The 121,896-nt window shown below is 38.0% G+C and overlaps 1 protein-coding gene across 2 annotated transcripts; it reads right to left on the reverse strand.

Moving 5' to 3' along the window:
* Nucleotides 1-60,462: 60,462 nt before the first annotated feature.
* Nucleotides 60,463-111,772, reverse strand: HACE1 (HECT domain and ankyrin repeat containing E3 ubiquitin protein ligase 1). Of its 2 annotated transcripts, XM_080341106.1 has the most exons (24): nt 111,642-111,772; nt 107,931-107,985; nt 106,623-106,712; nt 104,926-105,030; nt 103,770-103,845; nt 103,372-103,503; nt 102,130-102,212; nt 100,592-100,688; nt 98,028-98,129; nt 95,500-95,606; nt 91,445-91,691; nt 85,207-85,544; nt 82,238-82,306; nt 81,512-81,599; nt 79,682-79,793; nt 79,506-79,603; nt 79,225-79,312; nt 77,967-78,116; nt 72,848-73,044; nt 68,041-68,172; nt 67,273-67,371; nt 66,902-66,972; nt 61,772-61,885; nt 60,463-61,322 (listed from the first exon to the last, which is right to left on the reverse strand). In XM_080341106.1, exons 1-24 carry the CDS (start codon nt 111,715-111,717, stop codon nt 61,220-61,222), a joined length of 2,829 nt encoding a protein of 942 aa, XP_080197232.1. In that variant the 5' UTR covers nt 111,718-111,772; the 3' UTR covers nt 60,463-61,219. The 2 variants fall into 2 exon arrangements, with proteins under 2 accessions (XP_080197232.1, XP_080197233.1); XM_080341107.1 differs by lacking the exons at nt 91,445-91,691; nt 95,500-95,606.
* Nucleotides 111,773-121,896: the final 10,124 nt, after the last annotated feature.

The raw sequence follows: 121,896 nt of genomic DNA on the forward strand, positions 1-121,896 counted from the left end.
AACTGTATTTCTAAAGACCTGGAGGCTGCTCCTGATTAAGCAGTGAGCTTGCACTCCAATCTGACAAAGCATTTAAAAACTGCTTCATTTCCAGGGTATACATATACATGTGGCATTCCTCTGCACTGACAGAATTTTAAAAACCCAGTTTCCAACAGATGGAGGTCTTAAGCAGCTACATTCTTCTTATTTATGTGCAAAAGTCCTACATTGAGATAGATAAAGATTCATTTGTTCTCCTGAAAAAAAAAAAAAAAAAAAAAAGTAGTCTTCTATATAAGTAGTAGGAATACAATGCATACATTCAACCTTTTTAAAGTTGAATTCATCTACTCATTGTCTCAAAGATCTTCTCAAGGTGTTGACACAGAAAGCCACAATACTTTAGTTTACTACCACTTCATTTTCAATAAGATGAATATTACCTGCATTTGTAGAGTTCAGCCTGAATTCCCCAAACCACCCAGGTGATTTAAAGTGGCTTCACATTCTACTTCCAAAAGCAAACAACTGCAGGTTATTAGGGGTCCTTGACCTCAACAGCACCCATCTACTATTTTCTCCTGTGTAGCAGAAGCCTGTCCACATCTACTTTGTTGTGTGGGTGTTCATCACTTTGAACATCCCCCTTGGCTCCAGGTCAGGTACACAAAACCAGAGGATCCCATTTGTAAGTTGCTTTATAAATGTGGACTCAGAGACTTGTTCAGGCACAGGCAATGATGGACAATACAATTGGTGGATTACTTGCTATAATCCATATGCCACGCAGCCAACACTCACTTTAGCCAAGCTCAGCTGAAGTCATGCTAACTCAGCATGTGCTGAGTTAAGAACCCATATAATATCTAAAAATAGTTGCTGTGAATAAACAAACGTAGATATCAGTTGTGTCAAAAAACATGACAGTTTGTCTGGAGGTAAAGCTGAAAAGTTAATGAATTTTAAAAGTGCCCTTTTAGTGAGAGGCTACTACTTCGCATATAAGGAATTGGTTTTTTGCTTGAGTAAGTTTAGTAATAAAATTTCCCTTCCTTTTTGTCATCTACCTTTCCATGAGCTGTATCTTCTGCTTTTAAGCTTCATTGTTAAACATATTCTGAAGGCAATTTAAAAACTAGTAGAAATCATTTTTTCCAGCCATAGTTGCTATGGTTACACATATGCCAATATACATCTGGATAAAAGGAGGAAGAGCATCTGACTGTTTGCCTTTTAGAAATGAGAGTATTATGTTCCACAGCTAAAAGCACAACTGAAGATCATTACACCTTCTCTGCTTTAAGTCAGTGGAAGCAGAACTACTTGCCACCTTCTCTCCATCTCCCGTGCACCACTGACCAGTGAGATAATTGACCACCTTGCAAAAGCATCATGGCTACCTCATGGCCATTGTGCCCAGTAGGGCAGGAAGGATGCTGCATTCACCAGGTACATGTGGTGGACATCACACCTCAGAGTTTTGCTCTGCACCCTCATTCAAACCACCTCAACCATCATTCTCCTTTCTGTTCCCTATCACACTTGCACTGCATGGTCTTCTGGTCTAAGGTGTATGCACTGTGTCACCTCCAGTTTTTGTTTATTTTGCAAATAAAGAGGGGGTTATTTACCCTCCTTTCTTCAAACTTCACTACCTTTGGTAATTGAGACTTGACCTTATGGTTATTGACTCAGATACACTTCAGTATTCTGCAAAAACACAAGCCTGGTCTCGCAAGCTATTGTTTAGTCCCAGGGCCACCAGTGAATAGCATTATGTGCCAAAATGGGGCCAGTCAGGTTGGCTGTAATTAGATGTTTTTTCTTGCTTGCTTCAAAAGGTATTTTGTGACAGTTTCTTTACAGCTATTGTGGTTTAACTCCAATAGGCAACTAAGGCCCACACAGCCACTTGTGCACTCCTCCACAGTGGGATGGGGAAGAGAATCAAAAGAGCAAAAGGTATAAAACTCGTGGATTGAGATAAAGGCAGTTTAATAAGGAAAACAGAGAAGAGAGGAGTGAGAAGAGAGCAAAAGAAAGAGAAAGAGAAAGAGGAAGAGAGGAAGAGAGGAAGAGGAGAGGAAGAGAGAGAGGAGGGGAAGAAACAGGAGGGATGGGGAGGGGAGGGGAGGGGAGGGGAGGGGAGAGGGGGCGAGGTGAGGCGAGGAGGAGAGAAGAGGAAGAAGGGGGAAAGAGAGAGCGAGAGAAAGAGAGAAAAAAAAGTGATGTAAAAAAAATCAGTTACCACCAGCTAACCAATGCCCAGACACTCCCCACACAATGGCAGCCCTGAGAAACATCCCCTTGAGATTTTCTTGCTGGGCATGATGTTAGAAGGCAGAGAATATCGCTTTGGTCAGTTGGGGTCAGCTGTCTCATGTGTGCCCCCTCCCAGCTACTTGTGCACCGCCAGCCCCCATGCTGGTGGTGTGGTGTGAGAAGTAGATAAGGCCTTGACACTGTGCAAGCACTGCTCAGCAATAATTAAAACACCCCTGTGTTACCAATACTACTTTGTGCACAAATCCAGAACATAGTACCATACAAGCTGCTATGAAGAAAATTAGCTCTGTCCCAGCAAAAACCAGTACAACAGTATTTTGCCACTTCCATGTTCCTAAATATCACAATGTTTCAGGTCATTACTCATTATTTGAAGATCCATATTTTTGTTACTGTAGAGGAAAAGAAATTACTTTTCAGTTACATTTGATTTGCAAGATCAGATTCTGTAGCACTAGTGCAAGGCATTGATCCTGACACAAATTGCTCAAGTACATGTGAGTTTGCTTCAAATCTCCCAAGATGGAAGGTGATTCCTCTGTTTGTCTTGCAAAATTATAGTGCAGTTTTTCTTAAATTAGCTTAGTTATTACTAGAGAACAAATCAATTGTGAGTATGCTCTAACTTGAGTGGTTTCAGAGAAAAACCTTACAGTTCTTTGTCCATCAGAATGATTGATGCTCTTCCCTGTTGCATACACAAAATGTAGCCTTAGACAAGCCTCAGAGCAAAGAAGCTCCACAAATAAATATTTCTTCCCATGAGCAAAAACCAATGGCAAAGCATACAACACAGCCTTATGAGCTGATCTGACCAGACCGAGCAAGAAAAATTCCTTCTTACTAATCATTATAGGGACCAGGTAAGTTATGAATATGCATGTGCTACCTCTTTATTTGCATCAACTGGAATGAGAGGAACCAAATGGAGAAAATCCCTCTCCCTTGGGAAACCTCCACTCTACTCATGTTTATGTTCTCTTCCAGTGCCATGAAAATTAATATTAAATTTGCACTGCATTAACACATTTGCACAAAGCCTGAAGAAGGAGATACTCATTACTGATATTAAGCTAATGATATTTAAATAATGACTTTCCTTTATCAGCCTTATTATCAAATGATCCTGTTACAGCTAAAGAATTACCTATAATCACTTGCACAGAGAGGATTTTAAGCCTGATCAGGAAAGAATCATTAAACATTAATTAAAATACAGCATGTGCACTCTGTATTTGGCTTGACAGTTTGCAGGAGCAGCCTGTTAAACAATTCTTGCGAAGTGCGGAGATAAAACAAGGTACGTCTCTACTGAGTGCATGACTGGGAACTGGAAACATGACTTCAGTCCATTTATAAAGTTTTCTCATTAGGTTTCAATTCAGGAGCAATGCCACAATGGTATTTAAAGGATATTCAATCACACATGACAGAAAAGCTGGACTGACATTGCGCAAATAGTGTTTGATTATTACCAATCTATCATGTCAGTTAGCAGGAGGAAAAGATACATTTCAATTGATCTCAAAAGACCACCATGACAAATGTGTTCCAGAAAGCTGGGCAGCAACAGATTTCGGATCCTGATTAATTTGGTATACACAAAACTGTATACCCCGGCCTTTTCTAAGCACACAACACACTCTTCAACAGAAAAGTTGAGCAGCTACATTACCAAACATTGGATTGTTTTCTTTCTAATCTTTTATTTGATTCTTGTGGTTTTAGGCTCAAGATGACCAGCATGTTATTCCATTCATCTCTCCAAGAGGTAGTCGTTACAACATTCATCAAAAATCTGGTCTTCTACTTATTTGTTATACTGTCACCATAAGTAAGAAGTAAAATAGTCACTTTGAGAAAATTATGCAAAATATTTGTGGATTGGTTGGTTGGATTACATAGGAGAAGGTAACAGAATCATCTTGGCTCTGCTCCAGACATGGTGGAAAGGGAATGTTAGCCATCATCAACACATTGCACAATCTGCTACCTCCAGATGCTCTGAGCGGTGCTGGGTCTACTGAGGGGTCTCCCTCAATAAGCAGATCTGTTTGTCAAAGAAACATCTCTACTGAGTTATATTTTTCTACCTGTGGACACTGGTGAAACTTGGTGCATACTGTTCTCCGGAGACAACATGCAGGTTTTTGCATGTCTTCTGTGTTCCCAGTTTTGTTTTGCCAGGTAAACACAGAAGAGGTATTGACCTGGCAAACAAAAAGGAAACCTGATGTAAAAATAGTATGTTCAAATCCAACATTGCCCAAGCAGAGAGTAGTTATACAGTGGTTACCAGCATATGTGAAAGGGTCCAAAGGGTCCTTTTACAACAGGGAAAAACATGGAAGTAGGTTAGATTTATCTGTTAGATCACTTGGTGATTAAGACATCCTCACAGGAATTCCATTTTCTTCCCATAGGAGTAAGATAGCCAGATATTTTTCCAGGTCTTCTCCACTCAGGATACCACAGAGATACAGATCCTTTAGAAATACATTTTCAAGGGTGGAGGAAGGAGGGGAAAAGGGAGAATATCTTCTATACAGGCTATTGCATGTCTAGTTAGAACCATGTGGCTGGAGAGATGGCTTTGACTATTGCTGTATATCATGGAAGACCAAGTGCAAGAACTCAAAAAACACAAGCTCCTTCATCATGCTCCTTTCACATTAACTCTGATGGTCAGGGCAATCAACAGAAAGAGAAGTGTTACCTCTTTTGATAATGTGACTAATGATTAACTAAGACTGTCTAACACCAAGGGAAATATTCCAACAATTAATGGGGAAAGTGTGAAATGCAATCTGCTGGCTGAGGAACTTGAGAAAAGAATTAAGTTTAACAGTAATTGATGTGGGCTGATGTAGTGAAAAAGCAGGAGAATTAATCCTATGGTTCAAAGTCTTTTTCTCTAATGCACCATTGCAATCATAGAAAAACATCTTTTGCCTTCATACTGGAAAAATGAACCAGAATGTGAATCAATGTGAGACAGTCTGTCATTGGAATGACTGTACATAGAGACCTTTTTGGCACTTCCACCACCTTTCCTCCTCCTGGCAACTAACAAGAAGCATATTACTGTTGGATGACTCCCAGTAAACTGGAACATAACAAAGGATTTGGGAAACTCCCTGAATTCCAGACAAGGCTCCTGAACTCTGTGTTGTAAAGCAAAAAGGAAAGCAGGCAACCATGCCTTCCATGTATGCCCATAGTTGCTGCTTTCTCACTGAAATTACACCTATAACTGAATGTTTGAAAACCTGAATTCAGGTTTTTCTTAAGGTTGGTTTCTCAGTACTGACGTCTTTATTTCTAGCTGTAATGGTAGCAACTTTCAGAAAAAAAAAAATCCCTGGTTTGCCTCACAGTGACATTGAGCTACAAGGTTTAACCATGATTAGCTGAACATAGTTTCTCCTGGTCTAGTAAAGCTATAAAATCACAGTCAGAAGCACAGCAGACATGTATTCTTCAGAACAAATTTTTCATTTTGATAAACTTTTACTCATGTTTTCAGTGACACTCTTCATAAAATGAGGGACTGCTCATTGAGAGCAATGGAAGCAGAAATGAGATTGACACGATCCTTGTAGTCATGTCAACCACAGAAAGGCATCTCTCTCCGGACAGATCATACAGGGTGTTCTGAGCACATGCAAAAACAAAACTGCTGAACTAATTATTTCACACTTCTCATAACAACAAAAAACAGATCCACTCTTGGGTTTGAAGTCTTGTATGACAAGTTCCAGTCCATTTGCTAAAACCCCTCAACGTGCAGAATTCATAACCACTCTGATGGCCTTAGTTAAAAGTGTGCCACTATAATCTGTCACTCAACATAACTATTACCCAAAAATGATGTTCCTGCATATTCACTTTGTGAAACGTGGGCAAGCAGGGAAGGAGGGAGGGAGCTGAGACAGGGCAGCATGGCACCTGAAGTGGGCTAAGCTGTCTCACACAGTTTGTTGAAAAATGCACTTTGAAGTTAATCACATTGCTTTCACCTCAATAACCAACGTAGACCCTGAATGTTTAATTATGCTACTGGTTTTATACCTAATCAATCTTTTTCATTAAAATCCAATGAAGCAGACAACTGAGATAATTACTGAAGAATCATCTTAATTAAAAATTTTAGCTTCTAATTAAGAGTCATTGTTTACCTCATCAGAAAGTCATTAGGATTCAGGACAAGGTTGCCCTGTTCATTATGTTTTCAGATTTTATTTTTTTTTTTTTTTTTAAAAAAAAGTGCTTTGGGCAAAGGGAGGGATACAAGTTTCTATGTTAGGAAATAAAAAGAATTATTAAGAATTATTATAGTTGGCCCATGAAAAGGGACAATATGCACAAGCTAGTGCCACCATTTGTCAGAAGCCCTATAGCATACTTACATCCAGAGTAACTGCAGAATATCTTTGCAAATAAATTGACCCTACCTTGTCCCTTGAAGATAAAGCCATGTCTACATTTACATTTAAAATGGACACGGTCTCCTAAATGATTTCTTTATTGCTTTCCAGCTGTAATGAAGATAATTTTGAAATCCCTCAACACTCCTCTTTTGCAATCAGAAAATTCTTCCTCTTTTTCACTTTTCTTTTCACAAATGTCTGACAATGACTGAGGTCTACTTCAACTTCAAGAAAGTACAATCAGACATTTCAACTAGGGAATTAGAAATGCATAGCAGTTAAATGACACCACAGATGTGCAGTTTTAACATGCTCACACTCACTGCAAGGTATCAGCACCAGCTATACAGATGCAATGATGCTTCAGCTGACAAAATTAATCAGGGCAAATTATTACCCAGTCCTAAACCTTGCAGGTTTCCACATTCAGTATATTCCAAGGCAGAAGGCAAAAAACAAAGACATCTTCATCTGGAAGTTTTTTCCCCACCCTCAGGTCTAGAAAGCAAACTTTCAAAAATCACGAACATGTCAGACATTTGAATGTAAAGCTAAACATTTACAGCTAAAAAGGTTGCTGGCCATCTGCTATAGATGAAAAATAACTTTGTTAGGATCAGCAGTAAAGCAAAACAAAACCTATTTTATAAAAACATCTTGTTCCATGTGTTTATTTATTTACTTTTAGTGGCATCCTACAGAATATAATGCAAGCAGCATTACATATCTTCAGTCACACTTCTCAGCTGACCAGTATTTTTGACACAAGGAGTTTACACTTTGGAAAACATATTGATTCACACTTCCCATGAGGAACTGATAATACCAATAATACGGAGAATTTCTGTTTCCTGCAAGTTCTTTGTTGCCATTTAAGTAAGTAAAGGTAGAATTAATAGCTGTCAGGGAATTCATGTAAGAGTTTCAGGTACCACCTGGGTGTTTTTAAGTAAAAATTGCCTCTATCACTAAGAATGACATATGCCAATAACAGAAAGTAGCCAATTATGGTTCAGAAGAAAACTATCAAATTGTAGGTCCATTTTAAGAGAGAGAGACAGAGAAAAGAAGACATTTAAAAGAAGCTACACAGAAAAGTAAGTAACAGCAGTTCCTAGTTGGATTCAGACAAAGTTGTGATAGCTGCTGCCATCCCTTGATCAGAGTTACTCTAACCTTTTAATAAAGTCTGATTGCAGTACTGTGAAACAGTTCTTATTCCACTCAAGATGTAATTTGAGCATGCACAGTTGAGAGATAGGAAACCAGCTATAGTACAAGAAAGTGGCACACCAAGACAGAGTCTTTAGGGTTCTGAAATGCCAGTAGGCACACATTTGCCTAGGACACTAAAACAAAGGAAAAGCAAGATAAAAGGTTACATCTACAGATGCGCCTGGGCGGCCTCACTGAAGTTTCAGGTGACCTGGTCCAAAACTTAGATATTCAAGTTATTGTCAGATGCTGACTGTACAATTTCTGATCCACAAATATTTCTATTATACTGCCACTGACCTGATGAAAATTTCTTCTCCAGTAAGAGTCTCAAACCCTCCTGGGAGGCCACATCCTATAAACATGTTCAGATATCAGAGATCAAGTTTAAATGCTCACTCTCTCTGACTCGGAGGAGTAAGCAGAGAAAGACCCACACCATAGCCTAACCATTAGGGACTTTAGACCCAACACACAGTTCCACATTTCTGCTTCCAAGTAAATATGGGATCTCATCACTGGGATCTTGGATGTAGAGAAATGACAAAGAAAAGCAAGAACAAATCAATGCTTTTAAGAAACAATTTAATCCTCTACCTTCCAAAAGAGATTACTGACTGTTCATCCAAAAGGAGAAACAGCCCTTTCCAGTCAAGGGCTGGGTGCTTACATACCCATACTAGAGAACAGAAAGATTTCAGTACTGTGTCTGCAGCAACTTAGTCATCTCTTCACTCAACTTTCTTGACTCTCAGTTGTTGGCACTGCTGCCTCCCTGTGCACTACAGAGGAACCTGCATATTAATAGCTTGATTTACAACAGATATGTTCTAGTTACTAAGTTAACAAGACTAGACCTTGTAAAGCTGAGCCCTATGCACCATTACAAATTTGGTTGTGAGTCACTTCTACTGGTCACTTTGAATTGTGCACATATAAAGCCTTTATTGTAGTCACTAATGAAAAACACATGCCAAACTGATTACTTATTAAAGCTACAGGAAAGTTAATGACATAAAACAGACACAGTGACTTGCCACTGACCCCCTATAAAATTTCAGGCCTGCCATTTTAATTGGTGGAACTAAATTAATTTATCACTTAATTATGTGTCAATTTATGAAGAAAAGTGATTCTTTATTTGCTTGCAATCCCACTGATCAGGGCTACAGTGGCTAGAAAGTCAGAGATTTAAACACAAAAAAATTCCCACGTTTGCTGTACCCACCCACTTTAAAAACTTCAAGAAAATAAATTATCATCTGTTTGCCTGAGAATCCAGATTTCAGAGGTTCTGAAATGCAATGGGGTGTTGAATACCAGTTGTAAGGAGTCATGAGGTCAATGCGAAGATTTTCTAGGCTGGGAAAATGTATTTACCTTTAGCGTAGATGAGCAAACACCCTTCAGCTCAGTCTTTCACTATCTAGGAAACCCTAAGACAACCAACAGAATAAAAAACTCAGCAATTTAAGCATTGGAATTACTTGGGCATAAGTAGCTCCAGACCCTCATGCAATCCAAATTTACAGAGGGATTTCATGAAATCTGAATAACATTTAACGTTGTATCCATGCAAGGCAGGGGAACTGAAAACACCCATGCTTGCACTGTTCCTAGGGCAGTTTTTCTTGGTTAGTTGTGGGTCGTTGCATCTGTGCAGTGACGGCAATGCCCACTGCACAAATGGATGATTTTCCATATGGCCACACAAGGTCTGGCAGAATAAGAAGAACGAGGAACTGTCAGCCAGCAGCAGTCTCTGCTGCTAATTGAATGAAATACTAGTAATAAAGAAGCATCTCCTCAAAGGAGACCTAGTAGAAGACAGCATACTCTCGTGACCATTGCAAGAGAGTTGTTCACTTGGGTTATTTTGAGGAAGGGGAATAGGGTTTTAGTTATCCTTTCTGTGGAAAGCTGGTGGGCTTTCCATTCAAGAGACAATAACACCCATCTAAAACACTAAAGGGGATGGGCAAAGTGCATAAAAACTGCTCTGTGCAGGCCCACACTTGCCTTTAAAGCTGAGTGGCTACAAAGCTATGAAACATAAAAAAGAAGGAGGTAAGAAGGAGCTACAGCTAAGAGGTATCTTAATAGATCCAGGAAAGGTGCAACCAACCCTCAAAACTTCCTGAAATGCATTAGTAAACTGTATCCTGAAAAGAGAATGAAAGAACAGCCAAGTCAACCTCTAGACCCATGAACTGCATGAATGTGAATGAGAACAGCAGGACAGAGGAAGCATTTGCCACACACAGCAGGGAAATACAGTGTTAAAGGAAAATTGTCAAATATCTAGATTTCATTCTGAGAAATATGACAGGAAAAAAAATACCAGGGGGACTGAAAGCTGCAAAAATCATTAATCTTAGCAATATACAGTGGAATCCATGTAAGAACAGCTCAAGGAAAATAAGAGATTTACTGATATATTGGAGGGCATGAGAAATCTGCAAAGACAATGAAGAACTGAAGCTATCACTGAATGCAATGTCAGTGGCGCATGCAGAGCAACACACATCAGTAGCATTAAGGCCAATGTGGGAGAGTAGCTCCAGCATATGGCATAATTAAGTGTAATTGAAAGGTGGAGGAATCCTAAGAATGGCTTTGCTTGATTGTTGCAAGTAATAAAAAAACAAACACATGCTGAGCCAATCTGAATGTGCAAAGGCCCTTGGGACCCACACACAGCTAAAATGGGAAAAATTGTACCACAGCCACCTTCCCAGATCTAACCTGCGAGGATTCCACAAAGGCTGGGTTCAGTAAATACAAACAGATACAGCCTGTTGTCATCTGCTGGGAGAAACAGAGAGGTCGTTACTTCCTTTACTGTGTTAGGAGGAAAGCAATTCTATACATTAGAAGCACTTCATATCTTAGAAAAGGCAATAAGATTAGGAGAAAGCAAATGATCTGATCTAATCCTCAAAGGAGAAAACTTGCAAGACTTTAAAACACCAGCCTCCACAAAATAATTGAACCACACTGAGGCTGCAGACTCCCTGTTAGTATTTACACAAAGACTAGGAAAATGTCAGCATTTCCATGAGGTCCGAGTGGATAGAAGAGAGTGAGGGAGATGGACAAGAGCATCCAAAATACAAAGGATGGCAATCATACTCAAATGACTAAAATGAATTAAAAGTCAAGAGAAAAAAAAAAAGAGAGAGAGAAAATCCTGTAGCAGCTCTTCTCTCATACAGCAGAATGACAGCACACGAAAGAGAAGGGGCAGATATTCCGTCAAACCTATGATCTGCCAACAGAAGATGGAAAGGGAAGCACAGTGTGTAGATACCATTGATTTCTTTTAAATACAGCCAGTGTGGCCTGGATGTCAGCCATGCAGCATGGCCATCAGAGATGTTTGGATTAAAAAGAAAATCAAGATCTCCATGTGGGATATGAACAAGTCCAAAAGTGCTTTAAAAAAAATCCCAGGGGATTCCAGAGAATCTTTCCTCCAGACATTTGGAAGAAAGTCTCTGAGGGATGCTAAGACATGGCACTGTGCAAAAGGCAAACAAGTGCACAGGAATTTTCCAGAAAGATTTCACAAATAACATAAATTCTCATAGACTGTTTTATTTATGTAAAGTATCAGAAAAAAAAAAAACCAGCAAGGAAGCAATGATAGTTCATGATGCACCTAATAGAGGCTTGGCAGCAATTGGTACGTGATTTATATTAACATAGGCAGAACCACTACCTGCTGATACTTGATTATTAGAGTCATTTTGTCAAAGTAACTCAACTTAGAAACACATTATACAGCACTGTAATGAGTCAGACCACAGCAATATTCACCAGGCACAGTATTTACAACAAGCTAATTTGGAATAATGGCTTGCAATACATACTCAAGGAATTCTGAAAATTTGCAAAGGACAGTATTTTGTACACACATGCAGCACTTTATATAATATTAGCTGCAGTCCAATGGAATGGCTGAAAACACACATTTGGGTGACTGAGTGAACATTACTCAAGACAAATGAAGAGGCATGGAAATTCATACCTCAGTTTAGTACACTACCCAAACCAAGTTGTGGAGCTTTATCAGCACTGATGCTAAAAGTGCAAGAAAAGTGTGTAACATCCAGAGCTGCAAATCACTGAATACAATAGAGAATGGTCCACAAAAGAAAATTGAAATTTCACTATAGCATGTCAGGCTGCTAAAACCTTTAAAAAGAAACGTCAGTGTCATGGCATCACATCCAGGCAACAGTAACAGGAGGATAAGTCTATTTCAGGTTCTTCTTTAATATAGAATATTGTAATATATATAAACACTACCTCATGTGCAATAAATAGCAGATTTTAGTCAGGTGCACTACTCAAAGAATCTACCAAACCCAATGACCTGGCTAATTAGTGAGAAGTTGTCACTCTTTCAAATGCACCTGTATAATTTCCTCGCGTTGTATATTTCCCACTTGTAGCTGATTAGATTTGCTTTGCAAAACCTGCTGATGTCCCCAGGCAACTGCCCCCTCACATATAAATATAGGATTCATAGAAAATGAAATATAAAACAATGCAGGAGTGAATATTAAGACCAGTAAGTACATTAAAATTCAAGCACTCAGTAGTTAGAGAATACCAAGATAATGTTAATTCATGCATGCCTCATTCTGTCCCAGCAGGTATAAGGACCATGAAAAATGTGTTTCTTTTATTCCACACATGAAAAGTGGTAAAACCAGTGCTGCAGAATGGGATTGGACCCAGAGGTGTTGTGCAAACCATTCAATTACAAGGCATGTCCCACTCTCAAGGGTTTAGAGTGTAAAGTTACCAAATGAACAATAATAGAAGGTAAAACAAAGGCAGAAGAAATTTACTTGGGGTCATGCACCATGTAAATATTCAAACTGAGACTAATATGAGTCCTCCTGAACACTGGTTCAGAATTTATTCTTTAGATGTTGCATCATAAGAAAAATCAACCATTGGTCAATAACCTGGGCACACCACAGATTCCACAAAGCCATCAATGTGGTTCCAAGTTCAACTGCAAGAACACCAGCATATTCATAGGTAACGAATCCTTCCTCCCAAGGTCACAAGTACTGTTGACTCAATGGTAAAGCAAACTAGACCTGCTGGAAGTAAACAGGCCTTTAGTTCATAGCTATGTAACAGAAATTCAAATATTATTCTAATCTTTAAAATAATGAGGACATTTTAAATATCTAAATAATACAAAGAGGCAGACTAGAGGATGATACCTCTCCCCAGACAGTTATAAGTAATGTCATATTTCCAGTAGTACCTCAACAGTAGCCTGAATATGTAATAGATTAAAAGTATGCTGAAAGAGATGATTAACAGACGGTCCATTATGGGCTCTCTAAAGTAACGTTTTCTGAAATATTAATATTTAATTATGGAGGTGGCAGCAGGCTTCAGGGTTTCCCTTCTTTCTTTTCAGTGTGTTCTCCTTATCTGTCCCTAAAATATTAGAGATAATAAGAAATCATGTACCTGTGCAAACTCTAATAGCAGTAATATGGTAAAGCAGAACAGAAAAATTAAAAAAAAAAAAAAGGATAGACCTTAAGCTGTTCATGGGGTCTCTAGTAATTGGAAGAGTCAATGGCTATATGATTCAAGAGAATATCTTCCCTGGAGAAGGAAACTGATTGTCCCACATTTATACAGCAGCTAACCAACACTAAGCAGGCTTTCCTTTGCATATTATTGGTGCCAGCCCAATGAGGCAGAAAATTGCATCGTGTCATTTAATTTCCCAATCTTTGTTTTCATTGTATTAATCTCTTGGCTTTGCTTCATTTTATAATTTGAAGGCTCAGCAAGAAGCAAACCAAATGGAAATTCAGCTTACTTTCATGTCTAGCTGAATGTTCATTGCAGTTTTGGAAAGCTTAATTCTGCGTAATCTCACCCATGAATAATAATCATCTGGTTTTGTATGCAGACATATTAGTGGTTATTAAAGACTGTCTTAAAAATTCCTGGGATTGTGCCCAAAAGTCAGTCACCAAAACATGATTAACAAATAGGTTACAGGAAGAGAGCAGATAGGTTTTTTTAAGCAGAACGATGTGCCCTGTTGTTATAGAAGTAAAGAAGTTGGCAAACTTCCTGAACTTGACTAATGATTCTAAAGTTTACAATTCGAAAACTGGAAATTCAGATACTGAGGATGCTGAAAGAGAGTGGTTATCTTGGAAAAAGCACAGGAAATAAATATGGAGGTTTTCCTTAGATATGTGGAAGGAAAAGAAAAAAGAAAAAACACTGATTATCTCCTTGTGCTCAGAGTTTGTTGATTCACCAAGGGCTGTGTTGTTCTGGGTACTGCTCAGACAACAGGACCCTACTGAGATCTGTTCAGAAGCAGAAACAGATTAATAGGGTCATCTCAGGGATAACTGCCTTACCTCCATCTTGTCCACCATGCCAGGGCAAAGTGAGGAACAGATCCCAAGTCCAGGCTTCCAGTTCACTCTCTTCCCCCAGAAACACACTGATTCCTTGTAGAAGGCCTGAAGGTTCACTACTCAGTCACCCTTGGATGCCTTATGTGCATTACTCTTGTTTTCATTTATTGAACTATTGTGAAGATGCACTGCAAATTTATGAAACGCATCTGATACATTTCATGCTGTGGTTATATGATTCCCAGTTCATCCAAACAGGATTCATGAGCCATATCCAATGAACAAAACTACTGTTAAAATGAAATGTTTTTTTCACCATTCTGTCTCAGTTTTGACAAAAAAAGGGGGTTTTCTTTCAACTGGAATCTCTTGTAACCATGAGGAAGAGTTTAAAGCTTCCTCTGCTCAGATGTCCGAGGATGTCTTACCCAGAAAGGTCTAGGTTTTTGACTATTATCTTTCAATTGTGGAAGTTTCCACACTTGCGTGCACCTTAGTCATATGAAAAGAACCCAGCAAATATTGCTACTGTCTGAAGACCTAAACAATGAAGACCTAAAATAATTAAGCTCACATTTAAAAAAAGAGTAGAAGGTACCCTTCAAACGTTCATGACCTGGGAGAAAAATCTCAGACCTGCTGCTAGCTAACTGATGGTGAATGGAAGGACCCAAAATAAACCATTATCTGACACAATACCCATGAGATCCAAGTTTCATTACATGTGTATAGCCAGCACATTTCATTTCTGTCAGGGTGAGTAGCTCTACCCAATCACTTCTCTGTTTCCCCAAAAAAGCTCTCCTCGTGGGACTCTTCAGAAAGCTGATTGCAATTAAAAGACTCCAAACATGCTCTGCTGCTGTCACTTGTTCTACTTGTGTCCCCTGAATACACAAATCAACTAGGGGTGCAACTGTTTCTTGCTACTGGAGCTTGTTGCAGGTTTCTACAATTAAACATGTGTTGAAGTACCTGCTTATCATCATGAAGTAGATAAGATGTTTTAATACCTCTTATGAGATGGTCATCATTCATGGAGGTGATTTTTGGAGTTTAAAATCAAATTCTTAAGGTACAAATTTTGAAATAGATGGTTGAAAAGTTTAGGAAAACTTTGCTAGAGTCACTCATGCTCCAGAAGTTTTTGGACTTGAGAATAAAATGTCAGGTAAGTCTGTATCTATAGTATTCTAGTTGCATAATCAGATAGTCATAATGGTCCCTGTAGCTCCTGAATTTCACAAGAAAAGATGAGCAGCAACTCAGAGCTCTATTAGTCTTACTGAAATCCTAGAAATGCAGTCATCTCTCATCTGAGTTAATCTAGCCTCAAGCAAACTCAAATCCTATAGGGCTGCTTGAGTTTGCATATGGAAATAATCATTCTTCTCCCATTGTAGATTTCATGTGAGCTCATTTAAAACAGACCAGAGATACTGAAAATAGTTTCATCGATCTCAAAACTGCCAGACATAAATTCAAGTACTCCACAAGCTCAGTTCAATGAAGATTGCACAGTTCATTAGCAGCAAAAAAATGATTTAATTCCACATATCTAGAATAAAACAAGTTCCAGTAACAAAAGAAATTTATTTTTTTAACATTCTGACTTAAAATGTCAAGAAATGCAACAAGAACCAAACTGTAATTGAGGCAATAGATGGACAATTGTCAAATATTATGACATAATATAGATTCAAAAGGTCTTCTTATATAAAGGTTCATGTGTCTCCAAAAGTTAATTACTAGTATTTCATGCAAACTGTCAAGCAGTTTTCATAGCCGGGACCTGCCATTAATATATTGCTGATATTTAATTGCAGAACTGAGAGAAGAGGGCACATCTATCAAGACAACCAAATTATAAATGACAGTTACAAGTCCTGAAATTTGTAATTTCTAATTGTCTTCTACACTTGATATCACTATTTAGTGGATTTTCTACTTTCTGTAAGGATGTTTTCTTGTTTAAATATTTTTTTTTCCAAATATTTGTTTTTCCTTGTTATCATTGTTTGATGCAGAAAATATTAACCTTTTCTTTTGGCAATCTTGGCTGCAGAAGTAGCATGGGTATTTGGGGGCTAAATTATTGAAGGAGGAGAAATAATGCACACCTTCTCTTCTTCCCACCCTACTTGAGAAGACCCTAGGATGAATCCATCAATCTCCAAACCCCTCTCTCATACACATTTCATAAAATGTGAGTAAACTACCTCTCTTCAAATCCTTCCTCTGGTCTGCCCTGTTGACAAACCTATTGGGAAGCAAGGATTTTAAATATCAGGCTTTTGCAGCACCAGAGCATGCCTGGTGGATCTCCAAGCTGGGCACCAGCTGAGGACAAGACAGATGGGACCAAGCCTTGTTAGCAGCCAAGGAGATCAGGCACAGGTTTAGAGCAGCAGGATAAGCATGTCTGGAGGATGAAAGAAGGATGTGGGTTAACCCTGGTACAAAAGGTTTTCTGCTATGGCTCAACCTAGATGTTAGGGAGAAAAGTACAAAAAATGAAGTGTTAGCCTTCCACAAGAGTCTTTCCCAAAGACCTCACTTGACAGTTAATTTCTGTCTTCATGAAGATCTGTATGTGTGCAGACACATTCATCGATAGCTTAAGGCAACCATGAATACACAACTATAACTGGAATAATAATGAAGTAAACAGAAGTACAACATTAAGTAGGCTGTGGACATCTTCAGTAAAAGAATAAAAAGGCTGTGCAAAATGTTAAATAAACTAAATATACTCACAGATAATGTTATGTTGTACTATAGACTCACTTTTATGAGAAATTAAATGTAGTTGAATAGCTTAATAAGCACATTTATTATAATGGGGGAAAAGTAGTTTTTAGCAAAAAGAACTTCATAAGAAGTGTCATTTACATTATATTAATAATTATGCAGGAGTTCTTTTTCATCATGCCAGTTATTCTTACTATCCAGACTGCATTTAGTGAAAAAATGAAAGCAGACTTGGTCAGGCAGTCTTCTAACCCACACAAGTTTGTAAAGACTTCTCAGTTACCAGAATTAAGGCTTGCCATCTTTTTTTTCCAAGTACAGTTCCTTGAAATGTTAGCAAATCATTTAACAGCCATTTAAGTCCTAAACAGTTAACAGATGGTCTTCTTAATGCACCACAAGTCACAGAATCTTTCTAACAAACTGAACAGCTCATACCACCAAAAAAACCCAAGCCATAAACTATAAGGCAAGAAAAGAGTGCAGGCATCATCAGTTTTTTAGGTTGTCATAATAGCAGGACATTCCTTAAGAGGTAAAATCCTTTTCATCCTGGAAAATGAGCAAGCTACAAGGAAGTGTTCACACTGGCAGAGAAAGTTCAAAAGAAGTGATGTTAGGAAATTATTTATGTATAAAATCATGATAGGTTCCTTTAGTTTGCAGAGTTTAAATTTGGTCTCTAAGACACACTGATAGTATGTTTTAGCATACATAAACATATACTTGTTCCTTGCCTATCTGGAGATAAAGGTTTAAAAGAGTTGTTATTAAAGAAACATCTCACCATTTCAGAAAACAGCTTTCAGAATCTTTGCGATGGAAATTCCAGCACTGTTTCCAGAATTTGTATGTAACTGCTCTTGCGAAACTAACACTCTCCTACTTTCCATGTCTATATTCTGGATGGACTATAATTTTCGCTTACAATTAAAAGTAAAGGGAGAAAGACTAGAAGAGTTTTAATTTCTTGGGAGGGAATGTATATCTTCAGTGCAACCCACAAGAAACAGATGTTACAGCTAACAGCACTGAAAATAGTATTTTATGTTTTCCTGCATTTTCCGAGCTTTGTATGGGAACATAAGGTACAGTAGTCTGCTTCATTTTTTTAAAATTTCCACAGACGGTAGAATATTATTGTACTTCCCTACCACTATAATACTCTGCCTTAAATAGTTAGAGTGGTGAAATACCTTCAGGCTTTAAAATGTTGAAGAAACTTGAAGAACAGTTTTTGATTTCTCAGTGCTATGCCCCTGAGACTGCTGTAGCCTTATAGTGCCAATAGAAATGATCTTTTGACTTTTCTGGACTTTCAATCAGACTCTAAAAGTATAGTTTCAGTTCCAACTAATTGTCTCAGATGAAAGGAAATGGTGATAACCATTGCCCAAAGTGTCAGACCCATATGCACTTCCATTCAATCTAGATATTAAGGCAGAAGCCCTGTGCCCTCTGTGATTCTGGCCCCTGACACCATTTTTCAGGAAGACTGTCACATTCTTCAGCAGTGGTAAGCTCTAAACAATAAGGGATTTCCAATGGGAGTAAGGAGGAGAGATGCTGAAGTTATGGCTACAGGCACTGCTATTTTATTACTCCATAAACACCTGAATTTTAGAGCCACAATCTAGAGAGGATCCCCTTTCAGAGAGTCTGTGCTTATTTGTACACCACTGCTTGTCAGTGACTGCTGCTGTGTTTACACTGGTGTGTGTTGCAGTCCTACCATGTCCCATGACCATCCTCGGACTTGTGGCTTCTTAGTTCTGCTCTATTTGGGAACAACACATCTCCTAAAGTGTGAGAAAAGGCCAAAACCAACAACAACAGAGAAGTTCTGCTAATAAGCATTATAGTCTCCATTTCACACATGAGCAAACAATGGCAGAGAGATTTGTTTGCCTGAAACCACAGGAGTCTATGCCAGAATCAAAAACTGGAATCAGGCTCTGTGCTTTGACTGTAACCAACCTCAGGCAGGTAAGCTCAAATCCTATGTGATGCCTTCAGTCAATAATCAAATTACCTCTGATTCCAAGGAATCATAAGGAGCTGTGATGGCACCATATGAAATTCCTCAGTCCAGCACCATCAGGGTGGTTTTTCCTTCTCCAGAAGATGTGGATCACCCCACAGCAGCATTGGAGTGTGAACATTGAGACAGCACACTCATCCTAATGTGAAGTGATCTGCGCAGGGAAGAAGAGGGGAGCGCTTTCAGGGAAATGAGCAGGTGTGTTGGTAGGAGCAAGAGGCAGCCTTGCCCTGACAAATGTCCCACTGGAGACCCCCATCACCCAGACAGGGAGGAAAGGAGGAGCAAGAGGTGGGAACCAGCTGGAGCTATAAGAATATTCATGGAAGAAGTGCAGTTGGAAGAAGTAACCTCTCAGAAAGAATTTTGTAGCTGGGAAACAGGAAGAGATCCACACTCAACACTTTATGCAAAGAATTTGGACAACCATTTGGAAGAAAGATTTCGAGTTTGCATTTTAAGTTACATTGGAAGAAACAGCAAATAATAAGAAACAATGCAGACAGATAAAGGAGGTCTTAGAGTAGATATTTTAAATACCAACACAGCTAATAAATGCAAATGAAGTTCAGTACAGATAAGCACAGAATTATGAGACTGAAAGAAAAGAATAAAAAAGAGGAACTATCTGCTTAGCGGCAATCAGCTGCACTGTAATGACCAAGAATGAGATCTGGGGAATTATTCTGAAAGAAATCCCTAAAGCTTTCAGCCTGGTGAGGAAATGATTGAAATAAACAAGATGATAGGCTTTATTAAACCACCAGAGTATAATGTTCAGCCTCTACACCCTGCAAAGGGTAGGAGTGAAATGCGCCAAAGCAAAAGGATTAAAACCAGAAAAGCAGCACTAACCTCATAGACTAAGATGGATTTTTGCCCTTGGCTTTTGTCTAGAGTCTGAATCTTCTCGATTGCTCTGCTCCTTTGTTACTCTAATGTCTTCTTTTATTATTTCTCTTCCCTTTATTATTTTTTAATCTGTCATATAAAAATTTATGAGAACTTAGCCAAGAAAGGACAGCATCTCCTTCACAATCACTGTAATCTATTGTTCAGGTCAGGCAGATTTTTAAAACATAAATCCAAATTCTACATTGGATGTCTGCCTGGATTACCAGATGACCTCAGAATTATGTACAGATAGAAAGTTAAAAGCAATATTACTATAGTATAGCAATGTGCATAGGGGGTGTCAGCAAAGCCTGCGATGTGGCAAGGAAGAAGCAGGTTAGACAGAAGAAGAGAAGGTGAGAAGCCCTTGCATTACCAAATGTCTGTCATGAAGATAATACAAGATCTATATGCAGAGGGAATCTATAGCTCCATCAAGTCAGTTTGCCCAGTCAGCTGTCACCACAGGACCTCCAGTACTGACTGGGCAATGCCTGGAAGCCATCGGCGTCTTCTGGTACACCCTGGTGCTCTTTCATCCACATACCTCATCCTCATTGCTGACTCTAAGAACATGACAGAACATAAGAGTGGACATAGAGTGGCAGCCTGAAAATTCATTTAGCTCAGACTTGTTAAGCACAGAGCAAACACGTAGCAATATTTCCTTAGGATGCTGTTATTCAAACAGGACACTATTTCCACTTAGCTTGTCAGATTTTCTTTTAAACTCATGTAAACTTTTAGCATCCACACGATTTTGTGGCAAGAAATTCCATGGGTCCACCCAAAATAAGACTATTATTCTAGCCAAGGCCTTTCCCAGAACCACACAGAATCACAGAATGTTAGGGATTGGAAGGAACCTCAAAAGATCATCTAGTCCAATCCCCCTGCTGGAGCAGGAGCACCTAGTTTCTAGTGATAAACAGAATAGGGGATAAAGTTTTCCTCCTTGCTTTGTTGTTGTTGTTGTTGTTTATGATTTCATATCCTGCCTCAAGAACATTCAGTTTGTGTTCCACAACAGGCTTGGGTTTTTTCAGAACTGTTTCCCAGCCAGTTGCCCTTAATCCTGGTTTTGGCAGCAGTAAAAAAACTGAGCATGGAGTCCCACCTTTGCCATTGTCTTTTTTGTGTTTAGACTGTTTCTGCATGTTGCCAACACGTTTTAACCAGTCCTTCACATGGCTGCTCTCTCCTCCGTATTTTGTTTCAACTTCAAATTTAATAGGATATTTCGTATCCCTCAGGTAGAACATTGATGACAGCACTGACTTGTACCTGAGCAACAGCAGACCCCTGCAGATACATTTCCATTCTGTCAGTGAAATGTTGTCTGAGTACTTTTCTGATGCATTGTGCATCTAACTTGCAGCAATTTCATCTAGCTCATAATCCAGTGTACTTCTAATAATGTCATAAAGACAGACTCAGAAGCCTCACAGACTTCAAGGGTTTTTTTCATTTTGTTTTGTGGTGTTTGGGTTTTTTTTAATTTGATGGGGTTTTTATTTGTTTGGGGTTTTTTTTTGCTTTGTTTTGTTTTTCCACCAAGTATTTCTATGTTGTTCTACTTCAGTATTTTCATACAGTTGAATTCAAGTTGACCGGCTCTCAGCAGCTCTTCCACCTATTTCATCCTTCATGAAAAGAAACACTACCTGACCTTCTCCTAGAACCTCATTCACACTCCCTGCGCTTTCAGGGATAACTTTCTACACCTCCACAATCATTTCTGGCTCTAAAAACCCCAGTGCTAAACTTTCTCCTGCTCAGCAGGAGCAGCAAATACAAAAGCTTGAACTTCAGATAACTGTACTCCTGCTTCCCAAAGTTAATTAGGATGTACTTAAACCTGCAATGAAAATTAAAAAGTAAAAGGCTCTAGGCACTCTGTTTCAATGACATTTTGGTCCCCAGCTTTCCTGCTCTGTTGAGCAACAAACCAACCCTTTATTTGGGCATCATCTCCTCCAGCAAGTATGCCTGAAGAATGAATTCTTGCTGCTCCTTATGTCTCTTGTGAGTCAAGTCAATACTTTTCACACAGAAGAGTAACGAGCAACTAAAATGACAGTGACACGGCACTGATGTGATCAGGGATCAAACTGCCGAGCTACAGGTGCTGCTCCCCCATTGCCTGGTGATGTATTAAAAATACCTCCTCTAGTCTGTTCCTACAGACAGTTGTTTTCAGATGGATTCCCGCATAATTGTACTTTCCAGGGCATATTGCTTCTCATTCTGTTCTAATCCTTCTATTTTGGTCAGTCCAGTGTACGAAAGCTTAAATCAAACGTTTTCAGGCTGCCACAAAGGTTAAAAAACCTATTTACCACAAAATTAGACTCTCACTCACAGGAGATGCCAAGCTCCTTTGGACTCTGCAGCGCTCCAGTCTTCATTAGGACTTCTGAAAACAACCATACTCTTAATCAGGAGCTCTAAAGGCTGGGTCTTTTTGTTCCAGCAAGACTACTTTGTGCTCCTCAGTTGGCAAAATGGAACCTAAAACCTGTAGTAAGTGCTACCTGGGCATTTCCAGAGGGCACAAAGCCTCCATAAACAATTGCAGGACTTTACCTACCTAATGTAGGGCATTCCCAACACAGTAGTACAAATCTGCTTTCTTTATCCCTTTGAGTCCTTGTGTGTTTAGAGGGAGCTCACCAAGGGTATAAAGATGTCGTAATTTTTGCATCGCCGCCAAATCACCCAAATGTCTGCAAAATGTGCCTAGCTCAGGGTCAGTTGTGCCTCAGCAGCCCCAAGGGGAGATGGCACACGTCAGAGCAAATCCAGAGGTGCAGGGGGAGCAAGTGTTGGAAGGGGCAAATATCCCATCTTTAGCTTCTCTCAAGCACAGCTTTGCCTTTGTGCCATTGACTTTGTGACCTTCTTCACACTGAAAAGAAAAAAAAAAGCCACTAAAGAAGGACATGATGAAACATAAGCACTTGAAAAGTACACATTTAATAGCCTCTCCTGGGCAGAATCAGCTCGGATGCAAAACTGCTTTTTGCCAAACTGCATGAAAGCATCATAAGATCTCATTTTATCTCTGTTCTCTAGATTTATTGTTGTGATGCCCTCTCAGACTTCCACTCCAAAAAGTATTTCTATTTTAAACCTCCTCCCTTTTTCATAGATTTTAACTCATCTCCGTATGTGCATGATGCTGTAGCTTGGCATACAAAGTCCTTAGTCTAGATGTGATTTTTTTTAAAAGAGGCTAAAATGGGTTCTGCAGTTTTTGATTTACAGACACATAAAAACTATAAGATTTACACTTTAAAGAGCTAGGAAAAGTATCTGAAAAACAGAAAAGATTGAAACCAAAAAATGAACTATCCCAGATTTTAATCCTCGAGTCATCTATTTGAAAGGCAAAATATTTTTTCTCAAACCTCATCTTCTGGTCATCTGCCCTTTTTTAGATATAGCAAAGCCTAAATTAATTCCACCTACAATAAAGATGCTGGGGGATAAAATAGTAGGAACAGAGATTTTTGCCTGTGATACATGATATGAGGAAACAATTTTGGTGTTTGTAGTTATGACTCAAGGAGTTACAAGGCATGACCAAAGGAAGGAATATCATGTCACGATACACAGACAACAGCAACAGGGTCTGTTAAGAAAGGTGGCACTGCATGCAAAAGGTAACAACTGCTGACAAGTAAAGAACCTGGTGGCTCATCCCTTAGAAATACAGTTACTAACAAGCTGTCCATACAGCCACACTGGGCAGTTTTCTGTGGCTGGTCTGAGCCCAGTGTAATGTTCCAGGTAGCCCCAATAAAGCCAACTCAATTTTGCTGAGAAGAAAAATCTGCTATGCGCCAGTACTCACGACACTCCAGAGGGGGCTGTAGGTGCCACAAAGCAAAAAAGGGTCCACTTCTACTTTCCTGCATTATTGCCTGAGTCCACCCCTAACTGTTTAAACAAGTAGGCAGAAAACCTTGAGAGTTAGTTTACAGCAAAAAGGAACAAGATGCACCTGGTAAAAGACCTAAAAATCAGTGTTTCAGTGTTAGCTGTTGAAAAGGTCTTGTGTAATTTTATAACCCACACGGCGCTTTCTGTATTCAGCAAATTAAACCACCAGTGGCAGCATCCTTTATACCATTTTGCTGTCACATTAGAGTGGATAACACAGGAGACCTGCTAATCAGATGTTCAAGACCAGAACAGACCACTGGTCTCATTTACTGTCTCCCTCTTATACAGCTAAGCACGCAATGCTGCGCTCTGCATCTCATGCCTCAGCTCAGCAGAAGCTAGCAGAGCCTAAAACTCTCCAGGAGGTTGTGTATGTATTTTGGTTGTTATCAGTGCCATCACACCTCCGCTGCTGCAAACCAGTCTTGCTGTTGCTCTCCCTGTGCAATAGCCCAGGTTCTCCTTGGTCCCGCAGGTGCACTGTTAGGAGAGTGAGCCAACCTTTCTAAAGTTGCATTAGCTCCTTGGTAGACACATTGCTGGTCTTTCCAAGCAGAAAACCTAATCCGCTAGTCTTTCTTCTGCCTTACAACAGAGGGAGCCCCTTTGCATGTATGTAGCCTCTGTGTAATTTGAAGGACACCCCAAGCACTGAGATGCAAGGGAAAACTGAGGCTGTCTCACACCCAGTCTCACATCTTCTGAATACTCTTGGCTTTGCTTTTTTTCTCTCTCTTTCACAGTGGCATGTGCATTGAAACAGTCTTTCAGCTATTTCAAGAGCCATGCCAAAAATTCAGTATTTTACTAAGGTCATGTGCTGTAATATTGCTACCATAGACTTTGTCTCACGCTTGGAAGCAATCCAAACAAGAGAAAGCAGGAACTTCACGCTTACATTAGACAAGTTCAGAAGTCAGATCACTGAAGGTATTTCAGTAGCAAATCAAAATGGATGAAGACACTGTTTATGGCCTTATTAATTGTTTCTTGCAAAGTGAGTAATAGAAGAGGTAAAATAATGACTGTTTCATTGTGTTCCCTTCTGATACATTGCCTGAAAGACCTGACATCTTTTTAAAGGACACTGTAATTGAACACTTCAGATTTCCCCTGGCATTATTTTACTATCTAATCTAGAAAATATTTAGCTTATTGAGACATAAAAGAAGTGCACAAGGTGGTGGAAAAAATGGAAATGACATCACAATTTTATTTTTAAGGTGATTCATAAAACAAAGTCCTGGTAATTGCTGACTGAGATATTTTGGTATGAACTTCAGAGTATTCAATATGGAACTTCCCCAATTTGTCCTGCAGCAAGCACGGAATGTGGGAGCAGGATATTAATGAAGGTGCAGCTTTCTGACAACCCATGAAACCAATAACTTACACTGCAGTTTAAAATGAACTGCATTTGCTCTTGTATTCTGGTTACATTTTCTCTTTACATTTACATGAAAATGGCTTTTAGATGCAGTGCTCTCACTACCTATCTCCTGCAGCTGTGAAAGTTTTGTTTTTCTTACTTAATGGTGAATAAAATTATCCCCCAATATATGCCTCAATGGTAGGACATGAGATTTAAGTGGGTTTTGTTTAAGACAGTTCTAGAAAAGAAAGTGTCACAGTATTACAGTAAAAAAAAAAAAAAAAAGTGGTCTAAAGTAGTCCTTGCTTTGCAGTTTCATTTTTCAAAAAATAAAAATCAAGCCACTTGAAAACAGAATAATTTAAAACTAAGTTAGGGAGCTCAGTATTTTTCGCTGTGCTTTTTCCATTTAGCAAGCTCAGTTGTGTGCAGGAACTTTTCCTCCAGAGCAGTGAATCCTGCAATAACATACAAATGTAGAGCATTTACTTTCCCTCATAAATTGTCACAGTTTACAACATCAAAAAATGCTTCTATACTCTCTTTAATCAAAATTGGTTCTATAAAAGCAGAATACAGGTTTAAAGAAGGTAAAGAAGGCCTCAAATAATACATTATCATGACACTGTAAAGCACAGTGTGTATGAGGTATACTACACCAATGTTGCTACTGAGCAGGAGAGACCTGCAATGCAGTAAATGTTTGATAGGAAATGAAAGGCTAGGCAGGTTTTCATTTTCCCCTATATGTACTCAAAGCATTTCATATTTCAACGTACTTATATAAACACGCCATTGTTTCAGGCCTTTAGGAAGGAAAAAAAAAATGGCATAGTTTACTTCTAAATGACTACTATCTGCAAGTGGCAATTCCAGCTAGCAGTCTGTAATTTGTCAGGGACAGATAACAGAACACTATTCTACTGCACCTGGTTAATCCAGCCCAGTTTATCTTGTGTGCATGTCTGCACAACCCAGAGATGTAAGTAGTAACAAATCTCATGGCGTATGCGCACATGCTGTTGCCTTCTTCATCAGATTTTATTGTATTTTTTTAAGCCCCATATAAAATGTTCTTCAAAGGTTTGCTGACTGTAGAATGTACCTTTGAACTTCGGGACAACTAAAACTTAATGGGAACCTCAACTCTCATTCAGCTGTTTTGAGAGAGGTAATGAGAGAAGTAGAAAGATTTTTCTAAACAAATGAGTTTTCATATTGGAAATGGTCTACTTTATGTTTTAATGCGTCATGGTGGAACATTAAAGTGTGCTGTGAAGGCTTTTAAAAGAGAGAATATTACCATTTGTGGTTAGTCACCATCCACAGCACATTATTTGAAAGAAAATATTATCCACTAATGGCAGCATATAGGAAATTGCTCCCTTGATAGAAATGGTTTACAGCAAGAAGGAAACAACTTTGGAATGGAGATTTGCTAATAGCTTTACCTTGTCTTTGCAACTTTTTATATTCTTCCTTGCCTTTACTGCAAAGCTCATTCCTTAATAGGATAGAGCCCTTATCAGAGAATATTAGTTATCCATGTAGCTTCTGTGAGCAGCAGAAATAAATCATTGCAACTTGAAAATGTTTCTAAAAGACCATGAAGAACACTTCTTTTAAGCTCCTCCATTAGGTACAATTATTTTATTTACTGCTGACTTTAGATTTCTTAGTATCTTGTTCACTTCTCTGACAGACAGGTTGTAATTTGTCTTATCAAAATCACCAACCCAGTCTAAAGTTAAATTTAATTGGGAAAACAACTGGTAATTATATATTAATCTTCAGTAAATATGAGATAAGTACAGGGTGGCCAGACTTTCACATTAGCAGGCAAACCCCACACAGAATAGCATAGATCCAACATCGAATCTGGATGCTGCATCTTCCATTCTGCCAGCAGACACTGTAAAATGTAGGCATTTCAGGAAAGGTATTTTTCAAAGATTTAACCGTGTAATCTTACACACTACTGCATGTGCATTAATACCTTTCTTCCATATTGTCTTTCATCTGAAAATCTCAAGTGGCTTGTGAGATATTGAAGAATAAACCAAAAATTGTTAATATGCTACCAAATAAGATTTCTTTTACTGTTCTTGATCTGTTTGAGTTTCTGTTCTCTATATGACCAGAATCCAAACATGGCTTAGTTTGTTTTTTTTCCAGGACAGCAAAAGAAGTCTGTTCAAAGGGGTGTTCACTCTGACTCGTTTTGAACTGCTAACACACATAATGACTTTCATGATGTGTTGATATTTGCAGAGTGTGAAGCCCTTTCTGTTTTCCACCCCCATTCCTTTTCCTCAGGAGTCTGGAGGGGCTGGAGAACAACTTGTAGGTGAAAGTACTTGGTAGCTGATTATATTGTGAGCCTCTGTCTTATGTCTGTCAGAGAGCAAGTAGTCAGTGTAGGAAGTGGAGGTCAAGTGAGATGCCTGCTCACCCATAAAACTCACAGGAGCTGATATGGGAATCTGAGCAAGTCACAAGCCTTTTGTTTCTCTAGGTGCCCCAAGGAAAAAATAAATCTTGTTATTCACTCACGAAGTTTAACAATACACTTAATTCACACTCAGTTCATGGTCGTTTAGTTGAGAGCATCCAATAGTTTGGGCAGATACTTATCATCCTCAGGATCCTGAGTTGCCAGCTTACGTTCCAGCTGAGTACCTTCCTGAGTACTCAGAAGAAAGGTTTGCAGGTTCCAGCCTTACAAACATTAGACCATGGCTCTCTTCATGCTCACACAAATTGACAAACATTCTGCCAGCTCTCTGTATAGCTACTTCATATGTTAGCCAACAGTAGAAACAATAGCAGAGTTTGTTTCTTTTAGATTATGATAACAAAAAAAACAAGCTAACACATTTAAGCGTCCCTCCTGGTCAGAAGCACATACAGGCACAACTCTTTCCTCACATCACAAGCCCATTTCTTCAGAAGACAGTACTTTGTAGTCAGCTCAAGGCTGAACCCAAGTGGATCAGCTCTGCAGGGGAAGGAACAGGCAAATAACCCACCAGTGACAAGAGAAGCAAGATGCTGAGCTCTTCCAATAAATTCTTCCCACCTAGTAGGAACAGGCTGTTAGCTGTCTGCATAAGTTATCCTCACAATCCGTAAAATAAGGAGATTTTACCTGTCCAGTCTTCCCTCCCTGAATATATTGTAACAGCCAGTCATAACTCAGCTGCTGGAGATTAAAACTGTAATTCCAATGCCCAAGTATTTTATAGGTGAATTAAACTTGTGTTTGAATTTTGTCTATTAAGCATTTCAGCAGAAAGGGAATGAGAAAGTTGCATAACTTATTATTTAATGTTTTCAATAGACCTCCCTATCATACTCAAAAGCAACTAGTTTGCATGAGATGCATATGTAGACAGGAGTTATAAAAAGGCTGTGCCAAAAGGATTTATGGTGATGCAGATGCAATAAGAAGATTGCTTTATAAATATGGTTTCTGTGTGGTAGCTCACTTAAAGACTGGAGAATTCTTTGTTCATTATCACAAATGCATACAAGACAAATTCAGGTTTTTCTAATGACTGTGGAGAGCATGCCTCAGGCTTCTAAATTTTAGTCCTACTCTTTCCTTACCTCTCAATATGACATTTGCCTGTTTCCTAAGTAAAGGTTAATTTCTTTAACATTCCTCACAAAAGATAAACCGATACAACACAGTCCTTTATGCTTTTCTTTGGAACATCACCATTGCAAGTTACCTGTCCTGTCAATTCTCATTTTATGTTAGCTAGATTGTTTACTAGCACTACACTGCGTTGCACCAGGAGCTGTGCAATATAATAAAATCTCTTCAATTTTTCTTTTGAGATGGTGTTTAAAAATACTGAAATCACAGCACCCAGCCTCTGTCAATATGCAAAAAATGAACAGCTATTTCAACCATTAAGTCAGGTGTTAAACACCAGTGTTGCAACCCAGTAGCTTTCTGCAGTGGTATAGGCAGCATTCACTGCTCAGGATGTGATTACTGTCTCTCATACTGCCAAGACCTTTAAGGAGACAGAGCCCGTATAGGTGCCAGCTCAATGCACCGTGCTAATAGAAAATCAAGCACACATTTGGCTTCACAATGCCATACAACAATAAAAGCACTTTTTTTTTCTGTTATTTGACCTACACATTCTTAACTACAAAACACTCCAACCTACAACCCAAGACCCTGAGAATGTCTCCTATTTCAGGGACAAAAGGCAGAAGCTGATATCATCACAGATGTATTATTAGGTTGCTTTAACACTTTCTCTTTCATCAGGCACTTAACTTTACACATCAGACGTTGCCAGCAGGCTGGTAGGACCCCAGCTTGCTCAATGTCTAGAGACAACAGCAATGACATGCCAGCTGTTTGAGGGAGAAAGGAAGCCGACAATCCTAACCTCGAGGGCCCCATTCTGTACAGTGGCATTGGATGACTGGGAAGCAGCAGGAAAGCAGACACAAAATTCTGTAGACTGAAGTTCAGTCAAGGGACCCTGTGGGTTACCAGTGGTTTGTGACAGAAGTGATCACCAGATGGGATAGGGAAAATGCACAGATAATTGATTGAAGCAACATTTATGCCCAGATAACCCTTCAAGTCTCAACCAATACTTAAAGGGGATGTCAAAGGAGCAATAGAGCTACCGATAACTATTATATCACTTTTCATCCCGTAAGATCTTTGGATGCTTTTCAGACTGCAGGATTGCTCATCCACTGCTGAATTACAGCTGGCTACAACAGCCATTTTGCAGCACTATACAATAGCTATTAAGAAGGAAATGAAGAATAAACTACTTCTATTGATCCAGCAATGGGAATCTTCAATAGACAGAATGTAATTGCCCAAGCGAAAGTAGAGAAAGGTTGCAAAATAGCAGTAACTACGAGTATTAACAAAGCACAAACAAAGTTAGCAAAGTTAGCCTTGAAACAGTCAAGAAAATTTACAGAGGACGCAAGGGCAATCAACTGCAAGATTTAACATCACATCAGGGAGCAAGAAAGAAGGAAATCTCAGCTCTGCCCAATTATCATACCCTCCTTCCCCCACAAAAATAGCATCCTTTCCAGCCAAAACCACCACTCCCTATGGTCTTGTCACAGGAATAAACAGTGACTGTATATGCAAATATAATTAACTTGGTCTGAAAAAACAGAGTGAGAAAGGAAGATAAGGCAGACATCTTTCCAAAACAGTCTCTCCCACGTTGCCGATGGGGAATTACACTACTTACAGCCTTTTTGGGTGGCAGTCCTCCCTCATTCTCTGGGTTCATCAGAAGCCCTGGCTTTGCTGGCAGACCTGAAAAGCATCCTGGGAACACCCAGGACTGGTACTGCACAGTGTATTCCCTGTTCCAAAACAAAGGATCCAAAGGTAGCACCTAGAGACTCTCACACTACAGTTTGAGAGCCCACAAAAACACAAGTGTGATACACTCAGCTAATTTTTCCTCAGATTCTGCAATACACTTTTGTCACCTCTAGTTATTGGTTCCTGCAGAGGACAGTTGTTTTCTCCTGGAATGAGATTTTCATGTTTTTCCACAAAATATGGCTGCTTCAGAGCCCTTAGGAAAAGGGGATCAGCAAATCTCACCATCCACACAAACATAATTTTCTGAATTTGCAGGTTACCGTTAGAAACTACTGTTTTCTGTATCAAAGACTGCCTGATGCACATGGTGGGAGAGAGGATCAAGGGTGGATCTAAGGTTTACCCATAAAAGTAGTGAGCTCAAGACTCTGTGTTCTTCTTTTCCCCAGATCACCTCAGATCTTCCTGTCCATACTAATGTCTTCCTACCCTGTCACCAACCTACCATTAGGACTGTTTCTCCAACAATGTGTTGAATTTTTGCATTAATTCAAAACTTAAGCAAAAAGAACATGTGTTGTATATTGATAAGGATCATGGCCAAAACATTGTAGTGAAACTAGGTCATCCAGCCACAGGAGGTGACACATTCAGTACAGGGTGAACTGCGATTTACATATCAATGATGAGCTAATGAGCCACAGCTCAGGCTGGCTGGCCAATACCAGAAGTGGGGGACATGCTGGAGGGCACATAGCCCCATCTTCTGATATGCTCAGCTTGGCACTTAAAAGGGGAAAAGCTGAGACCCTTCAACATTGTCTGGGACTTGTCGAGACTTGTCGATCTTTTGCAATCACTCCTCCCCCCCCGATTTTCCTCTATTCAGAGGGCTACAAAAAAACTCACCTAAAACAGCACTGGCAGGGAACCCACCACCCTGAGGAACCTCCGCTCACCAGCCTCGCCTCGGGAACTGGACCAGACACCAGAGGACAATGTGCTCCTGAACTACAAACGCCAGCATCCTTGCCACGGGACACCGGAGACCACACATCATCATACAAGTCTTGTCATCCACGCTGTGGAGCTGTAAGTGTGGCTGGATCCCTCACCCTTTTCTTTCCTCCTTACTCTCTGCTCTTTCCTTCTCTCCTTTTTTCTATATCCCTATTTCTTTGTCTTTCCTCCCATGAGTGGTGATACATTACTCTCTCTCTCGTACCTTAGTTTTCCTTCCCTCTCTACCGCTCTCTTTCTCTCTTTTCCTTTTGAACATGTAAGAGTAACATCATCTTAAGCTCTGCTGTTGGATTCTCGTTAAATTTTGTATTATAGCTACTAATGGTTCCCAATACATTGCTTGTAGAAGGACTTTTTGCTGTTATACTTTTGCCAAGACACTATTCGTTGTAACTAGTATTCCAACACGTACTTTAAGTAAAACTCATAATTGAATTGGACCCCTGGAGTGATTGTCCATCATTCACTTCGCATAACAGCACAGAATTAACCCAGAGTTAACTCACATCTGGTGTCATCTGTTGAGTCAGGGCACGTGTCGCATTCAGAGTTAACTCATCCCATCTGTTGGGATGGGACAACGTGGGACTTGAAGGAGTTAATTGGTTTTGCTTTCATTTAATTTTAAGATTACTCAAAACATCTTCAGCTTCACACAGGTAAGGAATGTATCTTTTCACCCAACAGTCATACGTCCACAGGAGAAAAAAAGACCACACAATACCAGCTCCTGGTAGTTAAAAACACACTTTGATTTGAGCCTTAGGCATCAGAGGATAGCTTATTCATTAGAACTGCAAGATGTTGAGAAAGAAGAAAATAAATGTAAAGTCATTACAAATGACAAAACTCAGAAAATTAATAAAAATCACTCATTGACAAGTTGCAACAGTTTACAGACCATTCAGGGTTAGACAGCTTCATGAATAGGAGGGTGCACACCATCATCCACTGGTATGGAGGAGAAGGGCATGTTAGCCACTGGAGTCCTTTACCGCTTTTCTCATTTGTCTAACAAAATCCACCAACCTTCAAAGAAAAAAAAAATCATGTGGAAAAGTCATTTTTGAAGAAACTTGTTGGACTGCCTGTTCTAATGAATGCTACTGCTTGGAAGTTAGATGGCATTTTGTACAGCTTGCAGCAAGTCAGATCAGTAGAGTAAATTTAAAAACGAATAAACAAACAAAAGAGTTTCCATCTCCTGTTTGTCAGGAAACTGTCTGTTTCTCAGGTACATTTAATCCATATTTTATAGGCTTTGTAATATTCTGAAAACATTCCACTGAATGTTAGTTGTCATGCTGTGGTATGATGCATTTAAACGACCTGATGACTTCATTGATTTAAATGGTGTTTGGATAAAAACCAGGCTTGCATCCTTGCCTAGTCTCATATTTGCCAAAACCCAATTTAAAAACCATTAAGGCCCATGAGGAGGGGATTATCATTAGGAGTTTATTTTAATTCAATACCATTTAAGCTTAAAGGAATAGCAATAACAGCAGTCAGTGCTTAAAAGAATGTCTATAGTACTCTGAAGATAGAAAGTGTTCTTTAGTATTTATATGAAAAAATAGAGCTGATTTTGAGTAAAGAGTGTCTCATTTTAGGGGAGAGAGAAGGAACAAAGCAAGCTACTATGCGTCAGTCTGTAAATAAATAGCTTTTGAGCTACTTGTGCTCAAACTGCTAATAAGATTGACATCTGAACCAGAAGATTTCAAGTGTTTTGGTGCTATTAGGTACTAATCTGTTTCTCTGAACACTTTCATAAAAATGGCCATCTTCATCAGACAAGTAAAGTGGTAAAAATCAGGTCTCAGCAAGACAGCTTTTCAAGAGCTTACCAAATTACAGAAAAGGACACACAATTAATTATGCCTTTTATTTAATTAACTTGGGTAAGCTACAAAATAGCTGTTCTAGTCTCATTTTTTCTCATAATTATACTCAGAGTTACTGTGCTTCACTGATCAAAGGTGGATGAATCTCGCAGATGAACAGTTCCCCCATGCAACAGTTAAATTCATAAATGTGTTGATTCATTTCCACCCTGGAGAATGGAGGTTGTTGGGAGCTCAGAAGGGTAAAGGCAAACCAGCCTGAGTTATATATCAACAGTGTGAAGCTGCAGCACCTAAATCAAATGTTATTCCAGCATGTATTAATAAGGGTTTAATTTGCAAGATAGCAAAGGGGTTTTTCAAGAAAGCTTGAGTCTGCTCTCTTAATGAAGAAAACATCCAGGACCCTTGGTTCAGTCCTCTGCCTTCAACACTAAGATCCAGGTGGAGCAGCGAGCCCAGCATGTCCAGCTGTGTCCATAAGGAGAGAGATTACTTGGGTGAACAATTCTCATTTGAGATGTAGAGCTTAGCACCCGCAGCTTTAGTGACGCTGGTGCTGAAATCTCACAGGACAAGAAGGATATAACCCATTAACATCACCAAGAAAGCACTGAGTAGTTCTGCTGTAAACCTGGTCCTTTTGGGTGGTCTCTAATTGAGCATCAAATCTGTGATCAGCCCCAGTTTGACTTGCTGTTGTCAAGCAGCGTTGTAAAGTCATCTTCCCGGAAGGCCTTCTTTTGGCTTTGCTATGTGGCAAGGACACAAATGCAGAGCTGCCTGCCTGTCACAGGTGGGTGCAAGGCTGAAACAGGGCAAGGATGGTTCATGACTCAATGTGCCCAGACATTGTGCAGCAGTGGAAATGCTCCACTGCTTTTCATGCCCTGAGTTGTTCTCCAGCAGTGTTAAAAAACACAGGTTGGAAATAATTCTGGTTAGCCTCAAATAGCTATCATCCTGCAGACTCAGCTATGCCAAAAAAAAAGGGCAGCCATCATATCTGCTGATCAGCCTTCTCCTTTGTAGGAGGCTACTGTCCCTGCCAGCCTGCAAGGGGAGAAATCTAACGAAGCACTCTCATGTTGTTTCAAGCCAAGCCATATGAATTAGCTCACATAATACCACAGATGTTTTTTTCCTGAAGTGAACAGGAGCAAAATCTTGCACAAATGTCCCCATACTCTGATCGGCACAGGAAGTAACCCCTTCCACCAGCTCAGCTAAAAGGTATCTCTGCACAACCTACACAGCTTGTTTCTTACATTAACAACTTATTGTTTCAATGGACAGATCCTCAAGATCGCAACTTCATGATGCCAAAACACAGCTTGTACAAGCAGGTTGCCTGCCTCCAGATAATCTGGCCAGTTCTCCTCAAGTTTCACTGTGTTTCAGGAATGCAGTAGAATGCATCAGCTAAAGAAGAGCAAGACGAGTAGCATCAGCAAGATGACACCTCTCTGTCAGAGTCTTCATGAAGCCACCATGAATAGGCCAAGACACAGAGACCTCAGGACATGAATAAACAGCCTCAGAAGTCAGATGCTGTTACAAAGCTCTCAGTTCTGCTGAGAAGTGTCTCGAGAGAAATTTTTGCTTCTCAGGAAGCAAAGAAAGGAAGGAGAACCTCCTTGGGAACTGGGTAGAAAGGGCTTTGCCTGTTTTGTGCACTATAGTGGTTCACATGAATCTCCTACAGGTTCTGCTCTTCACTCCATGAATGCCTGGCTGCCTATGCTAAATGCTATCTGAAGGTGTGTTTGCTTTCACGTGTGTGTTTTCCCAGGGTGACTTTCAGCAGATAAATGCTATGAAAATTCTTCTTACCTGTGCTAATAGCAAATGCCTTTCTGTATCATGAAATGAAATCAGAATGAGTAAAAAGACATTGAAATTGCACAGAAAATGATAGTAATGAATCAACAGGAAGACAAAAAGTACTTCTGTAATTATGTGTGCTACATAGAAAGCTGTCAACAACCACTGACCTCTTCAAGTTGTCATTCATAATATCTGATTGTACGATTCACATCTATATCACTGAAGAGAGTCAGTTGTCAGTCATCATTGATGATGATCATTTCCATAGATTCAGATGCTCTTTGAAGTGATCAGGGATTAATAAATAGAAACAATTTGTCTGTTCCATCACTCTGCAAAGATTAATACAATTGTGTCCCTGGAGAAACCTTGCCATACAAAGGTGTCCTGGTTTGGGCTAGGATAGAGTTAATTTCCTGCCTAATAGCTGGTACAGTGCTGTGGTTTTGCTTTAGAATTAGAATATTGTTGATAACACACTGATGTTTTAGTTGTTGCTAAGCAGTCAAGGACTTTTCAGCTTCTCATGCCAGGTGCACAAGAAGCTGGAAGGGGGCACAGCCAGGACAGCTGACCCAACCTGGCCGAAGGAATACTCCATACCATATGGCATCACGCTCATTGTATATCTGGGGAGAAGATGGCTGAGGGCACTGATGCTCAGGAGTGTACTGAGCATGGATACCTGTGCATTGTGCATCACTCATTTTATATATTCTTTTATTATTATTATCATCATCATCATTATTATTATTATTATTTCCCTTTCTGTCCTATATAACTGTCTTAGAGGCTTACCTTTTTTTTTCTCCTGATTGTCTCTCCCTTCCCACTGAGGGGTGCTGAGTCAGCAAACAGTTGTGTGTGATGTTTAGTTGCCTGCCAGGTTAAACCACAACAGAAGAAAATACAAATGTAGCAGTAAGGGAGATGTTCAAAGGACTGTTCTAGATTTTGGGGCAATCTACAGCTGCATCATCTGGGTGTCAAAGCAGGAGTACAAGATGAGGCCTTGTCCCAGAAAAGTTCAGTCTGTTTTAATATATCTCAGGAAAGGATATGAAATCAGCTGAAATTGCCAGTGTATTTAGCAAAAATTAGAAGAAAAAACAATAGAGCAGGCTCTAATTTTTGATACGTCCATGCTATTATCACAAATCACCTCAAAGGCCATACCCACAACACTTCCAGGAGCTGCAAACTGAGGCTAAATAACATGCTCAAGCTTCTTTAGGAAGTCTGCTGCAGAGAAAAAAAAAAAAAAAAGAAAAAAAAAGAAAAAAAAAGAAAAAGAAAAAGTCAACCTGATCATCCAAATCCCAGACTAGCCTCACAAGCACTGGAACATCTTTCCTCTGCCAAGGATTTATCAGACCACTCCACGATTCATTGCCTTTCCAAATAGCTTTTCACTGAGGAACAGTGAGTTGCAAAAGGCTTTGTAGATTGAGCTAGAAAGGTCTTCAGAAGGTGAGCCAGGAATGATTTCAGATACAGAAAGCAAAATGGTGTCTTTAAAGAGGTCAGAGAAACAGGTCCATATCACTTTAGTGATGCTGCAAAACTGATATACTGAACATTTAGCCTTAAATATTAACTAAGGAGCCTCCATCTCCCCTCCCTGCCACTGAAGCCTGTTTCTTAGGTACCATTTGAGAATTTTTCAGCTCTTTCATCTCTTACAACCTTTTCTCAGAGCTCTTCTACAGTCCCAGGGCAGACTCTATTATAAAAATAGAATTATGCCAGTTGCAGATGTGACTTTTGATAAATCATCAGCATGACCCTTTATGTAAACACCAACTGCATCATGATAGCATCATATATGAACAATATTTCTTTTCCTCCCTGTCAAATTAGACAACCAGCCTTACTGACCCTGTGAGCAGTGCAAAAGACTCCTATGACGAAGAGTCATAACAAGATTTCTTCTGTCAGAAAGACAAAGAAAAAGAAGGAGCCAGGTGACAAGAAAGGCTGGGGGACAACAGCTGCTCAGAAACTAGGGGTCTATTGCAGTATGGGACTCAACAAAATATCCAGCTGTATCCAAGGGCTCCCCAGCAATGTTTAGCCAAACAGCATCTAGTGATGGGATCCTGAAATGACACATTACCAGTGGCTCAGGAGTCACAGGCTGGCCCCATGGGAGTCATTGCTACCAGCATCGGACACCTTCATAGTGGTATTCATGGGTTTGTCCTGGGTAAGGGGAGGGAAGTTTGTGGCCCTGCCATTATCCTGACACAGTCAGGGCAGAACAAATTTCACACTCAGGAAAGACCTCATTTCACTTCTCAGAAAAATAAGCAAAAAAAATGAAAAACCCAACCAAACCAATGCTTGAGGGCAAAATCTTCTCTAGTGGATTTTGACCAAAAAAAACCCCACACCACTTACTTTCAACTCAGCCACTAAAGGCAGCCATGCTCTTTCTATCAGAAATTGTATAGCTGTCCCCTACTTGGCAGAACATTGACTCCAGCACCATGGAGTTTGGGGCATGCAGGGAGGAAGAAGGTGGATTTTAAACAATTTCCATCAATAATGTCTTACTGGGTAAAGTGCAAGAGGTTATTAGACCCAGGACCTTTCAACAAGACTTACAGTTTTCTTCTTCTGAAATCCTGCAAACTGAGTTTTCAGATTCACTGAATATTTTCCCCAGTCTGAACATACAAAATACAACTGAGGGATAAACAGAGACCTGGACACTTCACCTGAATACCTGTTTTCAAACAGCATATCCAGTGGTGTTCAGAAGGCAATGCCACATGAAGTTCTCCTCTATATTTTGCTTCAAGCTCTCTGTAGCTTACCAGCATTTTTCAAAAACAAGACAGAGCATCTGTGAAAAGACAGAAACTAAAAAGAGCTGCCAGTTCAGGGTCTTGAAGTCTAGTTACTGCTGTGCTAGAGGAAGAAGACCGCAAGCCAGGGGTCTAGTACCGGCAGAAGAATAAGTAGGAATAACTACACAGGTGCTTTTTTTATTCAGTGTGCTCACCTCAACTTGCCTTAGGGAGAGAGGGAAGGTGTCTGTGCAGGGGATGAGAAATTGTTCAGTCATTCCAAAAAGAAACTGCACAGAAAAAAAGTTTAAAGTTCTCCTAGTTTGGGGGAACTGTTACTGACCTCTTTCACTGAGCTGGTACAGATTTGGGGTGTAAGGGTTTTTTTTCTTTTAAACTCTGAGATGTCATTACTGAAACTCAACTGTCTGCTGAAAATCAGCTGCTACTTCTTCCTTACCTTGCTGTCATCATTAGAAGCAGTTTGATTTTAAAAAACAATTGAGAGAAAGCTGCTTCTATTTACAATTCCAAAATATTTTAATATATGTTTTTCTTTAAGGTGATCAGTTTTGAGCTCTTAAAAACAAAAGAACGAAACTTAACATAATGGAGCATTTGGCTTCTAACTGCCATCAGAACAACACTTATCTGGATTGTGGTTTGGGTTTTTGAGATAACTGCCTTTAAAGCACACCAGGGTTAGAAAGGCATCAGATACACCCTGTGACTGTTGTGAAATTGGCTGAGAGGTGAAACTAGTAGAAACGGGCTGCCAGCATAGTGTGCAGTGTCACTTTCACACCCAGAAACAGGTCCTTTGCCATGTCCCCTGCGGCATACATGTGTTGAGAGCAGAGCTTCAGCTTTATCCCAAGGGCATGGATTGATTTTACACAAATGGCAGAAAAGCATCTAAGCATCTGTGAAAACAACAAGTGTAGAGAGGATGTTCACTGTGAGTATGCCTGGATATCAAGTACTGAAAAGTTATATGCTGTTACAAAATATTTAATTTTTTTTTTTTTTTTTTTTTTTAAAAAGGGATATAAAAGGCATCAACTTCAGAGTAAAACACCTCTTAAATAAATCTGTTAGAAGCTTGGGAGGTATTTATAGTTCATTTCTTGATAAGAATATCTATTTGGAAACTCTCAGCCACTATTAAGAGACATAATAGTATGGTGTTGTTTTCTTCTAATCAGTATTTTTAGAGAGAGTTTTAGGGTTTGTGAATTTACTTGCACCGTAATCCAGAGATCTTCCTCATATTTCTTCGCTTCTGTATCTCATGATTTGTTTTAGCAATTTATTCTGACAAAAACCAAATACATTCTTCCTAAGAGGTTAAATACACACGCACTCGCCCAAGGAATTTCAATCTTGTTTATCACAAATGCATCTCTCATTTCTGAATTTTCTATTCCACAGCAGTAACCAGATGAGCCTCTGCTTGTTCATTTGCATCCAATCCTGTCTCCCTTTCAAAAAGCTCACAAATATACTGCCAACTAGGTACACTGTATTTAATTATCACCTGACAGTTCCTACACCTTTGGAGTTATATGGATAATGCTTTTGCTTTGCACCATTAGCAAGCAGTAAGGTTGGACAGCTCTTTTTTCTGATCCCCACCCTCCTATTCCATCTGGAATTCCAAGCACTTCTACAGTACAAGGTATCATTATTTGCAATAATCTTTTCTACCTTATTTGCATACATAGTATTCCTTGATGCTGAGCATCAAAGCAGCATTGCATTCTGTTGAGATCAGCAGTACACTATGTTCAGTGCCAAAGGACAGTGGAATATTTCCCATATAAAGCATTAAGGTGGAGTGTGTTAAATCAAAATAAAGAGAAGGAAAATAAATAAATAAATAAATAAATAAATAAACAAAACACTACCACAGTTTTTCCACTCAGTTGCATGGTCTGGTTTGTCTTACATTTGCCTTTCAGTTTGTCAAAACAGTGTCACTTGCTGGTGAAGACTGAGGCAAAAATGGTGTTGAGTACCTCAGCCACAGGTAATCAGGTATCCTGTTTCTTTCTGGAGGGGGTTCGCGTTTTCCCTACTCTTCCTTTTGTCACAAATGTACCTATAGAAGCTTTCCTTGTTGCCCTTGATGTCCCTGGCCAGATTTAATTCTACCAGGCCTTTAGCTTTCCTAAACTGATCCCTAGCTGCTCAGACAATTTTTCTGTATTGCTCCCAGGCTACTTGGCCTTGCTTCCACCTTCTGCAGGGTTTCTTTTTGTGTTTGAGTTTGTCCAGGAGGTCCTTGTTCATCCATGCAGACCTCCTGATGTTTTTACCTGACTTCTTCTTTGTTGGGATGCATTGCTCCAGAGCTTGGAGGAGGTGATCCTTTGATACTAACCAGCTTTCCTGGGCCTCTCTTCCTTCCATGGCTTTATCCCATGGTACTCTACCAAGCAGATCCATGAAGAGGCCAAAGTCTGCCCTCCTGAAGTCCAGGGTAGCAAGCTTGCTGTGCATCCTCCTCGCTGCCCTAAGGATCTTGCACTCCACCATTTCATGGCCACTGCAACCAAGGCTGCCCTTGAGCTTCACTTTCCCCTACAGACCCTCCACGTAGGTGAGAGAAGAGCACCTCTCCTTGTTGGCTCCTCTGTCACTTGGAGAAGGAAGTTATCATCAACACCTTCCAGAAAGCTGCGGGATTGCTTATGCCCTGCTGTGTTGTCCCTCCAACAGATATTGGGGTGGTTGAAGTCCTCCATGAGAAACAGGGTTGGAGAATGTGGGGCTGCTCCTGCTCAGTCCTCCTGGTCAGGTGGCCTGTAGGAGACCCCCCACTATAATGTCACCTGTCCCTACCCTCTCTTTAAACTTGACCCATAAGCAATCAGATGGCTCCTCATCCATCCCCAGGCAGAGCTCCATGCACTCCAGCTGGTCATTGACATAGAGGGTGACACCTCCTCTTCATTCTCTCTGCCTGGACAACATATCCATAAGATGGATATATCTTATGTTATTATCCTAACTTGCAAGAAAAACAATTGCTGAAACAATCATCCCAAGCTCTTTCTCATGGGACAGAGGGGTTAGACTTTTCCTAGAGGACTTCTATACATTTTAAGACATTTCCGCTATTAAATCCTCCATGTGTTAAAACAACATAAGCAATTTATCAGCTTCTGCATGCCCATTCAATAATAGCATGGTCTGTTGGCCTACTGACAACAACCCTCTGATAAGGTCTTGATGTGGCAGAGCTGACAGCTAAGGCTGGCTTGTTTAAGAGCATCTTAACATTAAAAAATATCTCATCGAATCTTACAGAAACACTACAACATCCTGTCACAAGCTCAGTGAACTGCAACACTGTCTGAGTTTCCCTGAATTGCTCTGAGAAAAAAAAAATAATCTGATTAAATATTAATCCAGAAGAGAATTAGAAACAAAATGAAGTAGCTTTTGGCAGGAAGCTGCTCTATGTTCTTTATCAGAAACCAGTCATGAGTGGCGGTCCACTGGGCAAATGTCAAAATAAGGGTGCCCAGCAAGAACTAAATTGTGTCTCCTTCATTTCTAGCCCCTGTAGTATATTTTAATCACTTGCTACAAAGTATCATTTAAAATGTGCTTTCTAACTTGCTGAGTTGTAGGGGTTCGTTCCTAGAGGTCCGTTTTTGCATTCATAGTGCCATAAATGATGGCCTTCATTTATGGCCTTATTATCTTTACCATTTTAGTATCTCTCAAAGTGACATTTTGCTGGGTGCTCCTGTGCCTGAGATGGAGTAACAATACTCACAAGTACTGAACCACATCTATTAGCATTACCATTTGACCCCAGCTGGCAACTAAACACCACCCAGCCGCTGACTCATTCCCCATTGGTGGGATGGGGGAGAGAATCAGAAGAGTAAAAGTGGGATGAGATAAAGACAGTTTAATAGGTAAAGCAAAAGCCACACATGCACGCAAAGCAAAACAAAGGATTCATTCACTGCTTCCCATGGGCAGGCAGGTCTTCAGCCATCTCCCGGAAAGCTGGGCTCCATCACATGCAATGGTTACTTGGGAAGACAAACATCATAACTCTGAACATTCCTCCCTTCCTTCTTGCTCCCCTACCTTATATACTGAGCATGACGTCGTGTGGTATGGAATATCCCTTTGGTCAGTTTGGATCAGCTGTCTCAGCTGAGTCCCCTCGCTACTTTTTGTGCACTCCCTGCCTTCTTGTTGGCAGGTCAGTATGAGAACCTGAAAAGTCCTTGACTACTTGGCAACAACTGAAACACCCGTGTATTACCAACATTACTCTCACACTAAATCCAAAACACAGCACTATACCAACTACTAGGAAGAAAAATAACCCTATCCCAGACAAAAGTAGGACGATTAGAGAAACACACTCTAGGTTATTGACTTATACTTTGACATGGTTCTCCTTTAATTATTTCTAAAATTTGCAAGGAAAATGTACTTTACAGGTGGTTTCATAGCAGAACAGTATAGTTTCTCACATACTTTTCTTTCCTCTTGGAGGTATGCACTTGCATTAGCAAGTTACACTCATGTTTTACTGCTCATAGATTGGATTACATTTATCACTCCGCAAGCAGAAACAGCATGACTGCCCTTCTACATGTGAAACACACAATTCATCGATTTCTGGAGCTGTAACCACAGCTTTACATTTATCATGTGTCAGTTCTGGTTTACTTAGCAGTCCCCTGTGCACAACAATGTAGTTTAAAACATTGCTATTAAAGAGGAAAAAAAAAAAGAAAAAAAAGAAAAAAAAAAAAGAAAAAATAAAAAAGAAACATTTCACATACAATGGTAACATTCATCAACTGTTCTTTGCAGAGTGATGTAGCACTATTTATCAACTACCAGTTTCCAATCTCTCTAGCAATAACTTTCTTACTCTTATAGATGGCTCAGGGATCTAAGTACAAAATGACAAAAAGAATAGTTCAAATACGACTCAGGTAAACCTTCTACTTGTGCTGAACTACAGCACCTTTTTTACAATAGGAAGAAGCAATTTTTGACCCCTGAACTTTTTGTCTAAAGGTTCAGAGCAGCTTCATGACCCTTAAGGAAATTACTTTGCCCTCAAAATTAAAGGCTTCACTCCCAATTCTGAATATCCCCATTTGAGTGAACAACTCCGTATTGAGATATCCTATTTCAGAAGCTTCTGAGTCTTCAAGTACTCAGCTTTGTGTGGGCAGTCCCTGTTCAAGGGGACTGTCTGCTGACCTCTTGGATGTATCACAAACTCAAGCAAACCTTGGCACCTCTCATTTGGTTTTCAGATTAAATAAAAGTGAGTGCAAAAGGGGCAAAAACCTCATCCTTATCTCAACTACTTAAATTAATACCTGCAAATACATAATAACTTTACATAGTCCTGAAGTTCTTCCGTCCATTTACCCCTTTTTAGTTTGTGACTGCAATCAGCACAATGGCTCTGACAACTGGCTGAGTGTGCAGGGCAAGCGTCTCTGGTTCCTGGTCAAGCAAGTCTGTTCTGTTGTCCAGGAAGGCAGGAGAAGGTTTTCTTCCCCTTCTCTTCCAGAGGTGTTGCGCATCTCTTCCAAATGTCAGGTGGATACTGGGAGAGAGGCTACAGAAACACACCTGAGATTGTCTGCAGAACATTCAGTGAGCAAAATTTCAACAACTTGGAGCTTGACACATCGCTCTAGACTTTGAGGAACTAAGTCTATTTCTGCAGGAGGAGCAACAAAGTGATGGTTTTCCTGGCTGCCAGACCTATAGGCATAGCAGCTGCCTGCCTGATGCCATGTCAGATGCAGTAATGAAGTCACCCACTCACTCCTGCTCAAGGACCTCCTCTTAGAGAAAGACTGGCACTAGAAAAGACAGCTCTTGTCAGAAGAACAGCTTGTCTTGGGGTAGCAAGAACATGGGGGGAAGAGGGTGGCAACTGTCACCACACCGTTTTCCTCCAACTGAATACATTTTCATCTGACTGAGGGGAAAAGTAGAATTTGTTCTGTCAGATGATCACAGGAACATGTCAACATGACTGCAGGGACCAGCAAACTTAGGCCTCTTATTGAAAGTATGTTCTCCAAGGAAAATAAAAGCAGAATGGCTTGAACGAAGTGATGTTTTCTTACTACACTTAAACTTGAAGATTGTTTTTCTATCAGAGGTACTTTAATGCAGTTTGCAACATGAATAGCAAAATCACAGAGTCTTTAATCACAAAGCAGGTCTTACTTGTTTGTTGTCTGTGCGTGAAAATTGCTTTTCTGGTTGGTGTCAAAGATGTCTGAAGTGAAAGGCTGTAAAAGAATATCTCCCCAAAATATTTTTGTTTGCACTATTGTGCAAAAATATGTTTGCAAAGAATAACTTATATAATGATTTTATGTAGTTTTATCTGTTTGATGTAAATTATTTTTAGATTAAATAGGGTATAGGAAAAGATAACGCCCAAGAACTCACATTTCTCCCTCCTGCAAAACTTGTTAGTATGAAGACAAAGCAAGGTCTTTCTGATGTTTCTTATTAAGAAAATGCCACCCATCAGCTATGACAGTCATTTGTAAAGTGGAAGATCAATGGCTACTTCATTTAGGCAAAGCAGAGACTTACGTTTGTCTTTCTCAAATCCTAGGTCTAGAAAGAACCTCAAAATGTCAAGTGATCTGACCTCCATTTCAAAGCAGGTCCACTAGATCAGGTTGCTTATAGCCATGTCCAGTCTAGCTTCTAAGAACAGAGACACCACAACCTCTCTGGGCAGCCTGTTATGCTGTTTGACCACGCTTGTAGTGGAAAAGAATCCTAATATCTATTTGGAATTTCCCTTGTTGCAGCTAGTCACTGTTGCTTCTTATTCTTTCCCTGTGCACCTGAGGAAATATCACTAAAGCACAAATATCACCCATTGCACTTCCTTCATCTGTTTACCTCAGAGTGGTTAGCCTGGTCAGGCACAATCTCCCCATGGCACATCTGTGCTGGCTATTCTCAGTCACCTTCCTGTCCTTGGACATGGCTTCCAGGAAGATGTGATCCATCATCTTCCTGGAGACTGAGGTTGGGCTGATAGGCCAATAGTTCCCTGGATTCTCCTCCTTGCTATTCTTGAAACTGGCCATGACATTTACCTTTTTCCCTCTTCCTCAACTGCCATGATTTTTTCACGATGAAAAGACCTCAACAGAGGTCTTACAATTGCATCAGCCAACACTCAGCACCCTTGAATGTAGCTTATGTGGTTCCACAGTGTTATGTTTGCCATGTTGGTTTCCAAGTGCTCACTAAAGCAGTTTGCCTTTCCTGTAAGTCAACTATCACTCTATCTGTCTCTACTACTAGACCCAGAGACCTGGAAGGCATCGGGACAACCCTCAGCAGTAAAAAATGAAGTAAAAAAAAAAATATATTGAGTATCTCAGTCTTTTTCATGTCCTTTGTCCCTAGGTCCCATACCCTGGCGTGGCCTCACAGTTTCCCTGGTCTTCCTTTTGTTGCCCTTCTTGTTGATCTTCCCTAGATCCAGGTCTACTCCAGTCACAAAAACTACTCCGACACATTTCTGTAATCCAAATTGTATCATAGGTCTTCAACTGCACATGGACTTCAAATTCCATCTATTTGTTTCCCACACTGCATATGTACCTGCACAAACATTTGATTAAGTCTGCCTTTACAGAAAATAAACAACCAAACTCCTTCAGTACTGGAATGGTAAGTTGAAAGCTTTGGTTTTGCCTATATAAGGGTTTCATAAGGTCAGTAGTCAACATTAGCTATGACTCTTACATCCATAGTCTAAAATAAATCAAAACAAAAAAAAGCAGATAAACTGGAGAGGGTGAAATACAGTCTGAAGGAACTGTTCTAGGACAGATAGGAAGACAGAAGGGAGGTACAATTGAGTATTCTTGAGTATTAATACTCCTCCACAATAGTGATGAGTATTTTCCAATACTGAGAACAGAATTGAAGTTAGAGGGAAGGAAGATTTTGGCTATGGTGCCCAAGAGCCACGGATATGGAAAAGTACACCTTACAGAAGGTATATTTAATTCAATGGAATAGAAAATGTCAAGCTCCAATGGCAGCTGAAGCCACATAGAAACATTATACTTGAGTTATAAGTTTTTAAAATAGTGTGACAGTTGACTACTAAAGCATATTGTAAATAAGAATATGGACACTCCAGTTCTTCAGTGCTCTTTGCTAGAAGTCTTTGTGGAAAGTATATTTTAATAAAGCAAAAATAATTAGCTTCTCAAAAACACACCTTATGGTTTGTTATACAAAAGGTCAGAAGAGTGCATACCTATAGACCTGAATGATTGACACCAGCATAAAGCATGTAGTTTCTTGGTTCTGCCTACACACCAAACAAAACAGCAAGTCAGAGGTGTCCCAAACAGCACCACAGTCAGTGTAGCTGCTAAGGTGTCAGAAAAAACAAAAACAAAAACATTTTCCTTTCCCTTGAATTAATAAATTCAGCAATCTTCAGAGTCTGGGGCTTTCTTCAACTGAACTGATGAAGGTAGTTCAAGCCTATATTGAAGTGTATGAGAATGTTCAGAAAAATCCTAACATGAGAACAAATGAACATAAAGTTTTGGTGGGTAGCTGACCTTTTTTGTTCAAGTCTCTGATCATTTGTTCATACTCCGCAATGTTTTTTCATTTTCTTCTTTTGCTACCTGAGTCAGACACTTTAAAACAGCTTGCTATTCTGATCCTTTAAGCTTCAGATTTTAACATTGGTCTGGTACCCCACTATGATAGGTAGAACTTCACACTCACACTGTGGACATGGAGCAAGGTCCAGTTGCTCCAGCCAAAGGGGCCTGGAAGCAGAGAGGTCTTTCCCCTTCCCTCTTCCCCAAGGTGACTCCCATGTCCTGTTTGAATCCCACAAATAGTTTTTAAATTGTTTGCAGGTAAATGCTAATCTTCTGCCCACAAATACAGGCTTCTGTCTGCACACTGCAGACATGTTCTTTCAGTTTAATGAAATGCAACTATTCACCTCAGCAAAATGTACATGCTTTCCCAGGCACTTTACTGTTAAATCTCATCTGTACCAAAGAAGCAGGATGCTCTTTGAGATACGTGTTGATCTTCAACGACTTGTCATGGCATACATAGTGCATATCAAATGCCACTGTTTGTGTATACCTCTGCAGTGCAGCATTTGACAATGTACCTTTACATATTACCGTATTGCAGGCAACAAATATGAGCTTAGTGTAAAAACCTATTATTTTCACAGTCATTCAATATACATGTTACAAGATTGACTCTGTAGATTTATTTATATAGACAACAGAGCAAAAACATTTAAAAGAAAGATTCAGAAATAAAACTCTGGATGCTACAATTCTAGGAGAAATAAAAACTAAAAGCTACAAAATCATGCACACTTGATTTTGAACTAGTTAAACTTACAAGTGCAGCAGCTTTAGACATTTTCCCAAGAGAACTGAAAGTCACTGGAGGAAAAAGCATTTGTATGTACGCATGCGTATCTTGTGCATACACACAGACACATACAATGTATTTATGCCTGCACACGGTGCCATTTCTCCTTACAATGAATAAAGCACACAGGATCCTAAGAACTACCAGTTAATTTGGTGGCTGGATCTTCAGATACAGAGCACATCTGCCAAATGACAAGAGAAGTGGATTGATGACCGCAGATATTTTTCTTTTCTTTTTTGATGCTGATGTAATTTATATCAGAAGCAGAGCTGGAATACCAACCTGGACCAGCAGCCGGCTACGGCCCCAGTGCGTTAGCTCCCAGTTTCCTCTGTTAGCCATGTACATCAGTAGATCTATGAGCCTGTCAGGCCCAACTTCTGAACCACTTTAATGCGCTCCTAAGATAAACGCTCCTATATTCCAGAAAGGAAATTAGAGGCTTCTTTTGCTGATAAAAATATGATTTACAACAGGCTTTGGGACAGAACGTTTACAATTAAAAACAGCACTTCAGCATTTTTTTGTCCTCGATATCAATCAAATCAAAACTTCAGTGTAATTCTGTTTGTTAATTTGAGCTTGATTTACTGGGAATAATCCTCCTGAGCCAGCAGCTGACCTCCAGAGCATTCCAGCTTCCTGGGGGATAACAAGGAATAATAAGAAACATGCTACTGTAAAATAAGCCAGGCTGGTGTGAAGTTTGCTCCTCTGTTGTCAGATAGACAAGCCTATAGCAAGTACTCAGCAATGATGAAATAAATGTCCAGATACCTTTTTCTAACAGACAACTCAGCAACTTCAAACAGATTTCTTGAGCTAATTCACTCATGGTATAGGCTGATAAAACAGCATTAATATCCTACTTTAAATCAAGTTTCTGTCATAAAGCTCCATTAATCTCTCTCGTGTTATCAAGTGTCTTAGTGGTAGGAAATTATATTTCTAAATTGAATTTTGTTCTCCTTCAGAGTAGTAAGAAATATTTTCCAGACTTCTAATAGGAAGTGTAAAACCTATGACACAGACAATACATTTGAATAAATAAAAGTTATAAATTACAGCCACTTTCTTCCAAGCCTCAGTGTCAAAGCAAAATAATAATTAAAAAATGGTTACATAGAAGAAATTAAATACAAGATTTTAAATGAAACTGAGGCAATAGATGGTTAACTTTATATTTACCTTTTTATAGCACTTAGCTTAAAAAAAATGAAACTTTATAGTCTAATAATCTCCAGGCACTAGTAAAACATTTCTTTATTATTAGCGTATATACTTACTCTTCAAGAAGTACTGACCTCTACTATTTTTAACGCAAATAGATACTCTTTACACAAGTCTGCAAAGTTAGTGCCCCTTTGTTTCACTGGAGACAAATTTACAGTAAGTAAATGTCTCTGCATTAAATTTAATATGTTAAAGTTAAAATGAATAACCACAGGCAACAAAACAACTTAATTTTATGGCCAGCAGTGGAGCTGCAGGGTGGTTCGGGGTGAGAAGCAGCAGAATCTACTGCAGCACTGACAAATTTTACAGCCTTTGCTCTTCAAGAAGAATACTGCAGTCTCAGTAATGTTTAGATAGACTTGTTTCACAGACTTCTTTGAATCTTATCTACTACTGAGCATTGCCATCTCACTAAGTACAACAAACAACTCTGGGCAGGGGCTTAGATCAGAGATAGCACCTGCATGGTTGCACAGCAGTAAATACAGGGAACTCATGTATTGATATATTTGGATTTGCATTAGGCAGAGCATTCAAAGCTACGTGCCTGGGCACCACCACTCAATTCACATCAGCTTTGCAGAAAAACCCAAATCCAAATTGTACAAAAGGAAGGAATCATCTTAGTTTATCAGGCTTTGCATGAGTTAAATGGATTCCATTTCACTCAGATGCAATTTACATTTCAATTAAAAATTAAAAATTAAAATAATAAATAAAATATATAATAATAAATAATAAATAAAATAAAAATATGCAACCTGTATAGCTATAAATGTACACCCTTTCTATAGTAATTAGACTCACAAAGTGAAAGGCGGAACCCTCACCACAAAACCTTTACTTTGGAGAGTTTAAGGGTAGTGTTAATTTTTAAGTTCAACTGAGAAATATGATGTAATGACTGAATACGATAAAGAGCATAGCAAGAACTGACTTGCCTTAAATATTCCTGCTTTTTCTCCTGTGAAAGCAGTCTTGGAGAATTCCCTCTGCCATCACTGTGATCTTCATTGCTGCATTTTCTAATCTGTCCCAGCCTTCAAAGTATCTATCCTCAGAATTAGAGATGATCATGAAAATATGAAATAGTTGTGGAAGTTTTATCCAAAAGGACAATTTATTATACACATTTCCCAAAGCTAATATGGGCATGTGTATGATGTATGTAGAAGCAGAGCAGTTCATACACACACACAAAACAACTAAAAGCAGCGAGATGAGGAGGCTATGGTGAAGACTGCGTCTCAGACTAATGGTTGCTTTTCATGGCAGGACTAAATAAGATTTGAGTCAGAGCAAAAAGATAACTTCTGTTTCCACAAAACAGAGCTCATTTTCGGCCAGCTTTCTTCCTGACAAAGAGAAGGATCATTCTCCCATCCAGTATGAAAATAAGGTAGAAGAGAGAGAAGGGGGAAAGAGAGAGAGAAAAGAAAGAGCAACAGAGAATGAGAAAAGGACAGACACAGCCAGAAGCTGAGGAGAAAGGGGGGACACATCCAAGAACTGGCAAGCCTCAGGTCAGCATTGCAGCAATGGGACTGCAGTTTCTGCAAAAGATTAGTAATCAAAGGAACCTGTTCTTGTTGATGCAACCGAAGGGGCCTCAACAGTTTTTATAGTCCTTTTGTTTGCCCATCAGTCTACTCCCTCACGACATTAATTTTATCCTCTTTCAAGTAAAGCTGTTTTACTGCACACTTTTGAGAGGCGTTTGCAGCCTCAGCTCAAAAGCAAATCGATGGTGCATACTGCTCCATTCAGCAACCTGTGCACACCACATCTCTGCAGAGACTTCTTCCCCAGTTTGCACCAGGTACCCCTCCGATAAGCAGCAGAAGAAAAGTTTTCCCAAAACACTGATGTTTTCCTGGAGACTGCTGATCAGCCTTTTCCTACCATAACCAAGATCCAGCAGTAAAGAGGAAATATGGTCTTAGGACAACATAAGCAGAACCACATGCTCCTCTAAAATTCAGGATTTTAAGAACTCCTCAAGAGTACCTGTAAAAATATGTAGTGTAGGGCAGATGTTAACTCTCATATTTCAAGCTACTCTTTTACGTGGAGAAAGAGAAACTAAAGAGAGTAAAAGGCAACTGTCCTTATTCAAGTGTCCTTTAAGATAAGTGTCCTTGTTTATATTACCTGAATTCAGTAAATATTTAGATAAGTCTCTGCTCAGAACAAAAATATAGAATATTGGCAATAAAAAGAAAGGCCGATAATCAAAACTGGAAAGAAATGACAAAGCAAGATATTCAAAGGTCAAACCCACAGCTCTTATAGACAGCAGTCTCTTAAAAGAGGACTAACATACAAACACTAAATTCAGTAGAGGTTAGACTAATTATCATATAATTCCACTCATTAGAGGAATATTGTATGATCCTTCCATTCCAGTGATTTCTTATACCAATTTACAAGCAGAGACCATTTTCTTAAACAAGCTGTCAATACAAATGATGTCTTTTCCCAAAAGTTAAAAGCCAAGTACCTTTGGAAGCTCAGCAAGGATTTCTGAATAGAGACTTCCCTTTACCCGCTAAGTTACACGAACCTGATGTAAAGGATATTTAGTTGGGCCTTTGACAGATTTAAGGCCTGATATCCTGCAAAGATAGAAATCAGAGCATTCTACCACTGGCAAGGGAGACTTAGCAGCAAATAATTCAAGATAATTACCCTTAAATGCATTCCCACTGCTTGATGATACTCAGTCATTCTTTGCATGACGAGCGCAACAATACAAAACCAGATGTTTACCTTCTAATGTAACTTTATATGACCAAAAAAAAAACCAGCTAAAAATCCCTGAAGAAATTATGTCTTAAAATATTTAATGGAATGACCGTCGAGATGATCTTACTTATAAAGCTGGGTGCCACCAATATCTCAACTCTCCTGCAGTCAAAGAGAAAACACAAGGTCAGCAAAAGTGGGTGTTCTGCAAGTAGCCATGTATGCTTTGAGGTTTGGTACTCTGAGGCCATAATCTGAATTTCATGTGCTCTAATCAGAGATAGAGAGGTTATACCACCTACAAACATAGATCATATCTTTCATTATGAAATATTTTTAGTGTACGATTTCTTGCTTCTGATGACGTTGGTCTTTGCATTACATCCAGGGAAATGCAAATGTCATAAATGCTCAAATAATTAAGTTCCCTTACTTAAGCAGGTTCAGACATACTGAACTAGCACAGCTTTACAGTCCAGGATCAGGGTAGATAGTTATCCTAAGGCAGAAAAAGCAATTGAAATATTTTAGATAGATTTATGTTTGGCACTCCTTTTTTTATGGCCAGTAGGAGCTGATGTTTGGCATATATCACCACTTGGCTATATATCACTTTCAAAATTAAAGACCTTCAGACCTTGCAGATTCTTTGCTTGTTTACTGCTTTCTAGCCTTACCTTCATAAAGACGTGCTCAGAAGCATTCCTGATGCTGTGAAGTTTGATTTGTCTAAAGGGAAGGATGGCATGAAATTTAAAGATCTCATATTCCACAGTCACAGAAAAATGAGGTACATTTTTTAAAAGCAGCATCTCTATAGAGCTGCAGGATAGCACCCTGGACAAAGAGACTGGCACTTTTTAGATTTAGAGTCAAAGTCTCTATATAACAGGAAAAAATGCAGAAGTCTTGTGCTACTGAGAGCTTGTACATATAGAAAAAAAAGACAAAAGATGGACTGTGAGTTCATCTTTAGGTGGTTAGTCTTGGTGCAGAAGTTGCCAGGTGATGTTGAATGGATATAGAAAAAGACCCAAACAAGAGGAGCACGACACTGAGATCAAGGCCTCTGAAAATGAATTTCACTTCTGCTGTGAAGAGAAAGTAAGATTTCCAGTAAGATAACCCCTACTGCTTAAAAGCAACTTTCCAACTTTGTCAGAAGTTGGAAAGCAACAACTAGCAACTTATCTGAAAGTTAAGGAATCAGCTTTGAACCATGGGGATTTCTCACCTTTTTCAAATGCACCTCTCCACTGAGGCCATCAGTTTCTGGACATAAAAGTCTCCAGCAACAAAGCGACGAAGGCTCTTGAGAAGGTGACACCTCTAGGTCAAGTTAAAGCACCCGAGTCACACTCTTGTGGAGCATCCCTACCAGTTCACTAGATCTTGAACATGACTGCTTTCCAGACAGATCATAGGAATGAAACTGTTGTCCCACACTTTACAAAGCATATAGTCAAGGTGACAGGGGAGGACAAGACACTGAAGCAGAAGCACGCCTTGGAGACCATTTGGCTGATCTTGTGTCCTTCTGTTTGACTTTATTACCATTTTCAAAAATTGTGACTAGTGAGCACTGAACAGCACTTTCAAGGTAGAGTCCTAACTGCATGCTCACGACAGCCATCCGCCCTGGTTTGCTCCAGCTGCTCAGCAGGATGGCAAGGTAGAGGAAGAGCAAGTAGGCTTCCAAGTCCCCCCTCAAAGGCTGTCTCCAAGGAGCAGTCACCAGAATTAAACCCTGGGTAAAAATACAGACACTACATCTGGACACTTCTCGATGTGCCTACTGAACTCATCTGTTCCGTGTGGCGTCACACAGATACACAAAGGGTATCTCCTTCCTTCAGAAGTGTACAGACTAACTATAATAGCAAGGACCTACGTAGAGAGACATGAAGTATTTTACTAAGGTTACAAAGGAGGTCAGTGGCAGAGGTAGACATCAAATATGAGTCTCAGCAGCCTCTGTGTAATCTGTCTGTCCATTGAACATTGCTGGCTGTTAAACATAAAGATGTACAACACAGCAAAAGCCCCTGGTGAACTCACATCAAACCAGTCAAGACTGAGTAACAAAAAGCTTGATACTGGAGACAAGACAGACACAGGAGCAGAGATAAACCTTATAGTCCAGCAGTGCAAGACACGGCTAAAGGTGGTTTTGTGTGAAAGACATTAAAGAAAACATTTTCTTCAGGCTTTTCCACACACACACAAAAATAAAGTACATCTAGCTATGAGATGTAACTAACACACTAGCCTCTTGAACCGTTTTAATCAAATTGTTAATGCAACTTAAAGAAAGCATAGCTTTACATTAAAGGTTATCACAGCTACTCTAAGTTCTCCATTATTTCAGTCCATTTCTCTGGTAGCACTATCAGTGGAAACAGAGGAAATTGTCACCAAATACACAGAAAAAGTGTAATGAATAGTAGACTGTAAGTGTGTTTGTCTGATCTTTCAAAGATAATTCTTAAATTGCCACAATCCAGTCAAGACTGGAGGTGGAGATTCTAATTATGCTAAAACAAAAACACTTCCACAGAACGTTGAACTTAAATAAAGCAAGCAACATCTATTTGAATTTAACCCAACTGGATTTTCCACCTTTATGTGTGAATTACTTCACAATAAAGTCAGGAGAACAGGCCTTTGCTGGGAAGGAAGGTAATATTTACATTTAAAATGTATTTTTGTTTTAAAACTACACACATACTATTTCCAAGACATACAGGAATCATAAATAAGGCACATTTAGAAAATCATGTCAACAAGCTAAGGACCAAAAGCACAGATATTATAATTAATTCCCATGTGTCCTGTTTACATTTGGAGTTTTCTTAAATTAGCCAAGTTATGCATGCTGTTTTGCTTAACAGGCAGCATCTTGCCTGCAAAGAAGGGAGACCCTGCTCATACACAGTCTGAAGTGGTGGCCTTTCAGCAGAAGCTTAACTTGCTTTAGCAAATACTACCAAGAAAACGTACCTTAAGGCACAGGGGGAAAAAAAAAAATCATTAAAATTATGAGCGAGCAGAAGAGCCGTTCTGAGCTAGCATCCATGGTGAAAGAACATTTACCATCTCCACCAACCCTCATCTAGATGTGCTGAACTCAACCAGCCTTCCCAGTCTCTGTGGCAACAGATTGCGACCTTCAAACCTGGTGGGGAGGGAAAAAGGATCACATGTCCAGGAGGCCCAGACACTTTTCCGACTCATCAGCTGAATGACATATTTCTCTGTTGTTAAAAACTTCCCTGTTATTCCACATTTGCACTCAGGACACCACTCGCCTCATTTTCAGGCGTGTGCTTCAAACATTTGTTTTCTCTTTTCTCTTTCTTAGGTCTTGCAGCTAGAGCATCACTAATATGTGCCACAAATCAGGGGTAAAGCACAGTAGTTCCTTCTGGGCCAGCTCACCAGGTCTGATCTATTATGGCATTTGGATTCCTTATAGCATAATCCCTTCCTTTAGCTGACATACATACACATAAAAGCCATGCTGCCATAACATCCACAGGAGTCCAAATACTCATCAATAGCTGCATCACTTTATTTCCACAACAAAAGCAATTAAAAGAAATAATTTAAAACAACACTTATGTGTAGACTCACCTAAAAACATTAGAATAAACTTATTAGCACAGACAAGCTGTGTAGTAGATACCTGTGAAATCTTTGCCCATATGTATGTAAACTAGTATCACTCTTCAAGTATTCGGTTTTCTTTCCAGGTTCACATAATTTGTAGACCAAGGTACTTTTATATACTGGACAGCACTGGGGTTCAGTTTCCTTTTACCAAAGGTTATAAATTCGACTAGACAGTAACAATTGCTTTTTAATCTAAGCAAACTGATCTGTCAGAGGCAATCAGTACAGTGAAGTTACCCCAAGAGAATCCTAATCATCCTGATGAATCACTCGGCCCTGTATGAAACTCAATAGTTGAACTCTTGGCACAGAATGTCACAAGCATTTAATGCAGCAAGTATATACAACTGCAAACAGCAGGCTCAGGAACACACGTCTCCACAGCGTTTGCACTCCTGAGTTTCTACATCTTTTGGTATGAACCAGTTTCTAATCATATTAACATGACTTTTTGTTTGCTTGGTTGGTTGGTTTGGTTGGGTTGTTTGTTTTGGTTCTTTTGGGGGGAAGTGTTTGGTGGGTTTGGGGTTTTTTTTGTTGTTGTTGTTTGTTTGGGTTTTTTTAACATGGACACTTTTTTTTTTTTCCCTCAAGTAAAAAAAATTAACACTCATTCAGGGATATTATTTACTATTTCTATCAAAATAACCCAGAAAAATCTGGGTGAGAAATTGCAAGGGTTCTGTTCTAAGAGGAAATTTGGCAGTGTACATTAGTCAACTACATGAGGAGACCAAAGTGGATAGAAAACACTGACCTCAGAGGAAATAGTTTGATGGACCTTTGCAGCCCTTTTCATTGGTGTTTTCAGCCTATCTGTAACATTTAAAACATACTAAGTGAGCATGTTAAAAATATGTATGTACTCCAACTAAATTATATACCACATATAGACAGACATGCAATAAGGCCATTTTTTTAAATGCAAACTAAAGGTGCATAGGAAATCTATTCTAGTTTAATTCAAATTGTATTAATTTATTCTATTATAGCTTGGATTACATGCAGATTTTTACAACTGCAATTAGAAATACTGCTTTATATGCATAATCTTTCAATCTACATAACTGCACAGAGCTATTTTCAAATGAAACTAAGTACAAGAGTAAACCAGTCACCTTATCCTAGGTTTCCTTACATGGTTTGATTCCTATTGCGTCTAAGCTACAGCTAGTCCCATGGAAGTACATTAACTCTGTTCTTGTCCTTAGAGAGTAAAAAGATGTTGAATTGACAAGCGTGTCTATTAAACATATATCACAGTCTCTAGTCTATCAGCTGTATGATTATCTATAGTCAGTCTGGGTATAAACAGATGTTCTGACTTGAAAAGCACTTATTTTCCCACTCAAGAATCCCTGAGGAAGTTTAATCTCATCGATTTAAAGCTTTGGTTCTTAGCATCAGTTTAGTAGTTGACCAATTTTATTTCTTAACTGGAAAAATAGTCTTCTATCGACATGCTAAAAATTCCTACTAAGAACAGCTGTGTATAGAAACTACTGATTTGCTTGTATTTTCAACAGCTTGATTGAAAACCCACCACTATTTCAAAATGAAGGTAAGGAAGACACAAACATACATCCAAACCCCTTAATTACAAGGCTAAAATTGAAAGCAGACTTTATTTAATCTACACAAAAATCATCCAGTTTGTAGCATTACTAGAGGAAAATGTATGCATTGTTGCTTTATATTTATTTAAATATTTATTGTTATATGTTATATACAATATAGATCGGAAACTGTAAAGAAACCAGCCTTAAAAATCTGAAAAGCTGTCTTGGGAAAAAACCTTCTTGATCTCTATTCTTCAACATCTGCATCACTTTCCAAAAGACTGTGGCAGAGATAGAAGGTGCTAAACATAGATCTCCATGCCTGCCTGGTAAGAATTAGGACAGGGTCATCTACTTCCTCTTACCACAGTTCATATTTATCAGTCTGTTAATTAATCTGCTGGTTTTCTTCAAGCATTCTTTCTAATATGCAAGGAAAAGTCCCATAGAGATAGTACCATCTTTGTTTACTGACTTCTGCAAAGGGAACTGGTTACTAACTACCTGCAATATCGGATAGCAGAGTGGCAGTCAATAAAGCAGTATGTTCAATTTAATACTGCAGCTATTTGGCTTCCTAAAGTACCCACTCCAGACAGACTTTCCATAGAAAAAGAGGCTTCTAGAAAATAACCTTCTATCAGAAGTTGGGATTGACTATTTTGAAGATCCCCAGGCAAACAGCCGTTTTTGTGCATTATCTCAGATTTCTTCTAGAAGCCATCCCAATATCTTTTTCTCCTCACATCTCTATTGATTATCAAGAGACTTGAGGTTGACCTCAATCATGAACTAACAATTTCTCTTTAAGGCACATAAAAAGTATGTAACATGGGGGGAAAAGAGAGAAAACAAACCTGGAAGTCCTGCTTTCCATTTTCCAGCTCATTAGACTTCAAAACCAGTCCAAATAAACTAAAACTACAAAGTTGGGTTTATACTGCCAAATAAAGAGTTCCCATGCTTCCAAAGCGGAAGTGGTCCCAGTATTTTTCCTGCTGTACATGTGGATGTCTCCAAGTCTCTGGAAAATTCAGGCTAACCACCTTCTCTCTCTCATTTCATTTTCAATCTTATTGACTACGGAACATACAGTAGAAGTCATTAAGCTACATTTCACAGTTTATGGTTTTAACGGTTTTGCCACATTAGATGCACAACATTTTCAAGCATCAAAAACTAGGCTTTGCTATCTAACATTTCATAAAGATAATAAAAGTTAATGAGCGCTCCTGATCTATGATCTGACAAGACATCTGTTCTGTTCTTTCCGAGACAGAACACTCACCCTGCCTTGTTCTGGCACAGTGGGAGAGAACAAATATAAACTAATTAATCATTCTAAACTATAAAGCTATATTAAGTTATAGTTTCTCAACAGGCTTTTCATACCCTGTTGCTAATGGGGCACAAGTGTCCAAAAACACTCTTTCAATGCAATAATTAAATCCTGCTGTCTTCAAATGGTCAACTGCAGCAGACAGCACTGTTTAGCATTTCAGCAGGCAAAAAATCTGTTCAAAACAAGCAATAACAAGGTTGCTTTTATATCAAGAGCCCAGTATCAAGAGCTCTATTCTCATTTTCTGTCTTTTCATCATGCTTTTTTATTACAGGAGTATTTTAACAAAATTTCATTCTGACCTATCAAGGGAGTATTTGGTACAAATATTACAAGAAATACTACAAGATACTTCTTATGGGACATGACTAACATCAGTACAGGAGAAGAAGAACTGATCTGCTCCTGAACCATTCGTGAGGCTGTACCAGGGAGATCTCTCATAGGGAACCAGTGAGAACATTAAAACTTCGCACTGTTACATTTCAAAACCAGTTGCCAAGCATTTCAAGAATATTGTTTGCGAGCAAATTCAGCTTGTTGGTACCTATGTCACCTACAGCATAATACAGAAGTATAAGTGCAAAAGAAAAATAATTTGATTCTTTTTTCCCCCCTCCACTCAGCATCATGGTATAACAGGTTTTGGACAGTATGCAGGAGTACGCAAGGTTCCAATTTCCTGCAAACCACTGCATATTACCAAGAAGGAGAACATGTGAAAGGAAAAAACAAAAAACAAAAGGAAAAAAAACAACAGAAACAAAACAAAAAACCACAGAGATTGCATAGTTAACAAACAACAGTATTTACAGTAAAACCCTTGGATAAAAATTCCAATTTACATAAAGAAAACAGAAATACCCAACAAATACCTTGTCTTGCTCAAAACACTGTCCTGCATCAATCTACCTTGCAGAGGCACACAAAGAAATAACCTCTATAGCCAGGGAACCAAGCACCACCCAACTGTGCAGAAAAGCAAAGTATTTTCACTAACTGAAAGATTCAAGATAACTGAGATTTAACACTAAACCCCACAACGGCTTCAAACATCTGACCTGTCTAAATAGTCTAAGCTTCCTAGAGCGTGCCAGAGATGAACAGCATCTCTGCACTGACTGAATCAGTCTAACCAGCTCTCAGCGGATTGCTCTGCTGGAAGAGTCTGCTCTTTTGGCTGACTAAAAGGAGTTTTCTCTTTAAGTTGCAGCCACAAATACTGCATAAGAATTTAAACCAACATTTATGAGTACATACAGAACTGAAAGGGAATAAAGCTAAAAAGTCTATGCATAAAGCTTTGCTTAAAAAAAAAAACCTATCGTGGCACCACTGAATCAGATGGTCCACAGATTCCTCTCTTGCCCCAGAGAGGTTATGTATGCTTTAGATTAAAATAAGTATAATCTGGAAAAAAATAAAAAAGCTCCATGTAAGCAGCCGAGACAGATCAGCTGGTGAACACAGGTTACATATGTATTAGCAATTGATGTAGGAAAACATGAATAGAATAGTAGCAAACAGTTTGTACTGAGGATCCGAATCTCAAAAATTATGTGTCTGGGTGGTTCCCTATGCCTGAACTCATTTACTAACTCTTCAGATCGTCTCTTCAGGTCAGTTAGGTCTTGCAAACGTAATCAGATGTTCATCCATTAGCATCTGGGACACTTCTGGATCATGTTTTTCTGTTTAGTTTCACCTGGCGAGAATCCAGTTTGCATTCTCTAAAGCAAAAGCATGAAAAGTAGGGATGACCAGATTAATTACAAAATACCCCAAACAAAACCAAAAATCCACTCCAGACCTGAATCAAAACAATAATGCAGACCTACCCTCTTGCCCCTAAAAAGCACTTATGCAAATGCATCATCTACCCCAACACATGTAGCTACTTACCATCAAAAACAAACGCTGATGAGCCACTGCTGTGTCTTTTTATGTATTATTCGAGTAACAAATTCTAATTTTATATACATTTTTTCATGAAATTCTAATTATTGTTGTCTTGCCCATTAGCCTCAATAAGCTCAAGTTCCTTCCTTGCGCATTTGCTTATGTCCATCCCTACCCTTTTGCAATGCCTTCTCAAATGCTATTTCCGTGACAATTTAAATTATAGGAAGATTAATAAAATCCTGGGGAAAAAAAAAGAAGAAACCACCCACAAAGACACACAAACATGTCATATTCAGATTCTGGTAAAAATATTAAAATTTAATAATACCTTCTGAACATACCATTATGTCAAGGGAAGAGTAAAGGCATTCAAACACGTGGATATAGATCTTAAATAATATTTACAAATTCTAAACTGCAAGTTGACTATAAAGTCACAAATACTTTAAATATTTAGTAGAATATAGTGTAAATTCTAATATAAATTAGGTATCAACTTCATCTGTTATTTTTTCCAGTGATAACAGTCTAATCTTTACATACCATATACATTAAAATACTAAAAAGTTATAAAATTTTGTTTCTGTTACTATGCAAAGAAATGGAAAATACATCAGATCTGTCTTACTGTACAATATCCAAATTGAACTTTCTATAGTGTTCTCTGCAAAAATAAATGGCACTTTCACATGCAACAAGGCATAAAGTACAAGTCTGTCCATTAGTAGTATGCCAACTGAGTGCAAAGTAAACTAAAACACAAATGTCATTCAACCATATAGTTGAAAAAATAGAAAAGTAAACCATGGAAAGAGATTCTGACAAACTTTTTGATCCAGACTGAAGTAATAATGAAAAGCATGTAAACTGATTTCCATACAGATCTGTCATTTTAAAAAATGAAAGTACAGGATACTGAGAGGTTTGTCATGACAGTATCAAAGCTACTTTGAAAACACTGAATGGAGGAAAAGTTGATGATCCTGCACGAATTCTGAAGCCCAGCCCTGCCCATGGGCTGCAGCATCTTGTCTGCTTTTCTACTGACGGTTTCCAAAATTACTTCTGCCACATGGACTTGCACATCAGCGGTCAGATGAATTTTCCAGACCTCATTATGCCATTGTGTAACCATAGCTTCCACAGTGCAATGCCACAAGAAGCCTGTCCTTCAGGATTTCTTTACTTGGGTATTCAGGTAACTTGAGCATATTGATACTGAAAAGAAAACAAGAAAACCACATCACAGTTCAGCAAGAAACCCAAGAGTAAAGTTTTCTGATTGAAAACCCTGAAGATGTCATATTTATGAAAGAAAACAAACATGTGCTGCATTATAGCACCATCAAGCATTCAAATATATTGCAGGACATAAAGGGGTTTTTTCACTTCAGTAAATTGTAATACAACAATTTAACTTGAATATTCCCTTACTGATCCCACTGCCTTTAGTTAAGCAAAATGAAGTAGTAAACAATGAGCAAACATAATGCAACATCATCTTGGTTAAACTGCATTAATTCTACGCTAGATAGGGAAAATTCAACAAATCATCTAAACTTTTTTTGGCCTTTTAGTTAAACTGTTCAAAATAACTATACTTTTGACTGAGACTGACACGGAAAAGCTCCATTTTTAAGGTATCTCAATGAGACTAGTTAACATACCATGTGCTTGATGTTGGTAAAAGATTTGCAGTATATGGCACAGCAGCAATTGTAAAGTTTTGCAATCCACTGCCACCCATTATGTGGGCAAAGCCACCATGAGGCACCCTGGAACTGAGAAAATTCACAGAAATTAGACCATTACAAGAATGTTATAAGCCAAAAATCAGAATCTTTACACTGCAAATATCTCTTATTGCTACATGTGACTTGTTACTAATAATTTCATCAAGCTTCCCCCTTTCTTACCCATATCAAAGTTCTCTTTGTCTAAATGCTTTTATCTACAATATTGAATAATGCATTTGTCTATTTACACTAGGCATCAAATTGTCTGAATGATATTTCAGAGAATTCTGTTTGCAAAGAGGAACCACTTGTACTACCAGTTTTTATAACAGATCATTCATTACCTAAGTTCAGGCAAACACCTATGGTTATGTATCTTTACAGTAAGAAATACTGCATCATAAAGCAGTTTATTCTTCAATTACTACCTGTGGAATAACTGACCAGTGCCCTTGACATGCCTTTTCATTTACTACTTCAGGCCATATATTTCAAGTAACTAATAAAAGCATTACATCAGTCATATTATCACCCAGTGACAACCTGTGGCAAAACCAGAACTCATTGAAAAAAAAAAAAATCACTAGCAACTTCAGGAATGCATTCTCACTTAGTCATATTACTCATGATTTTTTATTTTTACCAATATATTATCTAAGGATTACTCAAGGTGTAAATGGACAGCAGCCATGGAGTCGTCACAGTCCTTTCCTATAATTTTAAACTAACCAAGGCAAACAGAATAAAATTCAGGTATTTGTATAACATCAAGTTCAGATGGTATGCATTACAAGGTAACGTTGGCACAGTCCTCACACACACCCAAAAAACCCCACCAACCCACACCACTATAAGGAAAGGATAAGGACTAAAACAAGTTGACTGTGAACCAGCAATGCATCCTTATATCCAGCAGCCTTTTGGGCTACATCAGGAATAATGTCACCAGCAGGTTGAGGGAGGTGATCCTTTCCCTGTACTCAGTGAGGAACATCTGGAGTGCAACTCCAAGCTCCCCACTACAGGAGGGACAGGGACATCCTGCAGCAAGTTGAGCAAAGGGCCACAAAGATAGGAAGGGCCTGGAGCACCCCAACACAGGAGGAGAGCGAGCTGGAACTGTTCAGCCTGGAGAAGACAAGGCTCAGGGGAATCTGATCAATGGACATAAATACCTGAAGGAAGGAATAAATAAGACAGAGCACAAGTCTCAAGATGGAGCACCCAGTGGTGCCCAGTGATAGGGCAGGAGGCAACAGGCACAAATTGAAATCCAGGAAATTCCATTTAAACATGGGAGAAAAAAATAAAAACTTTTATACTGTGAGGTGGTCAAACACTGGAACAAGTTGCCCAGAGAAGCTGAGGGGCCAATGTCACTGGAGACAGTCAAAATCTGACTAGACAAGACCTTGAGCATCCAGCTCTAGTCAACCCTGCTCTGAGTATGCAGCGGGACCAGACAATTGCCAGAGGTCCCTTCCAACCTGAACTATTCTGCAATTCTGTAGCTAGCAAAGAAAGAATCTGTTAAAACAAAATAAGCATTCCATAGAATATATAACAGCTCTTAGAATTTTGGATTACAGGTACTTACATTAAAAACAATACTTCCATAGTCACAAAACCACATTGACTGTAAAAACCAGGAGTAAGAACAGAAAAGACAAATGAAGTAATATTTCCACTCACAGTAAAACTACTTCGCAAAAATGCAAGAGAGCAAGGGTTGCCACTGCCACATGTTAAGGAGCTAGGAGAGAGCTCACAGTAATACTTTTTAAACATACTTTTAAGAGCTAGCTATAGTATCCAACACATAAATCTGTATCATCTAGCTTAATAACAGCAATGCTGGGCATATAGTTCTGGGCACTGGTATATAAGGCAGTCGCTATGGGGGAAGGACTGATTATTTGCAGCACACTATTTCTGACATACAAACAGAATTGTGCTCACAGCCACGGTTCGGAACAGTTGTAAAGATTTTACAGCGGTACTCTTTTATATCGTGGGTTTGGCTCACATTTCTAATACAGTGCTGCCTCCCCTGCAGTGACTTTTTTTTCTCCTTTGATGAAACAAGAGAATTCTGCATTCAAATCAGCAATAAAACACAGATCTAACTGCTGAAAAATTATAATTTAGCCCACTATTAGATAAAAGTTTTTACAATTTAACTTATTACCATGTTTTTCATACAACAGGTCAAAATTATTTAGTATGCAAGTAACAGCTGCCAACTTATGCCTCCAAGAATGAGTTTTCTTTCCAAGCAAAACACTGCCAACACAGTAAAGGGAACGTTTCAAATATGTGCAAATACCTCAAGATCTTACCTCTCTTACTGCATGTGCAAATAGCCTTCAGCAAGAGCAACCATATAACTTCACAGCTTTGGAAACTTCAACACTATTAAAATGTTTAAGCTTACATCTGAATCCTAACTTTTCTACCTATTCTCCCACTTACAGATTTTGCATATATTTATTTAAAACAAAAACAAAGTAGAAGTGATACTTTAAGACAGGTTTGTTTTTTTTTTCTTTTTAAAAGTAGTCATATATATTTAACACATTTATCAAATATGTTGAATTTCCCTTAAAACAGCGCATAGCTTAATGGTCAACAGTCTTCTAAGAAGTTAAATAGCAATCCTGATACCTGCAAAATACCAATAAAGTAGAATTTATCATCAACTGTCAACATTTCCCTCTATTAACTAAAAACCTGATCAAAAGTTGCCAATGGATAATTAACAATAACTTAGCCAAATACTATTAGAAACACCAAACAGATTAAGAGAGGGAAAAAAGTAAAAGCATGTAGCATTGGCAATATGACCTCAAACAACTGTCAGCAGAGAAAAAGTAGGTGGTACATAAATTAATTTTCAGATCCCCAACATGAGGCACAAGAATATTCAGGCTTTTTCTTGAATGTGCCATGACCTCCAAACACACAGAATCTGCTATTCAAACATTGGTCATGACAGTTACTTTACTGTTAAAAGATGTCTCAAAATTGGCATTAATGATGAACGCAATGGTATCTCCACTGAAATTACCAAAGCAAGACTTCATTACACTGAAGACAAGAAGGGGTAAGAATGGGGAAAGAAGACAAAAGTCAAAGTTTGAAAATATTTAGCGATGTCAGCAAAACAATGAAGAAATAATCATAAATATAACTCACTAAATATAATTTCACTAAATCAATTTTGTAGTCTTTGACTGGAAAGAAAAAACAGTACCACTTCACACACACACACACACACACAAAAATCAAGTAAGCAAATATGCAGAAAAGATTAAAAGGAAATGGAAATAACAATGAAAAATTTGAATGAGCCTGCTAACCAGCACATAGAAAAACAAATTCTTCACTAAGAAAAGGCAATCCCAGAAAGAGATCACGGTTTGAAATCAGGTATATATTTAGTGTATGAACATACTTAAGATCTTGGCCTGTACTAGACTAACTGGTGTTAGACAACTCAGACAACTCAGCATCTAAATCTTCCATGCCCAGAAACTAGGAATGTCTGGGGATCTGTGTGCAAAAATGCTGACTGCATACCAATATTAGAGGTAACTTTCACAAGTTCAATTTTTATGGAAAAATATACCTGTTGCATTTCAATAACTGACGAAAAAACACAATGGGTTCCTACTAGCTGATAAGAAAAAAAAAAGTCATTTGTTTTTAAATTTCAGCCCAGAGTTCTTAAAAGAGATACCAAAAATGTCCTTCCTACTAACAAGAAATGGGTAAGAATGAGTCAGTGATTTGTGAGCAAAATGAATGGTGCTCAAGCACGTATTCATCAGACAACATAATTGTTTACTTGATAGAAAGCGTCCCTTAGAATCCAGTAGATTAGCCCAAATGCCATCAAAATAGTGAATGCCATTTGAGTACCATTTGGAATGTTTTAAGAAGCATTTGAAACATGACCTTACATTCTAAAGACCCTTATTTGCCACCTAGGTTTAGAAACAGACTAGTCCACTAAAAATGACAGACCAGCAGCTGGCATGCAACAGTCGTGCAGCTAGAACTGCAGGAGTCATTTCTGCAGAGGACAAAAAGATTGATGTGCACAGAAACAGCTTCTTAAATTGTCTGTGATCCCTAAAAACAATGAAATTCATAATAAATCAAGAGAAACTATTAGAATTTAAAACTCTGCCATTTCATGATACATCTGTGACTGTGAAATTCCTTGGTATAAAAGACAAGGTTTGATAATCTTAATTTGTAACCACAAAGCTTAAAAACAAAAGGTCAACTACTCTACAAATCCTAGACTATGAAGGGAGTATCAAATTAGAAGATGGTGCCATCTCTACCTGCCGCCAGAAAAATACATGAATTACACAGCTCAGGTGCCACATATATACGGATTCACTTTGCAAAATGTCTGTGTACACAAACTCAGCAACTTACCCAGTTCACAGGGGCATTTATTACTCAAAACCTTTCCCACTGCCCCCAAAATCATTAAAAAAATGAAAGTGGCTTTCCCTGAAGAACAACTAGAATTTAGGACAGAAATCCTATATAAAGCAAACACAGTCTTGCATAAGGTTACATCTTCACTTGATCTTGACACACTGCACTAATGTTAAATTCAACTCAGCTTTAGGAGAAGGATGTTCTGTTTACACTGACTGAAGTGATACCCTGTTATCTCGTATATTAAAGCCTATATTGATTACTGGAGAAGCCAGGAGCCACATAAATATGCAGCAGGAAGAAGAACATAAAGAGCAGTTAAATTCACTATTGCCTTGTTAAAAATTGCCTGGGACAGCAACTTAACTATACAAAGGGCTCTTGCAAAGTAGTCAAGTATAATAACGAACCAATCAATCGTTTTGCTGGCAATACAAGCAGCAAAAGTATTAACACACACTTTGTCTACTTTGATCAACACATTGAACACTGAAGTATGCAAAACGGTTTCTAGTTAGGTGATCTTGTATGGTAATCTGAAGTCTCTTGATGTATTTCAGAGTATTCAGACAATGCATTTGATGCTACAGAAGAGTTTCTCACCTGCCAGTAACAAACTGTAACAGCAATATTCTCTCTTCCTGAGTTAGCTCTTCCACAACGTCCCAGAACCACTAAATGAAAAATAAGTTAGCCTGTATTTTCTGTTAAATACTTGCAGTACTTGAAAATAAACTGGTAAAACAATAAATGGAATATTTGTGTTTCTTACTCAAATGATGGAAATTTTCACATTAAATTCATATATAATTAAGTCCTCTAATATAGGAACATAATACAAAAAACCTCTACAAATTTCACCCAAAATAAGCTTCCATAAATACATAGAGAAAATGACAACAACAACAAAAGTATATCTTTTTTTTAATTAAAATGCAGCAGTCTACATTATTTAAAAAAAAAAAAAAAATTACCTGTATAACTTGGTCTCCTCTCTCATAGCCACTGGTGTATTCTGTATGGTTTAACCAATCATTCACGTCAATTTCTGGCATACCAGACAGCAAAAGCTCCTTCAGAAGAAGTACACAGATTGTGACCACTAATTTCAAGTGTTTATGCTATTTTAAAAAGCAATGTTTAGTTGCAACCTTATGGAACCTACAACTAAATTTTAATAAAAGAAGACCCTTGAATTCAGGTAACTTCACCTGATCAGTTTGAATTTAAGCACACAGTATCAAGAGGTAGAAATTATTGCCAAAGAACCAAAGAGAAAAAAAAAGCTCTGAGCTTTGGCATGACTGGAAGTGAAACTTGAGATGGCTCAGTTACAGAAGATCAAACCACCACAAAATGTACTGGAATTTGATTTTGTGATTCAGAAAGAATAAAGACAACAGACAGCATCTCCTTACTTTTAAAGAACTTCTGCGCTCCTGAAGGAAAAGATTACAACACTCAGAGGCCACAACATGCTGATCCCATTTTGAAATTACAGTTTAAGGCATTTATCACTGGTACATGAAGTTATCACATTCCAAAATGTCATTCTAAGCAAGCAGGATAAGCAAGAATACATATATTGAGATCCTCACTGATAGATGGCCGAGAAGCAAAACCAAAGTGAAAGATACAAAATCATTAATTTGTTCGTACTGAGCTTGACTTCTATGTCATTACACTATTAATGAAGTATGCTGAACAAAGTATTTTAAAAAGGTATAGGAATTTGTGCTTACCAGTTCATATTCATCAAAAAGCTGGATCAAAGATGGTGGAATGAACATATGGAAGCCTTGTAAAAAAGCATTTATCTGAGGCTGAATGGCTCTTGTCATTCTAAGCTCTGTGACAAGCTGGACATACTCAGCCTGCAATGAAAACAACATTAAGATACGTAACAGCAAAACACATAGTGCTCACGCAAACACACACATACATGCAGTCCTCAATACATTACAAATCTCATCTACTCTAAGATATTAAAGAGTCCCTATGCACTTTCCACACATGGAAGCAACCCAAAATTACTCAAAACCCTCTCTGAGTTTAGAGCCCCTTCTGCTCTTCCCCTTTCCTTCCTTCCTTCCAAAGACAATTCCCAAACATTAGTGTTTTAATCCTAAGACAAATCAGTCAAAAACCAGGGACTTGGACTAAAAGAAAAGAAGTGAATAACACTTAGTTTGCCATGCCTGCATCTAATACAACCACCATTGTGATCGTCTGAACACATAAACACGGTATTGTCTGTAAAGAAAATATTCTATTAAGCAAACTGACAAAACTTACTTACTCCTGCAAGCTTTGTTGTCATAATAACAACTACAACTCTTTTAAGAAAGTTTTGAAAATATTCTCAGTTTTTAAAAAGAAAAGAAAAGGAAAAGAAAAAAACACCACAGAAAAGCACTTCTACCATAACCACGTGAATGGATGATATCATAGTTTGCCTGCTTTAGAGATTTGGGGGCTTTGTCATCTTTAAAAAATGCCAGTTAAAAAAGGAATCCACCAGAACTTTGCTTTTGTTGAAAAGACAAAAGCCTAGGAGGTAGGTAATGAAGGAAGGTTTTTAGGATGAGATATTGCCTACATTACAGCTGTATAAAAATGTCTCATTTACCCTGACAAAACTATGCAAGTCTAATAAAGTTTCTTTACTCAGGAAAAGAGACGTCTACTTGAGAACAAAATTTATTCCTAGATTATTTAAGGTATTCAGTTTCAAAGTAATGCTTCACCTCCCTAATAATGATTTTTAATAAAACACGAAACAAATCATCCCAACTATCACCTTCCTTCAAGACAATAATCTTACAAAAATACCACCCTGATGTTTAATTAATGTTTAAAACATTAACCTAAATTTTTAGGTTCTGAACCTACACAACAGCAACCAAGCATTCTTTCTTTCCTCCCTTTCAGAAAAACAGAATGAAGTACGAAACATTTCAAAACAGAAGAATATTTTTCAAAGGCAATTCCTGACATTGACAGAAGTATAGAGGGGTTCTCATTTGCTTGGCATTGGAAGGTATTTTTAAATGCATTACCACCATTTTATTAGAGTGAGAAGACAATTAATTTGTGAAGTGCTCTGAAGAAGAGGAACATTACACAATCATATCTTCAACTGCAGAGCTGTTCCCGAAAATCGAGTTTCAATCTAGGAATCTCCCTAGGTTGCTTCTACTGTCAGTGGCACCAAGGACACCTCCCTTGTCTAAAGAATTAGAGGGGAAGCCAAAGGAGATTAATTGCACTAGACAAAAGCAGCCTCTGTGAATATATCTTAGGAGCTATAGGAAGGAAGCAGAAACTTTAGCAGTATCAGGACTACAAATAGTGTTAACACTGCTCTTCAGTGATCAGAAATACTTTCTTTACATTTCTTTAGTTGCTGTTACATAAATCGGGCTATTCAGAAAACAGGGTTGTAGAAAGAAAAAAATCACAACCTTATTTTTTTTTTAAATTCACTAGAAAAAATAAGACAAAAACGTATTGTCTCCATTTCAAAAATATTTACATTGAACACTTTCATTATGACAGAAAACAATTGTTGTGCTTTAGATGCAACAAGAAATGTCTTAAATAGCCTGGAACAGCCAAGCATCCTGACTATCAGCCCACTGAAAGCTCTGGCGCACCCAGCTCCCATAATATACACCACTAAACAACAACAACGAAACAGTCAATTTTTTTTCCCTCTGTTCACCTCATTTACATTTTATTCCCTCTCAGAAGCCTTACGAGTACATTACAAAACAGAAATATTTACATACGCATTCCTACATTGTGAATAAAAGGTGTAATCCAGCCTTCTTTTAAGAGGGGACATTTGATTGAACACACATGAGATGAGCATCACAAATATGATGACAAAGTCTAGTTTGGATGAGGCGTTGTTTTTTTTATTTTCCTTTGAGGTAAATCAAGCAGAGATCATGCTTCCCCGATTTCACAACCCATATACTGTGAGACAAGGATCAATATTCATTATGATGTTCAGATTCAGAGAGCAGCTCCATTCCAAAGCTGTTTGAAAAAAGTACGTAATTTTTTACTGCCAAACAGCACAGCTTACAGACAAGTCCTGGGAGGGCAGAGAAAGCCACTGGACTGTGAAGACGTGCACCATTTTAAAAATAGCTTATGGCCAAACTTCTACTAGCTCTAATTTTATTTTTTTTCCTGAAAAATAACAGAAAGCTACAAAGATATACACAGCAAGTAACAAATAAATGCACAGGGCAGACACTGGGCAAAGCCTGACTTTTTCCTTTGAAGTCTCGCCATTACCATGACAAAAGGCAGCTGAAACCGCTACTATAGCTGATGCTTCAGTTGGAGCTACATGGAGGCTTCAACTAGAAGACTGGAACATTTGCATCATACGGTCTCACAACCATTCACCTACTACACAGTTGATGTAAAAACATTAAATTCCCCTGTTCAAAGAAAACAAATTTTTACAAAGAGATACTATTGCCGCTCCTCAATGGGGCACTTACTCTCTTTTCTTTTGGTTTTCAATAAGAGTGAGATGGATTGTTTGGGTGGTTTCTGTGGGTCTTGTTTTAGTTTTGGCATAGGGCTTTTTTTGTGGGTTTGTTCGTTTGGTTTTGGGGTATGTTTTTTTTTTTTTGTGTTGTTTGTTTTTTAAGGAATAAAGAATCACTTTTTTTTTTTTTTTAAATGCTATCCTTTAAACAGATAATCTGCTGGTGCACATACACACCAAATTCCTTTAGAAGCTGAATTTTCTTCTCCCAGAGGTATAGCAAATACAATGAGTTTTAAACGGTGATCTTTTATTCCTCTGGTAAAAGATAGATCTCTCTTGCAGGAAAAAAGGTGTTTTATAAAGTAGACACTTTCCTGTTTAACCTGTCAGAACTGCGAAGCTAAAACACCCCGCAAAACCACATCACATTGAAGAAATTAGGAAAAATCTCCAAATGCCACTAAAACACAGATCTACAATTTTCAACAATTTGGTTAACCACTGTCAAAATCAGTGAAAAGGAAACAGTGCCATCCTACAGATCCTTGTTGACTTCACATTTTGCATCTTCAGATTCAGAAATCAATTAATATTAAGAGTTTCAAAGCTACCACAACAGTCATTCGTTTCTTACCATCTTTCACATAAAAGCTACACAAACTCTCATCCCCTCGTGCCGCAGCTGAGGAAGGCTGATGCGCTAGAATGGAGCCATCTGCTCTGCCTTCCATCACCCATTTTAGTCTGTGCCCCAAGTCAGAAGCTAACAGAACAAAGTAAGCTACTAATGACTGAGGGTATCCTCACACAGGCAAATTTCTAACTTCATGTTAACTGATAACTGTTTTAAACACTGTTATGAAACCACAATTTGTGTAAAGTACATCTATTTTATACACTGAGAAGGTAGGACTGCCCAGAAACAAGAATCAACATCCTTCTTTCCTCTGATAGCTAAGAAAGAAATTAATCATCATTGCCATCACAATTAGGCTTGTTTTACCATCTGTATTTTGTCATGAATGACTATATTGTAGGAAACAATGTAGAATCAGGCTAACAACATGTATTCCTGTTATTGGAATGACACTCTGCCTTCATGAAAATGAGGATTAAACATACAAGAATCCAGTGCCAATTCCTCCAAGACAAACCAAAATTTTGTTAGAACAAATGCTGACACCAAGTGGCTATTTACCAATACAGCAGCTGTCTACATGATGCAGCGCTCAGTGAATACAGTGTACACAAAGTGGGTTAGCTCAGCACAAATGAAAACCAAAACACAAAGCAGACATAAGGACAAAAAGGGTCAATGATGCAAAAAATTGGAGGTCTACCCAAGGACACTCCTGCAGTTACTCCAAACCATCTGTGGGTAACTGCAGAATTCAATTAGACTGATGTCTATCTAAATTTCTAGACGATTTTCAAAATCTGGCTGTGTTTTTCCATATTCATTTTTGAGCTAATGCTGCAGAGAACTCAGGGACTTTCCAAACTGTTACTATTAATGTAAATTGAAGAGGTAGATTATTGCCATACACATTGACTTGCAAATGGCTGAAAAAAAAAAAAAGCTTCCTACAGTCTTTTACTCTGTCAGTTATCTGTATGTTACTGTAGAGCAATTCAGGGCCACCAAGTGCCCTAGCAGGCAGCACATGTTGAAACATACCTACAGTTTTACTTTCGGCAATTACTATTGTTTTACCTTCCTGATACATACACCCATGACTTAACTTTAGGAATATTTGTAACTTTTAAAATAAATCCTTCCTTTAAAGTTGATCTTATTTCCCTTCCAAAAAGTTCTGTCAGAAAGAAGAACCTCAAACCTGAACACTTACAGAGATTTTAAATACTACTATTTCTATAACATGCTAAGCTAGAAAAAGGGGAAAGAGTGTTGACAACTTTTTTGTGCTGTATATTTCCTTCAAAACACCTATACCTTTTATGTTTCTACTTATTTATAAAGTCAGTCCAATTGGTTTTCATATACTATCAACTTCTGAATAAACCTGTATACTCACCTTGTTTTCCTGTGTAACGAGAATACTTGCACCCCCCGGCTTCAACGGCACTTCCTCCATTGCTCCAAACACATCAGTCTCAACAGAGAAGGTCAGCTCTAAACCCAGATCACTGATATCATTATCTAAAATCCACTGTAAGTTCTTTGCATACTCTGGATCAATAGATGCTACATCCTGATAATTTACAGGTATACCTAGGGAAAAAAAAAACAGAGAGACAGAACGCCTCAAATAAATAGGATAAAGCAAAAAGCATTTTAACTTAATATATGGTAGAAGATTGCCCTCTAGAGAGAAACCAGAATAATGCAGTAATAGGAAAAGGCAAAAAGGGATTCACCATTACTAACTACACTACGGCACTACTGCACTTAATTCATTTTAAAAGTATTAAAGCATCAAGTTTCCTCCTTATGTTTTTCTTCCCACTGAAGCAAATGGCATACAACTTGAGCAACAACAATTTGCACAATTTTAGCTTGCTAATGGATTACAGTAAAAGCATGTAAGCATATAGAACACAAGTTAAATTGGTTTCCTAAAAAATCTTAAAGATTTCTACATAGCATTTAGAAACCAAAATATTATATTTATCTATATATCTTTTTCCCCCAGAAAATCATTTAGAAGTGAGGGAGGAGGATAACCTTTCTTTCTGTACTTAGAAAATTATCTTGCTCTTCAGTTTTCTTCTTTTTAATCATGCTTTCCTATGAGACCTAATATACAGTTATATTATATGTATCTATTATATTCTGGTATAACTTAAATTATTTAATTACTTACTATTAGCTATTTATAGGAACTTTACATTTTCAAACTGAACTTGCAAGTCATTTAGAAGCATTAAGTGAAGAGTTGCTAGAAGTTTGATTTTTATCCAAGTATAAAAACTGCCTGTTTGCAGCCCCTTCACAGACATGGCACTCAAACAAATTTGAACAAACATGCCCAGAACAAGGTGACCTTGAGTTTGCACAAGAAAATGACCCTCTTTAGTACACAATAAAACAAACTCCAATTACTTTAGCTCTGTCACAATAGATACTTAAACTCTACCAAGTCAGATAAATATCTGGGGAAAAAGGGCAGGGGGTGAGAGTGGTAGTAGGTTTAGAAAAAAAGCAAGTTGTTGGGAAGCACTCTCGTTTCTTCCCCATGTTCTGCACATTGTGCAGTGTCACAAGGGTGCCCATGAGGGGAAGTGGAGAAGTCGTAGCAAGCTGTGGACCGTTGAAGCAGCACCCCAGTGAGTTACACAGAGCTCAAAGGCTAGCAGCTGGTGTAAATATGTCAGTGCAAAAACTGTTCTAGTATTTCCTTGGAAGAGCTGACTGACTAGTGTTGAAATGGTGTGTAAACAAGCTCTAAGGCATTGTTTTTATAATACCATTAAGCAATGCTCCAGTTTAAGAGTGGGATAGATAATTTACTAATGAATTTTCATGGTCATATATCTCAAAAAAAAAAAAATCTAACTACTGTCTAGTAGTTTCTAGACAACTTTCACTATCGCCAACTAGTAAGCATGTGAGCATTTCATATATGAAATGTGGAAATAATGAGGTCTCTGGGGGATATAAGCAAAATATGTGGGAAAGGAGACTGAAAAGTAGGAATCAGGCTTTTACAGAAGGAATCAAACCAAGCATTACGATGAAACTATACTCAGAGCCAGCATGTTGTGAGACCAAAGCACTAAGCTCACTCATTTGCTTGGGAGATATTTTAGCAAGCAACAGACTCAAGCCAGGCAGTTAGAAAGAAATTCCATCAGATTTATCGCAACAGAATTTGAATCCCATGAAATATTATTTATCTTTCTCTTGCTATACTCCTAAGGCACCTGTAGTTTGAAGAGGAAGAGAAATCTATCTTAGCATAATTGTGATAAACAGGTATTTCTGTGTGATACAGAACTTCAAAGAGATGCTATAGGTAAGCTCTAAGACAAGTTCAGTAAGTATTCAAAGATCTAAGGCCTCCAGCTCAAAATACATTGACCCAGAAATTAATTTTCGCTTTTGTTCATGCCATTTCAGGAAGTATTTTCTATTATACTGTGAAAGAGGGAACTTAAGTCCAACAGCAGATAGCAGTTAGGAATTTATATGCTATGTGCCTTTGTGAGTTGCAGGTGGAAGTTTCCATTTCAAAACAGGAAAGCAATTGTCTCCTTAAAAAAAATACAAAGTAATTGGACAAAAGCACTAGTGAAACTATGTTCTCCTATCCTGTTAAAGCAGAAGGAGGCAGGCAGGCAGTTTAAGAAAAACCTAAGAGGCCTTATTAATTTCTGACTATATTTCTGCCTCAGTTCTACATCTGTAATAGAGTGCAGCCCTAATAAACATGAAGACCCATGGAATAATGTTTGATTTCACAGCACACAAAAAAAAAAAATCACGCAAGCTATATACCTAACATCTCACAAAGCACATTAGTTGTGTGTTAGCTGGGTCATCACTTAACTTGGTGATCTTTCCTTGTGTACCAGACACTGACACAGAAAGACCTCAATTGGACACAGTGAAAAAAGGTGATGCACCTACCCGAGTCTCAGAAAAGTTGCCACATTTGTTCACACAGGTTTCAGCTTCTAATTAAGGCACTGCCACATCATGTCTGTCGACTAAAGAGAATAGTTCATATGAAAGGGATTCACGCTGTTCCTCAGATACATGAGGTCTTACCATGCAACTGGTGGATTCAGCACCACCAACAGGAAAAGCTACAGAAAACGAGAATCTCAGTGCAAGGTGAGAAACCAATGGAAATGGTCTCAGGCTTCAAAGGATTTCTTACTCCATTACTACAGGCCTGATCAGTAGCTGAATGGAGTCTCTGTGTCTGTAACCTGGTAACTGGTGTCTGGCATGAACAACAGTAAGCATAACCCATAGCTAAACCTGAAACAAAAATAAACCAAAAACTCCTCCGGAGCATCCTGCTGCTGTGCAACTTGTGTTCCTTAAGCAAGAAGAGAGGAGATACACAAAGCTGAGGGAAAAAGCTTTGCAAGGGTTTAAATAAACCACTGTGATTGAGGCAGAAAAAGTAACTACTCTGTGTCTGATAAGTAACAAGTAGTGATAAAAAAATCTGTGAACCTTTTGAACTTAAAGAAGCTGAATGTGCACAAACCTCTAGAGAGTTCCAGGATGCCTGTTCAACAGAATGGCAAGACCTTACTAAGAGGGACTGGTGAGATCTTGTTAACAGAGACTACTCTTTACTGTTTGGTTTGCAATAGTAACTCTAGCAAAATGAAAAAAAGGAAAACAAACAAACCAAAAAAGTAAACAATAGGTCATCTTGTCAATTCAGAAGCAAACAAATCCAGTATATAATCACAACTCGAACTAGAAAAGAACCCGAATTCATTAGTAGTCATTTGCAAAAGATGTGACAAGAGCAAAAATTGACTATTCTTCAGGTGTCACTGAACAGCAGAGAAATATGCTTTTATAATTTGTGAATACATCACATGTTGATTAGCCTGTGAGCATTCTTCTTCTGCTCACACAGAGGAATCTCTTTATGTCAGAGGCCAACCCTTAAGTCAGTGTCAAATTGTGCCACACAAAGAAAGATATGTCTACTTTCGAACTACTTTCCTCTGTGAAGATCAATGATTAGGGAAGCTCAATGAAGCATTGCCAACAGGGTGCTGCTTCAGATCGGCTGATCCATTGCCTCCTCTCCACTGCACAATCACTCTCCTGCAGCAGAAAGTGGTACTGAGGGAGAAAAGCAAAAGGCAACCTTTTGTCAAGATCTTGACAAAGATGACTGTGCCTGCACCAAACTGCAACACTGTTTCCTTACACTTGCAGAGAAAAGAAACAGTGAATCTGAAGTTCAGAGTTGATTTGTCCTGGACTCAGAAAACATCAGAGGAAGATGGCAGGTAGACCACATGACTACACAGAAACAGAATGAGATGCAAACAATCCCTTGAAAATCTTGCTAGGTCTTAAAGTAAGGAGTGGTTCTTGAGGAAAAGTAAAACTTCCAAAACCAAGAAATCTTATACTTTCAAATAATATTAAAGAACAGTGCTTAAACACCAAGGAAATTGTACATGCAGCTGCAAAGGAATTTATGTACTTAGAGGAGTAACAGGAATGCAAAGGGAATTTACCCTTCCAGCATATCTTCATGCAAAAGGAAAATCTTGTCATGACAATGTAAAACAGGGGCAGTATGTTCGACAAAATCAAGAGGCACAAAAGTTCTCAAAGAAGAGTCCCAGACCACAGATACCACCAGTTAACAGTGGTCCTTCTCTATCAAAAAGTTACATTTTTATAAGTACTTCTGACCAATGCTCTTGAACGCTACAGTAAGTGTATGAATTAACTTTCCTCAGGGAGGAGACAGGATGAACACACACTGGTTCTGAAACACTGTTTCAGGATATAAGTAGTATTTGTTGGAGTGGGTAGACAAGGAGGTTCGCAACAGAATGGATTCACCTTGTTAAAACATTACACGACTGAAGAACTGCAGGCATAATAAAGAATGTCTGACAAATTTTTGCCAGAGTTTCTAAACATTATCAACTTTGTAAGTCTGTCCTGAGTTAACTAGGGAATGATTATTTTCATTTCTCAAGAATGACATTACACGGCAGGACAGATTAATTTTGCAACTGTGATGCAAAGAATTGCATACACCATAAAACAACTGACTGCACTAGTCTGCCTTTCAGGCACTCCTAGTCAGCAACATAAAGGCAACTAAATTATATGATTATGCTTTAGACAGATTAATGATGCCTTCTTTGTTTTTAATTTTAGATTCATGTTCAAATATAAATTGAAAGATTAGCTATTTTATTACAAGTTGCTAACTGTACAAAATTCCCACACTTTTGCTAATATATTTCTATATTTTGCAACTATAACAGTTCCTAAGAGAGGATCAAGCTGGAATAGTCATTATTGCTGTATTACGTTGTGATGCTGTGGTACATAAAAGATGATCAAGACATTCATTTCCAAGACTTTTTCACTTTTAACACACACACACTCACACACAAGTACAAAAGGAAAAGGTTTACTATTCAGACAACTGTTATGACTAATAAACAGGATTTTAACCAAAAACATACCAAGAATGTGTTTGTAGAATGACCTCGTGAAGTAGATGTTCACCAACTGCCTGTGATTCAGAGCTAGCCCCAGGATTTGGCCTGCGAAACGGAAGTAGTTCAAATGATCCGGATTTACCGAAGAGTTGCTGTTGGGCTGGAAAGTAGTTCCTATAAAATAAAAATATTTTCATGTTTTGTGACTTACTTGTTTGGGTTTTTTAAATGAAGTTCATATTTATCAAGTACACTAACATCTGAAGCCACTGAAAGTCTTATTTTGGGCTTCTGGAAGATTGACTGGGTTTTTTTGTTTACACCAAAAAGATGTTAGAAAGAAATGTATCAGAATGTAATGACGTCCTATTATTAATTACAATGACACTGCTTAGCCACTCTCTGAGGTACCACTCTGAAATAATTATCATCAACATAAGGGTAATCATGATCTGCTAATTTTGGTCCTCCATCTTGCTATATTGCTATGTGCATTTTTTGCTCACTATAATGGGTCATGATTCTATCAACTTGTGATCACACTCAGCAGAAATATCAGTATCCATCTACTTCCTTCCACCTGGTTTCAGCCAGATGAAGACAGTCCAGTCTTGGTCTCCTTGGAAAAGAGCACCTCAAACAGACATTCCTGAACTTTTCCTTTTAACTTTCAGGAACTCTTCTATGCCTCTACTGTTGCCTGAATTCCTTGCCACTTCCCAAGACTTTGTAAGTAGAAAACAAAACGTTTATCACTGACGATGATGTAAAATCTTTTACTGATGAAGATTTGCTTTACATGAAGCATCCAAAAGACCAGAAGTCAAATACAAGGTAGACCTGTGGAGATCAGCATCTGGTTTTACCACAAAATTAAGTGACTGAAATTCTGGATTTCTAAAAGAAAATAAAGGAATACCTCCACAGTCCTCTTGCAGATGCAGAAGAAAGGAAAACACTTTCTATACTGCTCTCAAAGCGTTAAGTCCTTCTACTACCAGGCAGAAATAGTACGGACTCATCAAAACTAACAACTCAACTCTCCTCTCACAAAAGAGAGGACAAAAATAAAGGAAACTTCAAATTAAGAAAAATATTTCATCTGTAGTTATAAAAATGTACAAAAATTACTTGTCTGCATATGAGATCAGTTCTGTCAGTATTACTTTTAAAGAGTAACAACCTTATATTCCAAAACCAGTTACTTTTTTCTTGACTTATAAAAATGCTTTTATAAAAGACAACACCCTAAAATTAGGAAAAAAAAATGGCAGAAACATACCATCAGCTGACTGGGTAAATAAGGCATAATCTGGGTTAACTATTTCACTGGATAAGATATCAAACCACTCACGCACCACACCCTGTCCCTGGATGTCAAAAGAATAAAACACGTTAGTACACAGAACTTTCACTGCACAAAGTTACACTGGATAACCACACATTTTTAAATAAAGTATAAAAGTTATTTTATATTAGGATTTAGTTCAAAACAATACTTATGAAAGAGAATTAATATTCATACATAAATACCATAAAGGAAAACCATGCCGTTTTACCCACCATGCCTTCTTCTCCATGAAATCTCACGGCAATCCCTTGCTTTAGTTTTGCACAGTTTGCTTTAGACACAACTTCACAGCTACTCCTAAAAATAGAATCTAAATACGAAGCAACAATTAATTTGTTATAATCCAATATATTTCAATGATATACTAATTCCATTTGTAACACAATACCTCTGTGAACCAAAAGGATGTCATTTTCATTTACAGGCCTGTGCACCATGTCCGAATCTGGCTGCCCAGCATGCAGATGTTCATAGAACCATTCACAGCGATCTTTAAATGGCTGCAAAACAAGAGGTAAACCATATTATATAGATGCATTCAACTGAATAATTTGTCTCTCATAAGCATGACTGGAAAATGGTTATGCATACTTCTCAACTCACTTTTGAGATGGGCAGAGAGTTACTCAGTGCAACCTCAACAGGATATATGGTATCTTGGGAAGAGGAAAGAACTAGACGTGACCTTGAGCGTTTGCTAAAGTCGGGCATGCAGAAAGGCTGGACGACCAGTTACACAGAAATATCTATTGGAGCTCATCACACAGGAGAAAAATACAACAAAAGTCCTTCCAGGGCAGGGGAGAAAGGAATCTAGACAAGAAGTCAGTCCCTGGCTTCTTTCACACTACTGATAATCAACCACAGCTGAATGCAGAAGCACAATACAAACTACTCATATTTGTACTGAAGTTCATTTGCAATAAAAAACAGTCCAAAGAACCAGAAACCTTCCAGAGCAATTCCGAGGTGAGACGGTCCTGGCTTGACTCAGTATTTAGACTGACATTTTGCAGTTCTGAGACAGATATGACACAAGTACAGCCTCTCTCATCTATCACGATTCACAGCACGTATCTGTGTTTGATCTAACAAACAGGGTACCAGTTCTGAGGGTCTCTTCATTATTCATTGGTAATGAATTTCAAAAACACACATTTCAACCAAAGAATGATTAAAAAATACACCTACACCATGTCCTAAAAATGAAATGGAATTACCAAAACCAAGGTGTATCTAAAAATAAAGATACAGTACTGTTCACAACGAAAGAAAGAAAGCTTTTGGAACACACTCTACAACATTCTGGGGGTGGGAAGTGGTTGGTTAGAAGACTTTTACCTTTGTTTTCAGTAATTTATTTCTTTGACCAAGATATTTTAATGTAAAGAACCTTTCTATTAGAGAACAAAGCAAAAGTATAACAGTGTATACTACATTAAGGAGTTCCAGAAGAACTTATTATCACCCAAAGATGATCCTCATTAGTAAAAAAACAAATACACAGTTCTGTCTCTGAGCTGCATGTAGTGGTCAGTGATGAAAATGCGGCAGATGCTTAACACTACAGTGTTACATAAAGCAGCAGACTTCCATACGGGGGTTTGCTCACTAATTTTCCCACTTAACTACAGTAGCTTCCCTAGAATAACGATTATAGAATAACTTTTCAGTGAAACCAAAAAGTGAGTTTAGGGTATGGAAGACATCAGGATTTTACTAAAAAACAAAACAAAACAAACAAAAAAACCAAAACAAAATTTAAAAAAAAAAAAAAAAAAAAAACAACCCAAAAAAACTTGTAATCAGCTATGGCCAAATCAACTAAAAGTGTTGTATTTATCCTGTATTTGTTTTTTCTCAAAATGCAAGCCAATTAAGGAAAAAGCACAGCATTTTAAAGCTTAATCTATCAGATGTGCCCAAATAGATTTGATAATAGAAAGTTACATCTGTTTAACTGAAAGTTGGACTTGTAAGATGTTTAACATAGGTCACCTCAAATGGACTTACACATAGATTTTGAATATTTTAGAAGAACAGAAATCTGTCTGCGTTATCTGTTTAATCTTTTAACATCACAGATTCAGAAGCGCTGGAGGTCACACTTTGTTCTTCCATCCTCCCCAAATGAATTTTTTTAAAATATTATTATTTTTAAATATAACATCCTCTTTATATTCATAGAAGTTGTAACTTTGCATCTCCTGACACTTACTTGAGCTTTTATGATGTGCATAAACCTGGACATTAGTTCAGGACACTCAAGAAGAAAATGAAAGTGATCAAATATTATTTTGGGATTTCTGAAAGAAAAACAGGTTAGAAGCCCATTAGTTAGAGATCTAAAAATAACGCTTCATGATACAAGAAGTCTAAATAAAGCAAAAAATGCAATTAGTCGTGCAGAAAGCTCCAACAGCCTCTTCTATTTTGTAATGTTTTCCTAACTCTTGTTTCCAAATGACTTATAGTACCTCACGCTCTGAACGTGAAGGATTACAAGCAGCTCTCCAGACAGAAGCAAGACTGTAAACTGGGCAGTTCCAGAAAAACTGGAAACAGCTACATGTACAAAGATGGTTCAGACTCCTTTAAGAAGTGGCTAAGCATAACACATTGGAGGAAGAATGAAAATTATCTGCCTCAAATGGGAAGGCTTTATTTTGAACACAGATGAGGAAAGAATCTGTTAAGAAAATTATCCTGTTGCTCTGTGAAAAACATTTTGTTCATAAAATCCCACAGAATCTTACAAAAGAATCCCTTACATACACATTTAAGCCTGAGCTCTTCATCATTAATATACACTCCCTTGAATTCTGCAGGACCATTGAAGTGCATATGGCATGTATGTCACAACAATACCCTAAAAATACAACACAGTAAGAAGAAAAATATATTAGTTTGAATTATTTTGAGGAAAAAAAATCCTGAAGCTTACCGATTAACAAAACACTTAAGGACATCATCATGTTTACAGACAAATTCTATAAAACGAGGTGATGTCATCCTGTTCAAAGAAAATCATAACATGCTTTTGGTTAATGAAATTGAAAATAATTTGAATTACATAAATTGTTGCATTTTATTTTTTAATAAAATACTATGCAAATAGAAACTGATGTTTTTTAACTAGTCAATCATAAAATTAAATACTCGGCAGCATTAAGATTTCGTAATAAAATAACAGATGAGGCAAAAATGCCAATAATCAAGATGGTCAAGCAACCTGATCATTGTCATAAACAATATGAACAAAGAAGAGCTCAAACTAATAGAAATACACATTTTTCTGTTGAATTCTCCTAGCTTTCAATACAACAATGGAAGCACATATTTGGAAGGACTGATATTATATGCACAATGTATATGATATGCACATTGTTCTATATTTTTGTTCATTGAATAAAACTCCCACCATGCACCTTGTAAACTGTGGTAAGGAAAACGGTCAGGAAGAAATAACCTTACAAGAAAATAAAATCTTCCAAAGACCAAATGTAAACATTTTAAACACACTTCTGGTCTGACCAACAGTCTGGAAGTATTAAACTACTAAAAGAGAGCTCCCTGAAATGAAATGAACTTTCTCTCCCTGTAGATTGCCACAGAAGCTTGTAAGATGCAATATACAGAGAAGAGGAACAAAACTTTGAACACACCTGTCATTTTTCATGCTGAAAACTTGGAATATTGTGTTTCAGCATATTAACAAAGAACACCCAAATTCAATAACAGCATTTGCAGAAGAAAAGCTATCATGGCAAGTAAAAGAAAATAACATCAGTATTTCAAATGTTGACTAGCTAATTTTCTATTTAGGCATGAAATGCCAGCTTTATTTTATGAATATTAGGAACAACAGAAAACAATGAGCTCTCTTTACTCTCCTCCATTAAACAAAGATATTCAAATCTAAAATTAAAGCTATTTTAATTTATTTTGTCTGAAAATGTAATTGGTTATAATTTCAAATGTTATTTGAAGATGGTATCAGTACTGAGGTACACCATTGTACCATTTACTCCTATTAATGTGAAAACTTCAGTAAAACATAGTAAGTCTCAGATCTCTGTACTTCTCTATGCAGTTCTGGAAAGCCCTAAAGCAACACAGAACTCAGGTGTGCTCTGCCTTACTTTCCCGCATCCCAGGCAGTTCTCCCAGTTGTCACTGAAACAGTTCACAGTCTCCTGATTTTTATGATCATAAAATCATAGAATGTCCTGAGTTGGAAGGGACCCACAATGATCACCAAGTCCAACTCCTGTCCCTGCATATGACAACCCCACAGTTCATGCCATGTGTCTGAGGGTGTTGTCCAGTCTCTTCTTGAACACTGTCAGGCTTGGGGCCATGACACCTCCCTGAGGAGCCTATTCCAGTGCTTCACCACCCTCTGGGTGAAGAACCTTTTCCTAATGTCCAACCTAAACCTCCCCTGGCACATCTTTCTGTCATCCCCTCAGGTTCTGTCATTGGTCACTAAAGAGAAGAGTAATAACAAATGATAACAAATCCCAATTAAACTTACATAGTATCCATGGGGCATCTCCCTAACCTGAAGTGTAGATTATGCAGAGGGACAGACAGACTCATTGGGCAAGACCCATCACTAAGTCACCGGGACACATGGCAACAGTCACCTGTGCAATTGAATCTTGATATAAAAAGATAAAGCTCGGGGCAGGGGGAAATGTACTTAATCACATAGTCATGGCCCCAAGCCTGACAGTATTCAAGAAGAGACTGGACAATGCCCTCAGACACATGGCGTGAACTGTGGGGTTGTCATATGCACGGACAGGAGTTGGACTCGATGATCTTTGTGGGTCCCTTCCAACTCAGGACATCCCATGATTCTATAATTCTATAATCTTTTCTATCTTTCATCTGTCTGCTGTAAATAATGCTTTTCTGGCATTTTATCTTAGTAAGGTTTGATGGAGATTTCAAGGGAACATGAAAGTACTGAAATGCTTGTGGAATGTGCTGATCCCCAGATCATCTTCCAGAGTGTCCACAGAGGAGTGTGCCCCAGACAAATGGTACTCATCAATGCGAAAACTTTTATTCCACTAGGTTTGGTAGAGAAAGAAAAACCCTTCCAGTGGCTGGGAAAAACCAAGAGTCGTCATGTACTGGCAACCTCAGTTCCAGACTCCTCAGTGAGCTTGTAATATGACCATACTTGCCTAACCCTCCACTCAAGAGGGTCAAAAAGGATCCTTTCCTTGCGAGTTCACAAATATAATCCGTAACAGCCTTGGACAGACTAAGACAGCAGTTACAGTGGACACACTTTTTTTCTTTTTAAACCAGACACTGATGGTATTAAATTTACCTAAGTTGTAGCGCCTGTTCCACATAACACCATGTTTGTGACAGCCAGGGACAGGATTTCAAGTGAGTGTTATGGTGAGATTCAGCTCTCCTTGTTATAAACTTCTGCAGTATAGCCGAAGAAGTTTTGCCCCAGCTGGCATTTTCATACAAAAAAGATAATTCACTTTTTTTTTTTGAGCTTATGGTTCTTGTTGGATAATCACATTAAACTCAGGGATAATTTCACATTAAGAACCAACAGTAATAACTGCTAAGTTTCAAAAGGTTAAAGTTACATTACCAGCAAGTATTACATGTGATTACAAAGAGCCATTAGACATTCAATATGAAATCTGTCACAATGCAGCTATGGCCATAGGCAGCAGTACTATAAAAATTTGCTGTGCTGTCTGGTGCCATTAAGGCTGGGGAAAAAAAGCATTCAAACAATTGAACTAGTGAAAGCATTAAAAAAGCATACCCTTGCCTTTCACTAATATCATCTGGTCAGTACATTCTTCCAAGAAAGAACATAGGATGTTAAAATGGTAACAGTGTAGGTAACAAACAGGATCCTTTCCTTACCCCTGAGGCATCTGACAGGAGCAGCACATATAAAAGGCTTGAATCACAGCACTTAGCCTGTTTGCTGTCATGGAGATAACATCCTGGCAATCAGCACAAGCTTCCTGCTTCCCAGCAACATCGTATGGTTTTGGCTCGCCAGCATCAGTGGATAGTTCTGTTCTTCCCTCAGTTCCTGCAGTGGCAAAGGAAGTCATAGGAGTAGCATCCTGGTGATCTGGTCCTTTCTGCTTCAGTAAAATAGAAGTAATGTTGGCAGAGTCTCTTTTGTTTTTCATCAGCTCCGTGGCTATAAGAACGAGCCATTCATCTAGAGAATGCCAGAGCAGTTCCAGCGGCTGCAATAAACACATGCAAAAAACAGATTAAAAGTGAACATATTGACATTAGATAATATTAACGATGTGATAATCCTCTTAAGGCAAATAAATATAATGCATATTTCAAAGCTTTAAATGATCCTTTAGAAGTTGTGAGACAAATACTCAAATTCTGTGCTTGTATCTAAAGAGCACAAAGAGAAAATTTCATATAGAAGGAAAATAATCAAGCAGCAGATAGAAAAAAGATAAAATAATTTAGAAAGAGTGAAACACTGAACTATTTAACAGAGTTTGACCACATGGTTGTTATGTCACTGCCTGACCGCTGTAGTCAAATAATACACAGGTTGAATTTCCAGAATAAGAGCGTCAGTTGCCCTGGTCAAAGAAACTACTTCTACTGGGTGGATGAAGCGAAACCCAGACAACACTGCTGAGATTCAGATGCATGCACATACCTAGGAAGATGTGTTTTATGCACAGTGTGAGCTCATACGGCTCATTTTGATAGTACCCCAGATGTCTCAAAATAAGGGTCACTAATACCTAGCTTTATGAAACAAAAAGTATCTGCAGAATCACATATCAATTTTTGAAGATATACATTTTATTTTATTGTAACTAAGTGACTCTTTATTCACTACCACCATGGCACAATTCCAACATTACACATTTGGTCTGAAGTGCAGGCCTACTACAGAGGAGAGAAAGGGCTGAGAAACCTGTGTATTCATCATGAATATTTAAAAAAAACATGAGGGCTGTGTTGTCCCTTAATGGTGCTTACAGGGACATTTCATAAGCATACAGAATCACAGAATGGTTGGGGTTGGAAGGAACCTCTGGAGATCACCTAGTCCAACCCACCTGCTAAAGCAGGTTCACCCAGAGCAGATCACACAGGAATGTGTCCAAGCGGGTCTTGAATGTCTCCAGAGACAGAGACTCCACAACCTCTCTGGGTAGCCTGTTCCAGTGCTCTGGCATCCTCAAAGTAAAGAAGTTTTTCCTTGTATTCAGATGGAACCTCTTGTGCTTCAGTCTGTGCTCGTAGCCCCTCATCCTATCATTGGACACCACTGAAAGGAGTCTGGTCCCATCCTCTTGACACCCACCCTTGAGATATTTACAAACATTGATGAGATCCCCTCTCAGCCTTCTCTTCTCCAGGCTGAACAGACCCAGCTCTCTCAGTCTCTCCTAATAAGAAAGATGCTCTAGGCCCACAATCATCTTCATAGCCCGCTGCTGGACTCCCTCCAATAATTCCTTGTCCTTCTTAAACTGGGGAGCCCAGAACTGGACACAGTACTCCAGATGCAGCCTCATCAGGGCAGAATAGAGGGGGACACACCTTTCTTAATGCACCCCAGAAGACCACTGGCCTTCTTGGCCACAAGTGCAAATTGCTGATTCATGGTCAACCTGTTGTCAACCAGAACCCCCAAGCCCTTCTCTGCAATGCTGCCTTCCAGCAGGTTCACGTCTAACCTGTACTGGTGCCTGTCCAGTGAGCCCGGGGGTTTGTATCCTACAGGAAAGTACTTCTGACTCAAGTGTTTCATAGCATTCCAGAAGTAAGAGTTAACTTCTAAATACATTAGTTTTTCCATATATTACTGTTGCATCAACAATTTTCACCATTTAAAACATTCAAAGACTTAGCAGATACTGAAAATTATGTTATCTTCTAAACTTGCCTTTGAAAATTAAGAGCTATTCACAGCACACTGTACCAGAAGTCTACACTACCTGGAGCACTGTCAGTATACCTAATAACAGCATGCATTTAATACACAATAAATTACTTCTCATAAAAGCTGTGTATTAAAAAATTCTGGGTTTAAAGTATATTATTAAGAACTTATAGTTATGCTTCCCAATAGAAATTTTGGGGAAAGCCAGTCTGATCTCTAAAAATGGTAGGCTTTACTTAACATATTGTATGACACGCATTCAACCCTTGTACTCCTGGTGACTACACATTTCTCCAGATGGTGACGTCAATACCTCCAGTGGAGGTACCATTTTCTACAAAATGTCTCCCATGCAGGATGAAGCTAGCTTCTTTCCAGGGCCTGCCTGGCAGATCTTCACCACGAAACAAAAATACAGAATAGCTTTCTAATGGAAAAAATGATTAATAGAATATATGGAAGAATTAAAACGCATCTGTGTCCTTAACACGTAACTTACATGAAACTAGGTATTTACTAGAATACTAATATGTAGTTTTCTTCTCCCAAACTTTGCAATGCTTAGCTTGTCAGACACCGTTTTTCCACTGATATCTTGTGTTTTATCTTTTATTTCCCACAGACTTAGCATGCCTTTCAGAACTCTTACAACTGATGTGTTTTTTCCAAAGCTAGCTTTTCACAGATTCTGATCACAAATGCATTCCAAAGTGTAGTTGAGCAACTTCAACATTTCACTTTCTTTTTTTCTAGTCTAACTGCAGGATATAAAGTACTTCTCTAAATATTGTCCACAACCTCCATATCCATGACTGTCCACATTTTATGTTAGCATTCATGATCAGACCTTTCAAAGTGTAATACGGACATAAATCATTAGCAACACTTTTTCAAAACTACAAGTCATCATTCTTCTGTCGATTCTTACCATGAATGATATATTAAACACAGACCTCCAGTCAACCTTCAGTTTTCCTATCTCACATTTCAGAAAAGTTTCTTTGGAATTATAGAGATGAGTCTGATCAAGTACCAAGCTTTTACAGCTGCACCCCTCATCCCCCAAATGCAAGGATTTAGTTTTGCAATGCCTTCCTCTTTACCCATCTAGAAAGCAAGACACTAGAAATGAAACCTATATTGAAACTGCAACATTGGAGCAAAATATTTTGCCAGGCAACAGAGTCTTTTAAGACACAGGGAGTCAGACATGACTAGTCCACGAAGTGACTGTGCCACAGTAGAGAAGTCAATTCAATTCTAGAAAAGATTAGTATGTAAAATAAGGGGAAAATGCCATGGGCTTCCAAACTTTGTTCAACTAGACAAGGAGCTTTTGCAGCAAGTTCCCCTAAAATGTGATCATACTGAACAGCAAGTGGAAAAGCAATACATGAAGAAGTAATACCTGTAAACCTGGTTAAAATTAATATTCATCAAGTTTCTCACTGGTAGGATCTCATTTGAGCTAGCAGTAGCTTATTTCAAGATTGGGTGTCGAAATTCAATGACTATTTTGTTTCTTCCAATATCAGTACAATAATCTGCCTTAATTAGCAAATGCTTCCACTTTAGAGCATCTGGATAGGGCTGAATTGACCAAATTGCATAGAGGGAACTTCCATAAAGCAAAGATAGTCCTGTGATATTCTTGTCCTTGTGAAGCACTAACATTCCTCAGTAGCCTCAGGTTAAGATATATTCACACATTCAATCACTTCCAAGCTAGATTACAGTGACAACTCTTGAAAATATGTTCAACCAGTATTAAAAGAAATGTCAGAAAAAAGTTTTTCTTCATTTCTTACACTGGCTGAAGTATGTTTTGGCATCAGCTTTTGAAAAGGATTTATGAAGTACATCTTTAAGTTCCATGTTGACTTTTCAAATATGGATTTAACTCCTGTTTTGAAGCAGTCATCTCTGTGGTTTCCTTAATGCTCTGTACTAAACAGTTACACAATGTATATTCAAGAAATCTTAAATAAAGCAAAAACCAGACAAGGAGTTCTTTGTCACTGACCTGCATGTCCCACATGCAATTACTGGTGTCAATGAAGACATAACAACTGCCAGGTCTTTGAGTAGCCTCCATACCATTGTAATAATCAAGAGATATAGTGGGATTTTTTTCCCTCCTCCCAAAAGGTAAAAGGGACCATCACAACCAGGTTTTCAAGAAAAGACAAAAGAGAAAAAGGAAAGGGAAGGTTGAAGTAAGAGAGAACAGGAGTCACCCAGTGGAGTCAGTGCGATGCCTAATCTCCCACTACTCAGTTACTGTAAATTCAGGGAAGAACAGACTAATCCAACCACAACTGGAGATTAGCTGAGCATTGCCAGACCTGTGTGCCACATTCCCAAACAAGAATAAGTTTTCATCAGCAATTTTGTATTTTTGAGTTTGAAATTTAAATCAACTTTAAAAAAAAAAAAAATGGAGACAGCAGTGGCACTAAAGCAGGTCTGCCTCAGTTTTAATACTTCCAAAATAAATATTTTAATATTATTATTGCTGTTATTTTCATTTAATCCTGATTATTTTCTTAGCTTGTGCAACAGTAGTATATATTTTGCTCATTTATTAAAAACATAAATGTTGTTTTTACAGAATTAGGAATTACTGATATTCCCTGGGATAACTGTGCCAGTTGTATAATGTAAGTCTACTGCACAAGACTTAACTCCATACTAAATTGAGAAACAACTTTTTTCAGCATACAAAATAGTTTGGGCACATAGAGAAGTGATTCTGCTGAAATACAATTTCCTTTGCAAATCACAATTGAAATATCTTTTCCCTTTTTGAAGAAAAAAAGGTAGCAGAACAACTACACAGAAAAGTAACAGAATATCTCACTGCAAATAGTTCCTGTACTAAGCACATTTAGCATCTGCTTGTTATTTAATCCGGTACATTTAAACCAATTTTCATTAAAACTGTTGGAAAATGCTGTCTTTGATACAATTATTCTCTTCATTTGGGTAGGGCTCTGTTTTTTTGAAAATGGAAATCCGGTTAACTCACAATGTGCCAGTCTAGCTCAAGATATTTTGGTGAACAACTCTAAAGGACAATCACTACATTGCACACTGTACAATGCCTTACATTTTGCACACAGTATTTTTCATACTCAAGCATTAGTTCTATTTTCATTATATAAGTCAAATCCTTATTAAAACTATTCTGCTATCAGAAAAACAAACATTTGTGCTTGTTTTCTAAATAGTCTAATGTTTTCCTTCTTTCTAAGAGAAGAAATTTAAATAAAACCTGAGCTACTTAACTGCATATAGCTGGAATTACAGTATCATCTTTCATGACCTTATCAATACAGCTGTCTTAAAAGTCATTAGCAGTAACCTGATAAATACATATTTTGAAATTACTGCACTTATTTGATTATATCATTTTCACAACACCCTGGAAGAAATGCAAAGGTTAAGGAAAATTCTCATGTAGTCACTAGCATCTAAATTTGGTGATATGAACTGTGCCATGTATGGAGGAAGAAAAGGGTAAAAAGATACTACCTTTCAGTTCTTGTTATTTAGATGCTCTGAACAGTATGTCAGTTATATACCCAATGCAGATTGAGTGGCACACAGGAAACCAGGACTGCTTTACAGAAAGGCAAGCTATGATTTTCTACAGAGGGATTCTTCAACCAACAAGTATAAAAAAAAGACTTCAGAAACTAAACATCTAATTGGCAAGCACCTAAATCAAATGTTTGAAAAGAGCTATAAATCAATAATCCTGTGAGGGTAGTAGTAAGAGCTGATATGTTTCAAAGCATGTAATAATGAAATAAAGAACAACTTGGGAAAGAACTTCATGGTCACAGTGAAAACAATGAACAGTAAGAATTTATTTCCATTTACCTTGTGAAGCTGGATAAAACTGAATGATCATAACTCCCAATGCATCTCCAAATATAATTTTGAAATTATAATACAATCTATTATATTAATATCACCACATCTTGAGATTACTACACTCTTAATAATAGAAATAAAAACAATGTTTACTAAAAATCAGCTAGGTAACTCAACCTTCAACATCTAACAAACAATACATTAAATACGAAAAGAAAACAGAAATCATAAGATGAGATGTGCATCAGTGGTTAAATGAATCCAGTGGAAAAAAATATAATGAAGAAGGAAAGAAGTAGGCTTAACTTAAGAAGGGATAGGGACATCAACCAAACTTACTTCCTGCTCATGAGATGTCTGATTAATGAATGCATGCTTTGTGAAATTCATCTCTTTAACGTCTATCTTCCTAACAACATCATATACTTTTCTGACCTTGAACACCTGACTTCTTGGAGTTTTATTTCCATTGTAGCCCATGTCATTTCCATTACTGGGAGAGGATGGGCCAATGCGAAAGACATGGCAAAATATCCTCACGATCCTTAAGAGACTCTTCATTTGAGCTTCATAATTACTTGACAAGCTGAGGGAAAAAATGGAATATTTAAGTTTCTTTTCCTAGATGAAACAATTTCATATATTAAGGAGTAAGCAGTCTAATGGTAGGGTCTGACACACATGCTGAAAAAAAAAAAAAAACCTAGGCTTTAAACCCTAGTGAATTTTAACTTTCATTTCCTGCACCAGCCCCAAAAGTCAAATGTAAGCACTATAACTTTACTAATGTGTACTTGTAATTTTAACTAGAAGCAAAATAAGAACAGCAAATTCTATATCTTGCAAAATACTTCATTTGTTTTTACGTACATGTACCCTTCTTATGAACTGCTGTAAGAAATTCAACTTACTATAGTAAGGATCTCAACATATGAAACCAAACGGACTTTCCAGATGAAAGTATTTTTCAAACCAGAAAAGACAGCATCCAATGGTAAATGTGTACTGACAACTAGATATGCTGACACAGCCCATCCTCATCTAGCTATGATCCTAAATTCCCATTATCTCCCTCAATCAGACAAGGAATCAGGATGGTAAAGATGGCACTATTTCTACTCAAGAGAAACATAATCTAAAATACTACATAAAAGCACTACTATGTTCTTTATTTATCCAATAAATTTATTAAAAGGTTTGTGTCATCTTAAATGAACCGGCCAACACTGAACTCAGTACCAATATAATGTAGAATACGAGATACTCAGGAGTTCATGCACAAGCAGAACATTCTCCAAACTCAACTTAGTTTTCCTTTCTTAAACCCCAAGTATAAGAGAACTTCTGTCTTGAACACATAACAAAAACTGAAAGAAATTAAAACTTCTTCTGCTGAATTCTACTCACTTATAAACACTATATAAGTGAGCACATATTCAATTCTATCCTTAAAGTACTTGCATCTTAAAAGCATGCTTTCTAACTCTAAGATCAGTACACAGCAGAAAACGGACACCTTAGAGGATGCTATAAACCTCTGATTGCAATTAATAATCTGTTAATTCACAAGTGTGAAATACAGCTAGTTGTAACATCACAGTACCTTTATCACGACTTCACTCTCACTATGACATGGGTAAAAGCAAAAGACCTATTTGTTTTCAGCGATTTTAACGACTGCCAGTGAGGTGTTTAATATTAAAAGCCAAACACTAAGAATTTTACCAAACTTATATACAAAGTACAACTTTCTTTTCACAATCTAGACTTTCAACAGCATAGTTTTCAGTAAATCAAGCTAAGAAAGGAACACAAAGAGTAGACAGTGCAACAGTAAGAATGTTAAGTTTATAACAAGGTAAAGAAAATCCCGTCTAGCAAGCTGTAATTATAGTAACAGAAGCACTGATCATAACCACAAATTAGCATTTGTAAGAATTTTGCTTATATACCAGAAGTATCTATGAATCCAAAAAGCTAACTCAAGAAGATAACTTAAGTACTGAAAAAACACCATTATGACTGAGGTTTATCATCCCTCAGCAGCAGTGTTCCCTGGTGAAATTTCTGTTTAAATCTCCTGGTCTCCAAGAAGAGGACCCACATATATAGGAAAACCTTAAAGTGCTTTTAATAGTTTACTGAAGCTTTTACTAGCATGTTTGTAAACATTCAGCTAGGCCAAATTTGCACCAGCAAGACCAAATCATGTCACACTACAATTATTTCTTAGAAAGAGGTGAAGGAGGTAATGCTATTTAAACAGGCTCCTTCCTGGTATTCAAGGCAGAAGTCCTCAGGCAGAACCTTGGCACCCCAGCTACCTGCTAGAAATATTACAAAAAGCAACTTTAGACACTTCTGAACTAAACAACAAACCCAACAGCAACAGGCCGCAGGTTAGCACCCAGGAAATTATGTGATGATACTAGTTCAGCCATGCAAGAGTATCATTATTTGACATTTTCACGTACAGAGTGCATTTCACATACTATTCATTGGAAGGAGGAGAGAGCAGAAAGAGCCCCAAGTTCAAAGGTCTTTATTCACCAAATACTACCTTCATCCTTGTTATGTTAATAGTAAAGCAACTGAGAAATACATAGTTGAAGTAAAGACTGAAGCCTCTGAGAGGGAACAGAACTGGAGAGAACAGAGATACGGTTTTTGCGAAACTTATCTTGTAACAGAAGAAGAAAACAATTCCATTTCTCTTGTGACATATTACAAGGTACCAAAGAGAAGCAGGCCAGTAGGAGTGCACAGGACACCCTAAGTACAGGCACCTCCGGAATGCCTGCTCATCCAACGCAACGCAAAGCTTCCAACTTGTCTTCAGCCTCTGCTCGTCAGTTCATATGCAACAGGATAGGAGTACATACCAGTTCAAATTCAGAGACAGTACAGCACATAATACTGTTTCTAGAGCCATACTGAGGGAGCATTGCTCAATACAGAGGAACAGTCACAGTAAGAAATCAAATCTAAACACACAATCAGTTTAATTTATCTCTGAAGATACTGAAATAGAAACAAATACTGTCTCATATCAGGCAACTATCACAACTTCTAATAATGTCTTCATACAAAGTAAGTAACTCTTTCCTGCAGAACGGTTTTTTACTTCTCCACAGTTTATTTGTGGGAGATGTATTGGCTCTAATGATGTCTGTAGACAAAAGGAACGTGTTACAAGTTAAGCTGATTACACTGAAGCCCAACAACAGCTAAAGTTCTTCAAAAAGTTATCTTTGCAGCAACAAAATGCCATTAATATGTCTATGCACTTTAACCCCAAATGTTTGAGGGGTTTAAGTCTTTTATGCTCATTCATCGAGGCGAACACCCATCAGAACAAGACTGTGATTAATGGTGTCATGAATTTCCTAGCATTGTTTAGGAGTTCTGACCTGCCATCTACAAGCTCCATCCAAATTTAACATGACTGATGGGGAAGAAAAAATAAAGCACCAAAACTAAGAATATATTATTTAATGTCCATCTAACTGATGGGTTCCCTAGGCCCCAGCCCCGGTTGAAAAGATGCATTCAAAGTCTTATTTCTCTACAACCTGTGTTGACAGGCCTCTCTGGTTACAGAACACTCTTAAACTTCTCTTTTCCAAAAAGCCATTCAGAACATGTCAGTAAGGAACTTTCACTCATGCTTCCAAGCTCTTGACTTCTTTCACTAAATATTTTGTTAGCTTCTAGAAAAGCACAGAGGTCAGAGTAAATTTTGCTAGCTTTCGAAAACAGTAAAAAGTTACTGGTGTTCCAGCAGATTACAAGATGAAGCTTTTTGCACAAACTCCCTCAAACAGAAGCTACAACAACTAGGAAAGCATACTAGGAAAATATGCTAGCCTATTTTATTCATTTCCCCAAGTAACTGCTTCTTGGACTGCTGAGACAGCACACTGCTAGATTAAATTTTTTGTTTCATACATTAGTAGCCATGGAAGGCAATCAGAGCCAGCAAATACGACATAAGTGCCTGAAGTAACAAAACTCTCCTCAAAAATACTAAGAAAGAATGCAGAAAAGGAAAGATGTGGAAGGGAAGAAAAAAGGAGAGCATGAAACAAAAGGAATGATTGATAGCTGGCTAAAAAGCTTCTCTTCCTAGAGCTCACATAGCCAAACTAACTGAACAAAAAATATACTTCTCTGCAATTCAAGCTTCTAGGTGCCAGCAGCTATGCAAGGATACCAACTTTCTCTCCTGAAGTCCTCTTGAATACAGCGATCTATCTAAACAGGCACAGTCATACAGAATCAGATGAGATCCATCTACTCCAGCATGTGCCCAGCATCAGACAGTTATTAAAACTATTAAGTAGCACTAACTACCAGATAGTTTATCGACCTATTAATGATTCTCTCATACTTACCTAAGCAGTTTGTGACCATTTGTTGTAGCAACTTCAGCAAGACTTGTTAGGATTTTAAGATACTGGCTTTCGCTCTGCTGAGACAAGTGTTCCAAAACTTGTCGCAACTGATACATTAAAACAAAAGAAATTGCATAGTGTCATGGAGAGTCAGATCAACATTTAATTTAGAACATTATCACCCAAGCATTAGCATCTAGCAATATTAATGTAGGTCTATACCGTCCAACATCTAATCTGACCTCAATTAACATTTCATTATGATTCGCAAAAAATATTGAAAAGATATACATTCTAGTGCAAACGTATGTACTACATTCTATGAAATATTATAGAATGCTATGAAGATCAAATGCTTAACCATGTATTAATAATTCTTAAGAACAACTTACTGCCATCTGAAAAAACGAGTGGGATACACTTTCAACTTCTGAAACCTAAGAGCATATTTTGAGTTTCATAATTTGTAATTTACCTGTCTCCCCAGTTCACTCCTCAGTTAGTTTACTACACAGTGTAAATGAACCCTGGATCCTGGAGTCTGCTCTTGTCATCTTCATTTTTGCTCAAGATACTGAATGTCCTCCTTTGGATAAGAAGTCATACCCTGCTCATCAATAATTATTATGACTACTCTCTTCTCAAAACTGCTTTTTTTTTTTGCTAATAGCATCACTTGGCTCTTAAAGACACTGCCCTGTCTTCAGCTCCTTTGGTTCTATGCTGTTCTGTAGCCTAGACATTTTTTTGCAGATAAATCAACTCTTCAGTGCAACTGCTCTTCATGCATTCCTGCTGTATCCTCATTTACTCCCTTCTCTCTCAGGAAGTTTGGTAACCCTTCTCATAGAACCATAGAAAGGTGGAATGAAAGGCAATCCCACAAAAGCTCTGCTCCAAGCAAGGCAGGAGCACTTTTATCTGCAATCCAAACTGGCTTGTCCAATTTTCCTGCCTGGTTTTTAGATGTCTTCTCCTCTGGAAGCCCTGCAGCTTCTAAGTGATCTCTTCTAATACTTCACTGTCCTTGACCATGTGAAAATTTTTCCTCAGGGTTCAGTGGAATCTCTAGCGACAAATGTTTAAGGCAACATCCTTCTCCCTACAATCCGTCATTAATCTTTCCAGTTTGTCAAGAACATTTAAAATTGGAGTCCTGACTTCTAACATACATCCAGTCTCTCCATGTCATCACTTTCAGATAATATGAAATACTCACTATCAAGGACTTTGGGCAGAACAGGTCAGACTTGGCCATAGAAAAACCATGCTTAAAATGTGCTTTCATTCTGGCAATGAAGTATAACTATACCATGTATTATCTAATATATTTTGCATACCCTCTCATTCAGACCTTGGTTTTGCACACACCACCCACCATTACTCAGAAAAACAAAACATTAATTTTTCTTATTGTTGTGCTCTTACAATATGATAGTATGCTTTGCCATTTACCTTTCTATAGAATGTCTTTTGTGTTCCACAGCTTTAGTCCTTTACCTTTCTCTTTTACTTGCAAACATCTACACCATCTCCCCATGTTTCTAATATACACTGAGAATTCTCACCTCTCTGTCATCTTACTTCATAAAACTCAACCCTGTCTCAGAAATTTAAACACAGTTTCTATGCAGACTTATAAATCTTCCATCTTGTAGTGAAAGTAATGGGATTACAGAGAACAGTAAAAATTTTAAAAATCTAGCAAATCAAGCTCAGTGGAGTGGAAGCCAATATCTTACTAAATTTATTTTTTCTTCTTTTAAAAAAATTACACCCTGTAAAACTGTTTGCAGTTACTTCCAAGCAAACAATATATTAACAACCCACAGCTAGCTAAATCTGGAAGGGGGAAAAAAAAGCATCCCATGCTTCCTTCCCCCTCTGCAACCACAAAACAAAACTTCTTTTCCTTGCTTTTTCTTTGATTTGGATTGTACTACCCCACAATAATAAAATAAACAAGGTATAGAAGTAGCACCAAAAAAGGAAAACAACAGTTTCATCTACAGCAACAACAACCAAATGAACTTGAAGCTGTAGTCTTTTATATTTTAATTGTACAATCAACTTCACCCAAATGAACGCACATACGCTGATTATTCAAGTGCATTCTAGATGATTCAAACCTCAAACCACATCATCGGATGGGTTTCTGCAGAAAGCCACTAAATGAAGGAAAACAGGCCCCGTTACACAAAGTACATACATGGAATGCTCTACCGGCACCTTCGTATTGAAGCTTGCAACTACTCTGCTCTTTCATTTCTTACATTGCCTAGACCCCTTTGGCAAATATGCAAAATTAGAACACTAAATTAATGTAGATCCTATATTTAAGCCCAAATTACTGTGTTTAGGACTATATGAAGACTGTAAATTTTCCATGGCGGGGGAAAGTACACAGTGGTCAACTACCGTGGCATTGATAGTCAACTGCTGGTGGTGTCTTCTGATCAGGACACTCATATTAAGCAATCAGATCTCCAGAACACGGACAGATCAGTAGCTAGTAATACTGTATTTACCATGTTTTCCCGTAGATCTTCATTCTGTGTCATTTGAATTATTGTCTGGAAAAGTCGAGGATGGTACTGTATTAAGACTTCACAAGTCTCTCCATACCCACCCTAAAAAGCAATAGTTCAAAAACTACTTTAATCAAAAGAAACATTAGAATTGCCTTTTATACTGTTATAGGCACTAAAACCTACTGAGGATTATATTTTTAATGCTGAATAGAGAAACCCAATCCTAAAATAAACTGAAATTCATTAGTGTATCAAAGTCAGATATCACAAAACTTCTGGGAGAAGATGGAACCAAAGTCTTTCATTACATCAGCTCATGTATATCCACTCCCTTTCTTCTGTTTTTTGAAACAGTTTCCTACTTAGAAAGCTAAAGTTACATTTGAACAACATGTCACCGAACAATTTACCAGAGATTAAAACCAGTGCAATATTTAGCTTTTCTTCCCATTGCTGATGGATGACATGTCAATTTAATTACAACCAGAATCTAGTCCTTCAAAACAAATGTTTTCCTAAAGATTCATAAGGTACAAATCCGACTTGTTAAAGGAAGAAAAAGAATAAATGCACTAAAGAGTTATTTAACTTTAAAATCAATGTGCCACTTACACCTTAGATCAACTAATTTCACAGTCTTTTGAGAAAAATGTTTTTTAGAAAGAACAGAACTTGAATTTGTGGCTTATTGGCATCAATTCTTATTTAACACAGTTGCATTTTTAAGCAGGCACCTAACAACTGAATGCAGGTCAAATTCTACATTGGAAAGATGACCATGTAATGTATTAAATGCTGCAAATCCAGAGGCTCCTTCTCTTTGTGTGACAGTATATAACTTGCTTCAGTGATAACAGATTCATTAAACAGATTCATTCAATTGTTCCTGGTGCCAAGAAATTAAGTATTAAATTTAAAACCAGTTATTGAAAGTCAGATCTTCAAAATCAAGGTAATACCATGTTGGCAAGGAGTATATGAACCTATAATTTCAGCCTTCGAAGAAAATATATATATATATATATATCTCTACTATGAAAAGCAAACCTGCAAGCAAATAATAAAACCCTTGATGTAAAAGGACAGAAAATATTTGTGGGGTTTTTTTTTCCCTTTTTACTTCAGGACCATGTACTTGTAAACTAGATGATCTCAAACACAGTAAGATCATCACTACAAAACACTGAACACCAGGTGTCACTACTCACACCTAAAAAAGTTGACAGAATTTTGATGTATAAAGTGTGCCCTAGGGACAGTAAAACTAGAAACTAAAGCAAATATTCAAAACACTAATCATAAAAACTCAGAATAGTATCATCAAGTACACACTGGCATACTGTCTTACAGGTCTGCAGCTGCAGAAATCCTCAAAATTGACTAGAGTTCATATGGTTTTATGGTAAATCATTCTTCCACCAAAAAAAAAAAAAAAACACAACACCCACACAAACAAAACAAACACACCCACGACCTAACCAACCTTCACAGTTGAGTGAGTAGTGAGACAGCATAGTGACCTCGCACTTCTGAGTGACCAGAGCTGAGGACTTATTAGGATTTCTTATATCCAAAAAGAAATTCTCTAAGTAACCTAACTTGAGCAAGACCTTTCACAGACAGTCTATGAAATATTTTTTTCAGAGTTAAACCTTCCAAAAATATCCCATAGGTACTGGAGATAGCAGGCTCTACCACACACACATAGCTACTTCAACTGCAGGTTTTAGCTGCATGAGGAGTCTTCAGAAATTAAATAACTTCAGATGAAAATAATCTGCTTGTACAGCAAAAGATCTGAACATTTCAGATTTATCCTGTCAAACTAATGACATGCACCAAGGTAACGTGACATCCACTAAGTGCAGTGATTTTTTTTTTTGAGTCTCCTCTTCAGAGTTTTATAGTCCCCTAATTACTAGCAAAAGTTCAAAAGCTTCCATTCATTATGTGTTATTTACACACTGACCTTAATTTGATCCTACAGAAAAAAGTGTAAGTGTTCACAAATCAAGAAAAGACAGCACAGACAATATTTGGTATCAAACAAGACAGACTGTGTTTTGTACAGTACGACTTTTGTTCCTCTTCCAGATACAGTATTTGGAATACCTCTGAAAAGTACCAGAGTCAGTACCATGCAAGCTTTGTTTGCTTTTATTAGTAATAGCTCTTCAAGAGAAAAGAAAATATACTAGTTGAGATTAAAAAAAAAAAAAAAAAATAAAAAATCACACTTTTCAGCATACTTTTACTTTTTACTTGTTAAGAGCTAAGCACCTAAACAGAGTCTATTATCATTATACCACAGATTCCCAAACTTTCTAGGCAAATGGAGCTCTGCAAACTTTTTGTTTCTCATAAGCTCCAATCTTGAAAAGTCTTTAAAGATGTTGAAGACTTTTGCGAAGGGTACAAATTGGGAATCTGCCTGTAGGATCAATTTAATTGCAAAAATGTTATTTTTGCATATCTGTTTCACCAAAGGACTACCATTTTTCATAGACCTTAAAAATAAAAAATGTAAACATTAATAAAAAAGACTGTTGCTAACGCAATACCTGCACACAGAGATCCAGTGGAGTAACCCCATTTTTGTCTGGTAAATATTTAGCTCCTCTCATCAGAAGAATTTGTGCAGTGTCTCTCTGACCATGGCTATTCCAAAAAAAAAAAAAAAAAAGAAGAGAGTTAATGCAACAGTTATGCTCTACTATGAGTGATAAACAAAACCAACATAACCTAGGAGAAAACATGAAACTAAGCAGAAACACAGAATGGAACATAGTGCCACTTATAGTCTACTACCTTTCAAGGCCACTGCAGAAACACGTAACAAAATTAGATATGACCCATTTATGAAGCCAGAGTCACTATGATCATTCAGATATGATTCATCTTAGCCTAGACTCAAATATTTATGACCTGCATTTTCTGGTGGGGAAAAAAAAAAATAGCACTTCTTCACTGTAATTCTCTGGAATAAGTGCACAACCCAACACCTTGAAGAAAACACAGGTTTCAGAGTTAGACTCTGAGCACAGATATCCTTTCTCCATCCAACACCAGCCACTGCTACCACATTCTGCTCTCCCCTGTCTTCAGGGACCTATGATTTTTCTCCTGGGTAGCAGCACCACCCAATAGCACCTCTGACAAGATGTTGACTTCTGCTGTGCATCCTGTTCACTCTACCCTGCCAGCTGCTCCAGTTGTTAATTTCTAAATGAACATCACCATTGGACTTGTAAAACATTCCCTTCTCATGGAAAACATCCAAACAGAGGCAAGTTGCTTACTTCTTTTAAAGTGGATGCTAATACCAGTCCCTAAATCCAGCACTGAGGCATTCAATTAGCTAATGGCTATTTATTCTCCACTCCCCTTCTTCTCAACTGCCAAGAGTCAGCACACAACAGCCCCAGAGACCAGGGCTCCCACAACATAACTCCTGAGAGGCCCGCAGGTCAATCCATTTCTCCTTTTGTTTACATTAACATTTAATCATTAGTGAACTATTTAACTTGTAACCAAAGCACAGAGATATAAAATTGTAAATGTTCCAACAAATAGGATAAATGCTCCAATTAAAACAAAGGTCATTTATCACATGTGATTAGTTTTGAAATACAACTACACTGTGAAGAAAACAGAACTGATCAAAGCAATGACATAATTTCAATTCAACATCGTAGCTCTAAGACATATATGCACATTCCATGTACATTGTAACACCATAGTGTTCATTAAAGAATACTCAAACTTGCCTTGTAAAAAGAATGAATTTTTAGTTTACTCAAAATAATCTAAGTTGTTAGATCTCATTTTTTCAAAGAAAAGTTTAGCAGTCATTGATTTATGACTCACACTAGAGCACGCACAGCTATGTGTTTAACATGTGTGTTAGGTAGAGGTATATAAGCCTGCAGTACTAAGATAAGCATTTAGATGAGACACCAAACTACATTCAAACATGAAGCAAAATTAAATACTAGTCAGCTTTAATGCTTCCTAACCATTGTTATTGCAGAAAAGACCAAAAAAATAATATATATATATATATATTTTAGCACAGTATTCAAAAGTTTAAAATGTATACCTGCAAGCAAAATAAAGCGGAGTTGCCCCTGACACATTCGGCCTGTTTATATCTGCACCGCTGTCTAGCAAACACTGCACCGTCTAGAACAGAAGAAGAAAATAACAGCCTTAGAAAAAGAGCAACAGAAGAGTCTATTGGCTCACAACTATTTAGTGTCACATATGTCTAATTACACTTAGGATTTAATTTTCAATAATGAATCTCAAACTCAAAATTCCTAAACATTATATGGAAAATCATGGCTGTCAGAGCTCATAAGGCTTCCTTTTCAACTTCCCATTTAAACAACAATGCCTTTTATTGAACTTCAGCTAATCCCAAAGACCCCTGGAACTACAAGCTGTTTAGAAAGGAAAACAAAATTTTTTTAGAGAACTAAATCTCAAGTTAGTGACAGCCATAAACAGTGTTATCAGCAGCTGAAGCTTTAAACACACACTAGAATGGAAGAAATAAGCAAGCAAATTCTAAAACATTAAAATATCGAGCAGACTCTCAAACAACTTTTCTCATATTCCAGTCACATAAAGGAGATAAGTCTATAGAAAACAGTTTCTCAGAAATGACAACAGAAAGGATCTGGGTAGAATGATTTTTTTTTTTTTTTGAACAATAAATAGTCCTGGAGACAATCTGTGTAATTCAAAATCATTACTCCACATGGCTGTAATGGAGTTCAAGTGAAGCATCCAGACTCTATGAGTAAACAGTCAGCCCTAATGCAAGGCCAGGCCTAAAAATTATTCACACAGATCAACAGAAGAGTCATATGTGTGAACTTGTATACTTCTAATGTTAAATGAGCACAGGGGTAGTCAGTTAGACATTTTTTATCCACAGTAAATTAAGATCATTTCAAATTTCAAAAGTATGTAATAGCTGGTACAATTACGAATCAAATACACCCTAAAAAGCAAGAATATATTCAAATGTTTAAAATTACATCAAAACCTGCAAACAACAAGGCAATATCAGTATTACAGAACAGTTGAAAAGTATATAGGAAATCACTCAAACTCCCATAAACCCTGACATCAGTCATCTCCACAAGAATAAATCAGTTGTTCCTATGGAAGCGTGTGCAGTCAATATTAAGACAAACAATACAAGTTCTTCACACTTCTAACCATTATCATGTGCATGAGTACCTTGAAGTTTATAAATAAACACACACGACAATACTGAGGCATTACCCAATTCTTCACAAATCCAATGTGTTAATAAAATTTAGAAACTTACCGTCTTGTGTCCGTTTTGACAAGCTACATGAAGGGCTGTCTGTCCCATTGCATCTTCAACATCTACATTATTGACATGCTGAACAAGATCATGAAGCAATTCTGTTCGTCCATTGACAGCCAACCAATGAATCTAAGTACAAAATGACGTATATGTTTCCTTTAGCAATGAAATATTTCATAAATACTATTTTAAACCTGACTGTAACATTGTTAACATTTTCACAAAGAGAAGCTTTGAACAACGCTATCACGTGCTTAGGTACTTTGATTACATCTTCTAATTCTTAAGGGCACTGGATACAAAGTGGTTTTGTTTACACAGTAGAAGCTTACAAGATTATAATCTTCAAATTCTTCATTCATTTTAAGAGCACCACAAGAATCAGAAGCACTTACTGCAGTCAAGCCTTCATTATTACAAATGTTGACATCTGCACTGTATTCCAGCAGCCTGCTCATACATTTCTTCTGGCTATAAACAAAAGAATACATTAAAGCTCAGTCAGGGAAAATAATTTATGAATACCAAGTATCTTCTTAGAGCTCCACTCACTCTAATTCACCATTGTACAAACCATAGCAGGTAGTTTTACTTTATAAGGAGCATGTGAAAAAGTGGTCATCAATAGCATCAGAGACTCATATAGTGCAAATGTACCATATGACAGCATGGGGCTAAAAACATAGTCATGTAGCTGAATGTTTTTTGTGGAAAGTGTAGAAGTACTTCACCACCACTCCAACAGCTCAGCTCAGTGTGAACTACACTCTCAAGACAAGAAGCCAGAGTTCAGCTAATGGAAATCCATGCAGTTCATCATCATTTGTACACTCCAGTGAACACAGTTACAGTACATCACTAAATCATTATTTAATGAGACTCACAGTAACTGTATGTAAATCTTAATGAAAGTAGGGGTGTTTTTCCTGCTTCACTTTCTGTTTGGTCTTTTAATGTTCTCTAACGATATAAGTGCTTTACCCTTATTCTTACATTTATTCTTTACCTTTATTCTTACATTTTCTTTTTATTTGGTACCTATCAGACCCTATTCATGCCTCCTTTCCACATAACTGTCTCCTGTGTGTATTGCTGCATTTCATCATGTACCACTTGACTGTCTCTTTCTCCCCCTTCTCCTACAAATACTCCTCCCACATACCTAAAAGCCACTAAACACTCCATTTTAAGTACCAGCCATAACACAATTCAATTACTGCAACATATACATGGTCTAAAAATAAAAAGATATTGAATGCAGCACTTGTTTGATCACTATTGTAAGAACCATTAAGTTCCTGGTTAACAGAAAACACTAAAATAACTGGCACTGAAACTGGTAGACATAACTTCTTATTTATATAAAATTATTTTCTGTATATTCAAAGTATGGGTTTCAACCTCCATGTTCCCTGTAAGTGTGCTATCCCTGTTTTCAAAAGCAAAAGCCGAAGTATTTTCTTTGAACTATGCAAAAATATCACAGAATATGTCAGCTCAAGTGCATTACATAGAAAACCTTTTTAAGAGTTTTAAAAACTTTTTTCTTACCCATTCCTTGCTGCTAAATGGAGAGGTGTGCATCCTGAAATGTCCTGATAGTTCGGATTAGCTCCTTTTTTTAACAATAGAACAAGGCATTCGACTGATCCACAGCTAAGAACAAAATAAGGAAAGGAAAAACTGTAACAAAGATATTTACAAAGCAAATCTACATTGACATAAAGACAACAGCAATACTATGTACAGATTACATTCAGCAGAAGATCTTAACACAAAACTGTTTTTACACCTTCATGGTTCAAGTTACACAAAGCTAAAGGAAAGACAGTTAAATGCAGTGAGAACTGTCTGACCATATTAATAACTTGTACTAATGTATAGATACTAGCCTTCTATGTGATCTTTTATCAATTCACAGGACTGAATTTTCCATAGAATAAAAATTCCAATATCACTTTTTTTCGTTTGTTTGTTAACACTTCAGTGTCTGGAAGTTACATTTAAAAGTTTAAATAGAAGAAAAATTCTAAAACTCATACAAATATTTCTTTGCTATTTGTTTTGAATCTGTAAGTCTCTTTTCATAAAACAGCAGCTTCTCAGAATATTCAGTGTCACCAAGAACACAGAAACTTTGCATATGTTTAACTTACTCCTGAATTGTTCAAGAAAGAGAGCTGATTGGGAGGATAAATATAGTATTTTTGTATCCATCACAACCAGCCTACCCATTGTTACTTCTCAATGACAGAACTGCTACACAACAACCTAAAGCAACTGAAGACTAGATGTAAATAAGTTGCAAAACCAGCATCTCAATGAGCTCTTAATGACACAACAACTATCCAAGATAAAAGAGAATCCAGAAACTAAGAGTGACACAATTTCTTGGGTTTTATGATCAATAAACACAGCTTTTCAAAGATACATCTAAAATGTATACTAAAAATTTGCTTACATTTTTTTTTCTTTAACTACTTTCTTAAGTAAAATTTCATATAAGCAGCATGTAATTCTGAGACAGAATGTTTGGAAACATACTTCTTTAAAATGAGACCCAAATATAGAGCATTCATTCATTAGTTTTTGAAACAGCTTCTCAGGAAACTAAACTTTAAACTATTTGGTTCATTTCTGTTGAGGTGGTGTTAGTCTGGCTGTTTCTTGGCTATAGAGATTTGTGCCCGTTGGAGAGCTATAAAAATAATAAATAATCTAGGTCACAGATTTGAAATTTGCAATTGAGTCCTTTACCTAGGATACAAAAATTTATTAGAAGTGAGTGGCCAACTTATAACCCCTTCAGTTGTGGTCACCTGAAGTACTTTGGAACAGCTGCTTCCCAACAAACATTCAAGTGCTTCCCACTGCTTTAGAATATGTTTTTTTAAAAAGCAGCACCCACAAACAAGGTTTCTCTAAATCTACAAAGGCAAGAGTAACTCAGCTATACAGTATATACATAATAGCTACATTTCTTCACAGTTCGAGGTTTCACAGAAAGGAAAAGAAGTATCAACCAAGACTTCCTTCACTAGAATTTGGAAAGCCATTTGGTATCATGTCTAAAACCTGTCCTCTCAATAAGACAGGCACACTGCTGAAACAACAAACAAAATACAAAAAGAAAGTGTAAAAACAGAATGTTAACTGATACTACAGAGTTTTCCAGCTTACATTGGTGCCTTAGATTTGTGGTAATACTTTCATTGTTAACTTCTGGACTGGACTCAAGTAAGTCTTACTTTGCTGCAATATGAAGCAAACTTCTCTTCACACGTCCAAACGCATAATTCACATCAAATTTTGAATTTGATAGTAGTTCTGAGACAGACCTTCAAAAAGAAATATAACTTCAATTAAAAAATAGCTCACAAGATCCAAGCTAAGTATATACTGTAACTTGTGCACAAGTACTCTATTTCTTACTTGATCACTATTTCTTTTCCCTCCAACTAATTTCTAAACAAGAGATGCAACAGTTTTCAAGCAACTGCATATTAACAGTACTTTTTTACTTCTTATTTGTACATAAAAAATAAACTGTGACACCAGGCAACTGTTTCAAATATAAACTGGTAAGAATTAGACCAGATGGCAAATCACGTATTTACAAATATAGAAAACAAGTTTGGTTTGAAAAACTGTAAATTCCCATTTTCTTCCTTATCTCAGCAAAGACACCCTAACTAGATATCCAGCAACTTTCCCAAACATAGGCAAAGTTCAGAAGGAAGACTGGCATGTAATATCATTGTGATGAAGTAGGAGGGCACACAATATGCCAATAGCATAAGAAATTTAAATAGAACCCTTTAAGCCCCAATGAATAAGTAGAGATAAAATATCAGTTAATATAAAACATTTCAAAAACAGACAAAACTGAAAGTGAACTGCTGATTTCAACCTCTAGTAATAAGCTGATCACATAATTTAAAACCATTGCACACAATCTCAGCAAGATATTATGTAGCAGAACAAATGTTTATACTGATTAGATAAACGTTTCACAGTTTCAGTAAGAGTTACTACCTGCTTGCCTACAAAACTCAGCAGAAGGCAGCACCACTCAACTGGCACTATACAGCCCCTAGGTCCCAACCACTTTGAGGATAACTGGATAAGAGAAACAGCTGCTCATCTGAGGAATCCCAGAAGTATCAATCTCATTGCCCAACTCCTATTCCATGCCTAAGACATCTAATGAGGCTAAGGGCTTCTATCATGTCATCAATAACTACACACTCAGAGCTACAAAGCAATTACAAAACAATGCTTTTGTTCTTATCCTAGGACAAATTTCTCTATGTGCATGAACAGAATAAATCCCAGCTCTGGTCTATGGTATAAAACACGTTTGTCAGGCAAGAATATGCTGGGATGCACAGTCAGTGACTAACTTCAGCTACTGAAGATATCTCAGCAATTCAGCAGCAGAACTCCAGAGAGTGCTCTAACAGCTACAACTCCAGCAAACACGCTGGTTTTCGGGACTTACAAAAAAAAAAACCACACACACACACACCCCACACAAAATTTAAAGAAGCTCTCACCTGTGCTGGTCAGCCATAACCATTGGCATTAGTGTATAGACAGCAGTTTCATTATCTGTGAAGAAATTAAATTACTTCATTAAAGAAATCTTTTATGTAAAATAAATTCATCTAGCAACACTTATTTAGCCTTTAAAGTGTCCATTGTTCAATTGAGCATTCTTTTTACACAAGTTATACATACCTAAAGTTCGATTATAAAGCCACCATATTTAGATAGAAAAGGTGATAAACAGGATTGCAATACATGAAATTTCAATGTAGCTTTTTTCTTTTACAAAGTAATAATCACAGAATTTTCAATGGAGTATCAATTTCTTTAAATTGACAATTCTGTTAGGTAAGTCAAAGTGTTTAAGAAATGTGCATTAACCAAAAAAACAAAAGTACGTAGCTTATTTTAAAAAGGAAATGTCCCATGTTCCAAAGTGACTTCCAGAGTCCTGATACCTATGAGTTTCAAAAAGTGATTTCTTTAAACTACATTATTCCATAACCATTCATTTTCATCTCTAAATTTGACTACCTGAATGCAATAAAGTCCATTTTAATTTATGATCAGTTTCATATTGAACATTTGAAGGCCAGAACACAAAGATCCAGACCAATGGTGGGAACAGTGACATTCAGCTACGTACTCTCTTTTAGTACTTCTGCTGCACATACCAGCACACTGTCTGGGTATGACATGCCTGCTTGGTCACTTACAGAATTTCTGGAGTAAAATATTATTTAAAAAGGATTAATTTGACAAAACTTTAAAGGAGTTAATCTATAATAATTATTAATATACAATAATGATAATTTTTTATTATTGATGCATAAAGATTTTATTTTGTAGCTTAAAGCAAACTACCCATTGTTGGGAGTACAATCTCCACAGATGCCAGCTTATAACAAGTAGGGACTACACTTTCTGAGAGCTCAGGTATATGGTTCCAGGATATGGAAATATAGGACTGTTCTCATAAAACTTAGATGCTAAATAAAAATATCAATTGTGAAAAAGATTTGATCACTTTTTAAAAATGTATCCATGATTAGCTTCTAGTATATATAAATGTAAAAAAACTTCTTGCTTGAGTTCTGTTCCACAGATCTCTTGGCAGGAAGATAAAACCCTACAACTGAAACAAAAATCAGAACTTGAGAACACCAACTAAATCTGAGCAAGACATCCTTCCCAAATCATACTTTAATAAAGAGACCCAAAAAAAAAAAAAAGCCTTAAGTATACCAGCACACTTAAATTTAATTAGAATCAATGTTAAGCATTTCAGTTAACTATATTGCAAGTATAGTGTTCTAGAAAAAGACAATAGTTAAAGATGAGTGTAGCTGGGCCATAAAAGGTGTTTATGGTATAGTTAAAATATTAATCTCTTTGCTATCCTATTAACAGAATCCACATTTTTGAGTATATGCAGATTTTCCTCAAGTTTATCTGTACAGAAAAAATTAAAAGGGTGTGGGACTAAGGAGCTTTTATGCCTATTTTTGGTAAATATGATCTCTGTTCATAAACAAACTCATATTGACTTTAAGTAAAAGTATATGACACAAGGCAGAGAAAAAGCATTATATACTTCATCCATTTAGAGAATTTGTTATCTAACTTGCTTGTATTTCAAGTCATGAATACCTAAACATAAAAAGTACGCAAAATGTAGAGTCAGAGCCAAAAGACCTGAGCCTACAGCTTTGGGCTGAAAGATCTAGTTTTCAGGCACTGAGCCTTAACAGTAGAAAGTAGAAATTTGTGTCAAGCTTTTAAGTGCCCAGAAAACACCTGCCAAAAGATACTTCAGAAGAGTGATGAAAAAATACTATTTCCTATAGGCAAGGTGAGCCCAGGGTATTCACTGGCACTGGACTCAGGTGTTAATGCTTGCTTTGAAAAAAAAAAAAAAAAAAAAACCACACACACAAAAAAAATAATCCAAATAATCCCTTAAAATTCATCATCTAGAATCCTGCCCTGACAAGATACACTCATTATTTTATTTCATAAGAGATAGCGAATTGAATTTGGCAGAGATCACAATCTTAAAGAAGTGCCTTCTTCAGCATAAGGAAGTTCAAATATACATCTTCATTTCCTAAGACAGTACTACCACTCTTAGCTTAAGGATAGAGAGATAAACTATATATCTTTCAAATAAAAGCTATTCAAATGTGTGTGGGGGAGAAAAAACACATAGTTCAAGAGGCCAGCACATAAGAAACCACTAAACTGCATGCCATACTAGACTAATGGTGGTATTTTTCTAAGTTGATCCTGTCAGTATCTGTTTGGAGCACTACAACCCAAACCTGCTTCTCAAGAAGAGTCTGGACAGGCCTGCATGAACCTAGGAAACACCAAGATCAAGAAAGAAGACAAGTAATGAGATAATATGTACCCAAAGTTAGACGGCCATTGAATGGAGGTTTTCTTGGAATGTAATCTGAGACTGCAGTGCCTGAAGATCATTAATTCCCTTATTTCAGTCATTCTTAAGAGAACATATGCAAGAGAAGTACTTGTTCTGGAGGTCACAGGGCTTGAACTTGCACTACCACGGACATAGTTACCTCTGAAGATAATAATGCCAAAAACAGGAAAAAAAATGGCTGAACTCAAATTCAGAATGCATTTGTCTACAGTAGTACTGGAGTAAATTTAAAGCAGCATCAACTGTCATAGGTTGTGCCAAGCATTATTCATATTACTATCTTCAATTACTCAAACCGGTGCTACTACATTATTTCTGTAAGTCTGAGCTTACATTAACAGTATTATGTCAATTTTCACTACTGTCATTTAAGAGCTTACTAGAAGCAGCAAACTCTACTTGAAACTTCTCTGTCACTTGGTGACATTTATGAGCAACTGCACTGGCAGACACTAAAAATGTTGACGGGTGACAATAAGGAAAGGGTGTAGCAGCTCAGCGTAGGGGGAAGTCCACATGCAGCAGCCAGGAAGTCCCAACAGGGAACACATAGCAAAAACAGAATATTAGTCATTTTCCTCCACCACCGGAGATGAAAGCTGGCAGACATACAGCCAAAGACTCGTCTGTAAAAATAAACCCTGAAGAAAGTACAATGACATGTGAAAGCTCGGGACTCACAGGAACAGAAACTTTTGCATATCCAAAATCTTTTGCAGAGGTAGTCTTCCCAAATGTTGGACCTGGCTGGAACACTAAACTACATGCCATGAGAGCCTGCAGCTGTATCTTCACGTCCATCCCGACACTGGGTGGTTAGCACCCACAAGAAGCAGTTTAGAACCAAAAAACCTAGGCTGTGTCTAGTGACAGTGACATACAGCACCTTTAAAAAAAAAAAAAAGTCAAAGTATTTGTCATCACGAGCGCGTCATCGACGACGCACCAGCAAAGGATTTAAAACCGGATAAAAAGCGGGTCTGGCACCCCTGACCACCCGCTCGCCCGGGCCCAGGGGCCGCAGCAACGGCAGCGGGCAGGGGCGCCCCGGGACCGGCACCAGGGACCGGCACGACACCGGGACGCCGCTGCTGGTGTTGTTATCGCCGTTAAAAATTATTAAAAATGCCCTCGGAAGCGGAGGGAGGGAGCAGGCTGCCGTTCTCCCGAGCCGCCTCACCGGGCGAGGCCGGGCAGTGGCCCCCGGCTCAGTTCACCCCCGCCGGGCCGGAGAGGCCGCCGCGGCCCTGGGGGAACCCGCCGCCTCTCTCCTTACCGTCCGGCAGCTCCACGGTACGGGCGCGGCGGAGGGACCTCGTCAGCCGGTTAAGCTGCTCCATGGCTCTCTCCATCCTCGGGGCGCCCAGCCTGAAGCCGCTGACACCCCCCCGGCCGCCGCCGCTGCCCTCAGCCCATGGCGGCGGTGCCGGCGCGGAGCCTCCCCGCGCCCCGACCCGCCGCACACGCTCAGAGGCCGGGGCGGCTGCGCGCGTGCGCGGAAGGCCGGGCGGGAGCGGCGCGCAGGTCCTAAACTCCTCCCCTAGAGAGGGAGGTGGGGAGGCGTGCCTCAGGTTACTTTTGTCTTAGGGATGGAGGGGGGAGCTTCAATTTTCAAAACCTGTGGAGTACAGATATTTAAACACCTGCTTCATGCAGTTTTTGAAGGGAAAAATATATATATATATATAAAAAATATTATATTAAATCCTCTCGTAAGTGATCTCGCCCGATCTCAGAGCTACGAGAGGTGATGGCGCCTGGCAACGGCACCCGGGCGGGATGGGGCAGCTGTGCTGCAGCCCCTGCCCTGAAACTGCAGCCAGGCTGCGGTGCTGGGCAGAGAAACCCCGGGCCGGGGGAAGGTGGGTTCTCACCAGCCAGACTCTGGGAGCTTTAAACCTGAGGGCTGCTGAAAATGAAGAAGAAGGAAGCACATAGCAAGGATGAAAAGTGTGATTGATTTGCTAGCACTTTAGAAGAAATATAGGAAAATGAAGATTTAGGAGGTGTAACCTAAAAAGGAAAAAAAAAACAAAAAAAAACCAAAAAACCACAGCATTTTAATAATAGCAATAATAAATAGAGTAAGACATGAGAAGCAAAGAACAATTATTAATAAAATATTTGTCATGTGAAGGCTTGGGTGTAAGATGAAAAATGAGTCTTATATGTGCTTTTGAGAGCACAAAAATTAAATACTATGTGAAAATGTGGTTTATTTTGCTGCAAATACTTTATGGAGAAGAGGAGCCCTTTCAACAAGAATGTTAGCTCAGCTTGAGTTTATCACGTTTCTTCTGGCAGATAATGCTACAAGCAACAGGATACAAATGAGGTGTCACAACGTTATTCATGGTTTTGAAATCCATCCTGTGTCACAGTCTACCTATACTGGTCCAAAATAATATATAGTTGTCTTTATTTCTTATTTCATTGATATTAAGAGAGAAAAAGGAGCAACTATAGAATGTCTCCATACTTAAGTGTTTCTCAGAAAAGTTAGTAGGTGTGTTCTATTGAAGTAGAAAAAAAAACCAGTACAATGCAATTCTCCCCTCAATTTACTCCTCTAGGCAAGTCAACAATACTTCACATTCAGCTTCGCTAAAGGCTGCTGATGCTGCTAATAGATACAAACAGTATTAGTGTGCTATTAAACAGTGGAAATCCATGAGCATATCCAGAGTTCTTTTATTCCAAATGTCGAGGAACAAAGGTTGTTCAGGAGCTAAGACTAGAGCTTACTCCAACTTCTAAATGATGTTACTACGTAAAAGATGAATTAAATGACCTCTTGAGGTCCCTTCCTTTTGTATGTACATGATTCTTGTTACACCTCATAGCAGAACAACAACATGTGTGAACAACAGCCATTGTTTGCCTTTGCGCATCATAGCAAAGAGGAGAAAAGCAAGGAAACTTGAGAATGTATGCCCATTCTATAATAAATGAATGTCTTTTGAGACCCTCTGTGAGTGCAGTGATATTTTAAGGGTACACCACTGCCACAGGACATATTTTGTGGCATCTTTTAAGAGCAACAAAATAAAGGGCTGAAACACAACAAAAGCATAAAGGGTATGCAAACATTTACAAAATGTTATAAATCTTATGTATTTATCATCCAGTTCAGTGCTAAACACAAACTATATTCAGGGATGTATGTTCAAAAGTTAAAGGATTGTTACAGCAGTGATATAAAATCCTTACTAAATTTTGTTTGAAACAGAGAATGTTTTACAGTCAAACACTGAGTGGACTGTGACCTGCAGTCAGCAGGGCAGAAATGCTACTAGAGAGCAGGTAGACTTGCTCTTACTTCAGCCAGAGTTGCTTGAGCTTATAGTGCTTTTAAGATTATTCTTAGTTCTTCTTGGAGCACAGAATGGATTGAATCAATGGTTGTTACTTTCCATGTTGTAACAAACTACTCAGGAAAGAAGGGAAGGAGGATAACCCCTACCTGATTCCTTTCTCTAGCAATAATATCTACACAGTCTCTCAACCTTAAATACAAGGTCTTCCTCAACCTAAGTACAGGGTCTTTCACTATCTCATGAGGTCTGCTATCCAGCCAAACAGCTTGGGCTTCATTGGAATAGGAAAAACTAGACTCTTTTCCCTGATTCATCAGGAAAGATTGTTGGCCAAGCCCCCTGATTGATTTTTCTCCTGAGTTTTGGACCCTATTTCAGATTTTCTTGCATAAACTCATTCTACTTGCGAAGATGTTCCCAAACAGATAGGACATATTGATGGGCATTTGCAGCTTTGAAGCCTTATTCTTTCCAGTGTAGTGGGAAGAAGTCTACAAGGAAGAGCATCTCTTGAAATCTAACAGCTCCTGTGGCTGATGAATGTATAAAAAATCAAGGAAGGAAAATCCAGTGGAGGTCCAAAAGCAAGCCAGGTAGAGTGAGAATATGATCTCAGTGGTCAGTGTTAGCAATCACAAATTTCAATGTCACTTTCAGAAGTTGACTTAAACTCCAGGTCCAACCAGCTGGTTTGAGGACTGCATAAATGGCTAAGGGTCTTTCTTTTTAGCAGACTACTCTATGGTAGACTTTATCATCCAAAAAAACTTAGCTCAACCCTATGAGCCATTAGTAAGTCCTGGGAAAATTCCAGTGGTATTGCTACTGTCTGTGACTTTATTGACTGCCATAGAGAATTAGGCATCTCCAGGTGGTAATTAATTCTGTCTAGTTTAGAAATTGGTACTATACAGGGATGAAACACCTTCTAAGGTGTCTATAAGATGACTATAGTAACACTGGGTCTCAAACTGAAAGCCTTTAAGTGAATAAAAATAGCTGGAAATAGTAAAATCAGCCAAAATTAGTTACACTATGATACTTATCATCAATTATGCTTCTAACTTTTGTTAACTTCCTTGGTCTCAAGGAAAAAAATGTCATCCCAAGGAAAGACTAAGATTCCCAGCTCACCACTTAGAGGTTTAAAGTCATTTGCTCATTGAACGCAGTCAGCAGAGTTCTCTTCAGTGCTGAGATAAGCAGCCACTAACATATCTATCCATTGCACTCAGATATCTAAAGATGTCATGTTCAACTGCCTAAGAGCAGTTGGTCAAATTGGTCTTCCGCACTGAATGGAATCAAATCAATTATTAGTCCTGTGAGAGAAACACTGTCCCTGTTTTTTACAGGAAGTTAATTGCTATGAGCATTCTCAGGGGAGAGTAGGGATAGACTATGTTTCTTTTCAAAAAGACAATACCATCAAAATAATTAAAACTGTGGAGTTCATGGCATCCATTTTGCTATGAAGAAAGCCTTCTTCAGAGATAAAAATCATATTATTTTCAGGATCTGGAGAAATGCAGATTCCTGTCAGAAAGGCAATGCAGTACTAAGCGAAAATAAGACCCCTCAGCTCTTTCACTCTGTTTTTCATCTGTACCTTTTTCACACAGGTGTACGTAGATGAGGTTCTTAGGGACATGGTTTAGAGGTGGACTTGACAGTGCCAGGTTAATGGTTGGACTTGGTGATCATAAAGGTCTTTTCCAACCAAAATGATTCTATGATTCTAAAATTAGAACTTCAAGCTTGTTAGCCTACAGCATAGAAGAGAGAGAGAAATTGATATTGATATTTCTGTTTTAAATCCCCAGAGAAATTTGCAGCATGAAATCTTCAGTGAACTTTGGATCTCATCTTTTTTTGCATCTTATCTATCGTTAGATTGCTAGGTCTTCAAAAAGAGTCCTCTCTGGACAGTGCTGAGCCCTAGCATCCAGTCCTAAACTGGACCTGTTGGGCATCACTGAATTCCAAAATACAGGAATTAACGGAATGTGTGGGAAAGCACATTTCAGCTATATTCTGTTGTTTCCTTTTATAAGAAAAAAAAAAGATTCTACTTAAGTTCAGTTTCACTTTAGCAGGCCATATTCAGTTACTGCCTCACCATGATACAGAACTACTTGGAAAAAAAAAAAATCAAATATCTTCAGAAAGGAAAAATGTCGTTAAATATTTACAAATAGGTAAAAAAGTTTTGAGGGTTTTTTGTTGTTTGTTTGTTTGGATATTTTGTCTGACACTCATACTGAAGGAGCAGATAGCATGGTAGCTCATGGTTCATCAAGGAATGAAATAAAAATCTAACAGAGTATGATATTTTTATGGGGCACTCCACATTGGCAGGCATGATCCAATGTGCTTTCCCCTGCAATTCCATTAACCATGATTCCCTTCCCTAGCAGTGCAATTTGAGTCTTCCCTGGAAGCTGCTGTACCAGCAGAGATTTTCGTCTCCACTGCATTGCAGGGTTAGGAGTCAGCACATCTTCGGAGTGTGGCTTGGAGCCACTTTTCCCAACGGCCACATGCTCCTTGTGGGCTGAGCTGGCTTCTTCTGGACATGCCAGCAGGCTAGGGTTGGAAACTGCATCTTCTGTGCAGGAACTTGCCTGTGCTGAAGATGAGGACCTTTTCAGAATTATAGTAGAGATCAACTTAATTCACAGATACGTGCTTCAGCTACCTTAATCTGTCCTGTGTTACCTTCAGAGAACGTAAGACACAACAAACAAGCCCATGCTGCTTTCCCTCTGCTCTCCATTGGACTGCTCTTATTGCTGGATATATTCTCTTAGAGACTGAGGAAATCAGATCAAGCCACTTCAGATGGAAAACCATGCATCATAACAGTGAAAACAATGATGAAGGATCTATGTGTATCTCTGTGAATTCCAGTACTAACACAGCTGCGTGTCTGTCCTATACAGTAATTCTTACAGCTGTATTTTAGTACATCTGACCATGTAAAATTCTACTGCAGTGAGACTTACAGTAACCTTTTCAGGATATATTCGCTGTGTTATCATTGGACGGATAGGCTTTTACATATATACATGAATCCTTGTTTTTCGATATGCTTTTTGGCTACCAAAATCTATCTTTAGCCTTATTATCAATAGTATTGAGGGCAAGAAAATGTACCATTAAGCTGTTTCACTTTTTTCTGTTATCTGGACTGGAAATCAATTGTTTCATTTACATATTCATCTTAAATACAATCAATGCAACCTTACTTTGTTGTCAATAGGATTTATAAGGCCATAACAATAATATGGATTATGTTCATATTTGTTTCTACAACTAAATTAAATTTGAACTTGGCTGTGTTCAGATTTGAGTTCTGAGCCTCATTATTTGTGCTATAGGTACCAAAGTAATACTAATAGAAGCTATAGCAGTAGTACTAGTAATAATAATAATAATGGCCTATTATTTCTGTGTCCTGTCTTTTTTTTTTTTTTTTTGAGGAATATTATCCTATGTAAAAAGATGTTGGTTTTATAATCACTTAATGGGATTTCTTAAAACTATTTTAGTATCTTCCTTTAATGGACAAACTTGGTTCCCTAAATAATGCTGAAAATCATGTTCTAGAAAAGTACAAATTGTGTATACATTGACTGGGTTTCTTTTGGTTTTACTATGAAGAGGTTCCACCAGGGGAGGAAATTCACTCAGAGAAGGTTCTGAGATCACTGCAGTTGCTTTGGTTCTGCCAACTGAAAGGTAAGTAGCTGTGGGTCAGGACATCAGAGAAACTCGCCATCTCTTTTTCTGGTTTAATTTTATTTGCATTGTTGAACTATTGAATTATTTCCTTCTGTTTCTTTCCTGCTTTGTTATATGAACTGTACTAACTCCTGGTTTCTCTTTCTGATACTTATGACAGTGCTGCAAAAGATGTACAGGTCTTTTTTTCATTTGCTTTCATTCTAATTAGAATCTAACATAAGGTTAGAAATGTTATTGCCTGGTTTTATGACCCACATGATTTACACTGACTCTCAACAACATTTCTAAACTAAAGGACCATCAATTACAATTTGTGCAACATCCATTTCTATTCTCTGTGGAGCAGTTAGTGCTACTTGACGCCTATCCACATTTCCTTAAAGCTGAGTTGCTGAAATTTCTCAGTAAGAAAGCATCCAGGCTCCAAGACATATTTTTTAACTCTCTCTTTGTCTAATACATCCACGCTTCTGGTCTGAAGCAACTCTGTCAGTTCTGGTTTTGCTATATTTCTGTTATATTAATTTTTCAAAAGGAAGTTTTACTGTGCCTCAAAATAAATCCACAGTGCTCAAGGATTAGAGTGAAGATACTTTGAACTATTTTCATAGTGTCATAGCCCTTAACTTTGCAAAATCTTTACTGATGCTTGAAAAGCTTACAACTATGCTCTATATTTAAAAAACAGTGTCACTCTTCTTTTAGTAAACCTCATCTTCTGCATAAAGCATTTTTGAGCAGAAAATATCAAAGGGTAAGATGTAGACACAAGCCTTTGTTCTGCTAATCATTATGCTTCTCTCGGTATTAGTCAAGGTGGAATCAATGAAGAGCCAACTGTTTAAACATCTGCATGGGCAATAAGAAGTCGATAATTGTTCTGTCCTTGCTTGTCTATCTTTAGTGATGCCGTTCTTGTAAGATTCTTACTGGCTGTCATGTTTTCCCTACCACTTCTTTGGTTAGTTGTGTTTTCAACTTTATTCTGTGCAGCTGCAGTTCTCTACAGATGTGAGGGGGTTCTCGTCCAGATAATTATGGCAATTTCTTTATATTCACTCATGTTTCCACAATACACATATTTACAGTTCTGCAATAGTAATCATAACTTAAGGTCCTGTAATTCATTATACTCAAGCAGAAGTCACAACAAGGAAACTGGCAAGGTGAACAATGCTGAAATACTCCATCACATCCTGAACAACAACATAAACTTATTAAATGAGCAGTGGAACTGATTATTTTGTTGTGCTCGCTGCAAATTTAGAGTTTACAGTGTACTGAGATTTTTATTATCTATCTCTGCTTCAGGCCCTCATTAACTCTGTAAAAATTGTATTCAGACTGACATTAATTGCTGTCATTCTAGAATTGATTCTATTTTGAAGGACAAGAAAAATCTATTAATTTGTTCCTGGTCAACTAATTTCCTTCTTGAAAGTGTATTACAACTGGGTTAATATTAGTTTTGAGGAGACAAGGGAGCATTCTGTCACTCAGAAAAGTTCAAAGGAAGGCAATTTCCTTTCTTTCTCAAGCAAATAAGTAAATAAATTAATTATATACATGAAAGAAAATACTGGGTTGATCTATCCTTACCTAACACAATAATAACTGAAGATAATTGATCTGTTGTTTCTCTGCTACTTGCTGCTGATGCTGTACAGGTGGACTCCCCTTGCTATCCCAAGCCTCCTGTAAGGTATTGCTGCAGAAGCTGTTGATGCCTGTGAACGAGGTAAGAAAGTACTAATAGAAGATCAGAAAGTTTCAGATAAACATCCAGATTAACTTTCCAGCTTTGTATCAACACATGGCAAGTTACAAATTGCTGTCTAAGAAACTTCTGCCTTTTAATTCAGAAGAATATGAAGATGTAGCCTTATAGTGTTACGCCATCCCTAAGATTAAGAAAATAATGCAGCAATTGCTCTACTGTTTGGATTGGCAATAATAGTGTTTCATGCTCTGAAATGAATCCTATTTTGCAGGCATGGGAGGTGTGTCTTTTACACTTGCACCACAATAAAATACATGGTGAAATCTTGGGGAGCACAGCAGTGCTCCCAGTAACTGTCTTGACTAAAAATATGCAGAAGTCAGGCCTCACTACACACATTCTGCTGCTCTAGCTGGATGCTGGTAGCTTTTAACTCACAAAAGACATAACATCATTAGATTTTCAAACTGAAGTATACTCGCTTGTCACTCTAGCCAATGCCTTTGAGTTTGTTTAGTGTTCTAGGGGAGGATTACTAACAGTTTTAAATATATTTAAGTTGATAAATATCAGCATGTAAAGAGAGACATGTAAAAGCGGGCTGTGACTGCAGTGTTAAGAATGGTTTTGTACATTAGCAATTCAAAACCATAAAGCTGTGAAAAAAAACAAAAAAAAGGAAGTGAATTATGATACCAACATTACTTCTTTTCTTAACTCCCTGTTGGGGTTGCTGAATAATTTTCAGAATCGTGTAGCAAATACACAATCAGTATCGTACAGAAGATGTACAATAGCTATTTAAGCCAAGGGAGAAATTCAGTCTTTTCTAAGAAACTGGAGAAGGCAGCATACAAAAAGCAACCACAAGATGTCAGCCTTAATGAATTACAGTAGATCATTCTGATTGGCTTCTTCCTGATAAGTAACTAGATAGGGAAAAACTATTTATCATGTTGAAAATCTGTGGAGAAAGTAATCTAAGAATAATATTTCTAGTCATAAACATATTCAGAAAAAAAAAAAAAAAATTATCAGCTCCAAATATAGTCCCTGTGCACATTTGTTTCCACTAGGAAAAAAGCTGAAGATTTAACCTGTCTGCTTGAGAGTCACAGGAAGGATGTAGCAGGGATTTGCCACTCCTTACTTGCCCATTTTTACACTCTTTTTCTAACCATTTGCTGTCAGAGCTGAGGTACCAGACTAAATGGACTTTCAGCTTCTTCTTGTACAGCTGTTTTTATTTTCCTAATATCCTTGACCATGTTCTCATGTTACACTTCTGAATGCTTGTAAGATAACAAGAAAGTCCGATTTTCATTTCCAGTCCAGGTTTGGAGACATCCAAGTGACAGATATTGATTGTTGTTCCTGGAATACATTGCAATCCATTTCCCCACAGTTCACCATTCAAAAGCTTACAAAGGAGTTGTCCTCTCAGTTGGTTTGTTTGGTTGTTTAGGGTTTTTGGTTGGGTTTGTTTTGGTTTTGAGGGATGCTTTATTTGCCTCTAACTACTCCCGCTAGCAATGATCTCATGTTTGATACTGGCTGCTCACACTAGCCAGGTTTACCATTAGCGTGCCATCAGCCACAGCCTCCTGTTGTTTCTGCTGGTTGTTCATGCTGCACTGCTTTGCTCTGCTCTGTTCTGCAGCAAAGCTGCTGACTGCTTCTATGCTCAACCCTTTCTGCAGTCCATACAGTCTTCCAGTGTTGCTTAAAAAGTTGAAGTAATACGCAGGACCTGCACAGAGACCTTGCTACAACGGGCAAATTTCCCAGCAGGGTCTTACCCACGCGTTTAAAAAACATGCTGGGTGCTTCGACCCAGATTTGCTTTTGGTGCCATCCTTTTGAGATGCAATGACAAGCTGCAGCATTTGCTCCCTTGGCAATCACAGAGAGGTTTCCCAGAACAAAATTATAACCCTTACACAGCAACTTGTAGCTGAAATACCCCGAGACACGACAACACTTATCAGGAAATCAATCCCTGAACCTTTAGTTCCTTCTCTGGCCCTCAGCTCGATATTGTCAGGCAGGCTCTTGGCTCCCATCTTACAGGGTTCTCACATGGGCTTGTCATCCTCCAGACTTATAAACCACCAAACTAGTGGTTACAAGTGAGGCTGACCTACTCTTGTCTTTCAGGTATTAAGTGAAAGCACTTTTACTAAAGTTACTTTGGCCTTAAAATTTAATTCACCTGCTGTGTCTTCAGGTTTCATAACACTCTGTTTGATGGTTGCCAGTCTACCTTGGGACATTTGCTTCTGCTTCATAAAGAGAGCAGACATCCTAATATGCAGATAAAAGATGCTATGGGGTCAGCTCTGGGGTTTTGAGTGGTGAAAAGCTGACAGAGCAGAGACATGACCTTGCAACTGCCTAATACTACCACCAAAGCAGGGACAGCCAAAATGCACTCACACAGGGAAAGGAGGGAGATGCACTGGTGTCAAGCCTTCAGAAGTCTGAATCTGCATCCCATGGCTGAAAGTCACCTGCCATCTGGGACAAGCATGACTGCAAATGTAATTTCATTATTTCTTATTCTAGTATTTTTTCTGTTGTTGATATTTGTGTGTCTGGTTGAAAGATGACTCATGTTATTCTGAGATCTGTTCTGTGCTTTCTAAAATGAATGTGTCATAGTAGGACATTTCAAAATTTAGGAGGGAAAATGTTTGGGGCTGTTAAAGCTTCTTCCTGATACATAATTTACTATGACAGTATCCTTG

This window comes from Nesoenas mayeri, assembly GCF_963082525.1.
Source record: "Nesoenas mayeri genome assembly, chromosome: 3".
In the NCBI taxonomy this organism is placed as follows: domain Eukaryota; kingdom Metazoa; phylum Chordata; class Aves; order Columbiformes; family Columbidae; genus Nesoenas; species Nesoenas mayeri.

What these genes read in the sequence shown, in the direction of transcription:
- HACE1 (XM_080341106.1), bottom strand. Translation starts at nt 111,717, where the DNA reads ATGGAGAGAGCCATGGAGCAGCTTAACCGGCTGACGAGGTCCCTCCGC. An exon ending in CATTTAGCAGCAAGGAATGG is followed by an intron (nt 103,846 to 104,925) that starts GTAAGAAAAAAG and finishes TTTTGTTTATAG; the next exon opens with CCAGAAGAAATGTATGAGCA. An exon ending in CCGCTTTATTTTGCTTGCAG is followed by an intron (nt 100,689 to 102,129) that starts GTATACATTTTA and finishes TTTTTGGAATAG; the next exon opens with CCATGGTCAGAGAGACACTG.